Raw genomic sequence first — 121,896 nt, 5'->3', positions numbered from 1 at the left:
ACACCCAGGCGCCCCGGAGCCTCGCTCTGAGCTCGCGCCCGACCCAGCCCGGGGCTGCACCAGCGTGGAGGGGTCGAAGACCCCGCCGTGTCTGAGTCCTGGGGAGCAGCGTGCGGGCGCCCCGGCGCCCGCCCGCAGCCGCGGGCCCGGCCCCGCCCCCCCGCGCGGCCCCGCCCCCGGCCCGCCCCCAGGCCCCTGCCTGGCCGGGATTTCCCCCGCTGGCTCTCTGCTCCCTCTCCCTGCCTGGCCTCGCCCCTCCCCAAGCCCGTTTGCCTTGCGGAAGCCTCCCGTCGCCCAGGCTCCGTGCGCCGCTCCGCGCCGAGGCCCAGTCTGCGCCAGGTGAGACGCGAGATCGGGGTGCAGCCTCCTCGTGTACCCGGGGGCTGGGGGCGTGGGAGCGGGGAGGGGTGGCCTCGGCTGCTGCAGCAGCCCCCAGCCCTCGGAGGCCTCTGCTTCCCTGGCCTGCAGCCGCCTCCCTGGGACCGTGGGATTGGCGCGGTGGGGGTCGGGGCAGCAGTGGGGTTGGGGGCGACCGGCTGTCCCCGCCTGACAGATACCCGGGCCTGACCTGCAAGGGGTGGCCATACGTGAGCCGCTTGGAGACACCCGGGGGCCCGTTCCCTTCGCGACCCCTGGCAAGGCCGCTTCTCTTCACCTGTTTTTCCTTTTTTTTAAAGGTCAGACCCGTCGGTGGCACCTAGGACACCAACCTGCAGGCTGGGAGGAGGGGAGGCCCGCCGGCCAGGCTCTGAACGTCCGCCTGAGCCCCAGAGACTTCAACAGCCCAGGCCCTGGCCAGGACTCTCTCTTTGTGAGTTGTGGGCTCCTCAGAGGCGCTTTGGGGGTGAAGGGCTCTCAGGCACGCAGGGTGCCTGCCCTTGCAGGCCCCCAGGAGGCAGTGGGACCTCAGGGGCGCCCAGGGTGTGGTAGGTGTCACTGCTATGCAGCACAGCCCCAGGCCTTGGGGACACAGTGTGGCCATTGTGTGGGGCCGACAGACAGTCACGGAGCCAGGGAGGCCCTTGGGGGCCCGCTGGAGGCACCTCACCAGCTTCTGGCGGCTTTGACTAACCTCGGTGGCTTGAGAGCAGCAGTTTGCGTCCGTCGGGAACATGCCCCCTGCAAATGACAGGAACCCACTGCCCGAGGCTTGACTCGATTGGGGCTGACCCTCTTCACACTGAGCAGCCCGCAGGGGGCAGCGGCTGTGGATTCGGAGATGGGGGACTCTGGTTACAAGGCAGCTGCTGCAGCTCCAGCCATCACATCGAGGCAGGATGGAGGAGGTGGCTGCTGTTTCCCTCCCAAAAGTGAAAGCCTCTCCATCCCCTGCTGCACCCCTCACATGTCCCCCAGGGCCCTGCCCACTGCCAGGTGACACAGGGAAGTAGGGACCAGGGCATTAAGCTTGTCTCAGCCTGTGGCCACCGCTCCGCGCTGGCACATTGGGACCTGGAACGAGTTCAGGGTTCTGCCCGTGGGCTGGGAGGGGTGGGTGTGAGGCAGGGAGGGCGCCGCATGGGCCTGGGGCCCCTCTCCTGGGTGCCCTGGGGAGGAGGAGCCCACGCTCTCCCCGCACCAGCCTGCCTTGGGCCGAGGACTGTTCTGGGTGGCTGCCAGGGAGCAAGGCCCCACTGGACGGACAGGCTTTGTGGCCTAGAGGCAGGCTCCCTCCCCTTCCTCCTACCCCCCCCCCCCCCCCCGCGCCCTCGCACTGGAACAGGACGCCCTGGAAGGCCTGGAAGGGGGCTGGAGACACCAGGGTAGTGGCCTCTCCGGCTGACTCCCTGCGTGTGGCTCGGGGCCCTCTGTGCTCCTAAGCCTCTGTGTCCAAGACGACCGGGATGAAGGCCAGCGTTTCCCAGGCTGGCGGCGATGGAGCCAAGCCTTGGCCCCGGAAGTGAGGGGCTCGCTGCTGCCCACCACCCCTGCCCCGGCCGCTCTGTGGGCCCCGCTGCCCCTCAAGCTCTGGCCCCCCTGCAAGGGTGGTGGGATGGGACTAGGGTGCTACAGGCCAGAGGACATGGCGGGGGGCGGGGGGCAGCCAGGCCTCCTCCCCCGACCAGACAGGCGGCCCCGCCCGGCCCCAGCGCAGCCCCCGGCCCTGTCCTTCCCCGCCTCCCGGCCGCCCCAGGGCCTCATCTGCTGGAGTGGGCAGAAGGGAGGGCGTTATCGGCCTGGCCTGAGGGGAGGCGCCGGGGCGGGTGGACACTTAGCCTCTCACATTCCTGAGGGTTCTTGGACTTTCAGCCTCCTGGGGTTGGAATTCCTCCTCTGACCCCTCCCAGGGGATGGCGGGCCCGGCTGCCTCAGGCAGGCAGAGAACAGGTCAAGGAGCGAGCCCACCTGCTGCCTCTCCGCCCGCCCCCAGCCCTCAGGGGCCCCCCCAGCCCTCAGGGGCCCCCCGCCTGAGCGCCTGCTCCCAGTCACTGTCCTCGCCAGGGCCCTGCTGTGCTGGGAGGTCTGAGCCCAGCGAAGGCCCGCAGCCCCTGAGCCAGCATGCAGCCTCAGGATGTCAGTGTGCAGTACAGCCGGTGGGAGGAAGTCAGCGTGGGGGCTGCGTCCGGCGTGGAGGAGGCCTCGAGCTGCGAGGGGTGAGCAGCCCACGGGGGCCCATAGGCTGTGCAACCCCTTGCAGCCCCGTCTGTCTGTCCCTCCTGCAGCCTCCGCCCCGCGCTGACGGGTGCCTGCCCTGGCGGCCTGAGCAAGCCCGGGTCCTCCACCTCTGCGTGGCCTTCCCCGCCCAGCTCCCTCCTGGCCCCCAAGTCCAGCAGAGAGCCCCCCTACCCCGACCCCCAACTCCCTGCCCTCTTTCCAGGCCTGCCTGCCCCGGGCCCTCCTGGGGCTCACGTGCTGGCCGTTCTCACCCTAGGCTCTCCCGGAGGCTGTGCTCCGGCAAGCTGGGTGTCACCATGAAGGTGCTGGGAGGAGTGGCCCTCTTCTGGGTCGTCTTCATCCTGGGCTACGTCACCGGCTACTTCATACACAAGTGCAAATAAGTGCTGACCGCGTGCCAGCGGGGGCACGGGCTGGGAGGGACGCGGGCGTACGAGTCACTTTTGCATACGGAGCCCCTCCTCCCCGTATACACCGTACCTCCCCACAGTCACAGGGCCCAGGGGGGCGCCCGGCATGCAGGACACTCCCAGGTGTCGGTGGGCACACCCGCGCCAGCCCCTCCATGGGGGCACGGGCACGCCAGGACACTCGCCCATGGCCCGCACTGGCCACCTGTGTCCTGGAGACCTGGGGCCAGCCGGAGCTGGGGCTGCGGTGCAGGCCAGGGTCGGGCCCGGGCTGCGGTCTCCCCCGTGGTGGGGAGGGCCGGGCGAGGCTGCCCTGCGGTGGGGTCCTCCCTGGGAGGGTGTAGTGCCGAGCTGGGTGGCCCTGGGCAGGCCCCTGCCCTCTCTGGCCTTGTGACATCCGTGTGCACTGGTGGCTCTGAGGAGACCTGTGTGTGACCCTCTGGCCTCCCTCCCAGGGCTGAGACCCCTCCTGGAAGACATTCCCCAGGCAGAACGGGGCCAGGGCCTTCGTCCGAGGTCCGTGCCCCCAGCCCGGGTCTTCCCCTCTCGGGCTGTGGGCCGGGGGAGGACAGCCACACCTAAAAGCAGCCATTAAACATCTATTGAAGGAACTTGGATGATGGCCTCTCCCATGGGCCCCCAGGCCAGGCGTGACTCAGGCCCTTGTGAGGTGCACTGGAGGCACTGGGCAGCTGCCAGGAGGCCTGCGGGAAGGGGTGGCCCCACCTGGCTGGGCCTGCGGGCCAGGATGTGGCCAGATCTGTCCCTGCCTCGCCTGACTGAGCAGACAAGCCTGGTCCGTCCACTTCCTCGCGCAGCGGTGCCCTCACGGGCCTTCCGGCTCAGCCCTTGCTTATGCAAACACGTATCAGCTGGCGGACCCTTGCCAGGGACACCGTAGGGCTGAAGGTGGGGGATGAGGGGCAGTCACCATCCTCACGGGCTGTCAGGCCAAGCTGGCAGAGGTGGGGAGGGCCAGAGACTCCTCGGGGCTGGTCTGCAGGTATGGCTGGGCCAGGCAGCTGCCAGGTGAGGCTGCACAGCCAGGGGACCCCTGGCTCTGAGCCCGAGGGAGGCCGACAGGGCCCCAGGCCCCAGTGGCGCCAGAAAAGCAGGCTGCAGGGCGGCGGGAGGGTCTGGTTCGCCCACTCTGGTCTCGGGGCCTCCAAGGAGACCCTACCTCGCCCTTTTGGCCCCATGGGGGGAGAGGGGTGCAGCCAAGCCACCTCTAGCAGCCTCACTGTGCCAGAGCCCCGTGGGGCGGAGGCCACATGGTCCCCGTGGGCTCTAAGCTGCCGGTTGCCTCTGAAGATGCCAGGGCCCAGCCTCTCCTGGGCCGTAACGCCCCCCGGGTGTGGAGGACAGAGTGGGGAGGAGGGAGCCCTGGCTGCCTACCACTCCCCCGACTTCCCAGCTGCCCCCGGGCTCCAGGGCCTCAACCTCTGCAGCTGCTGGGCTGCTGGGAGCAGCTGGGCCGGAGCCAGCGGCTGACCCAGGGTCAGATGTGTCTGGCCTTGGGGAAGGTGGGGGGCGGGGGTAGGCAGGGCAGGGAGGGGTGGTGAGCAGGCATGGTCCTGGGGTGAGGCCCCCTGCCGGGGGCTGGAGGGGGGGCTGACCCTGAGGCTTCCGCATCACAGGCCAGCTGTCCAGTGTGACCTGGTGACCCCGGGGTCCTTGTGAAAGCCTCCTCCCTGGACCCACAGCAGACGAGAGAGGCCAACGCTGGTTCGGCTGGAGCTGCCTGGGCGCGCCCCGCGGCCCTGTCTCAGGGTGGAGAGCCGGGTGCGCCCCAGTGGGTGGTGGCGCCCCTGCCCAGTCTGTGGGGGAAGCTGGAGGCCCAAGGGGCACATGCGACCTCCATGACACACGACCCCTGGGTCCCCAGAGCCATCTACTGGGGCACATCCTTAGGGCCCTGAGAGGGTCGGCCTCCCGGCACCGAAGGTTCAGGAGAGGAGGATCTGGGGGCGGGGGGCAGGAAGGAGAGGCTGCCGGTAGTTACTGGGCAGGTCCCAGGGCTGCCTCCTCCCAGGCAACCGCAGCACCCGCCCCCAGAAATCCAGGGTGCGGTTTCTGTTCATTAGACAGCAGGGCGGGCACAGGGGACTCTTGTCCTGGAGGGTCTGCCGCACGTGAACCCCATTTCCAACCCCACAGAATCGAGCTGGCGGTGCCACCAACACTGAGGTCACAGATGCCAGTGTGGTCCCTGGCCCAAGGCCCGGGAGCCCGGAGGGTGGCTTGGCCGTCTGCTCTGCCCCTGGAGCGCCCGGCAGGGCTGCACAGCGACACGTGGGCCCCGCGCCAGCTGTGCCCAAGGGCCCCAGACTGGCACCCCACCGTGGTCTTCTAGTGGGCTGGGGAAAACTGTCACCCAGTGCGCCTCCGCCAGCCGGGGACCAGGACAGGAGGCTCGGCGGAGACGAGGACACCCGGTTGGGTCTCTGTGCCCCCTCCCCCACCCTGCAAAGCAGGCTGGCTGGGCTCGGGGAGCCATGGGACTTTGCTCATGGCCCCCGTGTGGGGTCCCAGGCCTCACGCACGCCTGGTTCCAATGGCTGAATGCCCCCCATAAATTGACAAAACATGGCAATCGTCCTCTGCAGGTTAAAGACCACTGAATAAACGGTGTTATGAAACGAGAGAGCTGGAGTCCACTCATCTTCTGGCCAGATCGTGGCCAGCGCGGCCAGCACAAAGCGCCGGCTCAGCAGCCGCTGGCTCCCTGGCCCCAGGAACGTTCTGGCTCTGGGAGGGGCTCGCGTGCGGGTGCACACACACAACACACACAGCACAGAGGGTCTGCAGCCGTGACGTCCACAGCCGGAAGCTCCTACAGTGTAACAGGCTGTGCACTGTCGGCCTCGGACACACCCTCTGGTCCCCACCGCTGTCCCTGGCCCCTCACGGGCCACGGGGGCCTCTCCTGGGAGGGAAACCTGTCTTTCCCTCAAGACGCGGTCCCACCGTCTGCTCACCGGCGTCACCGGGGCTCACTCGCAAACGGTTTTGAAGGCGCCCCGCGGCGCAGCTCCGCCCCTCAGCGGCCAACGGCGACATTAAGAAACTGACGGACGGAAACGAGTGTTTTACGAAAGGACAGGGACAGCGAGACTGGCGTTTGGAGCCGCACTTTGCGGCGGGGCCGTGGAAGGCCGAGGACGCGCTCGCTGCTCTGCATCTTGGCCTGGAACTGAGCGTCAAACTCATGAGTGTCATTTCCTGTCAAGAGTTTCTGGCCGGTCCACGTGATTTCAGAATGTTCTGAACAGTGAATCCCGGTACTTGGAATAATTTCATCGAAAGCCTTAGTCAAAGCTGTAGAGGCGGGAAAACGTAAGCACGTGACAACATGGCACACCGTTACGGCAGAATGTTCTGGAAACTGGACAAAGAACGCAGAGGGCCACACGACGCTGAGGGGGAAGTGTTGCGAGCACTTGTCAGCCGCCCCACGCAGGCCCCGCAGCGGGCGGCGTGGGCCGGGGGCTCAGCGGAGCACGGCCACGTGGGGGGCGGAGCCGACCAGGTCCGTCTTGGACGGGTACAGCACCTTCAGGCGCCCCTCCGCGTCCACCACCCGCACCTGCTCCACCACCAGCGGGGCGCCCCCATCTCTCTCGGCGCCGGGGCTTGTCTTGGGGTCCGGAAGCTGCCCAGGGCTGGCGTCAGTGTCAGGGTCTGAGACAGATCCCTCCTCTTTATTTTCCAAAGTGAATTTATTGATTTCTGCCATTTTCTGCAAGCGAAAAACATCTTTTTACTCTAGAGAGCGGAAGCGACCAGGGAAGGCGGCGCCATGCCGCCGACAGCCGCCGACGGCTGCGTGAGGGGGCAGAGCGAACCCAGACCCGCGCTGTCCCCACGGCCACTCACCAGAACGAGGGCGTCCATGGTGTCTTTGCAAATCTGCAGACTTGTCGCACTCGTTACTTCCAAAAACAAATCAGAAGTCGTTTTCTTAATCTTAAAAAGTGATCAGAAAGATTTCAGAAGAGAGTCGTCAAAAGCAGACATCAGCAACTGCAACAAGGAATCTGAGGAAATCTCAGAAAACGGCGCCACTCGGCCCAGACTGCCGCCTCCTGTGGACGGACACCGCCCGCCTGGCTCTGCGCACGGGGACCGGCGGCCCCGCGGCCCCGCCCCAGGCCCAGCAGTGCCCACGCCCGCGCCCGGGCCGCCGGCCCCCGGGACGCCCACAGGCACGGCCCACCTTCGTCTTCTCGCTGTTCGTTATCGGAGGGAAGGAAATGACGTCGCCGTCGGCGTCGACCAGGCAGGGGTACTGCTCCTTTCCGTCCAGTAGGTGGAGGTACCTGTGGGGGGGAGCCTGTCACAGCAGAGCTGCCACGACGCGCCTGAAGGTCAAAGTGGCCAGACCAGGGCCCTGTCCCCCGCGAGAGTGAGATCCAGGGCTCGCCCCACGGGCTCATGGGGGCGGAGTGGCCTGGGCCCCGCGCCGGCAGGGTGGCAACTGGGCTAAGGACAGTGGGTCCCAGGGCCTTTGGGCACGTTTCCCAGCCGGGGGAGACCTGGGCCCAACGCCGAGGCTGGCAGCCGGCCTTGCCAGGGCTGGTGGGTGACGTGCTTCGCTCCCCGGGGACAGGCGCCACTGCACTTCCAGGGGACAGGGTCTCAGAGTCCCGCCCCCTCCCTCACACAGGAGCGCCTAAGCACAGAGCGAGGGAACCCCGGGGGCCCCTGGGCGGCAGCTAGGGAGACGGGGGCCCGCGCCGGGTGCCCGGAGCACCCCTGCGGCCGCCCGCCCGCCCACCTGTGCAGGCCCGAGACCGTCTGCCGCCGCCTCTGCTTGCGGTGCTCCTCGGCCTCCAGCTGCAGCTGCCGGACCAGGTCCTTGGCCTTCACTTCTTTGCGCCCCAGGGGCACGATCTTCGGGGTGGAAGCCTTGGGTCAGCACGGCCCACGTGGGAACGGTCACCAGTGCCCCCCACTCTCCCCCAGGCCGCCCAGACGATGACAGGAGCGGTGGCGACGGCCCCGCAGCGGACAGCGCTCCCGCCGCCTGCACCATGCGCGGCCATGGGGCCTTCAGAGGTCCCTGGGGACCCGAACGCCCGAACGCTCCAGTGCTTCTGAGACGGAGCTGAACTCTGCACCCGCCCCCCAAGCAGCGGTGTTTCCGAGGCTGCAGGGCCTGGAGGCAGAGGTGCTGGCGGCCGGGCAGGGCTGCAGGACCCCTGTGCCGTGACCCCGCGCTGCGCGGAGGCCAGCAGAACAGGGCAGCTCCCGAAAATCAGACCCGGCGGGCGGTTTGGCAATTGGGACCAAACCATAAACTTTTGGTTTGAAATCAGTGAGTAAGTGAAGAAACTCGCTTTTGAGCTGCAACCTCCCCGGCAGAGCGTGCTCTCCAAGGCGACCACGCGCCCCGCTGGCGACGCTGCTGGGGAGCATGCTCGGTGCGCGGGCCCCACCGGGAGGCGCTCGGCCACAACCGCTGGCACGTGCACTTTTCTGAAAACACAAAGGAACACCCCAACTCGCAAACCCAGTGGGGACGCGTGTCACCTTGAGGTCCTGGGGCGGGCGGGCGGTGTACAGCAGGGGCCCCCGGACCGCGCGCAGCTCGTGGGTGGCGATGGTGGCTGCCGTCCTCTTGTCGCAGAGGTCCTCGTGCAGCTTTGTCTGCAACGCAAGGCGCGGTGCATGGGCTGGGCGCTCAGCCCGCGGCCTCCCAGCCACATGCCCCCCCGAGAGGCTGCCCTGGGAAACCAAGTCCATCTGTCTGCCAGCAGTCCCGCTCCCTCCCCCAACTCAGCAGCGCAGTACATGTGACCTTGGGGAACCTGCCGGGAACGAAAACGAGAGCGACTGAGAGAGCACAAGTGGGACCGGAAGACACAAGGAACCTCGGCGCGCTTCCTTCCAAAACCCGGATCTCTGGGTTCCAGACCCGGGCTCTCTGCCGCCTCCTTCTTCCCCCTGCCCCTCCCCACAGGGCCGGAGCTCCCGGAGCACTGACTGTCCCCACGGCGCCACGCTCAGGGGACTTTCCTGCATCAAACACCTGCCTTTTATTGTAAAAGCTGGGCCCACCACATAGAAAAACCACCCATTAGGAAGTTCGTCTAGCTAAAACCTAAACAAAAAGTAAACAATTCGCAGAAGAGCATGCAGGTGAAGAGTTGATTTAGTTTTCAATCTTCACCCGAAACATGCTTATTGATTTTACAGAGAGGGAAAGAGAGAAACAATGATGTGAAAACATCGATTGGCTGCCTCTTACAAACGCCCCGACCAGGGACTGAACCCGCGACCCAGCCATGTGCCAAGAGAGGCACTGAACCTGTGACCTCTTGGTTTGCGGGAAGGCACCCAACCCACGGAGCACCTGGCCAGAGCGAGAGTTGATGATTTTAATCGCACATTATGTGAAAGTGTAATTTGTTAGAGAAATCGGAAACCACCAAAACCTCAGAAACCACAGGAACACAGATTTCCCGTAGCAGCAAAGCCACCCTCAGACACCGGCTCAGTGGTGAGAGCCACGGGGGAGGACCCTCCCCTCCCCACCCCTCCCCTCCCCTCCCCTCCCAGGCCGGGCCAGGCTCGCAGGGGTTTGGTCTGCTCCAGGCGCCTGCGACTTGCCTGGTGCACTTGGCGGCCTGACAGCCCTGGGGACCCGGGGACCGAGGTCCCGGTGCCTCCAGCCACGCTTGCCAACACCAGGAGCCAGGGCCTGCTGCGTTCCCACCTCCCGGGGGAGGAACCCGAGGCCCGCAGAGGTGACAGGCCAAGGTCGCCAGCTGCAGCCTCCCCTGCCCCAGGACCCCCTTCGGGCCGCACCCACCACATGCACCGCACGTTCTCTCCCCCGCCCGCCTGCACCCACCTGAGCGGTGAGGAAGCGCTTGAGCGCGTTCCCGGCCTGGAGGTCCATGCCCCTGACGACAGCCCCCACGATGTACGGCCGGACGTCCCGGACCTCGGGGCTGACCGTGACCGTCAGCGGGGCTGGGTTCTCGGAGACGTGCAGCACCCTGAGCAGCAGCCGGCTGGCCTCGTCCACCTCCTCCTCCTCGCCCTCACCGCCCTCCTTCTTCCTCCTCTCTCGCTTCTTCCTCCGGCTCTCTTCCTTCTCCGGCTCGGCCCTGCCCTTGCCCCTGCCGCCGCCGCGGCCCCCCGCACGCAGGTACTCCAGGATGGACTTGGTCTGGCAGCTGCCCACCATCTTCTCCAGGCGCCTGTCCTTCAGCTTGTTCCCGCGCAGGTTGATGTCCTTGAGCCTGGGGCAGTCGGCCAGCTCCGCGGGGATCTCGCTCAGCTGGTTGTTGGCGAGGTCCAGCGTCTGCAAGGGAGGGCGCAGTCAGGCCCCGGGCTCTGCCCGGCCGGGGGCGAGGATGGGAGAGCACCTGTCAGTTGTGGAGCCCGCACTGGCCCCGGCCCGCAAAGCACTGCCCTGGGCAACCGGGCGCTTCCTGAGGGGATGGAGCCGCCGACGCAGCCTGTGACCGGCTGCCTGAATAAAGCGCTTGTCCTGACCCTCAGCTTCCTCGGGTCACAACAGCAGCAACAGCTCAGGAGCACGGCTGGGCCAGAGAAACAGAAGACAGCAAGGGACGAGGGGGCAAGCAAGCTGGTCACAAATGAGCGAGCGCTTCAGGCGACTAACAGGTGCCCCACAGGATGGCGCTGAGGTTTTTTAAGTTAAATGAACTGAACATGTACACCCAGGTGCCACAGGTCTCGCCACACTGATGTGCAGCGCAGGGTTCCCAGGCCCTTCCTGAGACCTGGGAGGGGTGCAGGGGTCGATTGTCACTCAGAGCAGGAATGGAAGGGGTGCCGGTGAGCCAGACCCGGTCTCCAGCCACGGGCGGGTGAAGGCAGCCGGAGGAGCAGTGGTTAACAGGGTTTCACACAGCAGCTGTCCCCTGGCGAGGCCGCTCCAGGCCCCAGGCTCTGCTCTGGGGGGACAGGATAGGGTGGGACACACGGTCTGGACCTGACAGGGAATCCTCAGCAAGTAACAGGACTGTTGCCGCCACTGCAGCCTTGGGGCGGGGCCACTGCCCAAGCCCCGCCCCTCTGCGCACCCCTCCAAGCGAGGAGGCTGGGCTGAAACCCCTGCTTCCGGTTTCCAGGTCTCCCACTTCCTCCACTCCAGCCGGTTTCCACTCAGCCTGGAAGGACAAGAGCGCCTGCCTCCCTCCTTCACACCCCGGTGCGTGTGCAGGAGCACTGCTTGGCAGGGCACGTCTGGGGCGCTTCTAAAACGCCGCCCCACCCAAAGGACCTCTGAACCCCCGTGGGACGCCGCGCAGCGGCTGCGGGGTGGTCTCCGGGACACAGGTCCCTTCACGGGACAGACGTCCAACGGAGGTCTAAACAAGCTGGAGGGAACGGAGCCGGGGAGGCGGGAGGGGTCTTGGCAATCCAGACAGTCCCTGTGCCACGAGGAAGGGTGTGGGGACACAGAAAGGATGACAGAGCAACGGGCTGGCGCCACAGAGGGTCCCACAGCAAAGACCCCGCAGGTCTGACGAGAAGCACAACCGTGCGCTTGCAGGACGGATGCAACACTGAGCCACACGCCTGACACGCCACCCCAGTGCGGAAACAAAAGCTATTAGAGGGGAAGGCGGAGCAGACAGTGCCGCACGTCCGGACCTAAAGGGGCCGCACCCATGGCTTCTTCCCGGAAGAGCCAGCGAGCGCATGTCCCTGGAGCGGCGGGCCCACTTCTTGTAACTACACACACGCAGAGTCTTCAGATGCAGACACATTTGTAGGACCAGCTGGCAGTATCTTAAGAACAATTTCTCCTGCAAAGAGATCAACTGCTAAACTGAATACACATTTTATTGTTTAAGAAACACCTGCATTAAAAGTATGACGAACAGGAGGAAGAACGAATGCAGGTCTGCCTTTCAAAGGTTGAGACCATGCAGGGGAGACGACCCTGGGCAAGCGCCTCCAGCCGGGGTTAGGTGCTGGCTCTGTGACTGCTGCCCCCGGTCTTTTGAGCTCAGCAGACCTAATGGGCACCTGTCGCGAGAGCCAAGCATCCCCCGGGGCCCGGAGACCGGAGGTGGACAAACGAGCAGACCCCGACAGTGCAGTCTGGGGGAAAACCCGAGTTATTTCCATTACTTTGCGACCGCCCCCCCCCGCCCCGCCCGTCCCCCCCAACCTTGGGTAGAACAGGACTAATAACCCGGGGCTGTGGTTGGGGTCCAGGGAAATACACCACGCACAACGCCAGATCGCGCGGCGTCACTCAAGCCCTCGTCACTGCACATCCTCAGGCCGTGTCGGGGTGGCCCCTCCGCAGGGTTCACTCAACCATTTCACAAATAGAAACATTTAGTCGCGGGCCTGCCGCAGCCCCTCCCACCCGAGAGGGAAGCCGAGCTTGCAGGCCAGTCGGCAACAGTGTGTCAGGCGCTGAAGCCCAGCTGTGAACAGGGCGCGGCGGCGGGAGGCCGCAGCCAGGTGAGTGCGGGCGGGGGACGCTGGGGCAGGGGCACGGCTTCTGGGCCCGGAGCCCGCCCGCCCGCCCGCCCGCCGCCCAGCACCGCCCACCTTGAGCGAGGCCAGGTGCGCGATGTCCGGGCTGAGCTCCCGTAGGCAGTTGTCGGCCGCCGCCAGTTCGCTGAGCAGCGGCAGCGCGCCGGGGCGGAAGAGCTCGGCGGGGAAGGCGTCCAGGCGGTTGCCGGTGAGGTTGAGCGTCTGCAGGCGCGGGGCGCAGCGCGCCAGGTCGGCGGGCAGCTCGCGCAGCCGGTTGCCGCTGAGGTTGAGGCTCTGCAGCTGCGGAAGGCCCGGCGGCTCGGCGGGGCCCAGGCCCTGGCCCGGCGGCAGCGCCTCCAGCGCGTTGCCCGACAGGTCGAGCACGCGCAGCGCGGGCAGAGGGCCGAGCTCGGGACTCAGGCCGGGCCCCAGCGCGTTGCGCCGCAGCACGAGGCTCTGCAGCTGCGGCAGGCCCTGCGCCAGGCCCGGGCCGGGCTCGCGCAGGCTCCCGCAGCCGCTCACCTCCAGGTAGTGCAGCAGCGACAGCGTGAAGAGCCGCGGCGGCAGCCGCCCGCCCGCCGCCCGCACGCGCTCCTCCAGCGCCGGCCCCGTCAGCAGCAACTCCCGCCGCCGCTGCCGCTCCGCCTGCTCCAGCTCGGGCCAGGCCTCGGACACCGCCGCCGCCGCCGCCATTGCGCCGTCGCCGCGGGGGCTTCCGGGGCGCGGGGCGTCACTTCCGGCGCGGGCCGGAAGGAGCGTGGGCGGTGCGCTCCCGCCTGGTCCAGCGCGGGTCCGGCCGCGCCTCCGCTCCCAGGGCCGGTTCTCCGGCCGGGTCCTGTGTGTCTCGCTCGCCGAGTGTCCGGAGCAAGCGTTTTGGGAGGAGCCCAGCAGCTCACGCGATTATAAGAATATGAAGAGTTTTGTATTGGCCAGCACCGGGTCCCGCCCAGGCGTCCGTCCGCCGGAGAACGGACAGCGAACCGCGAGCCGCTCTTAGGCGAGCGGCGCGCCACGAAGGCTGAGTTGCGCTCATCGGCGTGCGGGACGCTCAGGCCGTGATAAAGCGACACCCACGCGGAGGCTCTGTACCCTTACGCTGGCGCAGCGTTAAACCTGCGCCACGCAAAGTCTCGTGATTTCGGGGCCCGTGCCCGCGGGCAAAGTCCGCGAAGACAGGCAGGTGTCGTCGACACGCTATTCCTGGAAAGCAAAGCCAAATTTACTGTTGCGTGCGATTCGTTTTTCTGGGGCCTGGCTACTGCCTGCGCGCGCCCACGTGGTGAGACCGCGTGGGGCCAGCTTGTGTAGGGCTGACGCCAGCTCGCGGGCAGGCGCGAACTCCCGGCTCCCGTGGCCGTGCCCGTGGACACGGGTCCACAGTCCGGGGCTGGCCCGGGCTGCAGGCGGACCCTGCACCTGCTCGCGGGTCCTGCGCTCCGGCAGTGCAGGGACGGGGCGGGGCAAACCCAGCACGCGAGGGAACGAGGCCGTCAGAGTCGCGGGAGGCAGCGCATGGACGAGACTGCTGCCCGGATAGCTCGGCCGCTGCTCTTAGGACCCTTTTAAAAATAAGTACCGGAGGGCGCTCTGAAGAAGTGACAAAGGGCATAGCAAACGCGAGAGCCAGTGATGTGGCCATTGGTCGTCACTCCCAAGTGCAGGGCGGTGGGGCGCCCGCAGACGGCGGGGAAGGGCTGAGCTCCGGCGGTGCCACGGCTGTGACGTCGCTGCGAGCGACGGGGTGCCGCGCTCCTTCGCGACCTTAGGGGACCACCCGCGGCCGGCCTTGCCCGCGGCGACTCGCGGCCCGCGGCTCCGCACCCTCTGCTGCGCTTGCTCCCCTCCCGCCGCCCCGTCGACAGAGGTGGGAACAAACGTGCGGAGCAACTGTTGCGGGCTTTGAACCGGGACGCTCTAAGTTTCAAGGTAACACCCATTTGTGTGAAGAAAAAAACTGTACATTGTAACTTAAAAGAAGAAACAATTGCCAAAGCTGATAAAAGTTTAAAACCATGCTACACGTCCACAGAGAAGTGTGGTCCCGCATTTTTCCTTATTTGAAAAGCGAAACAGCCTCATTGGCAGAAATGCCCTCTTTTACAGAAATCTTTTAGCTTCTTCAGCAGTAAATTTATTTTGACAAATAACTTCTTTTAGGACCCAACTCTCTCCTGGCGAGTTAGGGTCGCTGCGCCTGGTAAGCAGCCCCCACGGTCCACCCGCCACAGCAGTGCGTTTACAGAGGGAAAGGTGACCTACAAATTGCTTTTTAATTATAACCTCGAAATAAAAGTGACAAATATTTACTGATCTTTTTATTACATTAATATGCTCCAGGTGAATTAACTAAGTCCTAAACAGCAACAAAAATATATTACTCAGATATTTTGTAACTCTGGTACCTGACCTGAAATAAAAACAAATAGAAAACTATGTTAAAATATCAAACTGTTGCAAATTTTCATCACAAGGATTTACATTTGTAGCCTTACGCCCATTGAGAGATACAGTTCTTTTAAATTACATTGATATTCTGAAATATGAAATAGAAATAAATGTTGTTAAAGACCCACAACATATTCATGAATAAAAATTCAGTTATTAACTACTATTCCAAGTTCAGATACTAATTTATGAGTGGCCAATACACTTGTAGCTCCCTTTACATTTTTATCTTTTATCCGTGGTTCCTTAACAGTCAGTAACTCCACAGCACAGAGCTTTCAACGGCCACTAGTCACCACCCCGGGTCACTGAATAATAAATACATGATTCTTTGGTAACCAGCAAGACTAACCTGTTTTTAATGCACCCAACTTTGTCAATCACTAAAAACAATATTTTTACAAATATTTTTAAGTTAAAATATATGGAAAACACATGTATTTCTTAAAAGTTTTGATCGGAGAGAAAAGAATAATTTCTTGATTAACTTTTCTCATTATTGTTCTGTTTAGAAAGTGTTTTATCTGTAATTCAAAAAAGGATAGGAAAATGGCCATGTTTTTGAAGCCCAAATGAGTTATTTTGCAATTACCTTGGCATCTGTACTCCGCTTGACCCGGTAAAGCTTTACATTACTTTTTCCTGTACTTATTTCTTTAGAAGTTTTTTAGTGGTAATTCTGTTAGTCAGCCTTGCTTAGTACTTTTAGTCAACCATACAAGAGGGTCTGATGTACCAAAAATGGCGATTGATCAGTGCAAATCCGTGGTTGCTAACCCAGCCAGGAGTACAATGCCCAAATAGCCGTTAGTTTATGTACATTCTCATCTCACAGGGTTGGGAGTTATATTTATCCCCTAATTGCATGGTACAGGTTTCATCAACGCCCGCCCGCCTCTGGCTGGCATCCCGACAGGCCGCCGTCACACCCAGGAGGAAGCGGCCCGCGGCCCGCTGGCCACAGGGTGGGACGCAGGGGCCAGCGTGCTCTGGTCTCTCGTGGGCCGGGAGCCTGGGGAGCACAGGCCTGGACAGCAAGGCACCAGGTGTGGTCATGCAGGTTTCAGACCAACCCGGGCCCCTGGGGGAGGCAAGTTGAGCCAACCCCTGGGTCGGGGCGGGCCAGGAGCTGGGGACTGGATTCAAGTATGGTTTCACTGTCGTAGGCGCGCGGTGGCTTTACGTGGTGTATGGAGTGTCTGAGAAAGGCGACCCTACAGAGCCAATTCCAACACGGTTCTCAGAGGGGCGGGGCCGGGCCCAAACCAGGCCAGAGTGCCGGCGGGGGACCCGTTCTTGGGAACCACTGTGTGTTTTATCAACCTTTTATTTCTTGTCAGAGGAAAATGCCTGGAAGAAGTCTGAGCGCAGGCTCGTGCCCGCCCCGCCCCCCACTCCCCCGCCCACAGGAGGGGCTGACACGGGAAGATTCACAGCGCAGCCTGCGTCCGGCACCCCCTCCACGTGCTGCCGGACCGACGGCCACCGCACCACCACGCCGCCCGCTTCCGGTGAGCCTCCCGCAGCGGCGGCGGCTCCCTGCCAGCCGCACGTCCCTCCCGGTGGCTGCCCAGGCGGAGGACGTCATAGACCTGACAGCTTGTAGCACGGAGGTCAGGCCCCAGGTCGGGGGCCACTTCTCTGGTCAGCCCCACACGGAGCCGGGTGTGGACAGCAGGGCGGAGCACGGCTGCCCACCCGAGGACGGCTTCCAGGAGAAAGGTTCACGCGGGACGTTTGCTCGGTCCCCACGGAGATCACGGAGGCGGAGGCCCGGCACGTCATCGCTTCGTGAGGGTCCTGCTGGAGCTTTTACTCAGGCCCCCCTTTGGGGTGGGGATCTTGCTTCCCGCCTTCGGCCCTGAGCTCCCAGCCTTGGCCGCGGCGGGGCCTCTCCCTGCGGCAGACACACAGACACAGCAGCGGCGCTGCGTCAGACAGGGGCTGACACCGGGGCGGGCGCGCAGAGCCACGGGGACAGCTCAGGTGCCCGGGCAGCCGCAGAAACTGGGGAGGGACAGAGCAGGAGCCGGCCTGCGCGGCGGGGTCAGCTGAGGACAGCGGCCACCCGCCCGCGCAGGCGGCTGCAGACACACGTGTGACGGCAGACGAGGAAAGACCGCGCGCTCAGAGGAAATGCCAACGAAGGGTCGGAGGGAAGAGACCTGAACTGTTCACCAGTGCCTGCGTTTAGCTTCATAAACTCAGCCCCAGAGACGGAGGACGTGCGCAGCCGCGTGCCTGGAGCTCTCTCCCCGGCTGGGTGACCCCTGGCAGCCCGGCGGCCGCCTGTCCTCGCCGAGCCCCCCTGTGCGGCCCTGCTCAGCGCAGGGCAGGCGCCCACACGCCCGCTCCGTCCCCACGCTCCGCTCAGCTCCCGGCGTGCCTCTCTCACGCCCCCGAGGTGCGGGTGCGGCGCAGGCCTTCCGGCCAGGGCAGTTTTCTTATGAAAAAGACCATTTTCTCGCAAAGCGCCCTGAGTGGGACACAACTCACTACTCGGGGCCGGGCCGGAAGCGGCCGGCAGGACGCCCTCTGGCTGTGGGCAGTGGAGGGACAGCGCCAGGTCAGTCCTCACCCTGCGGCGGAGGCGGAGCCTTGTGCAGCACGTGCGTCCTGCGCAGGTTCATGGTGCAGCCCGCGGGGCCCATCAGGTGAGCTTTCCACGCCTGGAATGAGAGGCGGCGGGCAGTCAGCCGCCTCGCAGCCTGCGGCGCGGCCACCTCAGCCAGGGCCTGGGGGCCCGCCCCACAGGCAGCCCCTCGGCCCTGGGCCCTGGAGCACAGCACAGCCTGGTCGCAGGAGGCTGTGTAGGCGGGCAGGACGGTTCAGGGGGCGCGTGGCGGCTGCTGGGGCCTCCAGGAGCTGAGGGCGTCCCCGGCTGATGGCCCGCAGGAAGCAGGGATCAGTCCTGGGGTGATGAGGGGAACAGCCTGCCAGCCCCGGGAAGGCGCTCGGGCCCGCAGGTGAGAACGTGGCCCCAGATGCCCGGCCGCTGCCGCTGGGAGGATGAGGGGTGGCGGGTGGAGCAGGGCCAGCAGCTCCGTGTGGTCCCTGAGGACGGCTCTCTTCACGGACGTGGGAGCCAGCCATGTGTTTTGTCTGGCTGTGGAGCCTCACTTTGCAGAGCATGTGAAGCTGGGTAGGAAGTGAAACAGGTGAACCCAGGTGTGTTTTGAGTTGGTGGCAGCGACCGCAGAACAGCCGTGTGGCTCCGCGTCCCCGGGGGAGGAGAGGGCACGAGGAGGGGACAGGCGCCCCGCCTTGGCATGTGGCCTCGTTGGCCGGGGACACGCTCTGACACCAGGCCACAGCCCGCGAGCACTGCCGTGGCCGTCTGCACACGAGGTGACGCGCCGTCTGGGAGGGGCACCCGGGCGGGGGCAGGTGTTCAGGAGGCGATGGGGCGCGACGGGGCCCCCTTTGCTCTGCTGCGCCGTTACGCAGTCGGCGTTTCCGGAGAGGACGAGCCCGGGCGTGGGGAGGCGAAGGGCCGGCAGAGCAGCCGGGACAGCCCGGGCCTGTGCCTTCTGAGGGCGGCACAGAGCAGCCGGCACGGCCGGGCTCCGGCCCTGTGGGCACCCTGTCCCGAGGCTGGGGCAGGAGAGCTGAGCGGCGGGGGAGGGAGGCGCTGGCTCAGCGGGTTGGCGGGGAGGCGGCTGAGCCAGGGCAGGCCCCAGCGCTCGCTCCCCAGCACTCGCGGCCCCCTGACCTGGCCCCAGCCCCCGCGGAGCAGGCGCGGGAAGGGCAGGGAGGCGGGGGGCGGGGCGGGGGGGCCTGCAGTTGGCTGGGAAGTGGGATTTCCAAACTGGACTGGGCCCCCTGTCATTCCTCCCAAGGGACCCGAGAGCTGTGGAGTGCGGCCGCGGCGCCAGCGGGGGCAGGGCACGTGGGAGGGAGCAGAGCCTGGAACAAAGGGGTCCCCACAGCGCCTGTCCCAGAGGCCGTCCCGGGGCTGTGGAGGGACGTGTGGCTGGGCCGCGGGGGACACTGCTGGGACGGCGCCGCCGCTCACCTCCTCCCCGGGCGGGAAGTTCTCGTGGCACAGAGGGCACCGGTTGGCCAGCCTCTCCGGTTTAGCGGCTGAAACAGTGTCCATGAGACGAGACCGTTACTCCCGCGGGGCTTGGGCAGGGGCAGGGAAGCAGCAGGGGCCCAGGGACACCCGCAGGCTCTTGGCCGTCGCCCCTGCAGCAGGGCCTCGGGGCGGGCCGGGGGACTCGGCGGCGAGGCGGCACTCACGGTGGCAGTCCTTGGCTTTGATGTGTCTGGGTAGGTCTTCCTTCGGAACGGCCTCGCTGCAGCGGAAGCACTTGCCGAACCCGTCCTTCCTGTCACACTCGGTCAGCAGGTGCTCTGTCAAGCTGGACACCTCCACCACCTGCTCCGAGACACGGGAGGAAGCACGCGCTGCGGCCCAGCCCCCGCCGGCCCATCTGCTCTTCCTGGACCCCTCCCCACTGAGCTCCTGCGGTTGTTTTCTTCCTTTGCCACAGACCCGGGTCCTCCTTAGGACCCTCGGTACCAGGGATACTAAACCTGCTGCATTAGAGGTGGTATTAATGTTGGTGTAGGGAGACATTTCTTAAACAGAACGCAAAAAGCGTTGACCAGGGAAGAGAGGACGAGGTGGGCGGCATGCACGTGAAGAGCTCTGTTCATCAAAGACACGCAAGCTGATGACGAGGCCAGGCCAAGTGGGACGGTGGCCCTGCACGGGCCCGCGCCAGGCACGTAAACGATGAAAATGACTCAATTAAAAAAAAAAAAAGAAAAAAAGCAACTGACTTAAAAGTGGGCAAGAGACTAGAAGGCGCCTTGGGAAGGGGGCAGCAGGTACCCACAGGCAGCCGGACAGGAGCCCAGCCCGCCAATGCCGGGGACATGCGCCCGGCGCCTGGCACGGAGCGCTGCCACCCTGTGGCTGTGAAGATGGTCCCGTGCCCCAGTGCAAGGGTGGACATGAGACCCTTGGAGCACGGGGTGCGTGCCCCGCTGCCCGGCACGGCCCGCCCGGCGGCCCCACACCCAGGCGTGTGCCCACGCCTCACGCACACCGGCAGACGTGGGCGAGACAGTCAGGAGCAGCGTTACCCACAGTCTCCAGCTGCACACGACCCGAGCTCCCAAAACAGGAGGATGGATTGTGTTAAAGAAAACAAATGGCACAAAATAATTACATAGAGTATGCACTGACTAGTAGCGTCAGAAATCAAGGCCGCGTGCCTTCGGGCTCCGAGGTCTCCCTGGCTGGGGCAGTGGTCACACAGGTGCCTATCCTGTGATGACACTGAGCTGTAACACTTGTGACGTGTACGCATTTATAGATGTGTGACGCTTCAACAAGTACAAAGAAGCCACCCCAAACAAGAGGGGTGACAGACGTTCCATTCCCGTCCCGACTTGTCCCCGACAACATGGCGGCCTGGGACACAGCGTGGACTGTGCCCAGCAGGGCCACCAGACCTGTCTGCAGTGCTCGCATCTGGTCAGCATGAGGCAGCGCTTCCAGTAGTGCAGGTCCAGGCCCTCCTCCGTGAACGCCTCGCTCCGCTCCCCACAGAAAATGCACAGGCTGAAACGGCAGGAGGCCAGGGCGTGGCCGTTCCGCCGGCCTTCGCGACCCCCTGGCCGGCTGGCCTGGGAGGCGGCGGCTGGGCCCGCTGCCCTCGCCCTCCCGCGGGGCGGTCCCTCGTTACTGCATCCCGGGCCAAGGCACGCGCACTCACTGATCGAGGTAGTGGCTCTCGGGCGCGTCGGGAGCACTGGGCGGGGCTGCCCCGCTTCCGAGAGTGTCTGCAGAAATCAAAGCAAAAGCAGTACAAATGGCTTTCTGTGACCACCCCTTTCAAAGGCTTAGTAACCAGTTTTTTAAGTCAGTAACATTCGACGTGAAGCGTGCTTTTAAAACACAGGTCGGCACAGGCAGGAGCGTTCCCAACCGGCCCTCAGCGCCCGCCGCGCAGCAGGCGAGCTGCGCCCGCGAGTGGACGTGCAGGTTACATACCTGGACGCTCTGTGCTGGCAGCCTCGCTCTCTTTCTCCTAGGACACAAAACCAGAGAGGTCAGGACAGACGGCTGCAGGGGGCGAGAGTCTGTCCCCAAGGCGGTCAGACCCTGCGCGCGCCCCCGGGTTCCTTCCCTTCCACAGCGAGCACCCCCGCGGGCGCATCGTGCTCACTGCGCCCCGCCGATGCCGGGGCGGCAGCCCCGCGCGGCAGGGCCGGGCTGCATTTCCAAAGCCCGGCAGGGCGCCGGCACGCAGTGGGTGACACTGCGCGCTCGAAGAGGCAGCAGGGAGGGCCCTCGAGGAAGAGTGGGTGAGGATGCGGGCACCGCCACCAGGGCCTTCCACGGGGACAGTGTGTCCCCGAGGCCAGGTGGCGGCCGCGGGAGGAAGGGAATTAGCAGCAGAGCTTTACCGCCGCCGAGTGCCCGCCTGGGGTGAGCCACGCAGGGTCCTCATCTGTAGACCCTGAGGGACGGCAGGTAACACTTGCAGGGCCCGCGCCGGCGGGTCGCTGGCAGGATCCCACCGCAACGGGAAGTCTTACCAGCCTGAAACCTACTGCGGGCCTGGGGGCACCACCGCCACGGGCCCCGTCCTGTTCCCGACCCCGAAGGGGCGCTGCCCCTCCCCTGCAGTCACTCTGACATTCCGGCACACCGGGCCGGGCGGTCCCTGGTCCTTTCCGGGCACTCAGCGTGTACTCAGCCACATCACCAACCCTCTTCACGCTTCCCCGTCACTCTTGCTACAGAGGAAGCGATCGCAGCACTTCACAGCGAGCGGCGCCAGGCACGCAGGCAGGCGGCCATGCCCCACCGCCGCCCGGCTCCTTCGCCGTTAAGGGACCCTCTTCCCCTTCAGCAGCGGAGTCACCGAAATCAGGGGTGCGCCGCTCGCTTTAGTCCAGGAGCCGGGCCGCTCGGTTCACCGGGCACACGCCTCTCGCGGGCTCCCCGAGGGGGACCGCTTGCCTGAGACCTCACCTTCTCCACGCATGGACACTGGGGCCTCAGGCTCCCGTGTGCTGTCCCCGCTTGCCTCTGACAGAGGCTGGGGGGCTGTGGCGAGGACAGGCCCCTCACGCCCCGAGTCTGCCCTCGGCCCTTGCAGTGGCTCGCTCCCCCTACTCCCGAGGAACTGGGAGAGCAAGCCGCCGAGCGAGGGGCATTCCTTCCCCTTATCCAAAACAAGTGTGGGAGCCAGTAAAGAATAAAGAGACCTATTTGCATAAGGCCGTAAACACTAAACACACTGTGCCATGTGTCTGTATGATGAAGGCCAGAGTCACGGGATCCCAAGCCCAAAGCCCACCTGGACCTCGGCCCCACGGGAACCTGCTCCCCCCGGACCTCGGCCCCGCGGGAACCTGCTCCCCCCGGACCTGGGCCCCGCGGGAACCTGCTCCCCCCGGACCTGGGCCCCGCGGGAACCTGGCCCACCTGCACCTCTGCCTGCATTTCTTTCAGCACTGCCAACTGCCCTTGTAAAACTTTAATTTCTTCTTTCTTCTGTTTTTCTGCTTCTTCTGTAACTGCTTTTTTCTGTGCCTGATATGAAAATTATTTTTCCATTAGAACAGCTTTTTGGGGTAGTCCTGGAAGCTGGGGGACAAACGACACATACGTTTCCTATACCCTGTAACAGTCACAGGAACTAGTCACGTAACAAGGGTAAAGCGCAAGCCTGGAAATGAATCTAAGGAACGTTTTCCGGCAGATTCGATGGGAAATGTCCTCGTGCTGCCACCTGCTGGCAGCAGGGAGACTGAGCCCAGCAGGCACCAAGGGACGCACCCCAGGGCCCAGCGCTCCAGGCACTGCGCCCCCTGCCCAGGTGGCTCATCGCACTCAGCCTGTTCCCGCCGCACCTCTGTCAGCAGAGGATGGGCCATGGTTTCAGGAAAGGGAACGCACCCCGATTTCAGCGTCTTCTGTAGGTCTGCCATCAATTTTAGCGAATCCCTCAAAAATGGTTTTGTAGAGCACGTTCTTGCGCGCGGCGCTGTCATCCGGAGGGAGGTACTCGGGAACGAGTGCGCGGTGCTGCCGGTACATGTGCAGGACCACCCGGACGGCCGTCTCCCGGACCTCGTACACCCGGTGCTCCAGGGCGCGCGCTGCAAACTGGACACAGCGCAGGCCGGGGCCTGCAGTTACTGCGTCTTCCGACAACCAAGCCAACCTCATCCAGCACGCGAGAAAGGGAAGCCCCGCGCACACACTCAAAGTCAGAGGAAAGGGAGATGCCCACAGAACCCCGGCCTTGAGGACGCGGCGCTGTCCCCGCGGGCGACCTCACACACACAGGGGTGGGTCGGGTGCACGCAGTGTGCGCTGCTTTGTCTCACTTGCCGCGTTCACACATTTCAGGTGACGTCCTTCCACACACTTTACATGAGTGTTACAAACTATTGCACACATGGAGGAGAAGAAACGGAACCAACTTCACAGGGATGGACTGCCTGGGCTAATCAGCGATACAACCTGCCACGTCTGTCCTGGATCTCTGTTTTTAGCAATAAAATACTAGCCACCCTGACAACACCCACATCTGTCTCTGGACGACAGGCTCCTGGGCTCCCCGGAGCCCCCAGGGCGGCGGCTCTCTGGAGCGGGCGGCACGCACGCCCTGCCCCCACGCCGTGTGCCTGCCCCAAGCACGTGCACACACTGTGGTCATCGGTCAGAGCTTCCTTCCGTCCTCAACACAACATTTTCCAGGTCCGCCAAGTCCCGTTTCATGCATTTTAATTGCTCCAGGGCCTCATGGCCCACAAACGTGTCCCGGAGGCTACGTCTCATCCCAGACGGTGCCACGCGCGTGGGAAGGGCCTGTGGGCGCCCGGGCGTCCCCACCAGGCGCCGCACCCTCCCGGAGCACTGGCCTGAGGAGCCCACCCGAGGCTGCTGCCGCCTGTCTCCCTGCCTTCGTACCCCGCCCTGCGGCTCCTCAGCCCCTTCCCGCCACCCACTACGCCTCGTCCACCTATCCCCCCCCCCACCGCGTGGGCTGCCTGAGAGTGCAGTCAGTCCCCCACGCACAGGCTGGCGTCTACGCAGCCTTGAAACCTGGGACCCCTTCCCTCTGTGTTCACCGGGTGAAGGGGGATGAGGGGCAGGCCTGAGTCACACTGGCCGGCCCCCCCTGGGCTCGGCCCGTGGACCACGGGTTCTCCGCACAGCCCAGTGAGCGGCCCCGCAGCGCCCTGCTCTCAGGCGTCCTGGGAGCACTTCGCACCCTCTCCTCGCCTCCAAACCCCGGCATCGTGCTTGGAGCCGACCGTCTCCTGTGGAGACCGTGACCGGCCCCGCCTCACGGAGCCCACGTCCAGTGCCCACCAGGGCTCCAGTCCCCTCCAGCCGGGTCAGTGCCCCAGCGCCTGACGCCCAGGGCAGGGCTCTGTGCACGGCAGAACAGCGCCTGCTCCCCCACAGGCACAGCCATGGCACACACCGGGCCCCCAGCCGCGGTCCTCTGGCCGCCGTCCGTGACGGGGGCGGGTGAAAGGCCGCTTTCCCCGACACTGCCCACCATGCACCCAACACACGTGGACCCTGCCCTCGCCGGCGCAGGCGCCCTCCCAAGTGCCCAGGCCAGGGCGGCGTGGCGCGCGGGGGCGCTGACCTTCATCACGTTGTCCACGGTGAAGCCCGTGCCGTCGGTGCCCAGGTCCTTCAGCAGCCGGGCCAGGAGGTCCATCTGGCTCATGGCCAGGTGGGCCGAGGCGTTGGCCTTCAGTGGCTGCACCAGGTACGCCGGGATCATCTGGAGGGACTTCACTTCCTTAAACAGGGCCATTTCCTATGAGACCAACACCCTTGTTCGTGTGCAGGGGGAGATGCCACAGGCAACCTCGCACCATTTCACCCGCGCTGCCAAGTCGGCACCGAAGGGAAAACTGGGCCATCGAAGGTGACAGGGACAAGTGGAAGCAATACCCACCGGTGAGTGGCACGCTCAGGCCTCTGTTCAGGCCAGGCAACCAGAAAAGCACACAAAACAGAGCTGCACCTCCCGGAGGTTAGAGAAAGCATGCTCAGCCTCGGCTGGTGGGGGGCTCAGAGGGCTGAGCGCTGGCCTGCGAACCGAAGGGTCGCCAGTTCGATTCCCAGGCAGGTCACAGGCCTGGGTTGTGGGCCAGGTCCCCAGTAGGGGGCGCGTGAGAGGCAACCGCACATGGGTGTTTCTCTCCCTCTGTTTCTCCCTCTCTTCCCCTCTCTCTAAAATAAAATCTAAAAAAAAAACAAACTCCAAAACGTGACTGAAAACTTAGGGATCCTCCTCTCAGGACTTCCTCACCTCAAGAAAACGATTTCTTAAACACTAGAAAACCAAACTGCACCTTTGAATCAAAGTTTACGTCTGAGAAAAAACAGAGGTTTTAGAGCCCAAGGCCAGCCCGGGAAACCCGCGCAGGACGGGCGGGGCCCAGGCAGACCCAGAGCCCTGCCACGGGCAGGAAGCCGGCCAGCGGGCCCACGGCCACCACCAATGCCCCACGGGGGAGCTCCCACCTGGATGAAATTTGAAGCCATGACCCGGAGGCGAGCTGACGAGTCTCCAGTTCTCGCGAGCAGAACAGGGATTGTTCTTTCCACACAGTGAGTCGTCTCGACTTTACTCAGCTTATGTCTAGGGATGTACTGTGTGATGGCCATCTTCAGCAGTCTCAGAGAGGCCTGGAACACCTAGGAGGACAGCGACGGAGGCAGGAGAGCCGCTGGGACACGCCGCTGGCAGCCGCTGTGCCGGCCTGAGGGCGCAGCCTGAGCCCCACGGCCCCAGGGCAGCTCCGCGGGCGCAGGACGCAGGCGCACGCGCCGCTCCTCGCGGGGGCCGCGCGTCGAACGGCCCTGGGAGCCGGGTCAGCCCGGGGAGGCAGGGCAGCGCCGGCGCGGGCGCCAGCCCGAGGCCCTGCCCCAGCGAGGGGATGAGCCGGCCCCTCCTGGAGCCTCGGGTCTCATGAACAGTAAAAGATTAACCGGACATTCGTGAGGGAGTCACGGTGAACGGGCCCCTGTGCACCTGGCTCTAAAGAGCACGAAGCTGCTCAAGACCAGCGAGGCTGACTGGGCAGACAGGTCCCAGACCCTTCCCTGACGGCATCTCTAGAACCTTCACTCCCGGAGACAGTGCAGTGGGAGCTGACGACGATTCTGTGGCCTGGCGGCCGCCTGGCCCCCCCAACGCCTGCACAAGGTCACGGCTTTGCACTGGGACCCCGGGCACTGCGGGGGGCGGGGGCTCACCGGGGTCACGATGTCTCGGATGGCTCTTCTGACGAGGAAGACGGCCGCGCGCAGCACGCTCTTCAGCTCTTCCTTTGGGGTCCCCACCGGCATGCCCGCCAGCTGCTCGTACAGGGCGAGCAGCGCGTCTTCACGGTGCGACCACGTCTTGGAATAGGCCCCGGCCACCTGCAGACCAGAGCCCTGCTCACTCCGGGGGCAGGCCAGTGACGCCACTGCCACCCCCAGCACCACGCCACTGTGAGAAAATCCCTAGTACCAGGACCTCGACAGAGTAAACGTATGTGTTTAGAGAAATCATTTCTCTCATCTGGAAACCCTAAGGCTGTTAAACTGTGGAGACAGCTCCCCCAGGAGCTTCGCTTCGCTGCCCACACCAAGAAGAAACAGGCTAAGATGGACACTCTTACATGAAATCTAAAATTTGAGCTGCTGTTTCACAGTTAGTGATGAGCAGGGGATTTCCGATTGGATTTGGAGGACACAGGACAGTCACCATCACACACTGGGACTCTTCCCCTCGGCCCCCCGCCCTGATCCCCAGCCACTGAGTGAGCTGTGGGCTTGCCCTTCAGGCGCGCCCGGCAGGGACCGAGGCTGCGGCCGTGCCTGCCCTCGGACCCCAGTCACTGTGCACGGATGTGGGCGCGGGTCGGTGGGGGGGGGCTGCGGGGGACCCCGTGGGCTCTTGGGAAACGTGGTGCCGGAGGGCGGTTTGGCGGAGACACTGCACCCAAGACGGACAAGCGGGTCCCGGGGCCCGTGAAGCCTGGAGCGTCGCCGGGGACAAAAGGACAAAGCCGAAGCTGACCTGCTCCGGGCGCGTCATGAGAAGGTCGGGTTCTTTGAAAAAGGTGACAACGCTGGGGAAGGGAAAGGCCGGCAGGAAAAGAGGGAGCCCCATCGTGAGAGGGGCCGCGCCCCTGACAAAGCCACCGGCGGGACCCGGCCGGGCCGAGCAGGGCCGGGAGGACAGGACTCCGCGGACGCCACTCACTCATGGAGTCGCGGGAGTCAGAGCCAGGTCGGCGGCACGTGACACATGCACACGCACTCGCACACACACAGCCGTGGTGCCTTCTGTTTACCAAGGTCTCCCCCAGCACGTCGATGGCGGAGCTGGCCTCCCTCAGGGCCTTCTCTGTCAGGGGCTCTGGCTCGCCCACGGCTCCCACTCTGGGCACCTCGCTGATGTCCCCGTCACTCTTGTCTGGCTCTGCAGCGGCCGCTCCGGGCAGCTTGCGGGCAGCAGGGAGGGGCCGCTCGTCGTGGGGCAGGGGTTCGCGCTGCGGGAGAGGAAGGGGCTGCCGAGCTCCACGTGGACCCCGCCGGGCACCCAGCCCGCTGCTCCGGCCACCCTGCTCGCTCGGACCAAGGGTGTGCGCCCAACACGCACCATCAGGTGGGAGTAATTTAGACGAGAGGGTGCAACAGACAGCGTGGGATCAGGGTCTCTGCTGCTCCCAGAACTCACTGCAGCCTTGGATGCAGCGATGCAGGTGCTGCCTCAGCTGCCACGCAGCGCCTGCCTTTCCAGTTCAACGCAGGAGCACGTTGCTAAGGAAGGGATGTTACCCTTTTTCCTGACAAGACCCCTGCTGTTTCTTTAGTCTACGGCTTAGAGTGCGAGTCAGGCCGACTTTAAACACGCCCACCCATGCACACAGCTCTCCTGCCCTGGTCTGGGGCCCCACGGGGGGCCGGGGCGGAGGGGCCCGCCCTCCCAGCTGACGCGTTCCCGGGAGACAGAGGCACACGGACAAGTAAACGTGAGGCCGACTTTCAGGTAACTGAGTGCCGACAGAATGCGAGGGCGGCCTGGGTCCCTTTCGGAGGCAGGAGCCGGGCTGCACGGGGCGCGCCAGGGCGCCCTTCCCTCCTGCCCCGCTGCGGGAGGTTTCTCGAGCGCTAGAGTTGGCGCTTGGGTGTGAGACGACGTGCTGAGGTGCTGAGGAGAAACCCGAGCTCTGTCTGGCTGGAGCGCGAGACGTAACAAACGACGAGGCCGGGACGAGACGCAGCCGGCGGGGGTGACGGGGACACTGAGCCCGTGCCCACCGGGCACCCCTCCCTCCTCCCTGGAGCCGCTGGGCACATGGCCACGCGTGTCAGCGGGAGCTCCAGGAGGGCGGTCCGAGGAAGCCAGCCGCACCTTTCCCTCCGGTCCTTGTCCTCGCTGGCACGTGAAGGAGGCGGACGTAATCAGGGGACGGTGGGGACTTCTGATCAGAAGGGGCATGCGCTCCCCACTCAGGCGGTGCCAGGCGGCACCAGGTGCGCAGCTGAGGCTGAGCCCACGTGCCCGGGAAGTCGAGGGGCAGGAGGATGCCAGGCCGCTGGCGCCCCTGGGGGCTGCGGGACCCCCCCACTCCCACCCAGCGCCTCTGTCCTCGCGGCCTAGATGGGCTTGACAGGCGCAGCGGCCGCACAGACCGGCGCCGAGATCGCCTGCCATTGGACCCTGTGCGAACGCTGCTCCGTCTGTTCCCAAAGCAGGTGCCTGTGCGTCTTCAGAGGGAGACCAGCAGAGGCCCACCAGGGCGCCGGCGACCCAGGCCGGGGCCGGGCAGAGGCCGGGGCAGGCTGGGCCCCGGGCCCCGGGGAGCTGTGAAGGCCTCCAGGCCCAATGGCTTCCGCGCTCCCCAGCCCCTCCCGGGAGGCGGGGCCGGGCGGGGTCTGGCTGTTTCCTACACAAACAACCCCCTGCACTGGGATGCACCAGAACTGAGCTACCTACATGGCCCTTGAGGCGTGGGTGTGTGGTGGGCAGCGGCCGGTCCGCAGCGTGGTGCTCGGGAGATGCGTTCAGGGCGCGCACCGAGGGCTTTTCCTGAAGGAATGGCTCTGCAAGCCGGTTTTCTGTCCCTCTTTCCTCCTGTGCGGGTGGCGGCAGCGCGGGCGGCTGGCGGCGAGGACTGGCAGAGCGTGTGAGGGGCTGCAGCGGCAAGTCGGAGGGCCTCCGCATCTGGGGAGAGGGGGGCGTTGCCTTCCCAAGGCCGCCGCGCCCCAGGCTCCCCGCGCAACCCTTCGGGAGGCAGCGAGGCCATCTGCACGGCAGGCGTCCCACAGCCATGCCACGGCGTGTCGCTCGCCCGCCTGCGTGGCCCCCATGTGCACTGCAGGGACATGTGCCGGACCCCGGTGTGACCCTGAGCACGGTGCGCGGCTCCCCGGAGGGGGAAGCGCACCTCACGATGTGCCACTGGGGCGGGACCCGAGGCTGTGCTCTGTGCCCTTTGCAGATGCAGCGCTGTGCGCTGGGCACGGTGACGCAGCGCCTCATTAGCGCCCGCCCCAGTGCTGCCTGGAGAATGCGATGGGAACGCTGAGGTGCAGGGCGGAGAGGGAACCGGCCCGGTCCCGCAGCTAGAAGCGGGGCCAGCAGCGCGGCTCCAGTCTGCCCGCCCCATCCCCCGGGTCTAGGCAGGGCCTGGGCCTCCTGCTCCGAAACGCAGGTGCACGCAGCTGCCCATGGCAGGTCGGGGCCGGGGCAGCACCGGCCCCCAGGCCCGGGGTCACCCTCCCACAGGTTCCCCCAGGGGCGCGGGGCAGGGCTGTTGGCAACCCGTTCCCACAAACGAGGGAACGCTGGTGAGCGAGGTCCCCCGGCCCTGCCTCGCCTGCTTTCTGCTCTGCTGGGGGCCCTGCTGGAGCCCAGCGTGGCCGCAGCGACCCCAGACAGGCATGCAGGAGCTGATGCCGCTGAGAACGGCACGGCCCCTCAGGTCTCCCAGAGCGGTGGCCAGCTCTGCGGCCAGCACGATGGCCGCCCCCCAGCGCCCCGCCCCGCCGGCGCGCCTACCAGCTCGGCCTCCACAAGGCTGTGCAGCTCCAGCTGCGCGTAGGCCCGGCTGCGGTACTGCTCCATCTGCCGCTTCTTGTGCTTGGCCAGGTCGTAGTCCTCCTTCTCCACGGCGCACCGCTTCTCCACCTCGTACCGCCCCAGCCGCTCCCCGACCTGCAGCACAGGGCCTGGTGTGCCTCCTGTGGCTCCGCTCGCCTCTGCGCAGGGGCGGCCGCCAGAGCCGAGTGCACACCCGGGTGGCGACCGGGCAGGGGGCGGGGTTTGTCCAGGGCAGCAGAGGCAGGGCTGCACTCCCGCAGAGCGTGTGCTGCCCCTGGCCCGTGACACCAGCGTCTGAGAAGCACCGCGAGTTCGCGGTGGTGCTTTTGCCTCTGGTGTTCCCTGCCTGGCGTCTGGGCGGCGCCTGCAGAGGGCCGGCTGCCCGGTGCCGTGGGTGGGCCAGGCAGGCGTGCGTCAGGCCAGGGCTCTACTCTGCCCGGGTCTCTGGGCGCTCGCCGAGTGCGGCCCCGAGCCGCCTGCGCGTTGCCTTCACGTGCGTGACAACATGGACGCCTCCGTGGGGTGAGGGCGGGCCCTTCCCTGAGGCGCACCTTCTGCAGGTCGGCGATGGCCTGCTTCAGTTTCTTGGCGTAGTCATAGCGCTCCTGCTGGACTGCCTCGCGTTTTTGTTCATCCAACCTGCGTATGATCTGCGCGACCTCGGGGTCCTGGTACATATCAAACGCGAGGTCATCCAGTGGGGAAATGTAGTCAGATTTCCTACAGGAGAGGACCGAGCATTTGAGAGCCAGTGTCTACCTACAGGGGACTGCGGGGCAGAGGGCCCTGTGGGCTCCATGCCGACGACACAGTCAGGAGAAGGTTCCCCTCCCTTGCCTGTTCCTGGAGGGTCCTGCCTCAGGAGTCATCCCAGCTTCAGGTCACACGGCCGCTCAGCACAGGCTGGGCTCTGCACTTGGCCCGGGGGACAGGGCAGTGCAAGGGAGTCGGCTGTGGACGGGGGAAAACCCAACCCGGAGCCCCTGTGCACCAGGCCCCATCCCTGCGCCGAGTATGGTGGGCCCCGGGGCCAGGCGCCTGGCTGTACGCCCGTACCACAGCGACCGAGGAGCATCAGTGACAGACAGCCACTTCTGCGGGGCTGCTACCTAAGGTGTCAAATGCTGTCATCAGCCATCAGGGCCAGCAGGAGGTCAGGACACCCCTCCCAGGCACACGCGAGCTCTTTAGTCACTCGAACAGCCTATTTCTGATAGTCATCTCCAGTCTTTCCGTTGTCTGGGTCTAACACAACAAGAATAAAGCCATTCTAATGACTCGGCAAGACGCTGGCAGGGGACAGGTTTCCATGTCTCTTGTCTCCTCTGCTGGAGACAGGAACCACGCGGCTGTTTGGGCGTCTTACATACAGGTAAAGTGTAATTGAAATGTTATTTGGCATAAAAAGTTGGTTGGTGAGTGTGCATAACAGCGAATCCTGACAGGACATGGGGCAATGTCACCTTCTGAACGACAAGCATCACCCCCACTTCCCCTCCTGGGACCCGGGCCCTGGGCTGCGTCACGGAGCCCAGTGCCGGCTGAGCAGTGACAGGCTCTCCTGTGTCGGCAAGGCCCCGTGACTGTTTACCAAATACGGCCAAGCCCACGCCCGAGTCCCCGGCGCTCTGCCCTGAGGGCCTGGGGATGAGGGCAATGACTTCATCACAAAGCTCCTCCGAGGAAAAAGGAGGGCGCGTGCGCCTGAGTCGGAGACTCGGGGCGGTCGGCGTGTCGGCGCCGTCGCTCCGCTTCCTGCAGCGTGTCCCGGTGGGGTGCGACGGATGGCGCATCTGGGGACACGCACCCCGAGTGCCCCGCATGGCCTTTCACGGCCTTCTGGCGACCTGCCTGGCTCACTCGCAAAAACCGATTTGAATAGACACGAAAACAACCCAAGAACTCTCCGTGGGGGCGCTAGAGCCCACGGGCGAGGTGGGTGGCCCCTGCCCCTGCCCCTGCCCGGGGTTCAGTGCGGCAGGCGCGGGCTGTCTCAGCGAGGACGCTGGCGGGCACGCCAGAGCGCAGCCCCGGTGCTCCTGATCCCCGCCCTGGGAAGGCTGGGGCCGGGGACTGCGGAGCTGTGGGAGGACTCGCTCTCTGTCCTGGTGTCTGACGACCGCCCCCGTCCGCCTGCCAGGCCGAGGGCCCCAGGAAGACCGGCCTGTGGGGGTCGGGGTGCCTCCGCGGAGAGACAGGCTCACCGCCACGTTCTCGGCGAGCCCGCAGCCCCCGAGCGACTGCAGGGTCTGCTGCGCCCTGTGTGCGGACGGGAGGCTACGTGAGCGTCGGTCACTCTGCGCCACAGCTCTGACTCTGCAAGTGAAAGCGGCCTCTCCCCAGGAGCTGCGGACAGAGCCGAGGCGGCGGACCCTTCCTCCCTGGGAGGCCACTGTCAGGGACGGGGCTGGACGTCGCCTGGAGGTCCGCCTCTTCCACCGGCCCCTCTGCAGCGGGGTCCCCTTGCTGTGTGAAGCGGCGGGCAGGAGCTCAGGGGGCTGAGGTGCCCAGGGCCGGGCGGGAGAAAAGGGACGCACGGGGGCCCCCCCCCGCACCGCGCTCGCCTCCCGGGAGGGTTCGCCGCCAAAGCGAGAGGCAGCGAAGCGAGCGAGCGAGACGGTTGTTAACGTGAAGAATGTGGGGAGGGGCCGTAAAAACCGATAATTATAAAAACCGCGGTGAGCCCTGGCTGGTGGGGCTCAGCAGACTGAGCGCCGGCCTGCGAACCACAGGGTCACTAATTCGATTCCCACTCAGGGCACAGGCCTGGGTTGTGGGCCAGGTCCTCACTAGGGGGCGTGTGAGAGGCAACCACACATCGATGTTCCGCTCCCTCTTTCTCCCCCTCTTCCCCACTCTCTAAAAACAAATAAAATCTTAAAAAAAAACCCCTGATGTGTATGTTTCTCACTTCCTTAAAGAATAAAGGTTTAAAGTCTAGTCGCTGGTAAATGGGGCCAGTTAACATCTTTAATTTTTACCTATCGGTTTGCCTGTGCCGATGACATACCAGCGTGCGGCTGGCGGGTCTCTTCCCGAAGCGCCTCAGGAGCCCTCTCGCAGGGGCGCGCCCTCGGGGGGCAGCGCACGCCCGTCCGAGGCCCTGGAGTCGGCCGACGCGCAGGCGCGCCGGGGGCCTCCACCCGCTGGGGCGGGCTCTTACCCAGTGCAGGTGCCCTCCAGAGCGGGGTCCTCTGTGCTGTGCCCCAGGTAGTGGTCAATCAGCTTCTCCCTAGAGGCCTGTGGGGGACACACTCTGCTCAGTGTCTCAGAGGAGAGAGAGGAGCAGCCCAGGACCCCCTCCGGTGGCTGCGCGACGCAGGTGCCAACGGCCCTCGTCTCCTGGAGGGGTAGCTACGGATTTCGAGTAAAAGAAAGTATAATTATTACTCATCGGCCAATTTTACAAAGATTTTAAGGCACCTTTTGTGATAAAAGCAAATGCTTCCTTCCTGTTAGAAATAAATTCTCTTCTTTAGAAAAGATACTTCCCAAACTTACGAGGTTGCTTTCATCGAGGTCCGCAGGGTCTCCAATGATGTTTATCGCCACCAGAGCGACCTGTGAGAGACGCGAACCGACGGACAGTGAGTGTGGGAGGCTGGCGATAGCGCGAACCCCGTGAAGCAACCTGCCCATACAGGGGACGCCGCGCAGCGAAGCGCATTGACTGTGACGTGTGCTCATGTGGAGAGTTACTAATAACGGCTCCCATTAATCATACCAGTTAGTATCCGAGTGAGCGAGAGGTTCTTAACGTGAAGAATGTGGGGAGGGGGCGGTAAAAACCAATAATTATAAAAACCGAAACAAGCCAGGTGTTGAAACAAGTGGCTATTTTAATGTTTAAAAGACATTAAAACAGTAACGGCTAAAAACCTCCCAGGTTTTTTTAAACCCTCGCCTGGGGACATGCTACTTGCTTTTAGAGAGAGAGGGAGGGGAGGGAAACATCGATGGGTTGCATCTCCTGTGCGACCCAGCTGGGGATGGAACCCGCGACCCTTTGGTTTACGGGACGCGCCCCCCCGACCGGGGCCACAGCGGCTGGGGCAAGCCCCGTTTTAACACAGCCTCTCATGGCGCCGTCCGCTCAGGGTTACAGATGGGCCACACAGCTGCGACCTTGGTAAATCAAACAATGGAAGGAGCGAGCGCCCAGCTCGACTGTCAGCTGAGGGGGAGGGGCCCCTGCCCACCCGCGTAGCCAAGGAGGAACCCAGCAGGGTGTCCTGGTGAAAACATGCGTACATGCGGGGGTGCGGAGTGTGGAGGGAGCACAGCGGGAGGAGCCGCCCTCCCTCACTCCGGCCCGCGGGGCGCGGCTGTGGACCAGCCTGAGGCCTGTCCCAGGCCCCTTCGGTTCTGGCGGGGACCCGCCGGGCCCTGTGCGCACCGCGGCCCGGCCAGCGTCCTCCCCAGGCGAGCTGCACTCCTCCGTAGAAGATCCGCCTTACAGGAGGTTCTGAAAACGCCTGTTTGAGAAGACACAGGACCCCACGAAGAGCAGGGCACCGTCCGAGGGGGCGGCGAGCGGCTCACCTGGTTGTAGATGTTGTATTTGTTGGTGTGGTTTTGGTGAAAGACCAGCTTAAGAAACTGCCCCACTGCATCCACGTGCACGGACTTCAGCTCCCGGGCCCTGCAGCCCGTCTTCTCGTTGTCGCAGAGGGAGACGTAGCTGAGGGGGAACACGGCTCAGGCTCGCGCCGGCAGGCGAGTGCGTGGGCCAGCAAAGCACCCTGCTCCCAGGGGGCTAAGGAGCGCGAGGGCTACGGTGAACACCGGGGAGGAAGCGCAGGCGCTGAATCGTCACTGGCCTCCTTAGGGCGAGTCCTGCACCAGGGAGGCGGACGGAAACTCCTGGCCGGCGACAGCGCTGCTGGCCGGCCGAGCGGGGGCTGGGGCCCAGAGGAAGGGCCCAGAGGAAGGGCCCTCGGGGGGCCTCGGGCTCTGCGGGGGCAGGGGTCCCCACAGGTCCCCCTGCGCGTTCCACCCCCACCTCACCCGAGCCTGCGGAACCGCTCGGCCTGGTGCGGGGCGAAGCACTCGGGCAGGCTCTCGCTGACGTAGAACTCGACCTTGCTGGGGATCATGTACTGGTGGGCCAGCAGCTGCAGCTTCCTCATGCGGCATCGCCCCACCATCTGGACGACGATTTCTTGGGGGAACTGGCAAAACCTGAAAGCAGACACAGCTTGGTTTTCCACACGGTGCCGGGCGCCGACTCTTCCCTGGGACGTGCTCTTCCCCAGCCCCCCTGAAGCCCCAGTTCAGTTCAGGACACGAGGGGACTGGACAGCTCTGCCCTTCCCCGCGCCTCACAGCGGGACCAGAAGCTCGGAGTTCGGGCTGGATCGGACCTGCCTGCCTCCCAGCGAATGGCACCTCGGGCAGCTGGGAGGCGGTTTTGGTGAAACCTGGAGTTTATCACAAGAGAAACACGTTCGCCTTACGAGGCTGTACCGGCGGGCAAGACGGAGCCCGAGGGTTTCCCACGGGGCCACTAGGCGCTGCAGGGAAAGCCCGGGCTGTAGATCCTGTCAGGAGCTGGCAGCCACCGGCCGTGTTTAATGCGCACGTGCTCAGCGTCTGGAGGAGACACCTGCACCGTCCACGTCGCAGCTTCCCACTTTCCGGGGAGCGGCACAGCACGCAGCGCCCTAAACGAGAGGCGGCAGAGCCTCCGCGCTGGCACAGGCTGCACAGGACGTGACCGCGACCCCGGCCAGGGGCACAGTGCCAAAGACGGCGGGTCCCACGTGTGCCGAGCCGGCAGGCACCGGGCTCACACCGTGGCGGGCGTCCAGGGCGCCTGGAGCAGGGGAGGCACCCAGGGACGGACAGTTGGGAGCGCTCCTGTCCACTGGTGCTCCTGTCCACTGGCCGCCACTGGCCGGTCCCTTACGCCTCCCCCTCCCCCCAGCAGTCACTCTCCACGGACAGGAGCCGTCACGGGGGGCTTCTGTCCGCGTCGCCCACCTGCGGGTGCCGCCACCCGGCTGAGCCGCGCCACCGCCAGCCGGCCTTGCCCTCTCCCGGCCATCCCCACCGGGACGCAGGGCACTCTAGGGAGCCCTGGTTTGAGAAAGGCCTCCTGCGTCCCCGTGTCCCCGTCGGGCTCTCACCCGTTCCCCAGCCGCCCCCCGCAGGAGCCGTGCGCCGCCGCCGGGGCGGCCTCCTGCCCCACGCGTCGCAGGGCTGGGAGCCCCACCAGCCTCTCGGGCCCCCTCCCACAGGGCCCGCCCTTCGGCCAGGCCGGCCCTGGGCTGGGTCCCAGGCCCTCCTTTCTACAGTCACCGTGGGGGAGCCTGTCATCCCCGTGGCTTTAAAAACCTCCTGCTTATCAAGGAACCCTAACAAGATGTCGCCGAGTCCCACCACAGAATCTCGCTGGTGACTCGCCATTTCCACACAGACACGGGGAGGCATCACGACCACGGCCCCAGCTATCGCCACCACCCTGCGGCCCAGCCCACGGGTTAGCAGGCCTGCGCTGGCCGGGCCCCCCACTGGGTAACGTGGCCTCACACCAGGCCCCGGGCGCCTCCATGGGGGACAGGAGGGTGGGGCGCTGCATGGACGTGGGGGACCCAGGGAAGCCTCTACAGCGGCAGACGGCGCCGAGCCCCGCGGGCGCCGTGTGTCCCTGCACCCGCACTCCCGAGGCGGGGCGGGCTTTTACACGCCGGGCCCAGGAGGAGACGAACCCAACTAGGCATAAGCTGCCACAGTCACCACCGTGGACTGTGACCAAGCGACGTGACTGGGGTCGCTGTGTCCAGGGTCCCCGCCGAGGTCCTTGCAGAGCCCCGGGGCCCTCCGGAGGACGCTGCTGGCCAGCGGCCGCGTTTGCTGTTCTGCCCCCCACCCCCCACACCGAGCGCCCCTTCCGCCCTCGCGAAGCGCTTGTCACCGCGGTGGGGGGCACTCCCGCAGCCTGAGGGGTGGCAGCAGGCAGGCGCGGGCTCCCTCCTCCTCCCCCCCCCTCCCGGTCTCACGGCAGAGGACATGCTCTCCCCACCACCGGTCCCGGCCGCCCCGGCACAGGGTTTTCGTTCCTCGTCAGGCCGGGAACGCGCTCCCTTCGCTCCCAGGCAGCGCCGCACGGCTGCTCTTGGGCCCGTCCGAGCCGCGGGGCCGGACACGGGCGCTGTGACACTGGGGCTGCGCGGTGGACACCGAGGCGGCTGCTAAGTGACTGAAGGGCAGGGAGTGTCTACAGCGTGAGGACGCTGGACAGAGGGACGGTTCAGGTCACAGGCAAGACAGCTAGGGAGTTCATCGCGTGACTCGGAACAGCACAGAATTTAAAATGTATGGCACCATTTATTTCTGGGGTTTCCCATTTGAACGTCTGTGTCGGCGGCTGAACCAAGGGGAACAGAAACCCGCGCCGCGGGGAGCGGCTGCACGTGAACGCGGCGGGCCCTGCAAAGACGGGCGGAGGAGGGCGAGGCGAGAGAGGAGGCGGTGACCACAGGTGGGGCGGGTGGACCCTCGCTCCGGGGGCGGCTGGCACTCCCCGACCCTGGGTTCTCTGCCAGCAAAGGCAATAAGCGAGGTGCAGCCGGCGGGCGGCGGGCCACTGAGCCGCCTGTGAGACGACCGCTCTGCGACCCCCGCCAGGCAGGCGCCGCGGGGACGTTCCCTGGGCTTGGCTGCTGGCCGCACGGCGTGGTGAGGTCACTCTAGGAATGAGGACTCTCAGTGATCCACGATGAAAAGGGCCCTTTGTTCTTATTTTAAAAACCCTCCAAAATTGTTTCAAGAAAACAGACAACTGACAACTAAAATTGTATAATTTCAAAAATCTTTTAAAAAAGGGTCTATGACTTAACTATTCAAATGCAGGTTACGGAGCTTACAGATGGATCAAAAATATCCTTCAAGCTGATTGTACGATGAAACAGGCATCTCTCTTCTCAGGTAAACGGTCAGCTCTAGACTTCTTTCTGAATAATATTTGGTAATAAAAAGATTCGCGCCCCGGGCTCCAGCTGTGGGAGAGCCGTTCTGCAGTTGCGGGGAAGGGCCTCACCCTCTGCGGGCTCCACACGCTTCAGCTCCCAGGGCGGACGGGCCCTGGAGGTGCGGCGCCGTGCCAGGCAGGCCCTCGGCCCCCTTCCCACCAGCCTGCGCCTACAGGAGCCCGAGCCCCCCCCTAACTGGGGCCAGCAGAGCCCTGTCCTCTCCCGTGGGGCTCAGGGACCGCTCTGCGCAGCAGCCAGGAGACCCCCACCAGACCCCGTGTGAGCCTGCGAGGCGCCTCCCTCCCTGGGCTGTGGTCAGGAAGCCGGCTGCCAGGGCGAGGGCCTCTCAGGCCTCGGCAGCAGCACACACCACCATGTCGGCACACGAAAGGGCCATCGGGTTACGTTTATACACGTGGCGTTGGCAGCGCTGCTCCACGCGGCCGAGCCCGTTAACCCGCGCAGACACTGCCATGAGCGGCAGACACGAACACGGAGGGCCCCTGTGGGGGGCCATGCGGGGGGCGGGGGGCGGAGGGGATCTGCATGGCCCCGTGCCAGGGAGAGGCGGGACTGGGGCACTGGCAGGCGGGGAATGCACAGGTGGGGACACTGCTGGCCTGGGGGGCCCCGCCCCTCCAGCCGGTGCCCTGGGGAGGCGGCTCAGTCCTGCGACACTCACTGGCCTGCAGGTAAAGCCCTGCCACCAGCACCAGCCTCACAGGCAATAAAGGCACTATGGTGTCCCCATCTGCTTTACGCTCGTTTCTTGTCTCAGTCCTTCCTGAACACGCGCAGGGAACAGGAGTCGGCTTTGTTGGGTTCCCTCAAGAAACACTAAAGGAAAGCTATGCTTTCAATTTTAACAAGATCTCCATTCAACTCCTAGCAGCAACGGTGAATAAAAACAAGCCACAGGTGTGTGGTGGAACTTGGACTGTGACATGCAGTCACGAGGAGCAGGGACACTTGGGCGAGGCTGGGACTGGGACTGGAGGGAGCAGGGACAGCTGCCTCAGGGGACTGAACGGAGCCGCAGCGCGTGGGCCTGGCCAGGCACCAGGCGACTCGGCTCGACAGCGCGACTCCGCCTTGGCCGAGCAGCGAGGCCCCGGGGAGGGCCTGCTGTGAGGGACAGATGATTTGTGTCACGGTGCTCCAGCGACGGGCGCCGCTGTCACAGTGCGCAAGCGTCCGAGCCGCGCCACACGTCCTTGCTCGGTTAGCGCTGGGTGTTACATAACAGTGCTCGGATGCAGCATCTAACCCGGCGCATGCGAAAGTAAGAAACCCGCAAGCACACATCTCCGCACAGAACACGGACGGCGGCGTGAGCCCCAAGGGATGCAGGGAACGCGGCGCAGCCCCGGGGGTGGGGGCGCTGTCTTCCTTCTCTCTTGCGTTTGCACGTTTCTTAAGGGACCATGGGTTAGTCGTCTGAGGGGATGTTATGAAGGGCCACCAAATTTTCTTTAAAAACATAAGCAGAGGGAAGAAAACGTGTCCCAGAACCAGCGAGGAGAGGCTGCGCGTGGCCGACAGCCTGCAGGCTGTGGCTCTGACATCTGAGGGACAACAATGAGGACAGAGGAGCCCCCGCCCCGCCGCGCCCAGGCCCAGCCCACCTTGGCGACCTCCACCCGCTGACGGTCGGGGCGTGGAGCATCAGTTCCCGGGCACTGAAGCCGTCCTCGTGCCCCGACGAGCTGACCACGACGAAGCCGATCTTGTGGGGCATCCTGCGCGCCGGCGCTGTGGGCGAGAGCAGGAGACACCCCTTCAGCACGACAGGTCCGGCAGCGCGCCAGGCCAGTACGCAGAGACTGTGCGTCCGAGCCTCGCTGATGCACAGAGTGACTCGAAAGGCTCTGGCTTTTGGTTAACACTTCTTTGTAGGAGCCTCTAATTCTACTTACGATATCTTTTAAGTGACTTTCACTTCCCCAAGTACACATTTGAGCAGCTCAGCCGGTGCTGTGGCCTGCATCGTGTCCCCCCACCGAACACGCTGAAGCCCCCTTGTGAGTGGGATCGTAGTTGGGAACAGGGTCCTCGCAGACGTAACGGGCGTTACAATAAGGTCCTACAGAGTGGGCCAGACCGCTCTTCAATGACCGGTGTCCTTGTGAGAAAACAGACACGGGCGTGCGCACACACACACGCACGCATACACAGAAGAACAGGCGACAGCCGTGGAGCCGCAGGAGCGACGCATCCACAGGCCCTAAAGGCCGAGGGGCTCCCCAGAGCCTTGAAGGGGGCGTCCGGCTTTTTGAAACCTCTGGGCCACACGTTAAATACATCGCAACATGTAATCACAAAAAAATCCCATCATGCTTTAAGGAGACGCACGCGGTTCTGTGCTGCCCCGTGGGCCGGATGCCCCCGCAGGGAGCACAGCCGCCGACGCCTGGATTCCGGACTCCTGGCCTTCGGAATAAGTTGTTTTAAGTCATCCAGTTTTGGTGCTTTATTATGGCGGAGACAAAATTTCTGGATAAGATACAAATACAAAGCTTTTTATGTTAGGAAACTAATATGACCAGTATATCAAAAAGTCATAGAAAGGGAAGGGGGAAAGGGGACTTTTTAATCAACAGTGTAGTGCGCGCTACGTGGAAACGCACAAACCGAGCGCAGGGAGCAGAACTGCAGGCAGAAACATCAGCTGCAAGGACAGACACGCAGAGCCTGGTCGAGTGACCGACTCCTAGGAGATACCACACACGTATAGGTTGGGGGCATTTTTTAAATCATGATTTTTTAAAATCCTCACCCAGGTACATGCTTAATGATTTTAGAGAGAGAAGGCATAGAGATAGAGAGATAGAGAGAGAGAGAGAGAGAGAAATTTCGATGTGAGAGAGGAACATCAATTGGCTGCCTCTTGCATGTGCCCTGACCGGGGACTGAACCTGCAGCCCGGCCTGTGCCCTGGCCGGGAACTGAGCGCGCACCACGGTCTCTCTGAGCCGCACTGGCCAGGGCCATGGCACGGTTTTTAATGCGCTGGACTTTGGCCTCGGTCATGCATTGTTGTTCTGAGGGAGGCTGTGTGGCGTCCGCCCTGTCCTGGGTTGGAAACAGCTCCTCAGCCATGGCCTCCCCCAGCGACCTGCCCACCCCGCACTGGGGCCTGGGGGCTGAGACCCCGCGCGGCACTCCTCAGCGCCCCGCCCGTGGCGGCCACCTTCCATGGGCTCCGTCAGTCCGTGAGTTCCATATCCCTCCCCGGTAACAGGTTCAGGGCCAAAGCCAGGACAACAGGACCTGCACGGACAAATGCCACTCAATCCCAGAACTTTGCTGGGGCTACCAGGGAGGAGAAGCTTCCTTCTTGCTGTGCCTGGGCCTGGGGGGTAACATCTGTGGGGGCTGCTGGAGTCCACCAGTGGGGGTCCTGCCATGGAGCGGGCCACCACGGGAGCCCTGCTGAATGAGGCAGAGAGCCGTGTGGGCCTTGGGTCTAGCCACGTTTAAAGCCCAAACCCCCCATGGACGTCCGGCACTTTCCAGCTACCGAGCCCATACGCCCTGCTTCCGTACGCCACGCTGAGTTGGGGCTAAGCACCTGTGGCTAAAATGGTCCTGGTTAAAACAGGGGATCGAGAATTCTCCAGAGCCCTGGCCAGTGTGGCTAGTGGGTTGGGTGTCATCCCACAAACCAAAAGGCCACCGATTTGATTCCAGGTCGGGGCACAGGCCTGGGTTGCGGGCTGGGTCCCTGGCTGGAGAGCATGTGTTTTTCTCACATTGATTGATTTCTCACTTTTTCTCTTTCTCTCTCTGTTCCCCTCTCTCAAAAAAAAAAAAAAAAAAAAAAAAAAAAGAAAAAATGTTAAGAAAAAGAACTCTGCAAAGAGTTCTCTGGGGTTGGACATACTATTAACTGAAATTCTCAGTAGCAGGGACCACGTAAACACGTCCGCACTGGACGGCTCGTTTTAACGAGCTTGATGAGCGCTCCACTCCGCCTTCACTGGCCCTGAGAACCCAAAGAGGGCCACGTCGACAGACCGGCCATTGCCAGGCACCTGCTGATGTGTCTCAGAAGGTCCGAACAAAGTGTTCAACACAGTACGGTGAACTGCTGCTAGAGATCCCAGCTCTAGAATCTTCCCCACAAAGCTCGCTGCACAGCGTCCCAGTGCGGTAGAGGGAAACTAAGCGAACCCAGAAATGATGGAAAGCAGCCACAAAGACGTGGACGCAGCAGAGCCCCACCCGCGTTTCCAGGCGGGGAACTGGGCCTTGCTGTCGGCCTGGCTGGCCCGCCTGCCCCCTTGACCTTGGCACCGCCCCACCCACCCTCTACCCCTTTCTGCACCTCTCCTCCCCTCCCACCGCGTGCCAGCAGGGAATACTTTCCTAATTGCCAACAGCAAGGCCTCCCTACCAGGCGCGCTGCCCGGCCCCAGCTGCTTCGCTGCCCCCACGACCCCTCCTGGAGCCCAGCTGGGGCCACTGCCACCGCCACCCGTGTCCCAACTCAAGAACACCCGACGGGCCCTTTGTCCAGGGCTGCAGGGCCAACTGGCTCCTGACCCCACACGCTGCCCCAGCCCTCACTTTCTGCAGCAAATTCTAAAGCCCAGCAGGATGCACTGGAGGTCAAAGCCACTCCCCTCGGCTTGGAGCCCCCGCAGCTCCTCCGTCATCTCTAGGAGCAGGGCCTGTTACCCACCCCAGCCTGAAGGCAGTAGGGAGCTGTCGGATAGTCTCAGGGGCATGTGACTGTGGATCCTGAACTGGTACAGACTGGGGGCCTCCTCGTACCGCCCAGCGTGTGCAGACTCACTCGTCACCAGCATGGGTGGCGTCACAGCCCGGCCAGCACTCTGTGTGCCAGGGACTGTCCTTAGTGCTGGACTCCCATGCAAACCTTCATGATGGCTGCCGCAGGTTCAGCTGTCACTCCAACTTCACAAACAAGGGGGATGAGGCGCCGCGAGGCCCAGGCCCAGGCCCAGGGCCATCCGGCTGGTGACCCACGCGGGCAGGGTTTATCCCTAGCTGGTCAGGAGGTCAGGTCCCGATGTCCTCTGCTATTGCGCTGAGACTTAAACACAGGACCTTTAAAACCCCCCCACCCCCCCAGAGCACCCGTCCACTGCACTATGTTGCTTCAGTGAGTGTGGAACAAGGTGCTAGCATTCAGGGATGGGGAGGAAAGACGCCCAGGCACAGGGAGGCAAGTCAGGGCGGGCGTCTGAGAAGGACTGTGCTTTGGACGCCCCTCCCAAAGCCCCTCCACCTTCCACACTAGGGCCCCTTGTGTAAACCTCCTAGTGTTCTCCGAGATATTGTTGGGGGCAGGCACTAAGGGATGGGGATGCTGCCTTTAGGCTCCATAAAAATTGGCTCCATTACGTTTTGGAGGCCACCAAAACAGAGCTCAGGGATGAGCACGCCGGACCCCGACTGCCCTGGTGCAGGACAGGGCCCGCCCCAGGCAATGCTGGCCGCCTTGTGTCCCCAAGTCCCTCACCACACCGGCTGCCCCCCCCCCCCCCCCCCGCAGAAAGCTGCCCCGGAGGCCTTCCTTCCCAGAGATCGGCTTCTCTGCGGACCTGGCGCACTGACATCTAGGAATGAAGCTGAAACATTTTAGCCACTCCCGAACATTTTGCTAGGAGGCCAGGAGAGAAAACTCGTTTCCACTTTTCAAGAAAACGTCAATGTTACATAGTCAAGTGACATTTGGTTAAGTGATCTCAAGGGCTGAGAGCGCCTCTGAGAACCTCTGAAACTAGTAGACACAAAATAACTAAATAAGTAACAGGAGGCGAGCTGACCCTGTGCGGGGAGAGCCACACTCCGGACGCGTTTTGGCCGGCCACGCAGCTCCGGGTCACCCGCAGCCGTGAGTCCGGCATCGGGAGGTCGGGACCCGAGGAGCCGGGCGCAGGCGCCCGCGGGGCCGGCGCGAGCCGTGACGCAGCGCGCGGAAGCGCCACCCGGGCCCCGCTCAGGCGGAGAGGGCCTGCACCCGCTCCCCGGGCCGCACACCGGGCCCGCGGCCCGCAAGTCCGCGCCCGGCCCCGCGAGCCCGGGCTGGAAGCCCGCTCGGCCTCCGTGCCCCCGGCCCCGCGCCCGCGCTCCCGGCCAGTAGGGGTACCTGTCTGGACGGAAGGCCGCCGGACCTGGGCTCCCGCACGACCCCCAGGGCCTTCCGCCCAACCCCGGCAGCGCCGCGCCTTCGGCGGAGCTCAGGTAGCGCCGCCTTCGCAGCCCCGGGCCCGCCAGCCCCCGCGAGCCGCAGCGGCGGTGGCAGCTGAGGTGCAGCCCCAGCCGCCTTCGCCCAGCGCTCGGGCCGCGGCCACCGCTCTCATGACAACCAGACCCGGTCCGGTCTGCGCGCCTGCGCGCCTGCGCGCCTGCGCGACCCCGCCCCGCCGCGCCGCGGCTGCGCAAGAGACGGGACGGTGCCTGCGCTTCCCCCGGCCTTCTGGGTAACGGAGTTTCAGGGAATTACGCATGCGCACAGGCGTGGCCGCGCCTCCGCTTTCCCCGGCCTTCTGGGTAATGAAGTTCCGGGGGCGGCGCGCGGCCTTCTTCCCCCTCTGTCGCGTACACCCGCATCCGACCTCGCCGTCCCGGTGAGGGCGCGCCGGGGCATCGGGCCCGGCAGGGGCTGCCCGCGGAGCCTGAGGCCCTGAGGATGATGTCTGTGTTCCGGAAGCCCAAGACGTTCAAGCTGCGGGCCCTGCACAACCAGCAGAAGTTTGGGGTGGCGGGGAAGAGCTGCCAGGAGGTGCTGCGGAAGGGGTGCCTCCACTTCCAGGTGCGGCGGGGGCCGGGGTCGGGGCCCGGGACCCGGGGCCTCGGGCCGCCCCTTGCAGGCTCCGCGCAGGGGTGAGGGCAGCCATGGGAGCTTGCCGGGAGGCTCTGGATGAGGGGACAGTCTGACCCACAACCTGTCACCATCAGCACCGGCGGCGCATCGCGTCCCCGAGTCCTGACGGGTGCCCCGCGAGGCGGAAGCTGTCCGCATATGTCCCGAGGCGGAGAACCTGAGCCAGGGTCCCCCGCGTGGGCTGTGATGGGGCCCTTCCAATACCCGTGGATCGGGTGCTAGCTCCTCCAGTTGGCCGAGCCTCGGAGGGCACGCCGGGCGCTGCAGGGCAGGTGGAATGTGGGCCCTCGGGCGCGGGGCGCCAAGCGCTGGCAGAGGTGCGCGTCTCCGCGGACAGCGTCAGGGAAGCCTCGGCGCCGCTCTCAGGGGAACCCAGGGAGCGGGAAGGGCCGCTCTCCAGAGTGTATGCTTTCCAGAGTGTATGCGGAGATGGCGGGGGCGCTCCAGGGAGTCCCCGTGTTGGCACCAGGGGCCCCTGGAAACCCCTGGAGTCAGGAACTTCTTCCTCAGGCTCCTAAGCCAGACACAGAGCGCAGGGGGCTCGTACAGGGGGTGCGGGGATGCCTTCGGTCCTCTGACTGTGAGAGTCACGACCTCCCTGGCTTGAGATCGAGGACCCTGTTCCCAGGCACACCAGCTGATTCTCTGCGAGTCAGGACACAGCCACTTGGCCTCCCTGGGACTCAGTTTCCCCTTGTGTAAAATGAAGGGGTTGGGCTCCGAGGCCTCTCCAGGCCCGGCAGCCCGAATGCTGTATTTCATCCATCCGTTATTCCTACTCGCATGGAATTTGTTTCCGTGGCTGCGCCTAGGCCCATGCTGGTGTGTACACGGGCTGGGCAGGGCCCGGCAGGGCCGGGCAGGGCCGGGATGGGAGTTGCCATAAAAAGTCACAAAACTGTCCGGTGTGGAGCAACAGAGAGCCGGAGCTGTGCACGTAAACAGTCCTGTGCATTGGTCACACGTCTGTACAGAGGCCATGTGTCACCTTCAGTAAGACGTTCTTCCAAATTAACCAGCGCCCGGGGAACGAGGAGTGCGTGGAGCTGACGGGCCCCAACCCCCGCCCGCCACCCTCGCCGTCACCGATGGGGCTGCACCGGGCAGCTTAGCGGCAGCAGTTACGCGTCATTTTTGGAAACAGGCTCAGGCTCTAAGTGCCCTGGAGGAGCAGTTGGAAAGGGTCGGTGTCCTGCACCCCACAAAGCAGTGACGGCTGTGTACACCTTGGTGTGACTTCACGTTTTAGAACCCCCTACGCTGGCGCCCTGGCTCCGGCCCTCGGATTCTTCAGACACACGTGCACGTCGCAGGCCTGCACCCGCTGGACTGCAGATGGCATGCCAAGCGCGGGTCTTTAAAACGTGGCGTGTTCTTGTTCTTTGGGAGGCCTGCGTGTGGGAGCCCTCATGCTGCTCCTCTGAGGCTCCGATGAGTGAGTGACCGGCCCTCTCCCCTCCTCCCCAGCTGCCTGTGCCGGGCTCCCGCCTCTGCCTCTACGAAGACGGCACGGAGCTGACTGCAGGTTACTTCTGGAACGTCCCCGACAACTCGGAGCTCGTGCTGCTCACTGAGGGCCAGACCTGGCAGGGCTGTGAGTGGCGGGGAAGCTGGCGGGGCCCTGGGGGTGCTGCGGGAAGGGGCCTGGCAGACAGTCCTCTGGGGAGGATGCTCCAGCGGTCAGCCAGCCCATGAAAAGATGCTCGATAGCATCAGCCTTCAGGGGCATGCAGGCCAAAGCCCCGTGTGGCTGCACCTCCCCGCTGCCCCCCGAGGATGAGCGCCGGTGAGGACGCGGGGAGACTGGCAGCCTCACCCCCTGCTGCTGGGCGGAGTCTGGTGGTTCCTGAAGCCGGGAAACAGAATCACCCAGGGACCCGGTGGACGTGAGGACACACGTCTAGGCAGAGGCTGTGTGCGGACGTGCACAGAAGCCTGGTTCATGACGCCTGAAGGGGGCAGGGACCCCGTGCTCACTGATGGACACATGGCGGATTCGGACGATGGAATGTCATTTTACCAGGAAGAGGCGTGAAGTCTGGACTCACGCTCAGACACAGGTGTTCCTGGAAAATATGTTAAGTGAAAGAAACCAGTCACGAAGGGCCATATAGAATATGATTCCACCCATGTGGAGGGTCCAGAACAGAGATGGCTGTAGAGACAGCATCGGGATCAGCCGTTGTTAGGGCTGGGGTGGGGTGCAGGAGGGGATGGCAGACAGCTAAGGGGAGGAAACGTCTTTTCCGGGGGAGGAAAATGTGCTACAGTTGAACGTGGAGATGGTTGCCCGGCCCTGTGAATAACAAGCGTGCCGAGTTGTGCGTTGTGTTTGGGGGAACTTGCAGGGAATGGGAATTGAATCTCAATACAGCCGTTAAAGAAAAGAAAAAGCAAAGAAACCCCCACAGCGTTCCGGGGGGCTGCAGCAGGCCGCCCCCCTGGCTGTGCCCCGGGGAGCCTGAGCTCCTTAGCTGCTGCCCATGCCGGTTGTCACTTCAGCCAATCTGATGGGTGCACAGTGCGGTCCATGGTGGCTTAATTTGCGTTTCCCAAGGGCTAATGATGGTAGCCCTCTTTTCTTGTGGCAATTTGCCATCTGTACACAGTCACGTGCCGCCTTCCACAGCGTGATCGGGGAAGTGTGTCGTGGCGTGGCCCGTCACTGAGCGAACTTCGGAGCGCGCTCACACAGCCCGGGCAGCCTGCCCGCCTCGGCTCTGTGGCCGCCGCATCGTCTGCAGGGTTGTTACTGTCTCCTCTTTGGTGGAATGTCTCTTTGTGTCTTTTGTCTATTTTCGAATTGTTTTTTATTTTTTAACGGTGAATTTTGAAAACGTTTTTTCCTGAGACACTCTGAATGTGAGTCTTTTGTCCGGTGGTTTGTCTTTTCATTCTCTTACGAAGAGGAAGGGTCTTTCGTTGGAGCCAAAGTTCTTCATTTTGACGGAGGCCAATTTGCCCATTTTTTTTTTTTCATTCTTCTACTTTTGCTGTCAGGCCTGAGGAGTTTCCCCCAGGGGTAGGTGCCGGAGGCTCTCACTGCCTCGTTTTTCCGCACCGGTCGTTACGACCACGAGGCTCTTCCTCCTCCTCCTGGGGAGGGCAGGTGGCAGAGGCCGGCCTGCAGACGCTGAGCAGCCTCCGGTCCCTCGGCAGACCCCTGGGCCGCGGCTCTCGGTTGCGTGTTTGCTGGGCTCTGCTTGTAGGTGCTGTGAGGGCCTCGGTGGACCCCGGCTCCACGGGGTGGCTCCCTGGCCTGCTGGGTGGCTCACCGCTTTGGGCGCTCTGGGCGCATGAGAAACGACTCCAGGAGGCGGCAGGAGGTGCCTCGCAGACCTGGGGAGTGAGGCCCCCGGGAGGCCCAAAGACCAGAGGGTTCCGTTTGGAGAAGAGGGGGTGGCAGGGGGCAGCTTCCATCTTCCGAAGGGCTCCCCGAGCCCTCCTGCCGGTCCTCGCCCCACCCGAGGTCGGGGCGCCTGGCCCACCGCCCCAGGACCGGGACCTCAGGCACGCTGGGGTTGGCAGTTTCCCGAAGGAGTGGTGTAGGCCCGGGGAGCTCTTTCTCATGGAGGCCGCGAGCACTGTTTCTTCCCAAGGCGGTGCCCCGAGGACTGAGAGCCCTTCTGTTTGTCCCCCCTTCTGGTGGCAGATGTGAGTGACATCAGTCGCCTCCTCAGTGTGTTCCACAAGCCGCACGTTGGGGTCATCCAGGCCGCCCGACAGCTGCTGTCCGACGAGCAGGCCCCGCTGCGGCAGAAGCTGCTGGCCGACCTCCTGCACACCATCAGCGAGAACATCGCGGCCGAGACCCGGGATGAGGACCCGCCCTGGTTCGAAGGTGCCCCGTGGAGCCGGGGCCTGGGCGGCTGGGGGTGGGAGGGCTTCCCCGAGCTGGACACCCCAGGGGCGGCCGGATTCCACGTGAGCTCCCGCAGCGGGGGGCGCCCCAGATTAGGGGCTCGCCTGCGCCCCTGCGCGTGGCAAGTGGACTCTGGGCAGCCTGGGACTGTGAGGAAGGTCACGTCACACACAGCCCACCGTCCTAGCCGTTGTCAAGGGCAAGGGTACGGCTCAGGGGGTCGGGCACAGTCACGCTGTCGGGCGGGCGTCGCCACTGTCCTCTCCCTTTTCTTTAAAGATTTTATTTATTTTTAGGCAGAGGGGAAGGGAGGAAGAAAAAGAGGGAGAGAAACATGGATGTGTGGTTGCCTCTCGGGCGCCCCCTACTGGGGCCCTGGCCGGGAACCGAACAGGCGACCCTTTGGTTCGCAGGCTGGACTGGCGTTCGAGCCACCGAGCCGAGCCGCAGCAGCCAGGGCTCAGTATTTGTCTTTTTGTGACTGGCTGATCCCACAGAGCTTAACGTCTTCAAGGTCCATCGTGCTGTAGCAGGTGTCAGAGTTTCCTTCCTTTTCAAAGATGAATCACCGTCCGCTGTGTGGCTGGGCCGCGCTCTCTTTATCCACTCATCCATCGGTGGACAGGGGGTGGCTCCTGCCTTTCGGCCTGGCCTGTTCAGTCAGTTTCGAAGCGGCCTTGAGAGAATGCGTCTGTCCTGAAAAGGTGGCACCAGGCAGGAGCCCCCGGCAGGCGCCTGAGACCCTTCTGGTGGACCAGAGACCCCCCCAGGAGCGTGAGCAGGGTGGGCGTGCACGGCCCGGCAGGGCACTTCCCAGACACAGCCCCAGCCCACACCCGCCCTCCCGCCGAGGGCGGCCGCGGAGTGCAGGGTCTGCCTTGGGTTCCCCGCAGGTCTGGAGCCCCGGTTTAGGAGCAAGTCCAGCTACCTGAGGTTCAGCTGTGAGAGCAGGATCCGGAGCTACCTGAGGGAGGTAGGGCCGCCCCCGGGGTGTGCGCCGGGCGGGTTGGCGGCGGCGGCTCCGCGGCGGCGGCGGCGGCGGCGGCGGGCTGCAGCCCTTGGCGGTGTCCTTGGTGTCCCCCAGGTGAGCGCGCACACGTCTGCGGTGGGCGTGCAGGCCCGGGAGGAGTTCGTGCGGGTCGTGGACGCCATGGGCCAGAAGCTGAGGGCTGCGCAGTACAACGGCTGCTACTTCGACCGGGGCGCCAAGGCCGGCAGCCGGCTCTGCACGCCCGAGGGCTGGTTCTCCTGCCAGGTGGGCCGCACGCCCTGCTTCCCGGGGCCCCGTCGGGCCGCCTCCCACAGGGGAGAGGGCCTCCCGCTCTGGGCCTCCGGTGGGGGTCAGCTCCCGCTCCCCGGGAGGGAAGGACGTCTGCAGCAAAAGGGACCCCTGAGGCTGCGGAGAGGCTGCTGGGCCCACCCAGGGCCCGAGAACCTGCGTTCCCGGCGCGTTCCCCAGTGGCACTCCTGCCGGTCGGGGGCCTTGCTGCTGCTGTGGGTTGGGAGGACCCAGGTGCGCGAGTGGATGGCGCCTTGGCGTTGTGGGGTGACGTTGCTTTGGGCGGGCTGGTCAGAGGAGGGATGGTCAGGAGCCTCTGGAAAACACGCACGTTGTTCCCCGGGGTTAGCTTCGCAGGTGACGGAGGGCTCGGGGACTTCAGGGCTTGTGGTCACTGTGACATTTTGGGCACTGGTTAAGCGTGACTCCTGGTGGGTGGCATTGGCTGCAGGTGGCGTTCTGACTGCGCAGGCAGACGCCGCAGGCTTCTCCGCGACACCTGAGTGAATCCCGGGCGTGCCATGTCCCGCAGGGGCTACCTCTGGGGTGGGGGCCGCAGGTCTGGGGACTTGCAGACGCGACCTTTGTGAAGCATGTGGAGGGTCCTTCCGGCCTTCACCTCGGTGACATGGCAGGCGTGGCCCAGCCTTAAGTGCCAATGGCACCTGGGGCTCTGGCGAGTAGAGCGCCCCTGGCCTGGGAGAGTGACTCAGCGATGGAGGTGGCCGAGGCCAGCAGGCGAGAGGCCCCCTTCGCAGCAGTCACCGGCTCTCTCTCGGCACAGGGTCCTTTCGATGTGGCCGGCTGTGCGTCCAAGCACTCCATCAACCCCTACGGGAACAGGGAGAGCCGGGTCCTCTTCAGCACCTGGAACCTGGACCACGTGTGAGTCTGCCGCATCGGGAGGGCCCGGCCTGGGGAACCACCTCCAGGCCCAGGAGGCGCCCACGGGGCTGCCCCGCGGGGTGCCCGCGGCTCGCCCGCTGCCTCGGGCTTCACGCGTGGCCCTTGCAGGGCCTGGGCCCAAAGGGGCGACGGGCGGCGGTGTGGAAGGCGCTGCGGGCGCACGCGGCGCTTCTGCTGCCACCGCGGACTGTGTGTCGTTCCCCGGGGCCTCGTCCCTGCGGCCCCACGTGTGTCCCTCTCAGCTGCGCCCCCTGCGCATGGGGCCGGCGGCCAGCGTGCTGACGCCCTGGGTGGCCGTCTCGGGTGCCGCCGGGGCAGGCCGTCCCGCCCCGGCCAGGCCGGGCCGAAGTCTCGTGTTCGGGTGTCTGCCGGTGCGCCCTAAGGGGAGCAGGCGCGGGGCGACCTGCTGTTTGATGGAGGCGCGCTCCTTGAAGGCCGTCCTGCCCTCGCCCCGCTTGATGATGGCAGACACCTTCCGGCGCCCTGAGAGCGGCAGCTCACTTTTGGGAATCAGGTGTTTTTGAAAGTGTCCTCAGCGTGGTACGGCTGAGGTCCCTTCCTCCCATCCCTGGGGACCACCGTGCTGCAGTTGCCGTCCGGGCTGAGGGTGGCCCGCGGGCTGCTTGCGCGCCTGCGCTCGTCCCCAGCAGGCGTTACGCTTCCTGGACATGAGCTGTGTGCACAGCTTGTCTGCTAAAGTGCCCCCGCAGGGCGGCGCCAAGTCTCTTTCTGCCGGACGCCCGGCCTTCAGTGCTTCTGAAACAACTGCAGGGGAATCTCTCGCCCACGCACCTGTGTGAGGTGGGCCGAGGGCCCTGGTCCCGCGGTCACTGTGCAAGAGGGTTACACCCGTGCGGCTGAGCGAGTCTCACCTCCCAGTGTCCTCGCTGTGTGTCCCTGCCCCCGCACGGATTCCTGCAGCTGCCGGACTCCGGCAGGCAGGGCGCCAGTGGTGGCCGGACAGACAGGGGCTTGTCTTCCCTGGACGCTGCCATCGGCACTCGAGGGAGGAGGTGGCCTGGCCTCCTTGGGGAGCGGGGCTGTAGGCGGAGGGCCAGCCCCAGCCCCACCCGCAGAGCACACCCATGTGAGCCGCCAGGCCACCCACAGAAAGCGCTAAGTTTTGGGGGGCTGGTTACACAGCGGCTGGTAATTGACCTCGTGGTTTTTCCTTCCTCCGCCCTACAGCCCCGGACCCCGCCCCTAGCTCCTCCGGGCCCCCTAGGGGCTGGTGACGGGTCTCAGTCTCTTCCCCTGGCTCTCCAGCGCCTCCCTCAGGACCCGGGGAGCTGCGTGCATGTCACTTGTCCCTGTGGACCAAAAAGGGATTTGTGTCCGGCATCCGGGGCCTCTCTTCTCTTTTGATCTCAAGCACGGTTTTGTTTTCATTTTTTGGTAAAGGAAGGGACATTTTATTCAGCGCTTGCTGTGTGGTAGGGAGAGGAGCCTGTCTGCACCAGGTCGGTGCACCACACTGCTGCCAGCCTTCCTGGCGGTGACCTGTCCAGTCCACTGAGCCGCTCACGAGCCTTGGCACTGTTAGCGCACGGTCTTCGCGTTGCTTGTGTGAGAGTGAAAAAGCTCACACGGAGCAGCGTCATGACCGCTGGGAGCGGACGCACACTTACGCGCGCAGACGGGTCTCAGGTCAGGACTGGAAGGACAAACTTGAAACCCTAACACTGGTCATCGCCGGGCAGGGATGAGGGGAACGAGGTCAACGTGGTCGTCAGAAGTGACTAGGTTTATCTGTAAAGTTCTACTTAAAAAACGTCCACGTGCGATTGTGTGATTCTTTGGTAAATCTACACACAGACAAAAGTGTGGCAGCAAGGAAGCCAGGGTGGCGGTGGGGACCGTGACGGACTCGGGCTGGTCCCCATTTCTTCCTGTGCACTTCTCACTACTGAAAAGACACGAGCCACTCAGTTTTCACAGTGGCACGAGCGAAGCCGCTTGCAGCGGGCTTCGCCAGGCATGGCCGCGCGCGGTGCCGGCACTCGGACGAGTATGTGCAGGGACAGTCCCTGAGTGCGTGTCCCGTGGCAGCACCGGGTCTTCTCCTGTCATTGCCACCCAGCTCCTTGGGTTGTTGCCAAGTGTGCTGTCTTTAGAAGTCTTCACTTTTCCACTTGTCCTTTCCTGTAAGGGGCCCGATCACTGCTTTACATTTGACTACGGCCGAGAAGAAGCTGGACTTCAGCCGCTTCTGGGGTCCGGCGGGCTGGTGCCTCTGGGGTTTCATGGCAAATGACCACCTCTAACCTTACTCTGCAGGATAGAAAAGAAACGCACCATTATTCCCACGCTGGCGGAGGCGATCGAAGACCAGAACGGCAGACAGGTGGACTGGGAGTATTTTTACAGCTTGCTCTTCACCTCTGAGAACCTGAAGTTGGTGCACGTTGCCTGCCACAAGAAAACCACCCACAGACTCAGCTGTGACCCTCACAGGATTTTCAGGCCGCAGACGAAGCCCAGGAGGAAGCGGGCGGCGCGCAAGCGCCCGTGACTCAGCTCCCGCCCTCCAGGGCGCCCCAGGCTGGGGACTCGGCTCCCGCCCTCCATGGTGCCCCGGGCTGGGGACTTGGCTCACGCCCTCCACGGCGCCCCAGGGTGGTGACTCGGCTCCCGCCCTCCATGGTGCCCCAGGCTGGGGACAGCAGAATTTTCACAGGTGCTATTTTTTTCCATGGCAATACCTTCTGAAAAAAGCTTTTACAAAATCTTCCTACAGATTTCTGACCAGGGCATCCCTGAATCTGTGTCTGCGCCCGAGAGCCTGCAGCCAAGGATGAGTCTGGCACCCTGACAGGAGGTCAGGGGTGCTGGTGTCCGGTCCTGGGGCGGGGTCAGGGACCCGCCCTCTCTGACTTGCCCCACTTTCTGTGCTGGGTGGCAGCCTCCACGCCCAGGCTGAGGGACAAGACGTTCCGTCAGCTCAGCTGGGTCTCCCTCCCCGGGCAGGCGGGGAGCTCCACCCCCAGGCCTTTGGGGTGAAACGGTCCCACCCTGTAAAGAACACACAGGGCGTTCCCTCTGTGCTGTTTGTAGCGGCAGACGGGGGCCCTCAGGTGGCCCGGAGCAGGGCATGCAGCTGCGGCACGTCGCACCGCACGAGACTGCTGAGGTGTGGGCCAGGCCCAGGCGGTGCTGGCGCCAGGACTTGCTGCGCGGCAGCTTCAGGTTTGCGAACAGAGGCAGGACGCTGCCCGTTCAGGGCACAAGCGGCCGAACTCGGCGGTGCGGCTGGTGGCTTGGGAAAGACCACAAGTGTGTCACACATGTGTTAGTGTGTGCAGACAGCATGTCTGTGAACAGCAGTAATTCTGGGGATGGTGGGCACGACTGGGTTTCAAAGGGCCGATTCTGCAAGCCACGCGCTCCTTGATGCGCTTGGCCCTCTGACCCGCGGGCTGCGCGCTGCGGTCTGGCGTCCTCCACGCGGAGGGCAGCTATGCAGGCCACTCCTCGCCATTTGCCTCAGGGACTTGAGTGCCTTCGGGTTTTGGGTGGGACGGGGTGCCCTGCGGGAACCAATGGATGACTACTTGAAATTTTTAAAATGAGCCATTTATTTTATAATTTTTAAAAGTTTATTTTTTACATTTTGTAACATTTGCATTTTCACATTTACTGTAAAATCACAAAAGTTTTCCATAAATCGACATGTTGAAAAAGTTTGTATTCATTGAAAATGATGGACATGAGAATAAAAATAAGGAGTCAGAGTGATCTTTTAAAAGCAGACCCTTTGGTGGACTGAGCAAAGGCTTGTGAACCAAAAGGTTGCTGGTTCGATTCCCCATCAGGGCATGTGCCTGGGTTGCGGGCCAGGTCCCCAGTGGGGGGTGTGCGAGAGGCAACAGATTGATGTATCTCTCACATATTGATGTTTCTCGCTCCCTCTCTTCCCCTCTCTAAAAGTAAATAAAATCTTAAAAAAAAAGCTGACCCAAATTGTCCCACTGTCCTCAAAGAAACACAAGACTACCTTGCACTGAGCTGCTGGCTGGTGTGGAATGTTAGGAGCCTCACCCCACCCCCGGGCTGGGATGCCTGCGGCTCCTCCCAGGCCCTGGGTGCAGGGGTGCAGGGCAGCCGCCGGGCGGGGGGTCCCTCTGCTCCCTGGCTGGGTTGGGGCGGTGGCCGTTCCGTGCCCCGGTCCTGGAAGCACAGCTGCAAGCATGCCTTGGCCACATACTTTCTTGGCAGCGGGGGCTCTGAGCGGAGTTAGGGCGGACTGTGCCCCGCTCAGGGTAGGAGTGACCGTGCTTCCCGCGCGGCGGCTAGACGCGCAGGGAGGTGGCTTCCCCCCAGCGGCTCCGTGCCTGGCTGCGCATCACTTTGCAAAGACTGGCCCCGGTGTCTCCGTCCCCTGGGGAGACCATATCACAGTGCGAGGTGCTCCTCCCTCGACCCCAGGGGGCTGAGAGGTGGGGCCCGAGAGGTGGGGCCCGGGAGGCGCGGCCTGCAGGGCTGGGGCAGCTGGGGGTGCTGCGCCTGGTGACCCCCGCTGGCACTGTGGAGGGCAGCGGGGCCCCCGCCGTGTGGCCCTCCCTGCCGCGTGGCCCCTGCCCCCACAGACAGGCTCCTGGCTTACTGTCCCAGGGCAGGCTCCCCGTGCGGAGAGGCGTGCAGGGCCAGGCGGGGGCGGCGCGCAGGTGTGGGGCTCTCCAGGCTCCTGCCTCCCCACAAGCTCACCCGCTGGCCTGGCCGGGGCGGTCCTGCCCTCCAGGGCCTCCTGCGGCTTCAGCACCAAGTCGTGCTGAGTCCTTGGCCGCTGGCCACTGATTCAATCTCCAGCGCCTTCCCCTCTGGAGGTCCAGGGGCAGGCCCGAGTGTCCCGGCCTGGAACGATGGGGCGGTTCTGTGGGCAACCAGTGCCCGCCCCCCCCTCCCCCAGGCTCCCAAAGCCGCCGCATCAACAGGACAGCACTCAGCTCTGGGGAGGCCCCAGGGCCTCCGCAGAGCTGTGCCCTGGCAGCCGGTGAAGACGCTGTACACGGAAGGTGCCAGACAGCGCCTGCCTGCCTCCCGGGGGCGGGAGCGGGCGGGGGGGGGTGGCGGGGAGGGAGTGGGCCCCGCCCTCCCAGGACCGGCAGGGCCGCGGCTGCTTTCTCCACTAAGCTCCAAATGTTTTATTTCATTTTATGTATTTATTTTGTTAAACCTTTTTTTTGGACAGAGGAAGGGGGAGAGAGACAAACGTCAGTCTGTTGTTCTGTTAGGCAGGATAGACGGCAAACCAAGGCAGGGAGGAGGGAGACCCGTCTCACCCACGGACCCAGGAGTCCCGAACCTGGTCCGATAGCAGTGCCGGGGGCTCCAACACCACAGGAAACGCCACACTGACCGGGGAGGAGGGTGCCCTTCAAATTCCACGTATCGTCCCCGCTGAGAGAGAAAGCCTCGAAACTCTGCTTTCAACCTGGAAAGGCCCACGGAGCCCAGTGGAAGCACCAACAGCGGTGGGTATTCGCCCCCCGCCCCCCGCGCCACCGGAAGCTGGTACTACCTGAGCACCGATCCATGTGTCGCCTCTCCAACCCAGACCCACCAGCTGTGTAAGTGCGTGAGTGCTCAGGACAAAGGTCTCTCAGCCTGGTGCTCTTGGCCCACCCGCCGCCCTGGCCTTTGGCCGCTCTTGCCTTTGCCTCCCTTACCCTGAACCTATGCCTTTCAACCGCAGCCCCCATGTTAACGAGGCCCCCATGAGAACGGATCACCCATGGACCCCGCTTCCACGCCAACAGACTCGTTGATCTGTAATTCCTTCCTGCACTGGCGAGGAGAAGAGTTTCTCCTGTAACGGCTCCATTTACTCATGTGCTCAGTGGATGCTTCTTGCATGTGCCCTGACCGGGAATTGAACCTACAACCTTGGCGTATCAGGACGCTCTAACCAGCTGAGCTATCGGGCCAGGGAGCTCCCAAACGTTTTAGAAGGAATACAGCTTCAGGGACATTAGGCTTCTTAAAATAGTTTCAAAATATAGTTTATTTCCCCCCACATGTATCATTCCCCCACAATGTCGAAGATAAACGTTAGCTTTGTACACGGAAATAAAGGCGGGTTCTTTAAGAACTGTCACTAAACCGACCACGAGAATGATCAAATTCTGACCATGGAAAATGAGCTTGCATGTTATCAAAACTAAAGAGCTTAGGCGAAGAGTTTTCTTTACAAATACGTCTGGTAGAGTCAGCCCCTGGCCGCCTCAAACCCTGCTCCCGCGTCGGTGCAGACCCGACAGGGGCTGGCCTTCCTGCGAACCAACGAGGCAGCAGCTTGCGCCCTCGGGGCGGTTTCGTTCTGGGGAGAGCCTGCCCCCAGGAAGTGGGATTCAGGACCCATCTTCTTGGGGATAAATTTTGTAAGCCTCCTGATTTACGGAACTGTCAGTTGTTAACGGCACTAAGTATGCAAAGAAGTCGGCGTGTGTCTTTTATTCCCTACATTTCTGCATCCTCCTCCTCCTCCTCGTCATCTTTGGCTCTGAAATGCATTTTCCTGAACTCTCGCCTGCTCACCGACGGACAGGACGAAGACGCGGGCGGGAGGTCCTTGGGGGGAAGAGAACACGCCATCGTCAGTCACCGAGGACCCTCTCCCTGCGGGGGCGCCTGCACCGTCCCCAGCTCAGCGCCCCCAGCTCAGCGCCGCCTGCAGATGGCGGGGGCTGAGTTGCAGCTCGCTGCTCCCCGGGCGAGGGCCGCATCCACAGGGAGGGAGGGAGGGAAAGGGGGACCAGCAAGCCTGGCAGGCATGGGGTGCTGCTCACACACACAGACAGGATTTCAGGACCCTGTGGGGAGGTCCAGAGGCACACAGCCCACACCCACCCACGCGGGGGGCCATGGTGACAAGTCTGAGCAGGGGCGGGGTGAGGGTGTGGGAGCGAGAGTGTGGGAGCGGGGCGGGGGGCCGTCCCAGTGAGCAACTGTTTCCTCCTCTCCTCCCCTCCTCCCGGGTCAAAATGAGGACCATGCCCTTGAGCTGTGCCAAGGCGGTGTTGACGTGCCGTCGCTGGGAGCGCAGCTGGACGGCAGAGGGGTCCCCGAGGCGGGGAGCGCACCACCAGACTCACCTGCATCAGCTCCACGTTGCCGAAGAACCGGCTCACCGGCATCGGCTGGTTGCTGTCATCGTCCAGGAAGACGCTGCTGTCCATGTGGAGCGGCGGCGCCCGGGCCTGCTCGGTCTCCGGCGCGGACCCCCCCACTGTGGCGGGGCCGCTGTTCAGCCCCGTGCCCGGCGGGGTGCCGGACGGGCCGTCTTCAGTCCTCGCTGAGCAAGCACCGCTCACAACTCGGCCGTGACCGAAGGGGAGGCCTGTGGTCCCCCGCGGGGCGCAGGCGCCGGCTTCCTTTCCCGGGGGCGACGGGCCTTCGTCAGCCAGCTCCAGGGCCTCACTCTTACAAGGGGCCTCCGGTGGCGCCCCGGGCAGGGTGGCGCTCTCGCTCTTGGGGACCAGTTTCTGTAATTCCGATTTCACAAGATGGCCCTTGTCACACTTGAACTTCTTGGAAGTTCGCCTGTCCGTGGCTTTGTGCGACGAGGAAGTCTGTCGAGGAAGAAAAACGTCGGGGAGAAGCAGACCCGTCGAGATTCCCGACGCTCGCGTTCCTCACACCTGAAACCTGGGACGCGCTGAGCCCGGCCTCTGCGGTAGGGTCAGGGCCGGGCCACTGCCTGCCACCCCAGGTGCAGCTGGGGAAGGGCCCAGACAACCCCCGACATGCCTCCCACACCTGCTGTGTTCTCGAGGCATCGATTTCCTGAGGCAGAGTCAAAAGCACGCATGGTCAGATCACAAACTGGTCATAAAAGGACCGTTTCTGTTCATTTCTGTGGCGCAGGAGCCGCGTGCAGGTAGGGACAGAGTGGTGGCCGGAGCTTGACGCTAACTCCCGCCGGATGTCACAGGCCGCACTCCAGGGGCGAGGCTCTGCTGGCTGCTGGCGTCGGACCGGGTCCCAGCCTCGCCGAGGCCAGCCGACCCGATGCGGCTCTGGGACAAGGGCCGCTCAGCAGCCACAGCCGCGCTGCAGGCCAGGGACATGGGCCCCGCTCCAGCCCACTCGGCCTTGCTCCCGCGTCCGCAGGGCTGGACAGGAGGGCGCTATGCCACTGACACTCAAAGGGCAGCACTGGAGGAGCCAGGGCCCGAGACGCGCCTGCAGGCGGGCGACCCTCCCCAAGCGCAGCCCTGGACCCGAGGGCTCCGGCAGCCCCGCCCCTCGCTCTGGGCCACGACGGCGCACCCGAGGGTGGACAGGGCACGGACGCGGACCCCGCGCCCACACCCTGGCGTCTTCGTGCACGAGGCTCACCTGACATGCCGTCCTGGCAGACGAGGCGATCCTGGCTTCCTGGGCGGAGGCCAACCTGGCCGCGCAGCTCCGGGCTCTCAGGCGCGCCGAGGACCGCACCCCTGCTGTGAGCTAGACCGGAGGCACGGTGGCCGTCAGACGCCGCGCTCTCAGGGCCTGGGTGCGGAGGTGGGGCTTCCCAACTAGAGGGAACCTGAAGATGGTCCCTCCCGCCCCCCACATTTTTATCGTCATCATGAAAGGACACCTGTGGCCTAAGTGTGCGAACTCAAACAAAGCTCTGGGTTTACGATGCGAGATCTACTCTCCCCGCTGTCCGGGCAGCTCGGCGCCGCCCTGCCCCTTGTCGCAGGTTTCCGGGAACCTCCGTTTTTAAGGTGATGGCTGGGAATAAGCAGCACAGAGCCTGCCTCAGAAAGTTCTCAAACTTCTGTGTGTGGCATCCGCGTTCCAGGTAAAAGGTAACATGAATAAACAAGCCGCCCCCCACCCTGTCACTTCCTCCCTGAAATTACAGGTAGAGTCCATCCTAATTCCATTGATTTAAAGTAACCAATGCCTGCCTGACAAACTCTAACAGCAAGAAACAGGTCCACCTCCACGTTACTCTGAATGCAAAGGGGAGTCTTCTAATAATGAGAGGAGTTAATCAAAGTGACAAAATGTAACATGATGCCACCTAGGGATAAGGCTAGGATTTAGGCACGAGGAGTCCCGCAGAGGTGCCCCTCCGCTCCCCTCGCGCTGAGCATCCGCGGCACGCCTGCCGCGGCTCGGCGCTGCCGGACGGCACTGTTAGCTGAGCCGCAGGCTTCGCTGGAGTTTCGGCTTTTTTCTCCCCGCGAGTTCCTGTTTCTGTCCCAGAATGGGTACCACATGCACACAGGAAAGGATGGCAGGAGTGATAAAGGCAGCAGCACAGGGACACTGTAGGGGACAGGCTTGGAAGCTCTCTTTGTGACGGGCCCCGGACTGTCACGGGGACAGAGGGAAGGCCACATGTTCACAAGAGATCAAAAAGGAAAGAGGCGACTTGAGACTTTGTGACAATAGCATCGCACCCACCCCCACTGTGGCCCGCGACGCTCACCAGGCTGCTGCCACCGCCCGCCTCTCCTGAGCCCTCAGCTCCTGCGGGGCGGGGGGGGGGGGTCATGCAGAGAGGTCTGTCCCTGTCCCAGCTACACAGAGCCCTGGCTCAGAGATTTTGCCTGGAGAACAGGCAGCATCAAAACAGAGAGCTCTTAACCTCCTCCCGAGAGGAGCCGACTCCCTCGGCGGGGAGCGTGGGGGGGAGAGGCAGCTGGGTCTGTCCTGGGAGAGGACGGGAGGGCACAGCGGGAGCAGCTCTCGGGCCAGAGCAGCAGCAGAAGCAGACAGCTGACCCTGGAGGCCATTCTTACCGAGAAGCTGGGAATGTGACGGACATACAGTTTATTATGCCTGGGGCCACAGTTGGAAACAACTGGCAATCAGCTGCCAATGAACGGAGTTCCCGGCTGGGCGGTTAGAGCGGGACAGAGAGCCCCCTGAAGTCACTGTCATCCCAGGGCAAGTGTGGGCAGACGCGGCACTGTCCTGCGGTGATGGTGAGGGGAACAGACCCTGATAGAATAGCCCACTAAGTCACTAAACAAACAAACAGCATATTAACAACAACAAGCCCTGCGGGCCCGGCATGGGTACCCAGAGTTGCTACAATGTATTATCTAAAATGTCCAGTTTCAACCAAAACTATGAAGCATGGAGGGGGGGGCAGGAGGGCAGACAGCACTGCCTGTGGGGTGGCCGGGCCCTCGGTTTCTCAGGAAGGGTTCAGGTGCCCCTGTACACGTGCCAAAAAGAGGTAACAGAAAGCAGGATTAAAAAGCAGGATTTGATGATGATGTCGCATCCATTAGAAAATATCAATAAAAATACAGTTATTAAACAAACCAAATATAAGTTCCATAGTTGAGAAGTATGACTAAAACCAAACATCCAGCAGAGGGCTCAGCAGTAGGAACGGAGCGGTGCGGATCCGCGAGCCTGAAGCAGGCTGATGGCGCCGCCAGGCAGAGCGGGGAGGGACCGAGGGAACACGGAGCCGCGGAGGACGCTGGGCGCCGCTAAGGGAGCCGCCGCACGCGCAGTGGCGACACCGGGAGGAACGGGCGCAGAGGAGCGGCGAGGCGGTCGGGAGAGAACGGGAGAAACCCTCGTTTCCTAAGGAACACCGCCTCCGCGCCCAGGGGCCGCAAGGAGCTGCATTCCAAGCGGGGAAACGCAGACACCCACCGACGCATCACTGCGAACATGCTGAGAGGCAAACACGAGGAGAAAAGGCAAAAAGCAGAAAGAGGAAAAAGACTCGTGACTTACCAGGGAAGCCCAATAAGCAAGCGGCTGACTTATCAGCAGAAACAGCGGAGGCAGGACCGCAGTGGGTGTATTCAAATATAGTCAAAGCTCACACACAAACTGGCAACCCAGAGTCCTAGGATCCAACAAACCCACCCTTCATAAATGAAGGCAAAACAGACACTCCGGGGAAATCCACCGAGAGAACGTGTGGCAGCAGAACCATCTTACAGGAAGTATAACGGAAGGTCTCCGGCGACATCAAGCGATCCCTGGTGGCAACCCGAATCCGAAGGGGAAAAGCCAGCGCCGGGGCTCACAACTGTGTCCTCGCAGAAGACGGTCCGAATGCAGAGCAATGCCTTGACGAGCAATCACACACGACAAGGACACAGCAACACGGACGCAGCGCCTGCGAACACGCGCCGCAGCCGCGACGGCCGCACGGCGGCGCCGGCCGATGCAAAGCGCTGCAGGTGAGGACGCCCCCCGACAGCGTCCTCGCTGGGCACGTAGCACCAACGTAACATTTACTAAGACACACTCAGGCGGCAGGGAAGAAGCCAGAGCAACACAGCGCCCTCACTCGCGAACCTGTGGAATTACGCGGGGACGCATCTGACGCTCAGTCTTCCTGCCTTTATGGCGAAGGGGTTCAGCCGAGAGCGAGAGCGAGGACGGGAAAGGGATTTTGTAAACTGGTGAAAAGCGTCCGCAGACGGCACCGCTACATCAGAACACATTCGCGTTAACCCCCTTTCACGAGGACCCTAACGAGCAGAGAGTGCAGCGGGTACACAAGTAAAATGGCAAACGCGCCTCCGGCCGTGCCCGTAGCGCCAACCTGGGTGCGCCGGCCGAGCCAAGGGGCAGGGCTGCCGGCGGGAGGCGGCCGCCACACGCCGGGCCCAGCTGCGCGCTGTCCTCGCGGGGTACTTCGGGGTCAGCCAGGCACGGCTGCGGGAGCCTGGGTCCCAGCCCCTTGCCTTGGGCTACACCGCGCGCCGATAACCAGGTGCCAGGAACTGGTGCCCCTTTATTCTCACCCCTCTCTGGGGTGGATGCCACTTCCCCCCACTGTGCACAGGGGGTAACCGGGCTTGCGCGGCGGAAACAGAATAACATGCCCCGTGGCCTAGCAGAGCCAAAAAAGAAAAAAGCCTGGAGTCCAGACCAGTTCCGGAGAGGGAGCCCCATCCTGGGAATCGGCCTGACAGCCCCGTGACAGAGGGCGGGGTCTGAAGCCCCCAGCCGTGGGCGTGGCCTGGGAGTCCCCCTCCAAGGGGCGTGACCCGAGAGCTCACCGGGACCGGGCGCAGGCAGAGGTCGTCCCGCGGCTCGAGGCGTCCCTCAGCTTCCCGGGCAACCGGCGGCCGGAGCCCCCGCCTCCCCCGACCCTGCTCCCGCCCGGCTCCGGCCACGGCCCCCTCACCTTCCGGCTCCTCATGAGTGTGAGAGGCGCACCACCGCCCCCAGCAACACCGCCAGGCCTCCTCGCTCAGTCCTAACGCTTCCCAGCGCCGCGGCAACCCTCAGGCTCTTGGCCCGCGCAGTGGCGTCTGACGTCACCAGAGGTGTGGCCAATCACAGCCCGGAGGCTTCGGGCAGGTGACCCAACAAAGCGGGCGCCGTACGTAGCGGGCTGTGGCGGCCATGTTTGTAAGGGGCACTTCTGTAGCTGCCTGTGGGGCCGCCACGTTTAAGAGGGGCGGCAGCCATCTCTGGGACGGGCAGCTCCCTTGAAGTCCCCCGGGCGCGTGTCTGGAGGAGAGCGGGCATTGACCGCGGAGCGCTGCCAGGCCTCTTCTTCGTAGCGCCGTGAGCAGTGCTGGAACCCCGGGGCCCCGACGCCGGGCCGAAGCTGCCTTCCCTTGTAGCGGGGACGGAGAGTCCGGCGTGTCCGGGAGGTCCTGCATCTCTTGCTGGTGGACCTTGCCCAGAGGGGCTCATCGCCCCGGGCCCCGCGGGCAGGCGAGGTTCAGCGGGCCGTGCAGGGCGCGTTGGTGCGACCTGGCCCGGGGCAGCGAGGTGGCCGCACGAGTGAACCCAGCCTTTTCTTTGACCTTGCGGGAGAGGACCACAGCGGCTCCTTCCTGTATCTGGCCCCCTCCCCTAGCAACGGCCACTTTCTTCCTGGTGTTCCCTTAAAAATAAAAGACCTTTCAAAGTGAGAGACAACCAGCGTTTCTTTGAGATCAAAGAATGGCTCTTTGGGAAGCGCTGATTCAAAGAGTGTTGGTATTGGCAACAAAGGCGGAAGGGAAGGGCAACAATGACATCGGCAGAAGGAAGACAAGCCTGCAGGTGCAGATAAGCTGACACAGGGACGCACATTCCAAACAGCGCTTTAAATTCCCAGTCCCCCAGTCACCAGCTCCGTCGTCAACGTATCTGCTTCCTCGTTATCTTTGCAAACAGTTCTTTGGAACATGTGCTTGGGCCCAGTCCAAAGGTTATTTTGCCCTGTTTCGACATCCCCAAAGGCTTGAGACATAAGGCCTGCGAGGCAGTTTCTCCGTGTTGAAAGAGGCTCTGTTTATGTTATTTCTTACAGGATGGAGGGGGGGGGTGGTCGGGGGGCCAGCCCCTTCACCCTGCATCACTCTGCATGTCTGCTCTGTCTCCGTGGGAGCAGGTCATGGGGGGCCGCCCGGCCGCCTTTCCAGAGCCCCTGGCCAGGTGCTGCCTCCTGCCAGACCAGGGATGTGGCTGCTTCTCGGTATCTGAGACTTTCACAAAGGTGCAATCCTGCTTCACCCTGAGACACCGCAGGCCGCCGGCTCCTGGGCTCTAGGACGTGCCTCAGAAAAGGGCAGGGTGGGCTGCAGAGCCCTTGTGGGCTGAAGGACACCCCCCTCCCTGTGACCACAGACGGGCTGGCTGCTTCTCCAGGAACCAGCCGCGTGCTTTGCAAATCAATGAGCGCGGTGCTTCCTTTTTTATGCCTTTCTTTGCAGGTGAGGACACTTAAATCAGGCAGTTTTGTCAGAAGCATTAGGTTTTCCAGTTAAAACTGTAAAGGTTGGAAAGTGAACTATGTTGCTCCGTGGCCTCATGTACCGCTTGGGGGTCCCTCTGCGCTTTGTTCCGCAGCGGAGGCGTGATTCATAGTCTCTTCTGAAGGCATTAATGTTCTCTGCTCGTAGGGAGGGACTCCCTCCAAGCCTGGAAATACAGCTGATGCCTCTTTTTAGTGCATAAAAAGTGAGAGTACTTAAGGATCAGCCTGTGTTTCTGCTGTGCAGACGGTCCTTCCATTAGATGGCACGTGGGGCTGCTCTTGGCAGCGTGTGAGGACCCATGCAGGCTTTGTGTGGACACACGCATGCACGCACACACACGAAGCCCCCTCCCGGCCGTGACAGCCTCTCCCCTCCCCGGCCCCGGCTTTCCCCGCGGTGCCTCCCATGGCGGACACGGAAGGGAGGTGCCACCTGTGGACCGGCAGGAGACCTGTTTGTAAGGGAACCGGTACACTGCTGGCCATTAAGAAAACAATAGAGCGATACCGTGTTGAACACCTAACCTGTCTCATTTTCACGGAAATTACCCTCATAATCAGCTGGGTTTGGCGGTTTTATTTTGGAACCCCTCCGAGCGCGGGGTTCTCGTAAAGCAGGCGCTGGTTGCCACCAGGCAGCAGTGGGACAGGGGGTGTCAATGAGCAGAGAAGCCCTGCTCCACTTACGTCTGCCTGGCCCCGGCCCCGGCCCCGGCCCCTTCGAGCCGCCCGGGGTTGAACGCCCCGGTCTCTGTGCACACGTGCGCTCTGCTCCCCGCTCGCGCCGCTTCCCAGCCCAGCTATGCGAGTGGCACTTCCAGCGGCTCAGGCCTGATGCCAGGGCCGCCGTTGAGGTCTCTGTCCTGCCCCACATCCAGTCAGCAGCTGTTCCTGCTGACTCTAGGCTGCAAAGCTCCACAGTTGTCTGCTCGGGCTCGCAGTGGCCCTGGCAGCTGGGCGGTCAGCTCAGCGGTGGCTGGGCTTCCTCTAAAGCTCCTTGGGGCTTCCCACCGCCTCCAGGATCGAGGCCGCCATCGCAACAGGACCTGTAAGGCCCAGCACAGTGCCGGGCGTGTAGCAGGTTCCCCATGAGTATCTGTGGAATGAGTGTAGAGGAGCTCCTAGGCGGTTGGCTCCCCCGCTTCCCCAGACGCGGCCCTCTGCCCTCCGCCTCTGCTGCGTGGGCTGCGCCCTCTCAGCCCTACGGGGCTGCGGAGCACCTTCCCACCTTGCACACTCTGTTCCCTCTGCCTGGAAAGCCGTCGCCTCCGCCCCCCCACCTTCAGACCTCAGTGCGGCTTCAAGTTGGTGTCCTGGGGGGCATTACCAGATCCCCACCCCCAATGAAACCTGCCGGTGTCTGCTTCCCACAGTCCTGAGGACGTGGGGGCAGGTGGGCTCTTCATTCGCTCCCTCACCACGTGCGCTGGCTCCCGTGTGGGCCTGGCCTGAGCCGGGCCTGGGCTCGCGGTGGTGGTGGTGCAGCCAGACGCAGGGCCGGCCGGCTTAGTGCTTTCTGTCCCACTAAGAGCCCCGCCTCAACGGGCGTTTGCGGGATCATCTCAGGAACGAATGGAAATCTGCAACGGTGACAAGAGCCACAGGGGAGGAGCCACATCCAGGGCAGCACACACTCCAGGTGTTGGACCTGCTCAGGGAGGGCAGGTGAGGCTCCTCGGAGGAAGGGACAGCGCAGGTGATCAGGGGGCACCTCTTCCGTGCAGGACCCAGAAGGAGGAAACAGGCAGGGGCACAGCGAGGACCTGATGGTCCGGCGGGGCCCCCGTGTGGGCAGGCGGTGGCCCTCCTGAGAGGCGGGGGCCCTGAGCTGGGGGAGGGGCCGTTCTGGAATCCGCTCACAGTCCCCCGCCCCCCAGGCCGACCCGTTGGGACGCACTTGACCCTGAGGGCACACACGACACAGAACCGCGGCGCACGCCTCTGCACGGCTCTTTGGGTGCTCACGCCCCCCAGTCCCCTTGTTCTTCCTGACCAGCTGCACCCGCTGCCCTTCCGAGGGCAGGGCCACAGGGACAGTGTCCTCATGGCGGCAGGCATCTACCTGTGAGGGCCTTGGTTGTGGTCGGTCCCCCACATGGAGGATAAGCTCCCTGAGAGCGGTGACTGTGTTTTGCTCACAAGCCCAGTCCTTGGACCCAGCGCAGTGGCTGGGACATTCTGGTGGCGAGAACATACACACGAGGAAATCAAGGGTTGAAGATTCCGAGGAAACTGTCTTCCCGCCCACGAGACAGCCCCTGCTTACGCGCCGCGTGTCTGCAGCCGAGTGCCTTCCGCGAGCACCGCAGGGCCGTCGGGAAAGTTGGGCGGGCGGTGCGTCGGCCGGGGCCGCCCCGGCCGGAGCACGTCTCCCTGCCGCCAGCGGACGGGGCCCCACAGGATGAGGGGTTGCCTCTGAGAAGCCGACCGTCTCTTTTTAAAGAAGGATGTGAGCATAGCTTTTCAAAAATGAGAGAAAAATCACAAGCCAGAAACAGAGAAGCTCACAGGAGGGCGTGGAGCGGCGGGAGCCCCACCCGCTGCCGCACGCACGGGACACGGAGCGGCTGCCGTGGGGGGCGGGCTGGCAGGTTGTCACAAAACCGAACATCCTCTCGCCACAGGGCGCAGCGGGCATGCTCCTTGGTATTTACCAAAATAAGTTGAAAACTCTCTGTGCACATAAAAACCTGCGCGTGGACGTACACGGCAGCTTCCTTCGCCATCGCCGCCACTTGGAGCAACCAGACGCCCTTCAGCAGGGGATGGGTGGATACGCTGCGGTCCAGCCGACGGTGGGACGCTACCGTGCGCTAAACAGGCGCGAGCCGGCAAGCCGTGCCAAGCGACGGGGGTGCCTGGGGCACCGAGTGCCGAGTGGCAGGTGACAACCTGAAAGGCTGCATCCTGTGCGTCCGCCGACGGGACGGTCTGGGAAAGGCCACGCCACGGCAACGGTGAAAAGCGCAGTGGTGGCCGGAGGAAGTTTAGGGAGCGAGACTGCTCCATCCGATGCTACGACGTGGCCACATGTCATTCTAAGCTTGTCCAAGCCCGCAGGCTGTCCGGCCCCAGGCGTGGCCCCTCATGCACACTGTGGACTGTCAGGGTGCTGACGTGTTCGTGTGGGCTCATTGCTGCGTCACGTGTCCCGTCGGCTGGGGGGTGTCGTCAGTGGGGGGCTGTGCACGTGCCGGGCAGCGGGCACGCGGCGCGTCTCTGTACCTTCCCCTCCATTCCGCTGCGAACCTAAAACCGGTCTAGAGAGCGAGTCTATTAAAAGATATGTGATGAATTTCAGCACTGATTAAAAAAAGAAAGTGCCTGCCGCCTGATTCTTAAATGTTCTCCTTCGATTGACCCGAATGGAAGTTTCCTTGCTCGTGAGCGGCCCTCCGCCCGGCCTGGCCGGACAGCCGCAGCCCTGCGGCGGGGCGGACGTCCACCGCGGGAAGGGCCTCGCGGGTCCACCCCGCCCCTCTGCGGGGCCCCGCCGGGCGCGAGGCGTCTTCGGGGCACGAGCCTGAGAAGGATGGGCGGGCGCAGAGCCCGCGGGGCCCGTGGCCCGCTGCTGCCGTGGCTGTCGGGATGTGCCCGCAGGGTCCCGAGGGACACAGGTGCTGAGCAGGACACGGCGTCTGTGGGGACGGCTGGTGCAGAAAGGTTTCGGAGGCAGCGGTGCCAGGGCGCGGAGACGAGGAGGGGCAGCGGGAGGGAGCGTGTGGGCGCCTGTGTGGCTGCGGCCGCTGCGGCCCCCACAGCCTCCCCGCCCCCCCCTCCCCCCGCTGCTGGCCTAACTCAGGGCGACTTTGGGCGCATCCCATAGTCCACGACAGGACAGCGTTTGCGAACAACGGGCCGTGCCCTGCTTCGGCTCTCTACCGCCTGCTGCGAACGGGGTTCCACGGCGGGTCCACCACGCGTGTCACGTGTCAGCGAGTCCGGCAGCAGCCGGAGCTTATTACCACAGCCAAACTCGCTGCTTCAGGGACGGACGGACAGCGGCCCGAGAGCGCCCTCCCGAGCTCACGGCTCGTCCTCTTTGCCCGTCGCAGGGACCTCGGAGGGTTGGTTGCTCGCTCAGAAATTCTTGACACTGCTTTTCCTCGTTTACTGGCCTTTTCATTCTTGGCTTCTGTCTCTTATCTGCCGTGAGTTGTGTGTGTTCTCAACATCTCCTTGTGCTTCCGTTTTTACTGCCGCGACTCCCAGTCGCTTTGGCACAGCGGCTGGGTGCGAACGGAGACCGGGGACAAGCCGGAGCCCGCCTACACGTGCCACTGACCCCGGACGAGTAGAAACACGCCAGGGTTAGCCAGGAGTTGTCTCCTGACTCCTCAACACGTGCAGAACGTCATCGTCCTTTTGTTTATTCATCAGACACGTCTCAGAGGGTCCGAAGGTTCCCGAGAAGCAAGCACAGACGCACCGCCGGGCAGCTGAACTTGGGGGCCCCCCCTGCTGTCTCAGTTCCCACACCAACAGCACCCCCACGTGGGTATCGATGAAGCCGCACTCAGCCGGCAGGAAACGTGGAGGCCGTGTGAGGTCCGGAGCTCCCTAGCCAGGGGCCACGTGCCGGGGACCTGCTCAGCGCTCGCGCTGTGGGGCAATCACCTGTCCAAAGCCCTTTGAATAAGGAACCCAAGACTTGCAGAGCCTGGCAAAGGCTAAATTTCCGGCTCAATGGAGGAACTGCTGCTTTCTGAGGTCCTCTGGGCAGGTGGGAGAGCCGCGCAGAAGAAAAGCCCTATTTTGAGAGCTCCCGGGCCACCAGCGGGGCCGGGGTGGGGTGGTGGAGGAGGGGCGGGGGCTGACGACCCCAGCAGACCGTGGGCCAGACCAGGGGGTCAGGCCCTCCGAGCAGGTTCACTTTGCCTTCCGCTCATGCAGGCATCTGGGCGCTGCCAGCCCTTTCGGCTCATTTGGCTAAACATCAGCGGCACGTTAGGGACAGCTGCCAAAAGAATGAGTTTTGCCCACCCATGTGACGATGGCTGCCTGGTGGCTGTTTCCCCCTGTGGCTGTGGGACGGCATGTGGTCTGTGTGCAGAAATGACAGTCTTTGGGGACTGTCTGTATTCCAGGCATTGCCTTCCTGGAAACCCTAGCACGTGTAGGACCTGCCACCACCAACGTGGGGGATGGCCACCCAGGAGCAGGCACAGTGACAGCTGTGCCGGTTCCCACGGACGTCACCCAGGACCACACCCAGCGAGGAGCATGCGTCACCGACCCCACGTCTCGGTCCAAGCCCACCTGGGGCCTCGTGGAGCACACCTTCACCCGATGTTAAGTCGGAGTTCCACGTGGGCTGCGCAGACAGCGAGCGGTGTGCGGTGTGCGGTGTGCGGTGGCCGCGTGCGCCCCGGCTGTCAGTCAGCGGGCGAGGCCCCGTGAGGCAACCAGCAGGCACGGGGTCCGCAGTGTGCCCCTCCCGGCGGCCTCAACCGCGTGGCAGATGAGCCATTAAAAGGCTCATCTCTGAGAGTGGGACTGGAGAGATCCGCAGCGGCGGCATTGGCTTCCGGGAAACGAGGCGCGGCTGCGGAGCCCCATTTCAGAACCACGTGGCTGGCCTCAGGGCAGGGCGGGGTATTCGATGGGGTGGGTGGTTAATGCACAAAAATGTAACTGACGCGTGTTTGCAGGTTGGCCAGACGGCTGCTCTGAGTGAACTGGGGTCATAAAGCGTCCCAGGGTCTGCCCTCCTCCATGGGCACAGAGAGCGGAGCGGCCAAGGCGTGACCGCGCTCCGTCGGCCGGCTCGCTGGCATGGGGCGTCCCTGACATCCCTGAGGGGCACCTGTGGGCTCAGGTCCCCGTGGCTGGTGTCCCCGTCACGCGGCTTCCTAAGAACCCAGAGCAGGCTCAGGTCGGAGATGCTGCGTGCCGGGAAAATGGCACCGCGTGTACGTGCGAGTGGAACGTCCATGGTCACCGTGGTCCCCTCACGGCAGCTCACAGGCGTGAGCAGAAGCCGGGAGCGTCGCCTGGCTGCCAGGGGTGGCTTTGCAGAGCCTGTCGCTGCCCGCGCACCCGGCTGCTGGAGCGAGTGCTGCTCTCCCCTCGTCTGCCCTGGCGCCTGCGCCCTCCCGCCTTCTCTCCAAAGTCGCCCACAAGTGGAAGGCAGGGCTGCCCAGTCACCTGGTCTCCACACGCAGCTCTCAGCTCGAGGGGTGTTGACTCAGGGACAGGAGTGGCTGACAGCCTGGGGGACGGTTTATGACGACCCGTCTGGAGTTCTGGGCGTTTCCAAGTTCACGCATTGGCATGAACTTAGAGGTGAGATGCCATTTCCCCCTGGACTTGCCAGTCCCAGGTTACATCCCAGACCCGGATCCATACCAGATCAGGAAGTTGGGGGGAGACATCCAATATCAGTTTCTCCCTACCCCCCGGACACACACACACACACACACACACACGCGCGCGCACACACAGAGGACACAGTCCACATGAGACCTCGCTGCACTTGCAAGTTCAAGGTGTCCCCAGCCACCCCCAGGTGTGCCGGCTCTGGAAGCACTCACAGAACCCACTGAGAGCTGCTCTCCCGCAGGTACGGCTTCATCTCGGGGGAGGCTGCAGCTTCGACTCGGCCAGAGGAAGAGGCGCAGAGTCCGGGAGGAGGGCCCAGGGCAGAGCCTCGGGGGCCCCCCGCAGGCCAGCACACGGTGCTCTCCGGGCAGCGACGTGTGGCGTCATGGGGGGAGGATCGCCGGCCAGAGGGCCTCCCCGGAGCCCCGGCGTCCCGCGTCCTTGTTCGGCGGGGCCCCATGACGGAGGCGTGATGGACGGCGGATCGATTGACAGTCGACTGATTGGTGATCGACTGCCCACATCTTTGAGCTCAGCTCCTGGTGACTGTCAGCCGTGACCCGATGCCTCACGCTAACTCGAGAGGCTCGTCTTTCTGGCACGGCCAGCCCTTCTCTGAGGCCACCGGGTGTGGCTGTCTCCCCGCGACGTCACATTACTGGGCTACCCAGGGTGACCCAAGATGCTGGGACAACAAAGGCACCTGACTCGGCCAGACGTCTCAGCGGGGACAAAGTCCAGATCAAATTCTTTGCACCCCTCCCCACACCCGGGGGGGAAAGAAACGTCCTGGAGGGTCTGGGACCCCTTCTTCACAGGCTGGTTGGAATGTTCTTCTCTCTTTTTCCCAGTTGCTGTTGAATTCCGCGGAACCAATGCCTGTTGTACGTACAAAGCGAAGATTTTAGAGAACATTTTTCCTCTCAGGAAAACAAAAAGGCACCCTGCCTTTTTCTCAGCGAGAGAGAAATGTTCTTTTGAATAATTTTTTAATTTGGCGATTTTTTTTTATTCTGTTGCTGTGAGGATGCAACCTTCCAGGGGAGAGGCCCACGGATAACGATGTTTTAATATGGGCGCCGCTCAGAAGCGAGGCCGGAGATGGCCCAGGGGCCACCGCAGAGCGGTGGCTTGTAAACAGCTCCCGCTGGTCTCACCATGATGGCGACAGCGGGTCCCCCGGCGGCGGAGCTCAGCCTTGTCCCTCCCCAGGACTGCAGGGTCCCAAGCGCGGCTCCTCCCTCGGGCCTGACCCAGGAGGACCCGGCCGCTTGTCCAGACCCGAGGCCAGCCTTGCCTGTCTAGTGAGAAATTAATTATCCATGTCACCGAAGAAATGCTGTCGTTCTTAGTGTTCATTTACTACCTGGAGTTTTAAGGTATTTCTTTCTTTTTTTAAATTTATTTATTTACTTTTAGAGAGAGGGGAAGGGAGGGAGAAAGAGAGGGAGAGAAACGTCAGTGTGTGGTGGCCTCTCGCGTGCCCGCTGCTGGGACCCGGCCCGCCACCCAGGCCTGTGCCCTGACTGGGACTCAAACCAGCGACCCTGCGGTTCACAGGCCGGCACTCGGTCCACTGAGCCACACCAGCCGGGGCTATTTATTTTTAATTTGCATTTCCCTAGTGACTTATGATGTGGAGCATCTTTTCATATGCTTACTTGTCATCTTCTTTGGTGAGGTGTCTCTTCAGAGCTCTCAGCTCATTTTTTAATTTTACTTTTATTTATTTATATATTATTTTATCTTTAGAGAGAAGGGAAGGGAGAAAAAGAGGGAGAGGAACATCCATGTGTGGTTGCCTCTTGCACACCCCCTAGCAGGGACCTGACCTGCAGCCCAGCCTTCTGCCTGGACTGGGAATCGAACCCGTGATCCTTTGGTTCACAGGCTGGCGCTGAGTCCACTGAGCCACACCAGCCGGAGCCAAGGTATTGCAAGGCTAGTAAAGTTCGGACCAGAGCACTCCGTCCACACAGTGCTATTTCCAGCCTCAGAGGCTCCGTGGGGTTTCCTCCCGCAGCCGCTTTTTAAACTTTGCTGCCAGGAGGCTCACCACCAGGTGCCTCCAACTCTCAGAAACAACAGGGCCGCCCCTGAGGTCCAGGGTGCCGGTCTGGGGGTCCCGTCTCCTTCTGGGCCTTCCCCCCGAGCTCTGATCTAAGCCTCTTTGGTGAATCAGCGCATCTGATTATCACAGCCACCTTAGGAGATAGGTTCTCTTGCTGCCCCATGCACACCTGGGGAAACTGAGGTACGAGAGGGCCATTATGTACCTGGGGAGCGGGCGCCTCAGGACCTGGACCTAGGCACTGCCCGCTCACCGCCCCATGGTGTCTGCAGGGGGGCGGCCCCCTGCGCCCCTGGAAAGGGGTTGGTGCTGAGCCAGGGCTGCGTGTGGGTGGCCAGCTGGAAAGCCCGTGCCTTGGCCTCTTTGCCCAACAGCCTGGTGTCCCCAGTCCTGACACCAGGGGGCAGGGTGAGACAGGGAACAGCAGCCGGGCGGCCGTCGCCAAGGCTGGAGCAGGCTGATCGTGCTCGCGGGCGGGCAGGCGGGCGGCTGAGGAAGTGGCTCCGTTTCTGATGCCCGGGAACCCTCTGTGGGGCCAGGGCCCCACGAGCAGCAGCCATTTCTTCAGAAAGTGTGGCTCTTTAGCTTCCCAGGTCCCCGGCCCCTCGGTGAGGGCCTGGAAAGGACACCAGGGTGTCAAAAAGGAATCGGCCGGCGTCCGTGGGGGTCCCCACGGGCTCGGCGCCGGGGCTCCTGGTGACGCGGGGCTGTGTCTCTGCTGTCAGAGTCCCGCCTCCGGCCTGGGGCCGTCCCTACACCTTTGCTGGTCTCCCCCGGCCCCCATACCTCCCTGGGCACTGTCCCCTCCGCTGAGTTCTTCAGGCAGCGCTCTCCCACGCTGACCATCCCATGGCGGGGGCGGGGGGCGGCAAGCGGGACTCTCGCGTCCAGGCGGCCTCTGCCTGCCGGGACCCAGGAGGCCCAGGGAGGACTCGGGACTCAGGTGGAGGGGCGCCTGGCTTTCCCTCCCTCCCCTGACCCCACACTCCCAGGGACTTCTTCTAGAAACAGCTGTTCTTCCATGGGGTCACCGGGGAACCGCACTGGGAGGGACGCAAGGGTCCGCTGGTCCAGATGCCCCACTCGCACCGGGGGCGGGGAGGCCCCGGGGGAGTCGGCCCCGACCAGGCCCGGAGCCTGCTGCCTGGGCCGGCTCCTGGGAGTGCCTGTGTGTCTGTCCGTCCGTGTCCCTGTGGGGGACGGTGGTCTTCTTCTCTCCAGCTTTTCCTTTCTCTCCTGTCCTCTCAAACCTCGTTCCCCCTCTGTTCCTCCTGGGGCGCCCGAGCCTGGCCCAGCGGGGGAATCACTGCCCAGATGGGCTGCCGTGCAGACCCGTTTGGGGGCTGGGGAGGGGCCAAGGGGCTCCCTGGAGAGGCTGGTTGTGACTTAACTGGGACAGTCCCCACAGAGGCTCTGCTCCGGGTGGTGCGGGGACCCCCTCGTGTGCCCTCGGAGCCGTCCTGCTGAGCCGGCCGCCGCCCAGGGCAGAGAGGGCTGGTCGGGGTGAACCCGCAGATCTTCTGTCGGAGCCGCCGTAGGGCGCGGCAGAACCGGGCGCCACCGGCATCCGTTTGCTGGAGCCGAGAGCCGTGGCAGGTGCCCGCCTCCTCCAAGAACTGAGCCAGCTGGGACGCTGCCGGGCCCCGGGTCCCAAAGGCGCGACGGTGGCCCTGGAGGCTGCAGGAAGGCTGCGTGTGTGTCCGGCGGCGAGCAGGGCCGAAGCGAAGCCAAGGCTTGGAGAGCCGCGTCTCCCAGGGCCAGCCCAACAAAGATGTGCCCACGCCGACTGGTGCCCCGAGAGCAGCCGCTACCTTGAGCTCCTGGGCACCTCACTGAGCAGGCGCAGGGGTGGAGTTGTGGCTTCGAGAGGTGCCTCCCCCTGCCTGGTCCCCCCGGCTGGCGGCCGAGGTTCTGCCAGCCAGGCCTGGGTGGAGCTCTCACCTGTGCTGAGCAGAAGACCCGGGAACCCAGCCTGGGGGACAGGCTTTCTGTCTGTGCAGCTCCCAGGAGCACCCGGGGGAGGCTCAGCGCGCAGCTCAGCTGCACTTGGCGCTCACGGCGCGCCCAGTGCGGTGCCGACGGCTGGCCTGGCGTCCTCACTCGCGGTGACTCTTCCGCCAGCTCTCTGTGCCCGGTCCCCGCTGGGCTGAAGGGGGCTGAGCCGCTGGGCTTCAGAGGCAGACACGGGCTTTCTCTGCAACCTCCACCCGATCTCAGCTGCTGCTCCTCATGGACCCTTGAGGGCGCCTTTCTACTCCGACTTCAGACCCTCCTCCCTGCACCCATCCTGAGCCCCAGGAAGGGGACGTCTCCAGGGACCAGGATCTCAGGGCGCAACGTCCACGCCTCTGCCGTGGGACTGTGCCTGGGCCTCCAGGGGCTGCAGGTGGGCCCGGGTCTGTGGAAAGTGGCCAGGAGGCTGCGGGGCGCCGAGGAGCAGGGGGGCTGGGAAGGAAGGGGATGCCCCGACTCTCTGAGGTTGCAAAAGGTCTCCTTCCTCTCGGACTGTGCTCTCCTCGGGCTGACCCTCACCTCCAAGCCCCAAGGCTCGGGGGAGCCGTTTGGACCCTGGGCACGGACAGTCCACCCAGCCGGTGCGGATGGCGGCCAAGAATGAGTCTTCTCGCCGCGGTTCTGGGGGGTCTGTGGCCGGGCCTGGTGCCTCCGCACCGACACCTCTCCCGAGGCCGCTCAGGCTGCCCGAGCCCAGCTCCCGCGGCACACGCTTCTAGAAGCTTTGGGAGGACACGCGGGACGGGCTGGTGTGACAGTGGGTCAGTGCCGAGGCGGGTAGACAGCAGCCGGGGGGTCTTGTTTGGGGCCCAGCTGGACAGCCTTAGATGAGAAAACAATTCTGAAGTATTGATCGTCTGTTCATTCAACGAGTATTCATTGAGCATCTAGTGCGTTCAGACGTTCCTGTAGACAAGGTTGGGGAGCCAGCGGCGGACACGCCCGCCCTTCTGAAGGGGAGGGCCTAGCGGGGAGGGGACGATGCGCAGCAAAGGTGCAGCCCAGCCCTTCCGCATCGTGCGGGTCCATGCGGAGCAGGGTGGTGGGGACCGGGGGAGCGGCTGGGGAGCCCCGCAGTGTGCGGCGTCAGCCCGAGATGGCCCGGGCTGCGGGGCCGGGCGGAGGCTGAGGCGGGGCGGCCGCGGTTTGTCGGAGCCGATTCCTTGGTCCGAACCTCATCATGTTCACGCACGCGTTTGGTTCTGCTTCTCGGGAGAGCCCTGACTCACGCCCAGGGTGGGCTGCCCAGCTGTCTAAGACAGAGGCGGGGGTCGGGGGGCAGGGGCTGTGGGGTGTCCCTTGGGGGCCTGGGCGGCCCTCCTGGCTCCAGGGCCAGGGGCCTGTCCAGCGTGAGGGGAGACCAGGGAAGAGGGGAGAGTTGGGGCCTTTCAAACACTATTTTAAAGCTGCCTGCTGTAAGGGGGCCCAAATAACGCCACGCCTGCTCCCACCCAGGCTCTGGACCAGACAAGGAGTGAGTCTCCCCAAGGGAGGAGGCGTGCCCCATGGGAAGGCCCAGCCGCCAGCAGCGCCGAGGGGGAGAAGGAGGACAGGCCGCGGGCCCTCGAGCCAGGAGGCGTGGGCTGGGGCTTACTAGCTGCGTGGCCTGCGGGCACTTCCAAGCCTCGGGTCCTCAGAGGAAAATGCAGATCAAGACACTTCTTTCTCGTGGAGTTTTCAGGGTCAAGCGAGTGAGGTCACAGAAGGGCGGGTGCTCCAGTGTGCCTGGGTGCCCGTGTCGCCGGAGGGGGCTCGCGCCGGCCGTGGGCGGGGCCGCCTGGCTGCCAGGGCCGCCTCCCGGGGGCCCCGGTGGGGGATCCCGGGACCATGCAGACAGCTGCAGCCGTCAGACCCAGGCCGGGGACCCCTGAGGAAGGTGTCGGGGCCTGGTTGTGGTGGGAATCCTCGTCTCCTGGCGCTTGTACTTTCTATGCATTTAGGGGAAACAGGATATAAAATAATCTCTAAATATGTGTAGAAGAGTTTTGTCAAGAATTCTAAAACTGAGTGGTAAGCGGCAGGAAGGCACGTGGTCGGCAGTGTTTCTGGTTCCTTCCTCAAGGTCCGTGAGCCCCGCCGTGCTGGGGGCCGGAGGGAGTCCGTGCCCTGTTTGGGGCAGGTTCAGACAGATTTGGGTGACAGGCTCAGCTCTGCGACTAAACAGCCGTGTGAACTTGCCCCGGCCTGCGCCCCAGTCTCCTGATCTGAGAGTGGGGGCGGGGTGATGGCTCTGGGTTGCAGGTGATAAGGAGAAGCCCCCCCCCGAACGGGCTCATGCCCAGGAAGCGGCTGTAGATGGTGCAGCTGCCTCGCCGGCTCCGCCGCAGCCTCTGGTCCTGTGGGGCCGCACTCTCGTGTTCCCTGGGGGCAGAGCTGAAGCTGCCGGCCGTCCAGGCCCAGGGGCACTCCTGACGTTTCAGGGAGGGTGCCCCAGGCTCCTCCTTCTCCAGGCATTGCAGGCATCGGGGGACCGCAGCCCCTCCGAAAGCGGCCCCTCCCCAGGTGTTCACGTTCTGCAAGTTTGAGGGGACAAGGCCTTGGAGGTGGCACCCAGCCTTGGCCTCTCCTTTAGGGAGCGCTTCTGCCACGTGGTGGCAGAAAGGCTTCTCACGTCCGCCTGGGTCCTGGGACTGGAGCCGCCCGGATCCAGGCCCGGCTCTTGGACACTGCCTGCCATGCCTGGGACCCCTGCTCCGTCTTCGTGTTCTCAGGGCCGCACAGCGGGCGTCGGCCGGGGCGTCAGCGCCAGGCCTGGGGGGCGCCCGGGGTCCTCATTCTCCCCAGTGACCTGTCAGGGTTAGGGCCCAACCCCTGGGCGTCGCTCAGGCTTGGCTAGAGGTGTGGGGGACAGGCCAGGTCTAGAGCCACCATGGGACATGTGCCAGGCTGGGCCACGTCCCAGGGGATGGACGGCCCTTCCCTGGACACCATCTTTCTCGAGGGCGCCCCAGACGGTCGGCCTTGTACGCTGTTTGGCACCAGGGGGCGTCTGGCAATGCCAGCGACGCAGCACGTGGGGCCCTGGGTCAGGGCCGCAGCCCGGGGCCTGGGCCGGGCCTGTGGGCAGCCGCGTGTGGCTGGGAGAAGGGGGAGGCCCCGGGCCAGGCGGCCTGTGGTCCAGACCAGCCGGGTCATTTGGGGACAGTCCTGCTCAGTGAACCAGGTTTCCTTGGCGATGGACGATGGGTTATGTAAGACTTGCGGAGCTGGAAGGATGGAGAAGAAGTTTGAAGCCATCGCAGACACTCTGACAGCTGCTGCTGGGCTGGGGACAGGCTTCTGGATCGGCCGTGGGGGATGCGGGTGGCCCCCGGGCGTGGGGGCTGTGTGGGGGGTGCGCCCAGGGCCCTGCGAGGAAGCGGAGGGGCCTGCTGCCCAGCCCGGGCGCGCCGGCCCCCCCTTCCCCAGGCCCCTCCCCGACTCTGCAGGGGCCGCGGCCCCCACCAGTTCTGCACCGGTCCCCACGCACCTCTGTGCCCGGCGGTGCCTGTTGCTGTCAGTGCGGAGGATGACAGGCAGGTCCCCGCAGCTGTCAGTACCTGCGGAAAGCACAGGGGACCATAGGACCACAGGGAGGGAGACAGTCCCCACTGGTGGCAGGAGGGGGCGGGGTCCCCTTCAGAGAGCGCTCTGGGCCAGCGTCTGCCTCCGCTGGTCTTGTTCTGACTGCCTGGTCTCCCCGGCGCGCCCCACGCGGCAGCTGCCTCCTCCGCCCTGTGCAGGTTTCCCTGGGCCCCCCAGTGTGTGCCCCAAACCAAGTCCCCACCCTGTGTTCCCCCGACCCCGTCCGGAGCTTGGCCAAGGGCAGGCACCTTGGCCGGCCTTCGGGCCTCTGTCCCCCAGGCACCCAGGCCTCCCCGCCCTCCTGGCCCCAAAGGGTCGGCCTCCCAGGGGCACCTGTCTGCCTCCCTCCTGAGCTCCTGCCCTGGGCGGAGCTTGGTGCCCCCCCGCCCCCGCCGACTTGGGCATCACAGTGTGTTTGCAGTGAGCTGCAGGCCTGTGTCTATCGAGCTGACAAACGCGTTCCTACCTGGCACCACGCAGACCTGTCTGTAACAGGTGCTGGGCACCTGGAAGCTGCGTAGTTCAGGCCGAGCCCTGCTCCCTCTCCCCCAGGAAGCCCTCCCTGCCCTTGCAGACGGGCTCTTCCTCCACCCCCACTTCCCCGCGAGGGGCCCAGGGACGGGGACGCACACCGGCCCGTGGTCAGTACCGGGCTGCCCTAGGATACACCGTCGTCCTCATTTTAGAGAGGACTCGGGCAGCTGCCCAAGGTCACAGGGCCAGGGCGCAGGGGGAGGCGGGTCAGAAGCCGGGCGGCCGGGAGGACCGGGGGCCTGTGCTGGCTGCGGAACGCTGGCGAAGAGGAGATCATCGCACAGGTTCCCGTTGCTATTGCACGGGATCACCACAAACAACACACACTTGCTCTCTGACGCTTGGAGGCCACACGGCGCACGTGAGGTCTCCGGTTCCTCGGAGGAGCCAGGGAAGAGCCTGCTCCTTTGCCTCCCCCAGCTCCTAGAGGCGCCAGCTGTCCTCGGCGGGCTCTCACCGTCTGCCAAGCCAGCCCTGTGGCGGAGACCCCGGCCTCCCTCTCATGAGGACCTTGGGAGGACGCTGGGTCCCCCTGGATAACCCGGGACGAGCCCTGTCTCAAGGTCCCTAATCACATCCGCAAAGTCCCTTCGCCGGCTGAGGAGACGCAGTCCCAGGGTCCCGGGACCGGGACCCTCTTCGTGTGACCACAGCGGCGGTGGCCTCTGCTGAGGCAGGGCCCCTGTCCTTGGGGCTCAGAGAGTGGGGGCTGCTGAGCAAACGGGGGGCGGGGCCCGCTGGTCCCGGGCTCGGACGTGCCTTCCGCCCACACCGCGCTGCTTGGGGAGGGAGGCGGACACGGCACGGGCTTCTAAAGCTTTTGCCCTCGACACCTGACCACCACGCACGGGCGGCTTCACTAGCAGGCTCCTTGCAAGCGAACATGGCATTGGTTTCCAGGAAACTGAAACAGCTGAAGCTCGTGTGGGTGGCTCAGTGTTTCGCGCTGCCGTTTGTTCAATAAGTTCCCACCAACTGCATTCCCCCGATGTCTCTCCGGGTGGTCTCGGTTGCTGCGTGGCAGGGAGCCCCACCTCCAGCCTCAGCGATGCCGGGCGGGCAGCAGATGCCTGCCCCTGCCGGGTTCTCAGGTGGTTTCCTGGCTCTGCGTCCCAGGGCCGCCCTCTGGCGCAGCGGCTGGCAGGGCGGGTGATTTCCAGGGAGTGCAGGGAAACAGGGAGCAGGGAGAACAGCTGGGGAGGCGCTGCTCCTGGTTTTGCTTTTCTTGGCGACGGAAGCCAGGACCCGGACAGTCTGGGAACGGAGCTCCGGCCATACCTCCTGCCAGGTGTGTGGAGGCTGGCGGAGCCCCGCGGGGCATGCTGTACAGGCAGCCAGAGCCACCGAGTGCCATTTGTAACCCGTCTGGGTCTGCTGGCTGCAGAGCTGCCTGGGCACAGACGCCCATCGCTGGTGGCTTCTCCAAGCCCCTTCTCTGCTTGACTTTCTCCCTCTAAAGTGGCAGGCGTGCACGCAAGGGGCACGAGACACCAGCAGCCTGATTCCTGCCACTTGATGATATGGAGACCCCTCCTCGTGAGGTCATGGAAGGAAGAGGCGTGAACTCGGGAGGGCAGGGAACGGGGTGGGTTCTGGTCCCCCGCACCCCGATTCACATGCTGAAGTTCTAGCCTCCAGCGTCTCAGGATGGGACCCTGTTTGAACACGGGGCCTTTAGAAAGGTGATTGAGATTAAATGAGGCCATTGGGGTGGCCCTGGTCCAACAGAACCGGTGTCCTTCTAGGGGAGATTGGTCACAGACGCCTTCCTCTGGGGAGGACATCCGTGAACTTGGAGACGGCCAGCCCCGAACCGAGGGAAGGCCTGGGGCAGAGTCTGCCTCACGTCCCGGAAGGACCAGCCTGCCCACACCTGGGCCTCAGGCCTCAGCCTCGGGGGCGGGAGAGGGTCCACGTCTGCTGTTTGAGCCGCCCGTCTCTGCTGCTTTGTCACGGCTGCCCCAGGAAACTACAAGCCACACGTGTCCCTGCTGGGAGGGGAGGAGGGCGGAAGGAAGCTCTTATTGGTGGCAGGGTTGGGTGCAGAGAGAGCTGGTAGTATTTGAGCAGCGCCTTTGGGGGCTCACCCAGTGCTCAGACAACCTGGTCCTGCTGTGTGCCCCGTGTGACTCACATGGGGGGCCGAGGACGTGCCCCACGTCACATGGCTGGCAGGTGGCAGTGCTGGGACTTGAATGCGGGCTGCTTGGCTCTGCGGGTGGCGGCCTCACAGGGAAGAGTGGAGCATGCCAGGGACGGGTCCTGCCCCCGAGACAGGAGCGACTTGTTAGCCAAGTGGTCCGGAGGGTCCCGCGGCCCCTGGCTCCCCTGGAGAGTGGCCCAGGGCAGGGTGGTGTCGTGGGCACCGGGGCGCCTAGGTCGCTATCCCTGTCCCAAGGGTGAAGTGGCGTGGGGGCCCCGATTCCTTCCCTGCAGGACAGGCGGCCCGTGAGCGCCGTGGCCTGAGCGCCCTGCCCGCGCCTGGGCGGGCCAGCCCCCACTGTCCGAGGCCCCTAGCCACGCCCACCTGCCCACAGCCGTCAGGGGGACGCGTCCCCTGCGCCGCTTCTGTTCCAGCCAGGTGACACCAGGGGAAAGGGAGAACTCACTGCCGATTGGGTGGCACTTGGGAAAAATCTGGGTTTTTTTTTTGCGATCTGCCTGTTACTAATAACTTTTCCGAATCGTCACACAACCGTCTGCGTGGACGTCCAGGAGCTACGCTTGCGTTCGGAGGGAAGGGCCGGCTGTGGTGTGCTTATTTTCTTCTGTCTGAAGTTGGAATCCTTGCCCTGATTTTTTAAAGATAAATTTCCCTGCATAGAACTCCAGGTTTTTCCCTCAGTCCTTTCAAGATGCGGCCCGACTGTCTTCTCGCTTACATTGTTTGTGGTGAGAAATTTGCTGTCATTTCGATCTTTGTTTCTCCTTATGTCACATGTCCTTTTCCTCTGGATAATTCTGAGAATTTCTCTCTATCGTTGAGGTGAAGCGGTCCGATGAGGACGTGCTTTTGTGTTTCTTGTGCTTGATATTCATCGAGCTTCTTGAATTGGTAGGTTTGCACTTTTTATCAAATCTGGGCTATTTTCAACCATTATTTCTTCAAGTAGGTTTTCTTCGCCTTCAGACCCCAGGCGCACTTACACCGGGCTGCCTGAAGCTGTCCCTGGCTCCCTGGTCCTCTTGATTCTCTAAAATTATATTTTGCCTTTGTGTTTGGCTATTTTCTATTGCTCTTTCTTTAGGTTCACTGGTCTCCTCTCCTGAAATGTCTAACCTGCTACTAATTCTGTTCAATGTGTTCTCCATCTCAGATACGGTAGTTCTCAGGCCTCCAAGCTTGCTTTGGGTCTCTTCTGTATTTTCCATGTCTCTAACTTTTTGAAGGTATGGGGACAGTTCTAATAACCTTTTTCTTCTTTTTAAAAAGACTTGATTTTGCAGAGCAGATTAAGGTGCCCAGCACTGCTGAGAGGGAGGTGCGGACGATTCTCATGCGCTCTGTCACCCCACTTGCGTGGCCGCCCCGCTCTCAGTATCATTTGCCGAAACGGTACGTTTTATTCTATTTTTATTATTTTTTATTTTTAAAAAGATTTTAGTTATTTATTTTTAGAGAGAGGGGAAGGGAGGCAGAAAGGGAGAGAAACATCGGTATGCGAGAGGTCCGTCGATCGGTTGCCTCTCGCGCGCCCCCCACCGGGGACCTGGCCCGCAGCCCAGGCCTGCGCCCTGACTGGAAATCCAACCAGCGACCTTTGGGTGTGCAGGCGGGTGCTCGGTCCACGGAGCCACACCAGCCGGGACCATTTTCTTTTTATACCAAGGAAGAAGCTACGTTAACACATCACGGTCACCCAAAGCCCAAAGGTGCGCAGTGTGCCTTGGGGTCCACTCTCAGTGTTGTGTGCCCCCTGGATCTGTGTGTGTGTCACGACACGCGTCCCTCGTAGACACATCATCACAAGGGGCAGCTTCACTGCCCGGCCCCCCAGGCTCTGCCCCTTCATCCCTCCCTCCCCTGCCCACGACGACCACGGCGCTTTCTGCCGCCCCCATGCCTTTCCCTTTTCCAGATGTCACGTAGTGGGAATCACACATGCGTAGTCTTTTCAGATTGGCTTCTTTCGCAGAGTAATCACTTCTAAGTTTCCTCCGTATGTTTTCATAGCTTGTTCCTCCGTACGTTTTCATAGCTTGATTCCTTTTTTTTTTTAGCTTTAAATACTACTTAATCGTCTGGATGGACCACAGTTTACTCATCCATTCTCCCACGGAAGGACGTCTTGGTGGCTTCCAAGACTTGGCAATTACGAATAAAGCTGCTGCAAACATCTGTGTGTAGGTTTTTGTGTGGATATAGGTTTTCAAGTCCTTTTAGCAAATGCAAAGCAGCGCGACTGCTGGATCTGGTGGTGAGGGGGTGTTTAGTTTTGTAAAAGCCTGCCGGCCCGTCGCCCACAGCGGCCGCTCCGCGCCGCGTCCCTTCCAGCGGCGGGCGAGACTCCTGCCGCTCCTCGTCCTCGGCAGCGCTTGGCGTTGTCAGATTTCCGGATTTGGCCGTCTGATGGCTGCGCAGTGGTATCTCGTTATCGTTTTAATTGGCGTTTTCCTGATGGCATAGGATGTATAGCACGCTGTGCCCACATCCCGGACCCCTCTCCCACGCTGCATAATGGGGACTCCTTACCCTCTCAGGCGCGCACCCCGCCTCACTCAGGGGGTGCCCAGGACACGTGGCCCAGGGGCCAGGTGGCTCGTCTCCTCCTACTCTCTCTTCTCACTGCGGTTCGCAGGTGAAAGGGCGCAGAGAGCTAAGGACTCCTCCTTCCTTCCTGCTCCAACATTCACCCCCAGCCTGGATCCAACAGGAGCAGCTGCGTCAGCCGCTGGGCCCCTCCGATGCACCGCGCCGTGAGGGCCTGCAAAAGTGCAAATGGAAGTGAGAGCATGGGTGGTTTTTTTGTGTTTTTTTTTTTTGTTTTGTTTTTTTGTAAATAAGCAATGTGGCAACTCAAATCTGGTTTGGGCTGTGAGCCGAATCCACCAGAGAGAAATTGATGTTGAAATATTTGTGTATGTTCTCATGGAACATTTATTGTGGGGCGCTGGGCTCCAATAAAGCCTTTCTATAAATTATTCATTATGGAATTCAGATGAAATGCCAAAACCCCTCCTGCCCAGGGGCCGCCGGTTCCTGTTCTCCTGTTCCCTCTGAGGAGCTGGGCTTGGTCAAGCGCCGTGCGCCGCGGGCCAGGTGGGCGGAGTGGCGGTTGGCAGGACTGATGGGGCTCTGCGCCACGATTCCTGCCTCGGCTGCAGCCCTGGGGGAGACTCGGCTTCTCTCAGGGGCCTCTCTCTGCGGGCCCTGGGTGGCTCACAGACATCTTCCCGGGCCCCAGCGGAGGACGTCCTCACATCTGCTCAGGCAGCAGGAGAAGGCGCAAGGCGAGCAGGGCCAGGCTGTGAGGCTTGGGGGGCCAGCTCCAGTCCCTGTGGGCGTGACCTTATTGGAAAGAGGTCTTGACAGAGGTCAGAAGGGTGGGCCCAGACCCTTAGAACAAGGGGAAAGGCGGGCATGGGGCGTTCGCTCAGGAAAAGTCCCCTACAAGCCCTGGAGAGGGGCCCGGAGCAGCCAGACAGACCCACGGCCTCAGCAGGAACCACCCCGCTGCGACCTTGACCTTGGACTCCCAGGCCGCGGAACGGAGACGCTGCACTTCCGTTGCTGGAGCCCCCCGGTCACGGTGTGTCGGCAGGGCAGCCCCAGGAAACCAGTGCAGGGGTGCAGTGACTTCTCAATGCTCCAAAATCATGGAGCGGGACTTGAACCAGTGGCCCCAGGGCCCGGCGGGCCGGTGCCTTCAGGCCGGGGGAGGCGGGCGCCGCCTTTGCGCCGTGGCCGAGGACCTCCTGGGAGTCTGGGAGCCCCTGAGCCAGAGGCAGAGGCTTCAGCGGCAGCTCGGCCCGAGCCCTCGTGCTCCCTGCCGAGGGCTCAGCCCGCTCTCTGTGAACATCTGGGGAATTAGCCTCACAGTTCACAGGGGCCTCAATGGGGCTCGCTCGCTCAAGATGACGTCCCAAACACGGGGCTGCTCCCAATGCGCGCCCTGTGTGCTTGGTGACTATGACGGGCCACATCGTGGAGTGCAGAGACCTCCAGAGGTCTGGAGGTCTGGTGTGGCTGGCGTTCCAAGGGGCAGGGCCATGGGTGGCCTCAGCCTTTGGAGGCAGGTGAGCCTGTCGCCAGGCCCGAGGGCAGCATCTGTGGGAGGGGACTACAGGGACACCTCCTGGGGCTGCAGCGGCCAGGCCACTGGGGGCTTGCTTTTCCTCCCAGGCCTCCGCCATGGGGCAGACCCAGTCCGCTGGCCCAGTGAGGTCCACGTGTGGCCTGGCCGCCTCCGAGGATCGCCAAGCATTTCCCATTTCTGCGCTTAACATTGTTCATTCCTTCTTTCCTCTCAGAGAGAAGCAGGCTGTATGCTAAGGAAACGCTCTGAATTTAGTAGATTTATGCTGAAAATACTTGACAGCTCCCAGAGGAGCATCGGGCGCGGAGAACCCTCCGGTTCCTCGTCGCTCCTGCTCTCATGGGTGTCGGGCTGGGACACAGCCGCTCGCGGTGGCAGCTTGGAGCAAGGCCGGCCCCTGTGCGGGGTCCAGCGGTCCTCTGTCCCTCCTCCACTCCCAGCCGGCCCGTCCAACCGTGGGATCTACATGCATGTGTGCATTTTAATTTTTACTGCTCATAGGCAGTTTTTGTTAGTGTCTCCTTAAACATTTCCCAATTGCAACAAGGACTCAACCGTGGAATTTTCCGTAGTCTCTGAGGTTTGGCCCAACCCTGACCTGTCCCCTGCCCATATCTGCTGCTGTCCCTCTGCAGTGTGTCTGCTCTGGCCGTCCCGTCTCCAGGGAAGCTCGTTTCCCTCCACCCCCGTTTCCCCGAGAGCCCCCCTCGCCTGGGCTTTTGGTCTGAGCCGGGCTTGGGGGTCCCGCCTGGCTGTCTCAGCATCTTCTGATCAGCCAGCCTCCGCCGGCCACCCGCCTCGGACCCAGCGCACTGTGTCCAGCTGTTGTCACCTCCGACCTCTGTTCCCTCCCCCACCTGACTCCTTGTGGTGCCCCCGCGGGTCCGCACGGGATTCACTTTGCCGCTGTCTCCGGTCCTTGCGGGTGACGGTCTATCCAGTCGCCACTGAAGTGAACACACTCTGGGAAGAAGTGGGACACGGGCCCTAGGAAACCCACTCACGGAGAGACGTCTTTTTTATTTCCCTGAAAAGAGCAGCTCTCGGGAGGGCGCACTGGTGCAGCGAAAGGCAGGGGTCTGGGTGCTGCTCTCGTTTGCATAAAGCGGGAGGCCTCTCAGGGCCCCTCCCTTTTCCCTCTTGGTGCACTTGTCCCTGTCCCTCCCCGGGCCCCAATCCGGGCCCCAATCCGGGCCCCAATCCGGGCGCCCGCTCTTTGCCGAGAGGCTGGAGTGTGTGGCGCGCCGGCTGGACTCATTGCCCTCCTGGTCCTGAATACAAAACAGGGCAGAGGAGGAGGATGCGGTCCCCTGGCGCCTCAGCAGCGGCTCGGTGCGGCCCGGAGGCCTGGGCCCTGCATCTTCACGCCCTGGGGTCGGGGTTCTGACCCCCGCCGCGCGGCACAGATTCACGCCAGAGGGACAGTCGGAAGGAAAGAGCCAGGCGGAAAAGGGCAGGCACCCGGCCCAGCGTCTGGCGCCCTTCCGGACCCCTGTCCCCAGCGTCCCTCCAGAAGCCCCTCCAGGGGAGGGGCAGGCCACGCCCCCTGCGGAACCGGCTGCTCACGGCTGCTCACGGCTGCTCAGCGACACGTGGCAACGTGCCCCTGGAACAGGGCCTCGCCATCTGTCCCGGAGCTGGGTCCCCGTGCGGCTCCGACGGGGAGCGCAATTTGCAGTTGCAAATTGTCTTTCTGCCTCTTCACGCCTCACGCAGCTGCTCCAGCACCTCAGGGGGCCATCGAGGTTGCAGCCCAGGGCCCCCTTCCACACCGTGGCGCTCCAACGCCTCTCTCCGCAATCAGCCTCTGGGGGCTGGCGGGGCCCTGGGGGCTGGGGGCGGGGGAGGCCGTTGGGAGGAGGCAGGGAGGCAGGAGGTGCCTGACACAGCGCCTGTCCTCCAGGGGACCTAAGGCTGGATCTGGGCCTGGGCCACGTGAGTCAGCGCCGGGAGACGCCCGTCCGCGTTGCCCTTGGCCGTTAGAGGGGAAGACGCCCTTCACCTGGGTCCTTGGGCAGAGCCTGGGGCCCGTCTCTCGGGCTCCTCCCTCTCGGGCCCACATTCTTTCTAATCTTAGAAGAACGACTGAGAACGTGGGCTCTGGCGATAGCGGGAGCTGGGTTTGCATCCCGGCCCCGCGTTTGCCATCCGGGGGGTCCAGGCGGCGGCTGAAGCGGCTTCTCGTTCTCTGTGGAGAGAATGGGTGGATTGGACAGGGGACCGTGAGAGTGGCCCTTGGTCGCACCTGGTCCTTAGCAAGTGTTCACTGAATGGAAGTGATAAAAACAGTGATTTTGCTTTTTACGAGCAGTTGCTTTGCTCTGTGGCGTCCCTGCCCAGGCGTTCGGAGCTAATTTCCAGGACCCGCCTGGGCAAGTAAATGCCCGGTGTTTACTGCGCTCATTTTGAGAAAGAGTCCATCCCTCGCCCCCACTCACAGTCCTACCTTCTTCCAGGCAGCCAGTCCTCCTCCTGCGTCCACAGGTTACGTGTCTCACTGAACTGCGTGCGTTCCCGGTGACAGGACGCGGTTGGTGGCCTGGGAGGTCCCGGCCTTAGACCCCAGTGGCAGCCGGCTGAGCCCAGCGTGGCCCCCAGACAGACTCTCTGCTTATCCGGGGCCCATCAGCTCCGGGATCTGGTGTGAGGCTGAGTCACAAGAAATGCCGGTGCCGAGAGAAGACGGAAAATCCATCGGAAAGGTCGAGTGCAACTCTCGAGCCAAGATGTGAGGGGGAAAGGAGGAGGGGGAGAGGTGGACGCTGAGTGGACGGGGATTGGGCAGAGTTTCTGGAGTTTCCCTGTGAGAGGCTGTGGGGCTAGGGATGGGGAAGGAAGCCTCGTGAAACCCGCTGTGGACGAGACGTCAGACCCGCGGTCGTTCCCTCGGGAGAGGCGAGCAAGGCACAGAGCTGCCGGTGACGTTTTGTAATGCGTCCTCCGAGGTAATTCCCCGCAGAGATTGGACCCGGGGTCCCACCGGAAAGCTGGTTACATTTGTGAAGTAGGTTGGATTGTTCGTGGAAAAGACAGAGGCAGGATATACACAGAGAAACTCTATCAGCCAGAGAACCCCTTCTGGCTTGACAACACCATTGTCTGGGGACTCCAGTCTGCCCTGTCCCTCCTCACACGGAACGTGGGCGCCTGGTGAAGAAAGCTCGTCCCCGCCACCCCAGGACCACAGCAGGTCTGCGGCGGCAGGTCTGCTCAGCAGCGGCCGGGCCGGACCCCAGCTCTCGGCCGCGCGGTGCGGGGCCCAGGTCACTTCCGAGCCTCAGCCTTCGTCTCCTCGGTGTGGGTGGGTACCGGAGAGTCCATGCTGGCTCGGCCTGATTCTCCCGCGTCTTTGTTGTGAATTGCCGGAACTGCCGTGGGCCTCGGGGGTCTCGGCAGAGGCAGCCGGCTGTGCTACTGGCCTCCGGAGCCTCCTTCCACGCCGGGGCGCTGTGGCGGGAGCTGGCTGCCCAGACGGGACTCCGCTCTTCTCCCCGGGTGCCACCCCCTCCTCCAACCCTGCCTGGTCATTTTGCGCCTTGCGTCCTTCCACAAGAGGCCAGGCTGGCCGTCCTGACGGCTGGCACCCCCGGGGCCCCACGAGGACAGAGGTTTGGGTCACCACGTCCAGGCGCCGAGAGACCACGCAGGCGGGGCTGCTGGCCTGGACTGCATCGGGGAACCCCCTCAGACCCCGTTTCTGACCTGGCTTACGCCCCGAGCATCTATTCCGACGCCCACGGGCCTGAGTCCTAGCCCGGGGACCCCCAGGCAGCAGGGGTGCGGGGCGGCCTGCCCCTGGAGATGCGGTTTCGCAAACTTGAGGGAAAAGCCCATCTTTTCACTAGTGTGTGAATGCTGTCCCCTCCCCCTGCAGCCAAACATTTAAAAATCTCATTTAATTGGGCTAATTTAGGAGAAGCTGCCGCAGCGGTTTGCCTGTGTTGTGGAGTCTCTCCGAGAGACGTGTTAACGTTCCAGTTCCGAGAGGGATCTGTGTGGATTTCTCAGTTACACAGGATACGATTCTATTTCTAAATGCTTCCCCTAAATTAACACCGATGGTTAAAAATACCCTCACCTTTTAATTAATCTTCTGAACAATCATCTGACAGGACAGACGGATCTTCATCCCCTTGCCCAGGCGGGGCTGGCGGAGCGAGGGGGCCGCCTGTGGTCGCGCCCCCGGCAGGTTGGGCGGGGGCGGGGCCCTTGTGGGGTGGCAGGCGCTGGGCCTCAGTGAGGCTCTGGGGCCTCATCCCTGGGAATAGAAACGGGGTCCCCAGCCCACGCCTCTCACTTCCTGCCTGGTTTCCGCACGGGAACGCAGTCCCCGCCAGCGGAAACGCGGCCGGGGTCCCCACGTGCAGAAATGGCCCCGCCTCACCCGGGAGAGCCAGCCTCGCCGTGAGGGCGTCTCCAGGAGTGCGGCTTCTGGCCTCGGAGGCCTGCTGGGCCTTCGGTTGTGGCCTTTGTCTTCCGGGAGGCTGAGAGAGCCACCCTTCGCCCAGGACGGGCTGTCTCAGGGTTCCTTCTGGGTGCGCAGAGAAAGGGCCGGCGAGCCCTGGGCTGGGGGCCGCCCTGCCCTCTCAGGCCCGCTGAGCATGGCTTCCTCTGTGGGCGTGAATGCCCTTCTTTCTCGTCATTCAGTAACGTCTCCCAATTCACTAGCTTTTGGCTTAACATCGTTGTCGTGGGTTGAATTGTGTCCTCTATACATTCAAGTCCTGTCTCCAAGTAGCTGTGACTATGGCCTTACTGGCAATGGGGTCTTTGTGGATGTAAATCAAGCTACGAGGGGACCATTCTGGTGGCCCCTGACCCCGACGTGACTGGTGGCAACAGCCAGTCCTAACCGAGGGAGTATGGGGACACCAGCAGGGCGAGGGGGCGACCACAGGCTCCGCCGGGGTGAGGTGGCGTCCCTTCAGGCAGCTCCGACCTGGGGCTTAGGCCAGAGGGCGAGAGAGAGTCTGCGGTGGGACAGGCGCTGAGTCCCCCCAGGACACGGGGGTGAGGGGGCCGCTTGTTGGGGGGCTCCGTAGGCTGGGCTACACCGAGGTGAGCCAAGGACTTCATCCCCAGGAAAAGGGGGAAATCAATTTAATTGTAATCATGAGTTAACACCTTCCTGTGCTTTAAATTCCCATTCAAGCCGAGGGTGCACCTGGCTGTGCGCCTGGCCACATGCCCATGTCCGGCCTGGGCAAGGACCGTGTGAGCCACGCAAGGGCCCCCTCCTCCCCTCCACCCTGGGCAGAGCCCGGCTGCCGCCGAGGGACAAGATAGAAATGTCACCCAGCACCCCCCTCGCAGGGCCGGAGGCAGGAGCGGCCGCGCCGGAGATGGATGGAGAGGGGACAGCCTCGGGAACCGGGAGGCGGGTTCACGGGGGTGGAACAGGAGAGGGAGGGAAATCAATAAAGGCCGTGGTTTTCATTTTTGTTTGTTTACTTTTTATTGACTGTATCGGGGTGACATTGGTTACTGAAACTACACAGGTCCCAGGTGCGTTGAAAGGCCTGGGGGCGGGCGCCTAACCCTGTGGGCGAGCGGGCCGGCTTTTGCGGAGGAATCCCTGGCTCCCTGCGGAAGGAGGGGGCTCGCCCCCACCCGCTGCTCCTCTCCATGCCCCGGGGGCTGTCCCTGCGCGGGGTCGCTCTCCAACGGAGAAAGACATCGGGCAGGAGGACAGGGAGTCAGGGGACCCAGGCGTGAGGGGGGATCCCATCGGGTGGGGGGATGGGCGGGCGCCTCATGCTGCGTCCACTCGATGCTGGCAGCTTCTCGGGGACGGCTGCTCGGACTCTCAGGTCTGGGACTGTGTGAAGTGCCGCTCCGTTTGTCTTGTCAGGCCCTCAAACCTGTCGCCTCCCCTCCGCCCGTTGTCCCTGTGCGCTGCGCTGGCCCCGCGGGCGAGGCGTCGTCGGTCTGGAGGTGAGGAGGCGGGGGGCGGACCCCGAGGGGAAAGGCTGTGTCTAACAGGGCCTCCTTCCCCGAAGACTTGCCTTGTTAGAGTTGCCAATTTGGAGGAGTGTTTGTCTCGAAAAGGGGAGGTCAGTTCTCTCTCCACCCCAGAGGGCTCAGGAGGGAACGTCCGAGGCGCGTGCACCCGATGTCTCCAGCCCTTGATCAGGGCCCCCCGCTTTCCCTGCCCGTCCTTGACGCCGGCCTTGGAGGCCCGCCAAGGCCACAGACTCAGACGCGTTTACAGTGTTTCCACCCTTCAATTTAATTACGGTCCTGGCTCTCCGCCCTGTCTTCCTCTACTGTAGGCGGTGAGGCCACTTTAAACGCTGCCAGGGGCCTCCTGGCCTTGTTAGCGGGTCCCGAGCCCGTGACAGCTGGCCCGGACCTGCCGCCCTCTCCCGGCCAGTCGCAGGCAGCTAACAACGCCAGCAGGCGCTCCCACCCCACCGCGGTCCTGTGGACCCTGTGCACTTTGAGGCCTGGCTTCCCCCCGACCTGCTCCTCGCCTGACCCCCTGCAGCTGACAGTTTGGGTGGTTGTGATGCCACCTGGCACCGGGGACCACCGTCGCTCTGCTCACCTCCCAGGAACGGGGGCTTTGTGGCATCTTATAAGTGAGCAACAGAGCTCCAGGGGTCCCCCCAGAGGCCACCTTCCTGAGCTGTGTGCGGAGCATCCCCAGAGGCAGAACCCGAGACAAGGACGGGGCGCAGGCACTTTCACGGGGACGTGACCCCAGGCAGTAGGAGCAGGGACGGTGGGGGCGGGACGGGGCAGGAGGGAAACGGAAGGAGGGGCTGTGCTCCCCGGATGGGGGTTGTTTCCTCCCCCCAGGGCCCCTGCGGGCCGTGCAGGGCGTCTCTCCTGCTGCCTTGAAGTGAGGCTGGGCCGCTTATCCGCCACCAAGGCCCATGCCTTATTCTTTAACCCTCACCCAAGGATGTTTAGTGATTTCTAGAGGGAGGGAGAGAGGGAGGAAGGAAGAGAGAGAGGAGAGGGAGAGGAAGAAACAGAGGCTGGTTGCCTCCCATACATGCCCTGACCGGGGATCGAACCCCCTGTTTTTGTTGGTTTGGTGTGTGGGGCGACACGCCCCCCGACCGAGCCACCCGGCCAGGGCTGTGCCCTGCTTCTTCAGGGTGGCACCGGGGTCATTACCTGCCCCACCCCTCTGGACTGAGTTTGCAGGGGCTGGGCTCCATGGTGGCGAGACCTCTCGGATTCAGCAGGGGAACCCCTGGGATCCCGGGGAGCTGTCCGCCCTCGTGGTGCTGACCTCCGCGGGGCTGAGGAGCCGGGGCGCGCGGCACAACCGCAGCATCTGCTGCACCCCACATCCCGTTGCTTCCCGTGTCTGTGTTTCGGTGGAGTCGTCTGCTCGAACCTCAGCGGGGTGCCGGGTCCGGACGCTGCCCCTCCTTAGCTGGGATAAACAGTCTCTGCCTTGTTTTTCTGTTTTTGGGCTCCTGCTTGTTTCCAAAACGCTCGAACACCTCACCAGCCTGAGACCTTGCCTGCCGTACACCGCAGATTTGCTTCCAAAATCTAATTTCCTTTCCTGATGGTTCTGGCGCTTCGGCCCAACCTCCTCCCTCCCTGTGGATTCGCATGAACGGGGGCGCGCGGCGTCTGCGCCGGGAGGGGGCGGGCAGCGCGCCAGCGGGGGGCCTCTTCAGAACTTGGGTGTCAACTCTTGTTTGCGCAGGAAGAAACCAGACAACCGGCTGTTCGCCGTGGGGGAAGAAAACATCCCGTTGATTCCTGCTTCTGAATTTCGGTCGCGTCGTCTGCTGGAACCTCAGGGGTGTCAGGTCAGGACACTGTCCTCCCTGGCTGGGATAAACAGTCCCTGCCCTGTTTTTCTCTGTTTGGGCTCCTGCAGACACGCGCCAGCTGTCTCATCAAAACCAAAGCGCCTCCCCACCCCCGGGGGCAGCCTGGACAGCTGGTTATGAAGGAGATTGCTTGTCTCCCACCGCAGCAGCGGCCCTGAGTCCGGGGCCCCCCAGTCATGGAAGGGACCTGGCGCTTGCCTCTCCCGCATGAGGGGCCCAGCAGCACTTGCGGGGGACTGCGTGTGGTGCCCTGAACAACGTGTTGCGGCTTTGACCTTGCCAGTGGCAGAAGCCCCATCCCAGAGGGGACTGAGCAGCCGGGGCGTGGCAGCGTGCAAAGACCCGGGAGAGAGCGGAAGCAAGTGGGTGGCGGCTGCCTGCGGCAGGACCTGCTGGGTACCCCGCCAAAGGCAGGGGTGGTCGGTCGTGGCCTCTCAGCTCTAGAGGCCCCTAGACGCCAGCGAGGACACGTGAGAGGATACAGGGCTCGAGGATGAAAATAATTCCCGAATTGTCTCTGACTCTGCTGGGAGCTCAGGACCCAGGACCGTGTCCCCCGTGGGCAGTGTGTGCGCCTGACTCTGGGCGGCCCATTTGTCAAGTGCTGCGACCTTGAGCACATTATTAGGTTTCTCGGAGCACCTGCTTCTTCATCTGAACCAAGGGCGTAACACTCTGCACCTCAAGCGTTGTCACTGGGATTAATGAGGGGGCAGGGGACGTGCTGGCCCCGGACGGGGCACACCACCGAGGGCCCTCTCCCTCTCCCTCTCCCTGGCCGCAGGCAGGGAGTCAGGCTGCGCGGGAAACACACGGGTTGGGGAACGATGAGCCGGATGCCGGCGCTGACCTCGGGCTCTCTGAAGAGTGATATGAAGGAGGCCGGCAGGAGCCGGAGCTCCGGGAGAGGCCTTGATCTGCGGGCCTCAGCGATCCCGTCCTGCAGGCGCCTCGCTGGCCGCCTGGCCGCGGCTCGGCTCTGCGGGCTTTCCCGACCCCCCTTAAAACAAAGATCAGAAAGGAACCAGCTCTGCACAGGCCCCCCTCCTTGCTGGCCAGCACTCCACACAGATTTCGGTTGAAAATCCTAGTGACGGGCTCACGAGAACAAAGGTGCTAAATCTGGGCCCCGAACCAGCTGGAAAGCCTGGTCACCTGGTACCTGATCCGGCCCTGGCTCCATCTCTCCCTGAGTTCCTGAAATAGTAGCCGCACAGGCGTCTCTGTGCGAAGCACAGTGCTGAACACCCTGCGTGGACAAACCCGTACTCCTCACAACGACCCAGAGGGCAGGCGACCACTTTGGTAGATGGGGACGCCGTGGCACCGAGAGCACAAGTGACACGCCTGGGGTGGTGCCGGGCAGTGGCAGAGCTGGGGTTCCCCCGTAGGCCAGGCGCAGGGCCACACTGCTGCCTGGCCAAGGGCTCACGGGGCACTCTCTTGGCCCCACTGCGTGTCCGGAACAAGCCCCTTCACAAAGAATGAGGCTTCTGCCCAAGTTCCCAGGCAACGGGGATTAGGGTGCATGTGTGGGACCACGTCTCCGCAGCGTCCAGGCCAGAGTGGACGTGGGCACGGAGGCAGCCTCCACTCCTGACACCCTGAGGGGTCGGAAGCTCTGCGGCCTGACCACCCCGGCGGCCGTATCGTGCATGACGGGCGATGCCTGCTCGGTGAGCTGGGGGTTGGAACAGGACTGGGGACAAACAAGGACAAAGAGGCAGGGCCGGCAGATGGGGACGCGGGGGGCGGGGGGCGGCGGCAGCCCCCTCTGTGAGGCCGGCAAACGTTTGTCTTCAGAAAGAGAAGTCCTTGCGCGGGGAGAGCTGTGCCCTGGGGAGGGACGGTGTGCCGAGCCGGCAGCGGTCCTGTCCCGGGGGCGCGGCCGGGGCGGAGGCGGGTGCCGACCGTGTTCTCACTGCGGTGGTCCCGGTGTGCTCAGCCCGGGGCACCCGGACCCCCTGCTGCCCTCAGCGCCGTGGTCGGTGGGGGGGCGCTTCTGGACAACGTGGAGTCAGGGTGGGTGAGGGGAGGCGCCCTCAACACCCTACACGTGCATGCATGGGTGCACACAGACACATCTCTGCACATCCTCGAGCACATAACATGAGTGCCACCTCACACACGTGCACAATCACACAGACACTCACTGCCCTGGGGCCCAGACTCTCAGGCTCTCCTTTCAGATTTGGTGCCTTTGCCTTGGTGCTCACAGACCCTCCAGCACCCGTTCTTGAAGCTGAGGGGGCTGAGTGCCCAGGGTCCTCGGTGGCTGGGTGTCCTGGAGGCTCCCAGGACGGCGAGGGGAGGCTCACCCAAGCTGCAGCCAGCGCACCGGGGCCCCGGGCAATGGACGCCCTGGAGGGCGGGCGGGCGGGGAGCCGTTGGCCGCACCCCAGGTCCGACTGCTCATTTACGTGTTCATTTAGTCCATTTAAGGGGGTTTTCTGAGCGCCACGGAGGGCGCGCTGTGTGTGCCGGCTGCCAGGGAGGCTGGTTGGCCAAACAGACAAGTCCCTGTCCTTGTGGAGCTGACGTTCCGGGGAGGTGGGGGTCAACAGGTTTTGAAAGAGGCAGCTGCGTACTCATGTTTGAGGGTCAGTGAGCGGAGAAGCAATGGCCGGGAAGGCTGAGCAAAGACCCCCCGACAAGGGGACGAGGGGTGAAGACCTGGAGGAGGGGGCGGGAGCCGCGTCACGGTCCGGGGAAGCGCAGGGCAGGCGGAGGGCAGGGCAGGTGCGAGGCCCTGAGGCGGGGATGCGCCTTGGCGGGCCAGCGCAACCGCCGGGCCGGAGTGGGGGCAGGGGCGTGAGAGGTGTTGGGGGCTGGGGGGCTTGGGCTCGCCCTCTGAGAGGGCCAGGAAGCCCCTCGTGGGTTTCGAGCAGGCGAGTGACATGCTCTGATTTCCGTGTTTCGGGCGGGAGGAACTGGGGAGACGGAATTCCCACTAACTGGGATGGGGAGACGGTCAACGGACCGGCTTTGGGGACGAAGGTAAGGAGTCTGGTTTTGGACGTAAGTGGAATTATGAGGAAGCGGCAGGAGCAGAGAATCCGACATTTGGGGGCGAGGTCAAGGATGGAGAAGGTGCATTTGAGAGCCTCGAGCGCAGGAGCGAGGCCGGGAGAGCCCACCCAGGCAAGGAGGGCGAGCGGAGAGGAGGGAGGTGTGAGACCAAACAGCTGGGACCTCAGTGCCGGAGACGGAGCGGAGGGAGCCCGCGGGGCAGGGCGCCCGCGTTGCTGGACCGGAGGAAGAGCAACCCCGGCGCGGGCTGTGTCCTGAGTGGGGGTTGGGGGGGACAGCGAGGGAGCGAGCAGAGAGCAGGTGGGAGACCCCGGGAGGGGAGGGGTCCCGGGAGCCGGGTGGGGAGAGCAGGCCGAGCAGGCGGGCCACCGCCCAGGTCAGGCGTGCTGACCAGTCGCAGCGCTCCATACCTGGGAACCGACCAGCGAGGTTACGGGTGACCTTGCCTGGAGAAGCGGCGGTGGAGCCATGGCAGCTGTGGCTGAAGCTCGCGGGCTCGGGGGGAGGTGGCGGCCGCGTCCAGCCAGCCCTCGTGGGCAGCCGAGGAGCCGGGCGCAGCGCGGGCGTTGGTTTCGTCCTCTGTGTTCATAGGGCTCCTACGGTGGGAAACAGAACAGCGGGGAACGCCCGTGCTGCGGGGGTAACACAGCAGAGGGGCGGCGAGGAGAGAGAAGGAAGGGGGGAAAGGCTGCTGCGGAGACGGCCGTGGGTGGGGGAGGGGCCGGCGTCGGGGCGGCCAGTTGATGAGCCACCGGCACTGGCACAAGAGGAGGCGGAGAGAGTGGGCACCAAGAAGGGGAGGTGGGGGAAGGGCTGGAGGTTCCCTTCACATCCCCCAGCTTTCCTGGTGAAAGAGAGCTGCGGTCAGCACAGCGCCGGGCGCGGGGGCGGGGCGGCCGGTGATGTGAGAACAGGGGCCGGTCCGGGGCTTCCTCCGCGGGAAGCGGGCTCCAGGGGCGTCTGCCGAGAGTGGCGCGGGCCGCTCCCCGGGGCCATCCAGACGTCTTTTCCTGCAGCTCCGGGTCTGCCCCGCGCCGGGCGCTGGGGCAAGCACAGTCAAAGGCTCTGTGGCTTCCCCGACGCGAGCCTCCGGGGGCCTGAGTGTGTGTGTGTTTTTGGGAGCAAGGCCACCCGGCAGGCTGAAGCCCCAGCCTGAGGCGGGGTGCACCTGAGCGGGCACCCCGCAGGGGTCGGGGGCCCTGGTGTCCCTGGGACGCAGGCTCTAGACCCTTCGCGGGTGGGAGGGGCACAGTGCTGGACTTGGACTTCAAACGGCTGTCCGTTATTCCTGCCCCTGGAATGGGCACTCGGTGTGACTTTTTTTAAATCCTCCCCGAGGACATATTTTTCATTGCTTTGAGAGAAAGAGAGAGTGACATCCATGCGAGAGAGAACCACGTATCGGTTGCCTCTCGTACGTACCTTGACCGGGGATCACACCTGCAAACTTGGTTTATGGGACACAAATTCTAACCCACTGAGCCGCAGAGGCCACTGTGACGTATTTGCTGTGGACTGATGTGTGGGTTTCTGCACAGTGGCCACCGGAAGCGCGGCCTGGCTGCTGCCCACGCCCCGTCGACCTGGCCGGAAACAGCAAAACGTCAGAGCCACCAGGGGACTCGGAGAGACGACAAGCCGCTGCTCGGGCGGACTTCCTGTCAGGAGACAGAGCCCACAGGCCACAGAGCGCAGCCTCGGAACCCGTGGCCCTGTCTGGTGCACGCCGGCCCGCATTCGCAGCGGTCCACGGGGCAGAGGGCCACAGCAGACGCGCGGCCCTGCCCAGAGCCTGCCGAGCCCGTCCGCGCCCAAGGGGGCCCTCGACGTCCGCGTCTGCCGAAGCTCATGAGGCATAAACACACACACACACACACACACACACACACACACCCACTCCCTAATGCTCCTGTGAGACCGAGGCGCCAAAGCCAGCAAGCCCCACGGCCGCCTGGGAGGAGCCTGGTCAGAAGCATCTGTCTCCGGGGTGTTGTGACTTCAGCACCGGAGACCCCGTCCTTCGGCTCCGGGTTGTGACAGAGGGCGCTCTGTAACTTCGAGAGGCACAGCGGGCAGTGCGGGTCGTCTGACACGTGTCTGGATTGAGTGTCGGTCAGAATCACCCCCGAAGGCGTGGCGCTGGTCCAGGTGCTCAGGCCGCACTTCGGTGCGTGGGGGCGGGGCGCGGGCGGGGCGGGGGCGGGCGGCCCAGGCCAGGAGACTTGAGCGCTTTCCTGCTGCCAAGGGATCCCTAGAAGCAAAGCGTTCGCATCAACGGATGCTGTGTTCGTCTGCCCTGGGTTTGTTTCCTGTTCTGACTCTGAAGTTTCTCTCTCGTGTGAGGCTAAGACGCACAAACACCTGTTCCGAAGCGGCTCTGCCTTGGATCGTTTTTCAGACTGGGAGGAGGCACGCGCCTGAATTAAAAGCGCTTGATTAAATTTTAAAAAGATGCCTTCGCAGTATCACATTTCATCCCGACAAACCCACCTCTGGGGCTGGGAGGACGGGCCGGGGGCTCAGACGACGCCCCCGGGGAGGTACCTGGCCTGCGGAACGGCTCCCCGAACTCGTGTCTCATGTCAACCCCCGTCTCTCCTCTCACAGTGTCTGTGGGTTGGGGTCTGGCCTGGGTCCCCTCTGGCGGGTCCCCCTCAGCTGCCATCAGGTACCGGCCAGACCGCGTCCCTTCTGGAACTCGGGGTCCCTCTCTGAGCCCTCCGCTGTTGGCAGAGTCCGGGTCCTGTGGCCGCAGGACCGAGGTCGTCCCTTCTTGGCAGTGGCCGGCCGGGGCTGCCCTCGGCTCCCAGAGGCCGGCTGACTCCCTGGCAGCCCTTACCTCTGACGGCCGCGTCCTTCCGGGCCAGCGAGGAGCTCTTCGTGACTTCTTTCCTCTTAGACTTCAGGTCCTGCTTTGACACTCACCTGATTAGGTCAGGCCCACGGGAAGTCTTTCGAGGAATGCTATTGATTAGGAAGCTTAATCACATCGTCAGACATCCCTTTTGTAACCTGACATAATCCCAGGAGCCATGCGCCTCCTACGCACAGGGCCCCATCTCCCCCGTTTCATACCCAAAGGAGGGCGTTACGGAGGGTGGGGCGTACCTAGGAGGCTGCTTTGCACTCTGTCTACTGAAATTCCTTTGGGGGGGCCTCGGGCGGGCTGGCGCTCGAGGGGTGGAGGCAGGGCCCAGCGTGGGCCTCCGTGGTGGGGGCTGGGCTGCCGCCCACAGCCAGGGCTCCGGGGGCGGCCAGCCGTCCAGCCCGGGGCAGACCATGCCCCGACCTAGGCCGGTGGCGCTGGGTCATGGAGGCCCGGGCTTCCACCCATCTCCAAGCCGCCCCCGGGGGCTCAGGGAGGCAGGATGGGGGGCCTCCGTCTTTGCGCCCTTCAGTCGGTTCCAGAGATAGAAGGTTATTCTGGCCTCGGAAGAGCGTTTGACTTGTCCCTTACACTTGCTTTGCGGCGTGGAAGGCTGGCGAACGCCTCCGCCTTGTGTGTCTTTGTCGCCCTGGGTGTCGGGGGACGAGGCGAGGGATGCAAAGGGTCCCCCCTCCTTGTCCTGACCCGGGGTTCCCCGTGGCTTTCCTGGTTCGGGGAAGCTCTTCCTTAGTGGTAGCTGAGAATGGCTCCACGAGAATGAACGCACTGCCTGGCTGACGTGATGACTGAGTCTCTGGACCGACGGGGTCCGTCATAGGCAACGAGGACGCAGACCCGTTGGGTCGTGGCCGGGTTATTCAGACGAGGTCGCACTCGACCAGCCACCTCCACCTGACTTCCCAGGGACTCGAACAACCGGTTCCTGCCCAATGGGGAGAACGAGGCGGAGGCAGGCCCTGGCGGTCCCGATCCACCCTGAACGCTGGATTGAAGGAAACACAGATGACATTCCGTTTTAAAAAACACCCCAGCGTTTGCACACCCGGCTCAGAGTCTTTGCTTCCAGAACGCGGAGCGGAGCCCGCAGCAGGCTGTGGGCCGTGGGTGGGGTCTTTTTCTCTGGGGATCTCCGGGGAATTTTGGGGCGAATGGTACCGTGGAGTCCCTGGCTTTGGAAAAGGTTGTCTGATAACATAGATGGTCATCTTCCCCTGGGACAACGGGAAGCCCGTGCTGGGCCACCGAGGGCCTCCTGGGTCTGGGGCCCTGAGACCGGGCAGGAGTTCCGGGGGGAAGGTGGGACCCTGTTCTCACGGGGCGTCCTGGCCTGGGGCTTGAAGGGGCTCTGCCAGGAGCGGCCGGGCGGGGGCTCAGGCCCTTCGCGGGCCCTGGGAGGGCGGTTTCTGAGGGCGGCCGCCCCAGGCCCGGGCCCTTCATCGGAGAGACTGAGAGCCGGGGAGTTTCAGCACCCAGACTTGGACACAGGACTGTCTGTCCTTGGAGCTTGTCGGCTTAGGGCAGAGGTGCAGGCAGGCGCGTTTGGGCCGGAAGAGACAGACCCCCCGGCTGACACTTGGCAGGTGCGCAGCCAGCAGGACTCGAGAGGGACAGGACCTGCGGCGGCCTGGAGCGCCGGACAAAGGAATTCCCAGGGGAGCTTCTCTCTCTGGGTCTTAACATAAAGAACAGCTCCGTTGCCCTTCACAGCAGAGTGCTCTTCCCCCAGGTCGGCGCGTAACCGGGCCTGTCGATGCCGTTCTGACCGAAGCGACGGGGCCGCGGTGGCTCTGACCCAGGAGGCGTCTGCATTGTGGCCACGTTGACGCCTCGGAAACGTCAAAAACGCAGCCACGGCTTCGCTTTGCTCCAGTCCCCTCCCTTCTCTGTGCTCCAGCTTGGAGGGGGGCCCTTCAAGACGGCAGCTCTGTTTCCCGTCATGGAAGGGGACACCGGGGCTCAGGGGCTTGGGACAGAGGCCAGCGGCGGCCAGCTGGCCAGGCCGACCCATGAGCGGCTTCCGGCCGGTGCTGCTCAGTGGGCAACGGCTGTGTATATTTCCTCCAAACCTGAATAAATGGGGCTTTACTAAAATTTAGGAGGAGGATAAACTGCCAATGAAAGAAATCAAACACTTAGAAAAAAAATCACTTAATGTTTTTATTTACACCAGGTGGGAAAATACCAGCTTGGCTTGGGATTGGAGCTGTTACATAATATATAGCCACAGAACCAATTTCTAACGCAATGTGCTCTGGAGTTTGCAGGTCCCCAGGCGCCCGATTTATATCCTGTCCTACCTCGGAGCGGATGAATGGCAGGGGGTGGGGGAGAGGGAGCCTCCGAGCTGAAGGGGAAGGCGGCTCAGGGACGCGGGAGGCGGGCGCGGTGCAGGTGCCGTGCGAGGCAGCAAAGTGGCTGATAATGGAAGGACTGTAATTTATTTTGACACTGATCATGTATTATTCAGCCAGAGTAAAAATAAACCTTATTAGCCGGGGAAATAGATCCCCCTTCTTCGGCCCACGCTACGCCAACTGCAACTTAATAGTGACGATCAGGACAATAGTGAAGTTTGCAAACATCTTGTCGGCACTCGAAGAATCAAATCCCTCGCTGGGAAGAGATTTACAAACTGGCAAACGCATCTACATAATACGTCTAATTTTCCTCAGCCCCGAGCCGAGCCGGAGCCACGCTGCATGGGGCAGATGCGGACGCGGGCCGGGCCGGGCTGTGCGCTGTGCGGGGCCCTGGCCTGGGGGTGGGCAGGGCTGGTCATCTGCGCTCACACTTGCTCATGTCTCGATTCCCCACCGGCTCCGTGCCGTGCGCCTCTGCACAGACCCACGGCCCAGGGTTCTCGCCGCTCTGTAAAACAAGTGTTACTGGTACCGGTTTTTCAGGGGATAGACAGAAGGCTCTGTGAGCTGTGGCCACAAGACCATGGGAACGCCAGCCCTGAGCTAAAAATCAACCTTTTGCCCTGCTGACCCCCCCCCGCGGGGGGTTGAACAGCATCCCCCCACACTGATGTCCACTGGGAAATTCAGACACGACCTTATCGGAAATAGAGGCTTCGCACGTGTCAAGTGAAGATGGGTCCCTACTGCACTCGGCGGGGGGCTAAATCCAGCAACAGAGACACACACGGGGTGACTGAGAAGGGCTCAGAGGGACGTGTCTACAGGCCAAGGGGTGCTGGTTGGCGCCATGAGCTGGAGAGAGGCCCAGGGCCCCGCCCCCTCACAGCCTCCACAGGAACCAACCTGTGGGCCACTTGACCTTGGATTTCTGGCCCTGGAACTGGGGGAGAATGAATGTCGGGTGTTTTATGCCCTTAGTGTGTGACTGTTTGGAAGCAGAAGACACAGAGTTCGTTCCCGGTTCCTTTCTGCTGGGACGAGAGGGCCCGTGGCAGGCCCCGCGGGCGTGGCGCTGCCTGGCACCGAGCAGGGTTTTCTGGCGGGGCCGTGCCACCGCGTAGCGTCCAGCCCCAGCGTGGCCCCCGCTGGCAGTGGGCTTGCGGGCAGGTCACGTGCCCGTGCGGCCCCAGGAGCCGGACTGGGCAGGCTCTCGTGCTGGCTTTGAGCTGAAGTCCCCGATGGGATGTTAGTGAGGGACTGAAGGCCTAAAGTCCAAGCCAAGGTGTCGGCAGGGCCCTGCTCCCTTGGGAGGCACTGGGGGGCCATCCCTGCTTCTTACAGCTTCTCGTGGCCCCAAGATTCCTCGGCTTGGGCCCCCATGGTCACACCACCCAGCCCAGAGCTGCTCCTGGTCAGAGACCAGGCGTCCGAGGGAACCCTCCCGTCCTGGGAGGGGGCCGCCTGTGCTGGGGTTGGCGTCACCAGCCAGGAGGCCCGCACCTTGGCAGGTGCGAGGAGCAGGACTTTTCGAGGCTCCGCAGCACGGGTGGCGGGAGGAGGGCCCTGCCCCACCCTCCCTCAGCTGACTCATCACCGCCCCCCCACATCGCCTACCAAGGGGTACGAGAGGTCCCTAAGGGAGCGCGCATGGCCGGCCCTCAGCGTCGGGTCGGCCTCGCTCTGCTTAGCTGGGCAGCGCTGAGTCCCCTGGGCCCTGGCTCCATCCCAGGGCGGTGAGCCGTTGGAACGTCCCTGAAATTAGGATGGGTCTGATCCCTGAAGGTGGCTCCCCACTGCCGCGGGCAGTGGCTGACATCCTCACACCAGATCAGCCTGCTCGGCCTCAGTGCTTGCAGGTGGGTGTGGGCCTGGAGGCAGCTCTGGAGACAGTGCGCTTGCCCCAGGGGACGAAAGCGTGGCCAGGTGGCCGCGGGGTGGAGGGTCAGGCTGGGGGCTGTGTGGTACAGGTTCCCAGAGCGGCAGCCGTAGGCCAAGCCCAGCCCCCAGGCCAACTGGGCCCAGAGGCATCTGGGTCTTTGAGATGCATTGTCCCCGACGCTCCCAGAAGCTCCGAGGACGCTGACGTGGGGACAAGCTCGGGCCCAATGGCTCCAACCAGAAAACTGAAGCAGAGGATTTGGACTTCATGCAAAAGTTTTAAGAATAGCTCTATTAATTTGTTGTGTGCGTATCTTTCTTTTTACGTGTGCAGTCAAGTGATACCCTATAAAAACCCCGATCCAATTAGGCCTAGGAGCGCACCTACAATAAATATAAAAACGAAAGTTAGAACTGATAAGGAAGCTGCGTGTTGGTTTAGTTGGCAGTGTTTTTCTTTCTTAGTGGCAGATAAAGTAACAGAGCATTTTGCCATCTACGGCATCTTAAGTTTAACTGGATATTCTAAGCAAAATTCAATACTTCCAAGCTGCCGTGTGCCGGGCACAGTTAGGTGCATGCTACGCGTCTCAGCTCATGTGGTTCTCAGGCCAGCCTTCCCAGGTGCGGGGTGCGGGGTGCGAAGGAGGGGCGTGAGCCAGGGAAAGCCCAGGGCGTGGGAGGGAGGGTGTGAGAGGTGGGGCAAAGACCCGGGGCGGGGAGGCGGGCGCGAGTGTCCCTGTGCCTTGAGAGGTGACCTTGCTTTTCGCGACAAGGCGTCTCGTGAGTTGTGTGCTGCCCTGGCCGCCATGACCTGTGTTTTTGTCTCCTTGGGGGTATGAGTGCCTGTTAGTGTTTCTTTATTAAACCAGAAGAAAATCATCGGCACGTTTTACCTCTCCCACAAGAACGGCGGGACAGCCAGGGGACCCGTCCCCTTATATCCTGTTGGGTTTGAAGACATTGAAGTGAGGCATTTGAGAATCTAATTACATTGAAATGAACAACAGCTCTATAAAGAAGATTGATTTATTCAATTTTTGGAGCTCATTTCATCTGGAGGGGGCTTGGGGACTCCCTGTCACTGAAGTCGGGAGTTCCAGGCGGTCCTCGTGGGGTTTCCTCCTCTGCCGTGGCCTGATGGTGTCCCCGCGCCCCTGCTTGTGTCCCCTGGTCCATGCTTCTGGGCAGCGGTCCCCGACATTTTTGGCACCAGGGACCGGTTTCATGGGAGACAATTTTTCCATGGACCGGGTCGGGGTATGGCCGGGATGATTCACACACGTCACATTCAAGCTCCCCTCCCGCTGTGCGGCCCGGTCCCTAGCAGGCCCGGGCGGGTGCCCATATGCGGCCCTGAGGTCGGGGACCCCGGCTCCAGGGCACAGAACGGGAGATGTGAGCACACAAGGCTTAACCTTTTGAAAGGAAGCCGAAGCTGCCGCATGAACAAACAGCTGGTTTCCTGCAGCCCCCTCTGCAGCGCGGAGACTTTTGATACGGCTAGAGTTCTGGTTGAATTCCTCGCCTGGACATCCGGTCGCCCTAATCAAAACCCCCGCCGCCGTAAGCCTCAACAGCGTCTTTGCACAGCATCTGCTCACGAGAGCCCAATAGTTGCTTTTTAAAAATAGGTGATCGTCCGCAGGGTGCGCAACCGTCCGTGCCTCCGGGCGCCCCCCATCTGCCTCTGGAGCAAGAAGCCCGCGTCCTCGGACCACGTGACCCTGTCTTGGCGAAGCCTGGTTGTTCTAGCCGCGGGCTCCTGCCACACGCCGGACTGTGGTGCGATCTCGACAAGAAACAGCTGCCGGAGGCGAAGCCGCTGTTCTTTTCCACAAATACATTATAACGGTCCCTTTGCCCCACGGGGTTCCTGGCGTCCATCAGCCAGTGTTTTCCCTCCAGGAACGCGCGTGCTCACTCCTTCCAGAAGAAAGACTCTCACCTGTTCATGCCCCTCCATGTGGTCTGGAGGGGGCTTGGAGCCACATCCAAGCTCAGTTGCAGGATCCAGTTTGCCCCCTCTTCTCTCTGGTCCTTGTGTCTCAGGGCACTTGGACCTGGGCAAACTGATTGTTCGAACAGCTGGGGTAACGATCCTCCATTTCAGTGGGGGCTTGTCACCGCTGGGAAGCACAGGGCCATGGGGGCAGGGCCCTGGGTGTTAGCGTCCGCGGGCTGTGTGCCAACCCCAGCTGTGTGGCCTTGGTCGGTGACGAGTCTCTCTGGGTGGAACCGTTGCCAGTTTCCATGTTTTACATCATGGGAGCCTTGATTTGGCAGCGCAGGGAACTGGAGCCTGGCTGGGATCCAAAGAGTCATCCCAGTTTCTCATGAAATTTTAGGTAAACAAGCTCATAGTAATTCACGCTTGCCAAAGGGCACACGAGAAAGGTAGATGTAGCGATTGTCTTACTCTTTTTTTGTCCTCCCCTGAGGACATTTTCTTGTTGCTTTTGGAGAGAGAGAAAGGAAGAGAGAGAAACATCCACGGGAGAGAGAAACGTCAATCGGCTGCCTCCTGTATGCGCCCCGACCAAGGATCGAACCCGCAACCTAGCCATGCGCCGAGGCCGAGGATCGAAGCCGCAGTCTTTCAGTATATGTGACAACGCTCCAACCAACTGAGCCTCTCTGGCTGGGGCTGCCTTACTATTTCGCATCTTCAGAGGAGGACATGCGACTTCAGGTCCTGCCAGTGCGAACCTGTCTTCTGTGTTTTGGAGGTGGAGCAACGGGGTCCATGCTGCCAGGGAACTGGCGGGCCAGCCAGTGTCAGCTCCCCGACTGTTTAGGCTGGGGGAGCCTCTGTAGCTCTGACTCCGATTCTAATGTGTGTTTGTGTGCGGGGGTTGTGTCCCCACCGCCAAGTCGTTCTCAGACCCTAGTTGATGTCCTACCGTTCGCCTCAGTGTGGACGCTGCCTACGTGGGGACCGCATCAGACCCCACGGGTTAAGGGCTCAACGTCAGGTTGTCACCGGCGCTTCTGACCACCTGTGCGTAGACCGAAGGCTCCTTGGGTTCAGCGACCTGGGCAGAGCTGCTCACATGTGACGACCAGATCATGGGCTTGTTGTGAAAGACCGTGACTTATGGCAGCCCGTCGGGCGGGCCGAGGGGCGGGGCGCGGCCCGGGCTGGGGTGCGGCTCCACGCTCCCCGAGGGAGCTGCAGCCCCAGTGGTCCCGTCTGCCTGCCACCCGGAAACCCTCCAGGCCCCCTCCTCTCGGGTTTTAGGGAGGCCTCAGGGCGCAGTCACTGCTGATTAAATCACTCCGCCTCCCGTGCCCTCTCCAGTCCCCACCCTCTAATCCAGAAATGGCAGCCCTGGCATCCAGCCCCAGCTTAGGTGCTTTCCGAAGGTCACCTTGTCAACGTAACAAAAGACATCTTCCCTGCTCTCCACCTCGGGAGCCCCCGAGGGGCGGGGGCTCGGGGCCAGGCGCTGGGACGGAGACCAAGCATCCGTTTCTTGTTATAAATCACAGGCCCGCAGCCTGTCTTCCGAGGAGCACCTTGGGAGCCCGTTCAGGGCGAGGCGTTAACCGAGGGATGATGAGGGGGTGGCCTCGTTTCTGAGGCCACTGCAGGAGGACGGCCTGGCAGGAGGCTGCAGCTGGCCGGGCAGCAGGACAGGTCGGACAAGGGGCCAAGCCTCAGAGCAGCCTCAAGGGGGCAAGCCTCAGGGGCAGGCGGGAAACGCAGAGACCCAGCCCCTCCCTGGATGGCCCTGTCCTGCAGAGCTGGTGGGGGCCCAGGGAGCGGCCTGTCCCCAGGGCTCCGGGGGGTTCCCAGCGAGGCCGGTGGGGCTCGGGGGACCTGGACCTGCGGGCGTCACCCCGGCAACCCCAATCCCCTCCCAGCCCTGGGCTCGGGTCGGAGGGTTTGTCCGATGCTGGCACTCTTCCCCGGTAAGCCACAGAGCAAAACACAGTTCAGAGGCGGCTACTTAGTTTCCCCTTTGGCTCCATATCTTTTTGGAAGCCAGTCGGTGCTGGAGAGGGGAAGCTGGGAGGAGACACATTCTGGAAGGGGCTGATTATTAAAACCCTCCGCTCAATTCAGGTTGATCACGGCATTTCAGGGGCCAGCCCTCCGGGCCGTGGGTGCGTGTCCCTGCAGCTGCGAGACCCCCGCCCCCGGCGAGGGGGCGACTCACGCACGTGCCCAGGCCCGACTCCGGCGGCTCTGGGCCGCGGGTTCTCACGCGCACGCCTGGGGACCCCAGGACCCAGTGAGGTCACCGTGGGTGCCCTGCTCCTCCTCCTCCTCTCTGCTAGCTAACGGGCAAGGCAGGGCAGCCCTTCCAGGACCTCCTCTCCTTGGGGGAGCGGGGCCGCACCCCGTCACTCCTGTCGCAGAGCTCCTGGCTGCAAACGTTTGTCAGGTGGACGAAGCTTCTCCGGTGCAGTGCATCCTGTCAGTCACCGGGTATCTGTTTAGACACGATCTCCCCTGGGTCTGGGCCACCTCCTCGGCGCAGGCCCGGGCTCGTCCCCGCAGCCGATCGGGGGCACTTCCTCGAACCTCTGCCAGGCGGGGAGCACAGAGCCCAGCGCCCCTCCCAGGAGCCCTGCACAGCCTCCCGCTCAGCGGGGCAGGTGCGCAGGAGCGGGGAGTCAGGCCGTGGCTCTTGGGGGCGCAGGGGTGCCCGGGCCCCGAGGACCGCTGAGCCTCGCGGTGTATTAAACATGGGGACGGAAGGTGCACACGGGGACTTGCCATCAGTCACAGCGTAAGAACTGGGTATGGAACTGGCGGGGGTGGGGGTTGCTGGAAGTACCGGGGCCACTGCTCTGCAGGGCGTATGAATGCGTACCTGCCGCGCTGTGTGCCTGGAACTAAGACAATGGTGTATGTCAACTGAAATTGAAAAATAAAGTTAAAAAACTGGAAAGGGGGCTTTGCTAGTCTAGACCCAAATTTAAATGCACTACGCAGATTAACGTATTTAAGCCTCATGTTAATTTTATGATGTGTGGAGTTTTAGCGTCACCACTTTGAAGTTGAGAGAAGAAAGACACAAAACAGAGCTTAAGGATAAAAAGAACATTATGTAATCATAAATAAGTAAAGAAGAGCTGTTCATCATTCATCTATATGAACCTAACTGCATAGCTTCAAGAAAACATTAAGCAAAACCAACAGAAGTTGGGGAGGAAATCTTACTGAAGGTTTTTGTGACGGAGCAAGCAGACAGGAGAAAGCAGGCAGCTGCCGTCTTTGTCGGCGTGGTGAGCGCGCTGGGCCGCGGGGCGGCCGGGGCCGCCCTCCCCCGACGCACGCAGGGGCCCCCTTTCCCCACGCGCGCAGACAATCGCTACAAAACCAGGTCTCAGTTTCAAAGAATTAATATAAGATAAGCTGCATTCTCTAACCACAACTAAATGACATGCACATTCACAAAGGAGAGTTTGTTTAGAAAGCCCAGCTTTGGGGGAACTAATTAACAAAGCTCTGAGTAACCCTCAGAAATGATCAAGGAAATTAAGAGAGATTAATGAGCGCTAATAGAATTTGATGTGGCAAAATCTGTGGGACAAAGATGAAGCAAATCTTAAAGAGAAGGTGAGGTTCTAAGTGCATCGCTCAGGAAGCAACAGAAGTTGAAATGATGAGCAAGAGAGAGACTCCATCCCACCCTCCCCCCGAAAAACACAGAAGGAGCAAAAAGAGATACAAACAGGAGAAAATGGAATGGATAGAACCAACAGAGAGGGTGACCAAAGCCAAAATATGCTTAGAAAAATGAACACGCTAGACTTCTGCAAAGGCCGATTAAGAAAAAGATTGAGAACTTGTAAGTAAATAAGGTAAGAAATTAGAATCATGAACAGGCATATTTTACTAAATTTGATACTTGGGTGCAATGGATAAATTCTTATAAAAAATAGAAAATGCCAAAACTGATGTAAGAGGAAACAGACAACTTGAATAGGCGGACACATGTTAAGCAAGTTAAGTCCTAGTCAGGATCTTTCTTCATAAAACAAACAAACAAACAACAAAAAACCACAGAACAACAACAACAACAAAAAGCCCACAGAAAAACAACAAACAATGAAAACAAAAAACAAATAAAACCACCAAGCAAGCAAACAAGTAATGAACTCCCTCACCAAATCCAAAACCACCACCAGTCCAGATGACTTTTGGGGGAGATTTCTACAATATTTATCCAGAATGGTTCATTTCTTTTTTTAAAGTGGGTTTTTAAAGAGATTTTTAAAAATTTATTTTTAGAGAGAGGGGAAGGAAGGGAGAAAGAGAGCAAGAGAAACATCTGACCTGGCCCTGAACCCAGGCAGGTGCCCTGAATGGGACTCAAACCCGTGACCTTTACGTTCGCAGGCCGGCGCTCAGTCCCCTGAGCCACCGCAGCCAGGGCAAGAACGGTTAATTTCTGTTTTATACAGGATATTTGGAAAAGTAAAAATGGAGTGACATTTGCCTGGCTCACTTTATATGGCGGATGTAACCTGGATTTCATAATCAAATAAAGACAAGGAGAGTTTAAAAAAATTACAGGCCCATTTTAGTTATGACCAAAGGTGCAGACATTTGTGTTTTTTTTTCCCCCGCTCAAAAACCAAACTAAGCAGACATTCTAGGCAAAACATTTGTCAGCTAAGCCAGCAACGTCTCGGGAAAACCGGCCCTTGACAACCTGGGTTTCCGAGCATCTGGGAAGCCTCGCGCTCCGGGGCACGGCAGCGTCAGACAGAAGGAGGGGCCCGGCCTCGCCCGTTGGGGCAGGGGAGGCGCGGAGGCAGGCGGCACGACTCGGTGACCAGACAGGAAAACACCAGCTCACGCGCGGCTGAGCTCCGGGCGGATGCAAGTCCTAACAGGAAAAGTAGGCAGGAGAAGAAAGTCTTGGTTGACGAGGAGCAGCGATGCCTCGGATAAAAATCCGAAACCATAAGGCAACGATCCACTGTGTCAGGGTGAGAGACTTGCGTGAAGGGCAATGTGGACACAGTTGATACCCATCTGAGCAAATGCGACAAGATGTTCACTGTGTTAAAACTGACAGGGGATTAAGACCTAGAATTTCCAGGGAGCTCCTGCCAATCAAGAAGACGAGGACAGCAACCTCAGAGGGAACAAGGACGAAGGATATGGACCGACAGCTGATCGGAAACCCAAAAAGCTAACAGGCCTGGGAGAGAAGGTCAAAGTCGTTAGTGACCTCACAAAGGCACCGGGGGACAAGGCAGCGCTTGACGCCTGCTGGACCGGGGAAAAGGAATAAGGCCGGCTAAGCCACCTGCCGGCCTGGACGCGGGCGTGGCGGGCTGTGGACGCGGGCGTGGCGGGCTGTGGACGCAGGCGCGGCCCAGAGGGGCAGGAGCAGCCCCTGCTCTGCATCCCGCCCGGACACATTCTCCCGGGGCACGCGGGCGGCAGGCATGCTGTTCCGCGGGCGTGCGCAGGGCGGGCTGGGTGGGAAGCGGAAGCGCCGGACCAGGTATGCAGGTGGCGACAGGGATATGGCTTAAACACCCGGTGGTTAGAGACAAGGACAGCACAGCCCAGGAGGAGATGGACCGCAATGCAGAGATGTCGAAGGAACGCCCGCTCTGCCGAAGTGTTGTTCCCGGGGAGGCGAGGAAATGCAAGTGGGTGCGGGAGTGAGGGGGGCACTGTGTGTGGCCGCGGGCAATGCGCGTGGCACCCGCTGGGGGCTGGAGGCCGCGAGGGGCAGTGCGTGCCGTGTCCCGGGGCAGCAGGGGCAGTGCCTGGACGGGCGGGCCTCCCGCGGCCGCAGGGCAATGCGGGAGCCAGCAGAACGCTGTCTCCTGGGCAGACGCCGCCGGAGGTAAGCCGTGCGGCAGGTGGGCACACGGGGCGGAGGGCCCGCGGCCCCCCTCTGCCTGGCTCAGCCCTCCGCCCCTTCTATGATGCGCACAGACCCTGATCTGCTGCGAAGACAGAGGCCCCCCATCTGAGCCGCAGGCCAACTGTTACTATTGAACAGACACTCCCCCCCCGGGGGCCCTATTTCGGCACGTGTTGGGGGGAAATGTGGGCGGCTCTCCACGTTGGGCTGGGGAGGCCTCCCTTGCTGCATCGACTCAAATGAAGTTAAACTTTGCGTTTCTGGAATTCGGGACAGGTCTGCCCTCCCTTGGCTTCGTGTGCCCGAGCGGCTCGGCTGGCCGGGGCCCTGGCTGAGGCCGGGGGCGCTGAGGCGGGCCCTGGGGACCTCGCAGCGTGGAAGGAGGCAGGAGAGAGTCTGGTCCTTGGAGGCCAAGAGGCTGGGTGGGAGATGGGAGCGGAGTGAGTGGCCCCGCAGGACCCAGCAGGGAAGTGATAGAGAAGGAGACCCGCTTTGGGACAGGCACGGGGGCGGCAGGGGCGCGTGAATGTGAACATGTGTGGGAAGCGCCCTCCAGCAGAGGAGGGGGACATGGCGGGCGCTGGCCCGGCTGCTGGTCCTGGGCCCTGGAGGGCTTAGCTCCTTCCCAGCTCCTGGCCCCTGGGTCCTGTGTGGGCCCCGGCATCCCTCTTCTCTGTGCCCTGCAGCCCTGGGGACCGGGGAGGCAAGCTGGGGGGGGGGGGCAGCCACCCCGGCACCTGCCGCACGCAGCTTGAAAAAGTCACGCTCTAACGACCTGAGTTTCTTCTGGCATCTCACACTCATTTCATTTCATTTGGATGGTGATGGATTTTAGTGCGAGAGAACAGCAAACCTTCGCCCACCTTGGGCGGTTTAATAACCGAAACCTTTGATTAAAAATGTTAATGGTCTGGAGTGTGAGAGCCGGGCCGGGCGGCACAGACGGAGCCTCTGCCGCTCACGGGCACACGCGTGTCCCGCCTGGGACGGTGACATCTGTTGGCTTCCTTCTCCCCGCAGGAACCAACACAAATGATTTAAGCGCTCTGAAACAAGGGTTCCCCAGCAAATCAGCCTCAGCCCCTGCGTCGAGGCGGAGCTCTATCCAGGTCCGGTCGGTCGGGGCTCGGGCTGCACCCTGGGGGGCGGAGGGGAGCGGGCGGCAGCGGGAGCCGCCCTGCGGTGCCAGCGCCGGTGCCAGGGGCCGCCCTCCTCCGGCCCAGGGCACCACCCTCATCTCGGCTTCCTGTCGTAAGGACCACCAGGCCGAGGCCTGGGACAACAGGAAGGGGGAGCGGAGCGGGGCATGCAGAGGACGCGCTGGAGACGACCCCGGAAGCGGGGGCCCCGGCTGAGGCTGGGCCGGGGTCTGAACCTGGCCCTTCCCAGCCCGGGCCAGGCCTTGCTTCTCTACCGGAGGGCGACCCACGGCGGGGCACTGCCGCCTGAAATGCAGGAGGGCCCTTCCGCTGTTGCTGCTGAGGGGCGCCCTCTCCTGGCCTCTGTCCTTCGCACGGAGCCCTGTCGCTGTGACTCGTTGGCCTGCGCGCTTCGGGAGGACGCCCCCTGCCTTCCTGTCCCCGCAGAGATGAGCCCCACCCCCTCGAGTCGGGGCCTGTAGCAGACGTGTTTGAAATCCCACAAATGTCAGGTCCGTGGAGAGATGGAAACATTTTAGCTGACTCTCCACAACCACCCAAATCCTGGCAGCAGGTCCGGGGATGCGGTGGACAGGTGCCGCCCTTGGCTCTGGCTGGGAAGTCATTTTCTTGGGGAGCGCGGAGCCCCCCCCTGCACTTCATCCTGTGGCCAGGGCTCCGGCCGCGTCCGAAGGAAAGGGAGGAGCTCAGCTGGTCTCGAGCCTGGCCTCGGAGCGCCTGAGACGGGCCGGGGAACAGCTGCAGGTGACTCCATCTCCCGAGGACCCTCTGGCCCCCAGGATGGGACTGGGGGGCGGGGGAGGAGCCCGGATGGAAAGAGACCAGGGCGAGAGCTCAGCTCTCCGTGCGTCTCCCGGGGCCCCTCGGAAGGGCGTGTGGATGCTCCGAGAGCCCGGCCCCAGCCTCAGCTCAGGGTGCCCAGGCACAGGCGAGCTTAGCTTGAGAAAGACGGTAGCTTAGGGCGTTTGCGGAGCTGGAGTGGCGTCCCCGGCGCAGGGCGGGAGGGTGGGGGGCCTGCACAGGAGCCCCCAGGCGTGATGACTTGCGGAGGCGGCCTGAGTCTTGGGTGGGGGAGGGCGGGGTCCAGGGCAGTTACCACTGCCCCGCTCCCTCCTGCCCCAGCAGCCTTGCCCGTGGCCTGGCCTGAAATCTCTCCCCGTCCGCCTGGCCAAGGCCCAAAGCCATGTCAGCTCCCACGTCAGGGACAAGAGCTGATTCTCTCTCTTTTCTCTCCCAGAACAACAGCCTGGGATGGTCGACTGAATATTCTGACTAGGCGAGCTCCCCGTGACCCTCAGAGCCGGACTGCGAACCCGCTGTGGGCAGTCGCCTTCCCGGAGCCCCAGGGGGCAGTGGGCACTGGCTGTCCTCCTCCGCACCGGCTGCGGGTGGGCGCCTTACTGATGCCCAAGGGGGAACCCGCGAGGGGGAAGGGAAAGCGTCCTAAACGCTGGAGGCGGGGTTTTTCCTGGAGGAGAGAAAATATTATTTTAAAGTTTAATTTATCCCTCCTTTTATAGTAAATTATTGTAAAATTAACATACAGTAAAATTTCCTTAATTCATGTATGGGGACCCACAAAGTGGAGGCCACCGTCACCGACAGAAACCTGAGTCTGCGCTTTTGGAGACGCCATGGAAACCAAGCGACACCGGCACCATCTTCCCGCTCAGCTTGGCCGTCCACCTGGCCTGAGAAAACGGGACCCGCCACCTTCTAAGGACACCCGACCCCTTGCCCATCACGCCCTGTCTCACGTTGCTTCTTTTAACGCTCTGCGGTACTCGCTCTTGCCCAGCGTCCCCGGGAAGAGAGTCCTTATAGGAAGAGGGAGACAGGGAAGCTGATGAGTCCCCAGAGGCTGGGAGAGACCTGGGCCGCACGTTCTGCCACCGCCCTCGGCGAGGAACTGACCCTGCGGACACCTTGAGCCCGGACTTCGGCCCCCGCGACAGAGAGGAGTCCCTGTTGCCTGAAGGTGCCTGGTCTGTGGCGCTGAGTCCCCACACCTGGGACACTCACACAGGGGGCGGTCAGTGGCCGGCTGGGTGGGTCTGCAGCCGGAGAAGCGCGTGGCAGTGGCGGGCAGGGGCTGGACGCGGAGCCGCCGCGGTTGGTCTGCTGGGGGCGGCTCCTCCGCAGAGGACGAGTGTCCACCCTCCCAGGGAGGCAGCAGGGCGCTGTCCTGGAATTGCCAGACCTGCGGCGGGGCCAGGGGATGAAATGTCCCTGATGGTGGCCAGAGCCGGTGACCAAAGGCGATCGCCCTGAGTGGTGACAAACTGACAGGCGTGCTCTGGTCCCTGGCCGGGTCCTGGCGTTCCAGGCTGTGTCCCCGTGGACAGAGGAGGCAGCCCTTTACCCCTTCCTGTCTGTCTGGGCCCCGGGACTGGAGCCGCATTTTCTGGTGACTGGCGTTTACTGTGAGCGCACAGAGATGGCCCCGGGGGACAGGCGGCTCTGGGCGCCCCGGCAGGGGTTCTGGCAGCGCGGAGCCTGGGCTGGCCCCGCACAGGCCCTGCTGCGAGCGGGCTTCCCCGGAGCGTCTGTCTCACGTCAGGGAGTTCCATCTCCTTTGCTTTAAAATCACTTGCTCAAGTTAATTGCCCACGGACGCACTTCTGTTTCATAATTGCGCCTTGCTGGGCCCACAGGTGTCCCGCTGAGTTTGTGCCAAATCGCTAATCACCCTGGCGTCTCGGAGGAGCCTGGCTTCCAGTGAACGCCTGGCAGGGTCACCCTCCCAGGAAGGACGCACGGGAGAGCGCTTGCGGGGACCGGCCAGGGTGTCTCTGACCGGGCGTCTGTGTGTAGGGGCGCTGCCTCCATGGCCACGTGGGTCTAGGCCCTGCAGGGGGCGGGCTCTGCGCGGAGCCTCCAGGCAGGGGAGGGCCCAAAGGGGAAACTCAGAGAAAAAGAAGAGGGAGGCCCAGAGGAAGAGGGAGGGCGGGGGGGGGGGGGGGGGAGACAGGCAGACACACAGACACACAGAGAGTGAGCAAAAGAGATAGAGGACAGCAAGGCGCAGGTTCCAAGGGCGGGCGAGGGGTCTCACCTGTCACCCCCCAGCCTCTGCAGAGAATGACTCGACAACTCCTGCGGGAAAGCCTTTTTCTTCAAAAAGCAGAGCGTCAATAGAGAGAGGGCTTTCACACTATAAAGAGAGAGAAGGTTGCCCGCAGCTGGCCCCCCAGAGGCGGGCTCGGCTGCAGGGGAGCGGGGCACCCTCCCGCCGAGCCCTCCCTGCCCGGAATTCCCTGTCAAGGGGCAGGAATGAGCGGACAGCCAACCGCACAGAGGACTGCGCCTTGCCCATGGGCCTCGTTGGTTTTGGTTGTGTGGCTCTTGTGACATTCGGGAGCATTTGGGGGTATGGGCGGAGAGGTGGCGTTCCATCCTTGATTGCTGGCCTTTCTGTTGGGTGTTTGGCTGGCTATGGAGCTTTAACGTCTCTAACGACAGGAGAGACGCTAAAGTGTCCCTGTCTGGCCACCACACGGGTGTGAGGTCTGAGAGCCCCGAGGAAACTGCCGGCAGGGCTGGCGGCAGCCCTGAGCCTCACGGGGCCTCCTCGGGGCTGTCTCGCTGCCGCTCTGAGAACCCGGAGGAGCCGAAAGCGAAGGTCATGTCGCTCTACACTAACGGGCAGGACACACTCTTGGAACTCAGAAGATAGATTTCAATATGGAATGATACATAAAAATTAAAAAAAAAACCAACCCAAAACTAGAAAGCAAGCCCTGGCCGTTGGGCTCAGCCGGCGGGAGTGTTGTCCCGTACCCCGACTCCCGGTCAGGGCGGGCCCCCGGGCTGTGGGCTCAGTCCCCAGCTGGTGCACCTACGGGAGGCAACCCATCGATTTTTCTCGCATTGATGTTTGTTTTTCCTCTCTATCGCTCCTCCTTTACCTCTGTGTCTAAAATCAATAAAAATAAAACATCATAAAGAAAGAAGACAAATACCCGTTCCATTCACTCCCTGGCTCAATCATTTTCCTCCAGAATCTTTACTGAGCACCTACTATGTGCAGGGCCCTGTTCTGAGCCCTGGGTGCAAGGAGCAAACTGGGGTTTGGAATGGAGGCCAGTGGTGCGTTCTCAGGGGAAGGCCCCCCGTTAGAATGGTGGGGGGCGGTCTCTCCAGAAGGTGCAGGGAGAGAAGGAGGCGGCCCTGGGGACGGGGCAGGGGAAAGTGTCCCAGGCTGGGGGACAGCGTGGGAGGGCCCCGAGACCTGAGGCAGGAGGGATGCAGGCGGTATCCGCAAACCCAGACGCACAGCGGAGGGGCCCTCGATGTCAAAAGACATGTGAGTGCAGAGGAATGCGGTTTCTCACTAGGCAGTGGGGCAGCCAGCAGAGCATCGCGATGCTCCGGTCCCAGGAGGGGCCAGGAACCGGAGGTTCCATGGACGGTGGGGACCCCCTTCCTCCGGAAGCTCAGCAGCCGGCCTCCAGAGCTGCCCACGTCCTCACTCCGGGACGTGGCAGTTCTGCTGTGGGGAGTTTTTCTTCTGAGAAGCCAGAGCCGTGAACCGAGATGCAGGGTGTGAACCGCAACATTTAAAATCGTGATAAATTGCCGTAGGGCATTATGGAATTTTCACAAGGGACGGGGATGAGATGGCCCTTTTCTCTGAGTGTATAAGGCACACAGCAGGTGAGGATACCTTCCGGTCAAATGTCCTCTCGGGTTTGTAAAACTGCTCTTCTTGCGGGACCAAGGGCCCGGAGGAGGACCAGCCCGCGGCCAGCGGTGGCTACTGCTCGGCGGCGGCGGAATTATGGGGAATTGCGATTTTCTTTTGCGATCCTTTCTGTGTCGCCTCTGTGATTAAGGGGGGAAAATCAGTGCCTATAAAGGTACACATTTAGACACGTGTTTGGGCTCAAGCCCTTCCCGTCTCTTCCAGGCCGCTGTGGGCCCCACCCTTGGCACAGCGAGCGCCTTCCCCACACAGCCACCAGCTTCATCGTTCGTACCCACGAAGGCCCGCGTGAGACCCCCCTGCAAAGGCTCCGTGTCACCAGCGCCTTGGCTCACTTCCCGCTGCCTCCCGAGGGGAGACCGCGCTCCAGAGCGCGGGATGCAGCGCCCCGCACAGCCTGCCGCCCCTGCAGCGGTTCTCTTTGGCAGGCTCCCTGTCCTCCGCACCCCCAGCCGCCCCCCCTAAATCTCTCTCTCTTCTGTGAACCCCGCCTTTGTGCCCCTGTGCATTCTGCCTCCTCTTCCTGGAATGCCAAACCTCATGGCGTTCTTCTTGGGAACTCCTCCTACACAGCCTTCAAAAGCTTTCCCACGTGTAACCCGCCGCAATAATGTACTTCTGGTTTTAAACCCAGGTGCTCTCAGGATGGAGTCCAAATTTACCAGCGCCGTTGCCGTTCGTCACCCCATCCCCCTCCTCCTCTGCCCTCCGGCACCTCCCAGCCTCCCCCAGCACGTCCGTGTCCTGCAGGAGAAAGTCCTGGCAGTTGCCTGGAAGCCCACCCTGGCTCCCCCTGCGGCGGTTGGCTGGGGGCTCTCACGTGGTGCCTGCAGGCCCGCCCCCTCCCCGCCCGTACCCCGTGTGGCGCTCGCCGTGCGGGGCCGCAGTTCCCTCCTCACCTGTCCGTCCCGGTCAGAGTCCACGTGAGCCCAGAGGGCGGCGGCTGTTGCCCAGTGAGGAGGATGATGATAATAAATGTTGATCTCTGTCACTGAGGCTCTGAGCACAGAGGAAGCCTTTTATTTTGATTTCTTATTATTTAAAAAGTTTGCTCTCCCGCCGCTTTTTCTCCATGCGCCCCACACAGCACTGACGGCCTTGATCTCCCGCAGGACCGTGCGCGTCCACAGGCAGGGCCCTGAGACACAGGGGCCGGGTGCACCCAGGGGGTCTCAGGAGGCCCCAGACGCGGCCTTGGGCAAAATGACATGTTGCCCACCCCGAGTCGTGCCTGTAGAAGGGGCCGGTAGGAGGCCCTCGCCCGGCCCTGTTCTCGCTCTTGCCTCCACAGCCGCGACCAGTTCCACCGGCAGGAAGCCTGGGCCCCACGGGGTGCCGTCCGGCTTGGAACGCAGCCCGGAGCACGAGACGCTTCCTCGCCAGCTGAATTGACTCAGCGCTGTATCCAGTTGGAAGTAACTGCTTAGATCCAATCCATTATCCTCAATAAATAATTAACCTGTCACGTGTAAGACGCTTTCACAAAAGCACTTCCTCTGCCCAGAACGCCTGTGGTCGGGACGAAGTTCACAGGCGTGCGCCCTGGCGGCCGGGCGTGACTCCTGGCTCCCCTGTCTGGAGCGCTGTGCCCGGCGCCCGGGACCCCTGACCGCCGGGCCTCCAGGGCCTGCTCCCGTGTGTGGCTGAGAGCTGTCGTTCAGGGCGAGGTCGCTGTGGCCTGTGCGTGTCAGGACCTCCACTCCCGGCTGGACTGTGCCCCCCTTGCTCTGGAGGGAGGGCCAGCGGGGTGGTGGGGGCCCCGTCCCTGCGCTCCCATTGGGCTGCGGGGGCCAGGCCACGGACACATGCGGGGGGCGCGCGGGGTCCGTGGGGAGGGGGGCGGCTGGTGCCCGGTCCGAGGGCTCGCTGGTCCACAGGGACCCACAGGGACTTTCCTGGCGGGGCCGGGGGCCGAGGTGGAAGGACCCCCGAACTCCTGTCCATCGAGGAGGGGGCTGCTGCGACACTTGGCTGTGTTATCCAAGCACAGTACGTCCAAAGTGCCACCGGACAGGGAGTGTCACAAAATCATTACAGAGGCGGCGACGACCAGGACCCATTCATCTTACTGAGACTGTCCCTGTCCTCGACACGTGGTGTAAAGACCCATTTTGAAAAGGAAACAAGGCTGTGAGAAAAACCCAAATTGTTCGAGACAACCCGCGGAGTTGACGGATGGGGATTTTGACTGACGAGGGCCACCGCGGCGGCGCAGACCCCGCAATTACACAGAAGCTGGTCACCCGGGGTGTCACCGTCCCCCTCCCCCACTCCACCGCCGCCTGCCAGGCCTCGCCAGCGCGCACGATGCTCCGTGCAACCTGGTCCTGGTGCGGCTCCGCCAGATTCAAATGATCACTCACCACTCGCGCTCCATTGGCCGTCAGGCATCCGGGGGCTTCCGCTGTTGGGGACGAGGGCAGGGGGTGGCTGGTGGTGTTTCGGGGAATGGAGAGCTCGTTCGCAAGGGTGGGCTGTCTCTGGGTTTAAGGAAAGTGGCTCCCCGGGGAGCGGGCGGGACCGCCCTTCAGGCCCGCAGGGGTGGCTGCTGCGGCGGAGCTTCAAAGGGGAGGCGCCCTGGGTCGGATCAGGGCCCTCGCGGCCCTCCTCGGGGGCCAGCAGGCAAAGCTTCAGGCGAGAGAGGCGAGCAGCCTTGGAGGCGCTTTGCGAAAGGAGGGGCGGCCCACCTCCGCCGAAGCTCCGGGTGGGTTCCTGTTTCCTTTCCTTTTCTGTCTTTTTTAAATCTGTGGGCTCGGGTTGAGGAATGGCACTTCCAGAAGCACTATTTCCTTTCCCTTGGCCTCCCCGCAAGCAGAGTAGACTGTCTTCATGTTCCAAGGCAGTGATAGCGGGCGACCCAGGCCGCGCGCCCCCTGTGCCTGGCCGGCGCGCTCCGCGAGAGCGCGTGTTGTACCGCGCTGCGCCGAGGGGGCGGCAGGCCGGGAGCGGCTTCCGCCCAGAGGAGCCGCGTGATTTGTCCCATCCCCAGTACTCACGTCACAGGCAGGAGTGCGGCTGAGAGCTGAGACTGTCCCCTGCACAGCCCCCTCCCGGGTGGGTTCCCCTACCACCCGCAGAGCGAGGAGCGCCTGCCGGGGCCCCAGCGAGGAGGACAGGTTCCCAGGACCTTTCGAGAAACTCAGAACCCGCGAGCGAGCGCCACGTCGCGACCCAAACGGCGCCCAAGTCCCGCAGGCAGCTCTGCGTGGGTGCTGAGAGCCACGCCCGCGGCAGACGTGTTCACAGTGCGGTAGCGACGCGCCGCCTTCCCCGCTGTGCCCCGACAGCGACCCCTTCTGGGCGCAGCTTTATTTTTTCCGGGAGATTCTGATTGCCTTCCTTTCTTTCTCGCGTGATCCCTCACCAGCGCCCCCTGCAGCCCGTCCTTCCGGCCTCTGCAACAGTAGCCGGTCTCCGGAAGCTCCTTCAAGGAATCCCACTTCCTGCCACCTCCCGCTAGGTGGTTGGCGTCGAGGACACTGCGGCGACCCCTGTGGCCGCACAGGACACTGCCTCTGCCCCCCGGAGCGGGAGCCACTGACGTGTCATAGTTCAGTGCTTTCCCTGCCCGGACCACATCCTCCAGTGACTTTTTCATTTTAAATGAGATTTAGGTTTATACACAAGTTGTAAACATGGGACAGGGTCCCCCGGCAGCCACATGCAGTTCCCCGTTGGTAACATTCACGGTTACTTTGTCACAATGAGTGAATCATACAGGTGCACTATTTTTAACTGAAGTCCATACGCACCTCCCCGCCCCCGGCCAGATTTCCTTGCTGTTACTGATGTTCTCCCCCCGTCCCAGGACCCCACCCAGGACACGGCAGGACGTCTAGTCTTCGCGCCTCTGGACTCCTCTGGGCAGTGACAGTTTCTCAGACTCTCCTTGCTTGTGGTCACCTCGGCAGGTTTTTGGAGTCCTGGTCGCGCGTGTCACACAATGTCCCTCCCCGGGGACTGTCGGGCGTGTTCTCCCGCTGAGGCTGGGCGCCGGGCCCTCGGGAGGAACCTCGGGTGCTGTGCCGCTCAGCTCGTAAGGTCGGGGTGCCTTGCTGCCAACACGCCCCCTCGCGGTGGCCGGCACCGGCCACCTGGCGGAGGCCGTCGGTCAGGCGGCTGCTGCTCTGCAGTGACCCGGTGCTTCCAGGGGGACAGCGTGCCTTCGCTTCGTTGTGAGTCTGTTCACACAGCGGTCTGTACCAGGCTTCCCGGGGCTCCTGGGGCAGTGTCCCTGCGCCGGGACAGCTGGCAGGTGGCTCCATGGCATACGCTTGACTCCCTGGGGCCCTTCCGTGACCGTCTGCTCTGTGACGGGCGAATCCGGTCTTGTCCTCTTCGGCGAACCTTCTATTCCTTCCTTCCTATGTCCTCTGACCGTCCTTTCTTCGGCTGGGTCCTTGGCATTGCTGATGTTGGGAGGGAGTGCAGGGTTGCGGCCGTCCCCTCCGCAACCGCGGCTCCTGCGTCTTGCAGGAGCCGACCGGCAGTTCCCCCCACCTGCCATCAGTCACACGCAGAATGCCTGCGTTCCAGCCATCTGGCCCGTGTGGGAATCACCAGCTGAGTCAGCAGGTCCCGGGATCGCGAGAGAAGGCCGGTGCAGGGACACTGGCTCAGGCACCTGTTCCCGCAGGGACACCGGCTGCTCCCATAGGACAGCGTGGGACCACGTGGCGTGTCGGGGGATTTCCAGAAAGGCGACCTCGTTGGAACCTGCTCCTCCTCTAGGACGCAGAAGGGCGCCGCTCCCGTGCCCAGCGGGTGGAGCACAGGTGCACCTGGGAGCGCGGAGCCCCGGTCGGTCGGGCCCCGGGCACGCCCCGCGGGGCCCCCGCCCCACGCCCCGTCCTGTGGAGGG

The 121,896-nt window shown here is 63.1% G+C and overlaps 5 protein-coding genes across 7 annotated transcripts; 2 read left to right on the top strand and 3 right to left on the bottom strand.

Annotated features, from left to right (window-relative positions):
• The first annotated feature begins 252 nt into the window (after positions 1–252).
• SMIM1 (small integral membrane protein 1 (Vel blood group)) lies at positions 253–3,620 on the top strand. Its single transcript, XM_054583377.1, has 4 exons — positions 253–339; positions 678–811; positions 2,443–2,594; positions 2,873–3,620. Exons 3-4 carry the CDS (start codon positions 2,500–2,502, stop codon positions 2,997–2,999), a joined length of 222 nt encoding a protein of 73 aa, XP_054439352.1. The 5' UTR covers positions 253–339; positions 678–811; positions 2,443–2,499; the 3' UTR covers positions 3,000–3,620.
• A 2,479-nt stretch (positions 3,621–6,099) lies between these two features.
• On the bottom strand, positions 6,100–13,205 carry LRRC47 (leucine rich repeat containing 47). The gene is made up of 7 exons (XM_054583918.1): positions 12,576–13,205; positions 9,883–10,338; positions 8,559–8,675; positions 7,804–7,919; positions 7,243–7,345; positions 6,903–6,992; positions 6,100–6,765 (listed from the first exon to the last, which is right to left on the bottom strand). Exons 1-7 carry the CDS (start codon positions 13,191–13,193, stop codon positions 6,517–6,519), a joined length of 1,749 nt encoding a protein of 582 aa, XP_054439893.1. The 5' UTR covers positions 13,194–13,205; the 3' UTR covers positions 6,100–6,516.
• Positions 13,206–16,414: 3,209 nt separating this feature from the next.
• Positions 16,415–44,362, bottom strand: CEP104 (centrosomal protein 104). 2 transcript variants are annotated; one of them, XM_054583907.1, is made up of 22 exons: positions 44,141–44,362; positions 39,648–39,774; positions 35,057–35,230; positions 34,592–34,730; positions 33,551–33,610; positions 33,213–33,289; positions 30,601–30,769; positions 30,008–30,163; positions 28,943–29,170; positions 27,294–27,491; positions 26,206–26,373; positions 25,471–25,644; positions 24,581–24,757; positions 22,870–23,079; positions 22,396–22,503; positions 20,953–20,989; positions 20,675–20,741; positions 20,412–20,520; positions 19,188–19,326; positions 18,961–19,028; positions 17,524–17,614; positions 16,415–16,842 (listed from the first exon to the last, which is right to left on the bottom strand). In XM_054583907.1, exons 2-22 carry the CDS (start codon positions 39,758–39,760, stop codon positions 16,727–16,729), a joined length of 2,778 nt encoding a protein of 925 aa, XP_054439882.1. In that variant the 5' UTR covers positions 39,761–39,774; positions 44,141–44,362; the 3' UTR covers positions 16,415–16,726. The 2 variants fall into 2 exon arrangements, with proteins under 2 accessions (XP_054439882.1, XP_054439880.1); XM_054583905.1 differs by lacking the exon at positions 16,415–16,842 and having other exon boundaries at positions 17,506–17,614; positions 28,943–29,140.
• A 220-nt stretch (positions 44,363–44,582) lies between these two features.
• DFFB (DNA fragmentation factor subunit beta) lies at positions 44,583–53,437 on the top strand. The gene is made up of 7 exons (XM_054583371.1): positions 44,583–44,806; positions 46,346–46,472; positions 48,531–48,719; positions 49,634–49,713; positions 49,825–49,995; positions 50,804–50,904; positions 53,203–53,437. The coding sequence occupies exons 1-7, from the start codon at positions 44,684–44,686 to the stop codon at positions 53,435–53,437; spliced, it is 1,026 nt and encodes a 341-aa protein (XP_054439346.1). The 5' UTR covers positions 44,583–44,683.
• A 3,466-nt stretch (positions 53,438–56,903) lies between these two features.
• On the bottom strand, positions 56,904–63,133 carry CUNH1orf174 (chromosome unknown C1orf174 homolog). 2 transcript variants are annotated; one of them, XM_054583354.1, is made up of 4 exons: positions 63,035–63,133; positions 59,263–59,373; positions 58,017–58,493; positions 56,904–57,492 (listed from the first exon to the last, which is right to left on the bottom strand). In XM_054583354.1, the coding sequence occupies exons 1-4, from the start codon at positions 63,047–63,049 to the stop codon at positions 57,382–57,384; spliced, it is 714 nt and encodes a 237-aa protein (XP_054439329.1). In that variant the 5' UTR covers positions 63,050–63,133; the 3' UTR covers positions 56,904–57,381. The 2 variants fall into 2 exon arrangements, with proteins under 2 accessions (XP_054439329.1, XP_054439336.1); XM_054583361.1 differs by lacking the exon at positions 59,263–59,373.
• Between the last annotated feature and the right edge of the window lie 58,763 nt (positions 63,134–121,896).

Source organism: Pteronotus mesoamericanus, unplaced genomic scaffold (assembly GCF_021234165.1).
Source record: "Pteronotus mesoamericanus isolate MK-2021 breed Mesoamerican mustached bat unplaced genomic scaffold, CSHL_Meso_final contig_1193, whole genome shotgun sequence".
In the NCBI taxonomy this organism is placed as follows: domain Eukaryota; kingdom Metazoa; phylum Chordata; class Mammalia; order Chiroptera; family Mormoopidae; genus Pteronotus; species Pteronotus mesoamericanus.
Note: the sequence above shows the minus strand (reverse complement) of the source record. Positions and strands in the feature narration are given on the sequence as shown.

Excerpts from the sequence above, each read along its gene's own strand:
- SMIM1 (XM_054583377.1), top strand. The coding sequence starts at position 2,500 with ATGCAGCCTCAGGATGTCAGTGTGCAGTACAGCCGGTGGGAGGAAGTC. Across the intron at positions 2,595-2,872 it reads GAGGCCTCGAGCTGCGAGGG|GCTCTCCCGGAGGCTGTGCT; the intron begins GTGAGCAGCCCA and ends TTCTCACCCTAG.
- DFFB (XM_054583371.1), top strand. The coding sequence starts at position 44,684 with ATGATGTCTGTGTTCCGGAAGCCCAAGACGTTCAAGCTGCGGGCCCTG. Across the intron at positions 48,720-49,633 it reads GGACCCGCCCTGGTTCGAAG|GTCTGGAGCCCCGGTTTAGG; the intron begins GTGCCCCGTGGA and ends GGTTCCCCGCAG. Across the intron at positions 49,996-50,803 it reads AGGGCTGGTTCTCCTGCCAG|GGTCCTTTCGATGTGGCCGG; the intron begins GTGGGCCGCACG and ends CTCTCGGCACAG.
- LRRC47 (XM_054583918.1), bottom strand. The coding sequence starts at position 13,193 with ATGGCGGCGGCGGCGGCGGTGTCCGAGGCCTGGCCCGAGCTGGAGCAG. Across the intron at positions 10,339-12,575 it reads CGCACCTGGCCTCGCTCAAG|ACGCTGGACCTCGCCAACAA; the intron begins GTGGGCGGTGCT and ends CCTCCCTTGCAG. Across the intron at positions 6,993-7,242 it reads CGAACAGCGAGAAGACGAAG|ATTAAGAAAACGACTTCTGA; the intron begins GTGGGCCGTGCC and ends TCACTTTTTAAG.
- CUNH1orf174 (XM_054583354.1), bottom strand. Across the intron at positions 58,494-59,262 it reads CTGCCAGGACGGCATGTCAG|ACTTCCTCGTCGCACAAAGC; the intron begins GTGAGCCTCGTG and ends CTTCCTCGACAG. Across the intron at positions 57,493-58,016 it reads GCAACGTGGAGCTGATGCAG|GACCTCCCGCCCGCGTCTTC; the intron begins GTGAGTCTGGTG and ends CTTCCCCCCAAG.
- CEP104 (XM_054583907.1), bottom strand. The coding sequence starts at position 39,760 with ATGCCCCACAAGATCGGCTTCGTCGTGGTCAGCTCGTCGGGGCACGAG. Across the intron at positions 23,080-24,580 it reads CCGTGGACAACGTGATGAAG|TTTGCAGCGCGCGCCCTGGA; the intron begins GTCAGCGCCCCC and ends CGCTGTGTCCAG. Across the intron at positions 19,327-20,411 it reads GATGCGAGCACTGCAGACAG|GTGGTGGAGGTGTCCAGCTT; the intron begins GTCTGGTGGCCC and ends GTCTCGGAGCAG.